This window comes from Anopheles arabiensis, chromosome X, assembly GCF_016920715.1.
Source record: "Anopheles arabiensis isolate DONGOLA chromosome X, AaraD3, whole genome shotgun sequence".
NCBI lineage: Eukaryota > Metazoa > Arthropoda > Insecta > Diptera > Culicidae > Anopheles > Anopheles arabiensis.
Window position 1 is genome coordinate 2905034 of NC_053519.1, and position 141039 is coordinate 3046072.

At 42.2% G+C, this 141039-nt stretch overlaps 13 protein-coding genes and 3 long non-coding RNA genes across 34 annotated transcripts in view; 6 read left to right on the forward strand and 10 right to left on the reverse strand.

The window, feature by feature from the left end:
* Window positions 1-1478: 1478 nt before the first annotated feature.
* Window positions 1479-10015, reverse strand: LOC120906686 (dopamine receptor 2-like). 3 transcript variants are annotated; one of them, XM_040318543.1, is made up of 6 exons: window positions 9751-10015; window positions 9141-9368; window positions 6857-7095; window positions 4219-5566; window positions 3942-4026; window positions 1479-1904 (listed from the first exon to the last, which is right to left on the reverse strand). In XM_040318543.1, the coding sequence occupies exons 4-6, from the start codon at window positions 5529-5531 to the stop codon at window positions 1815-1817; spliced, it is 1488 nt and encodes a 495-aa protein (XP_040174477.1). In that variant the 5' UTR covers window positions 5532-5566; window positions 6857-7095; window positions 9141-9368; window positions 9751-10015; the 3' UTR covers window positions 1479-1814. The 3 variants fall into 3 exon arrangements, with proteins under 3 accessions (XP_040174477.1, XP_040174479.1, XP_040174478.1); XM_040318545.1 differs by lacking the exon at window positions 9751-10015 and adding an exon at window positions 9535-9715; XM_040318544.1 differs by having other exon boundaries at window positions 4219-7095.
* Window positions 10016-13953: 3938 nt separating this feature from the next.
* On the reverse strand, window positions 13954-18221 carry LOC120906244 (ubiquitin carboxyl-terminal hydrolase 45). Of its 2 annotated transcripts, none has more exons than XM_040317763.1 (3): window positions 18046-18221; window positions 17187-17584; window positions 13954-17070 (listed from the first exon to the last, which is right to left on the reverse strand). In XM_040317763.1, exons 2-3 carry the CDS (start codon window positions 17541-17543, stop codon window positions 14455-14457), a joined length of 2973 nt encoding a protein of 990 aa, XP_040173697.1. In that variant the 5' UTR covers window positions 17544-17584; window positions 18046-18221; the 3' UTR covers window positions 13954-14454. The 2 variants fall into 2 exon arrangements, with proteins under 2 accessions (XP_040173697.1, XP_040173699.1); XM_040317765.1 differs by having other exon boundaries at window positions 18163-18207.
* Window positions 18222-20073: 1852 nt separating this feature from the next.
* Window positions 20074-42477, forward strand: LOC120905912 (solute carrier family 41 member 1). 6 transcript variants are annotated; one of them, XM_040317252.1, is made up of 9 exons: window positions 20074-20195; window positions 31134-32272; window positions 36353-36726; window positions 38102-38426; window positions 38528-38674; window positions 38761-38908; window positions 39000-39205; window positions 39308-39456; window positions 39533-42477. In XM_040317252.1, exons 2-9 carry the CDS (start codon window positions 31933-31935, stop codon window positions 39806-39808), a joined length of 1965 nt encoding a protein of 654 aa, XP_040173186.1. In that variant the 5' UTR covers window positions 20074-20195; window positions 31134-31932; the 3' UTR covers window positions 39809-42477. The 6 variants fall into 6 exon arrangements, with proteins under 6 accessions (XP_040173186.1, XP_040173184.1, XP_040173183.1 ...); XM_040317250.1 differs by lacking the exon at window positions 20074-20195 and adding an exon at window positions 21880-22959; XM_040317249.1 differs by lacking the exon at window positions 20074-20195 and adding an exon at window positions 30211-30341.
* LOC120905915 lies at window positions 24839-32842 on the reverse strand. 2 transcript variants are annotated; one of them, XR_005739958.1, is made up of 6 exons: window positions 32732-32842; window positions 32582-32665; window positions 27443-27623; window positions 27041-27383; window positions 25572-26951; window positions 24839-25008 (listed from the first exon to the last, which is right to left on the reverse strand). It is a non-coding gene; the product is annotated as an uncharacterized LOC120905915 (long non-coding RNA). The 2 variants fall into 2 exon arrangements; XR_005739957.1 differs by having other exon boundaries at window positions 32582-32778.
* A 9900-nt stretch (window positions 42478-52377) lies between the features above and the next one.
* On the reverse strand, window positions 52378-53235 carry LOC120905914. The gene is made up of 2 exons (XR_005739956.1): window positions 52860-53235; window positions 52378-52777 (listed from the first exon to the last, which is right to left on the reverse strand). It is a non-coding gene; the product is annotated as an uncharacterized LOC120905914 (long non-coding RNA).
* A 4990-nt stretch (window positions 53236-58225) lies between these two features.
* On the reverse strand, window positions 58226-81120 carry LOC120905911 (forkhead box protein K2-like). Of its 9 annotated transcripts, XM_040317241.1 has the most exons (7): window positions 73800-73818; window positions 73559-73733; window positions 65321-66595; window positions 63750-64401; window positions 63446-63657; window positions 61796-62082; window positions 58226-61685 (listed from the first exon to the last, which is right to left on the reverse strand). In XM_040317241.1, exons 3-7 carry the CDS (start codon window positions 66082-66084, stop codon window positions 61540-61542), a joined length of 2061 nt encoding a protein of 686 aa, XP_040173175.1. In that variant the 5' UTR covers window positions 66085-66595; window positions 73559-73733; window positions 73800-73818; the 3' UTR covers window positions 58226-61539. The 9 variants fall into 9 exon arrangements, 8 of the variants coding, with proteins under 8 accessions (XP_040173175.1, XP_040173174.1, XP_040173182.1 ...); XM_040317240.1 differs by having other exon boundaries at window positions 73559-73900; XM_040317248.1 differs by having other exon boundaries at window positions 58226-61682; window positions 73559-73899.
* A 2998-nt stretch (window positions 81121-84118) lies between these two features.
* Window positions 84119-85663, reverse strand: LOC120905517. The gene has a single exon (XM_040316365.1). It carries the CDS (start codon window positions 85337-85339, stop codon window positions 84119-84121), a length of 1221 nt encoding a protein of 406 aa, XP_040172299.1. The 5' UTR covers window positions 85340-85663.
* Window positions 85664-86574: 911 nt separating this feature from the next.
* On the reverse strand, window positions 86575-86977 carry LOC120906030. Its single transcript, XR_005739995.1, has 2 exons — window positions 86874-86977; window positions 86575-86813 (listed from the first exon to the last, which is right to left on the reverse strand). It is a non-coding gene; the product is annotated as an uncharacterized LOC120906030 (long non-coding RNA).
* Window positions 86978-88391: 1414 nt separating this feature from the next.
* LOC120905936 (protein sidekick) lies at window positions 88392-102359 on the forward strand. The gene is made up of 13 exons (XM_040317283.1): window positions 88392-89785; window positions 91775-91873; window positions 92689-92865; window positions 92941-93816; window positions 93881-94000; window positions 94369-94524; window positions 94607-94733; window positions 94817-95304; window positions 96189-99572; window positions 99654-99932; window positions 99999-100319; window positions 100428-100813; window positions 100906-102359. The coding sequence occupies exons 1-13, from the start codon at window positions 89419-89421 to the stop codon at window positions 101143-101145; spliced, it is 7020 nt and encodes a 2339-aa protein (XP_040173217.1). The 5' UTR covers window positions 88392-89418; the 3' UTR covers window positions 101146-102359.
* A 3890-nt stretch (window positions 102360-106249) lies between these two features.
* LOC120905992 (pyrokinin-1 receptor-like) lies at window positions 106250-112105 on the forward strand. 2 transcript variants are annotated; one of them, XM_040317376.1, is made up of 5 exons: window positions 106250-106717; window positions 106787-107076; window positions 108351-109530; window positions 109701-109921; window positions 110363-112105. In XM_040317376.1, exons 3-5 carry the CDS (start codon window positions 108720-108722, stop codon window positions 110450-110452), a joined length of 1122 nt encoding a protein of 373 aa, XP_040173310.1. In that variant the 5' UTR covers window positions 106250-106717; window positions 106787-107076; window positions 108351-108719; the 3' UTR covers window positions 110453-112105. The 2 variants fall into 2 exon arrangements, with proteins under 2 accessions (XP_040173310.1, XP_040173311.1); XM_040317377.1 differs by having other exon boundaries at window positions 106250-106455; window positions 106945-107076.
* A 482-nt stretch (window positions 112106-112587) lies between these two features.
* On the reverse strand, window positions 112588-117332 carry LOC120905994 (sodium channel protein Nach-like). The gene is made up of 7 exons (XM_040317379.1): window positions 116906-117332; window positions 114534-114974; window positions 113875-114446; window positions 113619-113738; window positions 113395-113545; window positions 112909-113018; window positions 112588-112774 (listed from the first exon to the last, which is right to left on the reverse strand). Exons 2-7 carry the CDS (start codon window positions 114542-114544, stop codon window positions 112659-112661), a joined length of 1080 nt encoding a protein of 359 aa, XP_040173313.1. The 5' UTR covers window positions 114545-114974; window positions 116906-117332; the 3' UTR covers window positions 112588-112658.
* A 114-nt stretch (window positions 117333-117446) lies between these two features.
* On the reverse strand, window positions 117447-120305 carry LOC120905993 (N-acetylgalactosaminyltransferase 7). Its single transcript, XM_040317378.1, has one exon. The coding sequence runs from the start codon at window positions 119827-119829 to the stop codon at window positions 118033-118035; it is 1797 nt and encodes a 598-aa protein (XP_040173312.1). The 5' UTR covers window positions 119830-120305; the 3' UTR covers window positions 117447-118032.
* Window positions 120306-121546: 1241 nt separating this feature from the next.
* Window positions 121547-122727, forward strand: LOC120906646 (40S ribosomal protein S14a). Its single transcript, XM_040318477.1, has 3 exons — window positions 121547-121654; window positions 121899-122153; window positions 122250-122727. The coding sequence occupies exons 2-3, from the start codon at window positions 121914-121916 to the stop codon at window positions 122466-122468; spliced, it is 459 nt and encodes a 152-aa protein (XP_040174411.1). The 5' UTR covers window positions 121547-121654; window positions 121899-121913; the 3' UTR covers window positions 122469-122727.
* Window positions 122728-125911: 3184 nt separating this feature from the next.
* Window positions 125912-129418, reverse strand: LOC120906530. Its single transcript, XM_040318275.1, has 3 exons — window positions 129293-129418; window positions 128863-128984; window positions 125912-126421 (listed from the first exon to the last, which is right to left on the reverse strand). Exons 2-3 carry the CDS (start codon window positions 128935-128937, stop codon window positions 126101-126103), a joined length of 396 nt encoding a protein of 131 aa, XP_040174209.1. The 5' UTR covers window positions 128938-128984; window positions 129293-129418; the 3' UTR covers window positions 125912-126100.
* A 1731-nt stretch (window positions 129419-131149) lies between these two features.
* On the forward strand, window positions 131150-137915 carry LOC120905967 (xenotropic and polytropic retrovirus receptor 1-like). Its single transcript, XM_040317330.1, has 7 exons — window positions 131150-131457; window positions 133352-133476; window positions 133618-134797; window positions 135292-135486; window positions 135587-135756; window positions 135839-136128; window positions 136212-137915. The coding sequence occupies exons 2-7, from the start codon at window positions 133408-133410 to the stop codon at window positions 136333-136335; spliced, it is 2028 nt and encodes a 675-aa protein (XP_040173264.1). The 5' UTR covers window positions 131150-131457; window positions 133352-133407; the 3' UTR covers window positions 136336-137915.
* A 921-nt stretch (window positions 137916-138836) lies between these two features.
* LOC120905968 (39S ribosomal protein L38, mitochondrial) overlaps window positions 138837-141039 on the forward strand; it is a 4172-nt gene continuing 1969 nt past the window's right edge. The window contains exons 1-3 of the mRNA XM_040317331.1: window positions 138837-139022; window positions 139124-139279; window positions 139347-139704. Of these exons, the coding sequence (XP_040173265.1) occupies window positions 138884-139022; window positions 139124-139279; window positions 139347-139704 (653 nt within the window). The 5' untranslated portion in view covers window positions 138837-138883. The remainder of the gene's footprint in view (window positions 139023-139123; window positions 139280-139346; window positions 139705-141039) is intronic.

A 141039-nucleotide genomic window follows, 5' to 3' on the forward strand; every position in this document is an offset into this window, starting at 1 on the left:
ACAATGCCGTGTGCTGAGTTTAGGAGCAGCATTGGACAAACTCAGCAGAAAACCCAAGCATCACATATGGGGGTTAAATGACTGGAACACCGATCTCCAATCTAAAAAAGCCGTTACCGTTCAAATAGACGAAGAGCGCCAACATCTCGCGATGTGTTGCGTTGATAATTTTCACACTGCGTGGATCAAAGTAGCTCATTTCACCCAGTCAACCTACTTATTTTTTGTTTGAAAACATACAAAAATAAGTTAATAAGCATGTGTTCATTTTGTTTCTGAGTTTTGGATTAATCCAGCTGGTTAACAAACTGGATAGTTAAATTGTTTCGGATGAAGCAGAAAAATGGCGCGAGGCAAGTAGCTCTGTTTGCGAAACTGAGCTACTTTTTTGTCACGCGTGACGTTGTCGGTTACAGATCGAGAATTATTAGAACGGTTACACATCGAGCGCGATTGCAAACGTGATTGCAACTGCCATGCTGGCCGTTTAGAACCCGTTTAGTGGTCATTTAGTGGATTTGTTACACTTGAGAAACTGTCAAAATCGTTTTCGGGCTTGAATCGGCGTAATTGAAGCGCCGCATGCTGCCCTTCAGAGCGTATAATGCGGCATGTGATGAGCTTGTATAGGTTATTGTTGTTTTAATTTGACCAGTTTAATCAAAGGTTTAGTTTTTACTTTTGAAGATGAAAATTAAGCTTCAATAACAGCTCAAGCGTCACAATAGCACTAAACAACTACGGGGTCTAAACGACTCAAGCTCTCGCTGAAATGACTAAAACGAATCCCAACCGTGTGTTTGCATAAGCCCTCTCGAACCTTTCGAAACTGAGATACTGGATACCTGCAAGTGATGGAAAAACCCATCCATCAATCCCATCGTACCCTTAACTCCATATAATTTTGACAGGAGTTCGATGGGTTCACCACTGGCGATTGGCATGTATAAACAGAGGGATAAACAAATAACGCCACCATTTTTTTTTTCTATGTTTGAAATGCTCCAGTCGTATATCTTCTGCTAAACGGAGTTATTTAGGATTATTTTTATAGCGACATTTTGAGTCGGTTGGACCCCCTTTTAGGAGTCATTGCAGTGATTTGATGTGCTTGGGATCCCATTCTATAAATGAGAGATTGCTTCGGGTTTGTCCCAGTTTCGGATTTATTCAAACCTACAGCAATTTCACCTGCATGTACAGTTGTTTGCTATGATTGTTGTGTCCTCAGCAAAAGTCAAACCTCAAGGGACCGGCACCAGCATACGGGAAATATCACTGGCGGTCCAGGGAACTTAAGACACAGTATGAAAATTATTCTTAAAAAAATAATACTGAACCAATTCTTAATTAAAAACGTAGCAACATTAATTAAATTGCAAAATCGACTTAACTTTGGTAAACAAAACACATTATTGAATAACGTACATCGAAAATGATTATTTCATGAGAAAAACTACTTTAAAAGTATTGTTTGGTTACAGGTTTTATTATATATTCGTGCTCTATTTTGACATAAAACGAAACTTACAACTACACAACCTACTGATAGCACTGACACAATGGCACAATAAAAGTACTTTGTTGCGATGGACTTGGAATCTCTTTCTTGGGCATTATTTTTCTTTACATTAGATTTGTACGTATTGTTGAAAAAATCGAAGGGCTTCCAGTCTGAGTCTTCAGTTCTTTCCAGCAATCAACGGCAAATAGAGATTTTAAGTCACTCATAAGAACACAGCATAGAAACTGAACTGAGAAACATAAGAAACTGCTAAAAGGCTCGTACGGTCATCCTGTCGTATTGGTGAAAACTAAATATGTGTCTGTTCACATGAGTTTTGCCGCACTTGCTGTATCCCATGAAGTGAGCAGGTGGAGTAGCATCGTCTCGAAGCCAATCTCTGGAAAAAAAACATGGATTGATAATTTTACATTCAATATTCCACGATTACTTTAAGCGACTGGAAAATATAATTCTATATCTAAAGATAGCATTATAGAATAATGCGATATTCTCATGATAGTGAGACACTTTTACGATTATTTAAGTGGCTATAATCACACCCTACTTGCAAAATTACGCGAAAATTGGTGATATTTCTGGAAATCACGAGAATTGCACTGATTTGACATGACCATCAAAATGAAAAATTCGCGTAACTCGAGTGTCGCATAACTCTTTCCACGATCGAAAACCACCCAGGAAACAAAATCAACATTCTTTTCGTTCTTGCAGTTTAGTGGTCTTTTGGGATTTTTGTTACTGGGAACTATTAACTACTCGTGACAGCTTGCTAAACACGCTGTCTTGCTTATACACGCGCATCGATCAGCGCACAGAGTCGCTTCCCGTTCCAGACGAAACCGCCTGTCCAGTTCGATGGTTCGCGGTGAGTAATTGCGCGTATGTCGATCTAAGTCCCGCGCGCCGGTGCTGTGTTTCAAGTCAAGTTTTAAAGTGTTTTGAGATTATCGTTTCAATTCAAAAAGAAGTTCACGTGCAAAGTACACATCAGGAGGAAGAATAGATCTATTCGTTGTCACGATTTTGCAAATCTGATGCCTCGCGAATTGGAGTCATTCTATAGTAAGTTTGTCAAATATTCAAACAAAAATATGCACCAGGATCATTTGTTGTTCATACAAAGTGAAAGCATTTAAATGTGTTGTGAATATATACAATTATTGTTAATAGCAGCCAAACATGCCCCTATTTCTAGCGTATATTCGCGATACATATATCCTCATATATTTCAATGATATTGCAACTGGAAAGAAACATTCCAAGAAGAACTGAAGGGTGTGATAGTTAAATAAGAATTTGACACTCTTCCGTTACATAGCCGACAAGAGGCTCAGAACGGAAACTCGCCATACGAACAAAGACTGTGCTGGTTATTGAGCGCCAGGCTCTCACAATATCGCTTATAGTTAGTGGGGGCTCGAGAGAGCCTTGTGCTCAAAGCGGAATGATGCACTTGTGGCTCTTTCCTGACACAAAACGTACAATCTACCTACATCAGCGGATGGGTAGCTGCTGATTGATACGAATTTGCATTTTTTTAACTCTCACTATGAATCATATGTTACACAGCTACATGAATAACCATCAATTGAGTTTTCTTTTTCCTTATCTGCTCAGCCCACCAGTATGGGGAACGAATGTACACCAAATTTTACCCATTATGTATGGGAAATAGCATTCTGTGTAGAATATGATTCACAAGTGCATCAGCTTTCATACACCGTATTTGATTGGCAGGTGTTTTGTCTAGTTCTTGGTTGGGAAGAGCTCTAGTTTATGCAATTTACCGTCACCGTCATTTAGTATTTCCTATACTATATCCTATCACGCCACGTTTGATCGGTCAGAAAATCGGAATAAGATATCTTCGAAAAACTCCCTAGAGGACTTGTTCTTTCAAAACTCGATAGAGGAATTTGAATTTGCACTGAACACATTCCAATATTGCCCTATTTATAGCGTGTATTTGTGACATATATCTATATTTCTAAAAAAAGTACAACTGGAAAGAAACATTCCAAGAAGAACTGTAGCGAGTGATAGGTATATAAGAATTTGACTCTTTGGTCTGGCTCAGACCGGAAATACGCTATACGGACAAAGAATGTGCTGTTTGTTGAGCCCCGGGATCTCACAATATCGCCTACATTTTGGGGGCTCGAGAGAGATTTCCGTTTGCGCTCAAAACCGTATCCAAAAAATACGTGTTGTCCCCAAAAAGACAATCTAGAGTACAAATTTTCTTATGGTACATAAGCTAGTTACGACTATAAAATGACTGCAACTAGAACCAATGTTCTTCCAAATATTTTGTTTAAATAAATCGCCGGTTATTGATAGTTGCAGTTCAACCCATCTTGATAATGCCTTTTTCAAACTTGATTGATCTGTGAAACATGTATTTTTTATTTACCTGCGATGCTATCGAACGCCTTGTCGGCTGGTACTTGAGTCTTAATTTTCGTGGGCAGCAAACACACAAAATACGCAGAAATGCCCTGAAAAAAGGAACAACCGATAAAAAAAATTGAAGTCCAACAATATAAATACCGAGTGTTAAAACAATTCAGTCATTATTGGTATTTGTTGATCGTTGGCATTATTTTGTTGGATAACTGGCCTCAATTAAGGTCTTGGACAGCAATTTTAAATAAGTGAAAATTAATTTTAAACTATTATAGCATACTTACCTTCGAAAATCCCGACTCCAGCAGGCATAGATAACTGGATTCATGCCTGAGTTGATCCAGCCTAACCAGGTTACTACTGCTGATACTATTTCTTCGTGTGCAATGCAGTCCATACAAAAGCCAGATAACAAATTTACGACAAAAAATGGCATCCAACAGACGATGAAAACTCCCATTACGATTCCTAGAGTTTTGGCAGCTTTCTTCTCTTTGGCAAATTTTGTAAGCTTCCGGGACAGTGAAAAATGTTTTCCCATATGAACGCGATGTCGCCCTCCGATACCGTTGTTCTCTAGCGCTGATAACGGTTCTTCATCGGGATCGTCTGGGGTAGAGTTGGTTGTCTGCAGCTGATGAAGTTTTTTGAGCGGAAATTGATGCTGAGTTGACAACGACGGCTGAGTATTAGGTTGCAATTGATCCAGATGTTGGAACTGCTGGTAGTGTTCGGAAGCAGCCAACCGCGGATGATTTAGTCGCTCACGAGTGGTTCCACCACGATGTATTCGTAACGTGAGCTGAAGTTCACCAGATGCCATTAAGACTTGTTTAGTGCCAAGTTTTAGTGAGCGTGTTTGAACGGCGGCCGCTCGATATATTCGGCAGTATGTAAATACCATAACTATTAATGGTAGGTAAAACGAAATGATGGATGAAAATACAAGGTAACCAAGGTGCTCGGTGAATGTGCATTTAAACGGTAGCATATCTGTCTCGCGAACTGCTCTCCACCATAAAATCGCCGGGAAACTGATCGCGCTAGAACAGATCCAAACTGCTGCTATCAGTACTACCGCTTTTTGGCGCGTCATTTTCATTGGATAGGAAAATGAATCCGTGATTGCCCAGTATCGGTCGAGCGAAATGACGCACAGGTTCAGAATTGATGCAGTGCTAAACAGAACGTCAAGCGATCGCCATATGTCACACCAGTCCGTGCCAAAGAACCAAGTATTTTGTAGTACCTCGTACAATGCAGAAAAGGGCATCACTACTAATCCTACTAAACAGTCCGCCACTGCCAGGCTGGTAACAAAGTAATTGGTAGCCGTATGAAGATACCGCTCACGAATAACAGCTAATATAACTAGTGAGTTACCAAACACAGTAGTAAACGAGAATAGTAACAAGAAGGTCAGCAGGCCAGCTTTGTCATTTGGAAGCGAAACTATGTAATTGGAAAAATTCGGTACAACTGAACCACAGTTTATGCTGAATTCCACCGAACCATGAGACACATTATAGAAGGATATATTCGTCAATGCTGTCAGTTGCAGAAACTCCCAAGGAACTTCGCTTGCATTACTCATCATTCACCGCCACTTTAGTTAATCTTGTTGGTAACCTGCTGCGAATTGTATAGAAAAATCGTAAAATAAATTTCAAACAAACATCATTATGATACAGTTAAATGTTAAGCAGAAACAAAACAAACCATATTTCTAAATACATTTTTCTGGAATTACTAAAGGATCCATCAATTACCTACGCAAAGGAAAGTAATATTTGGCAGCCATGGGTAAAACAGATGACACACTTTTATATACCAGTAGTACGAGAATGACAAAAAAAAGAAAGTTTCAGACAAAAGCAATTGAAAAGTTTTTATAAAATAGTTTTTTACCCAAAACTTTCCAATTCCAAAAAATTGCAAAATCATTGTGCCCAAATTGAGCGCAACTGCAATTGTCACAATCGTTGTCAAAATGGTGTTTGCAATCGCGGTTGCGCTGTGCATTAGAAGGCGTATACAAAATAAGATAACTATAAAAACCAAAGCTTTGTAAAATGTAAATATTTTTTTTAATAATTGGCAATTCGCAATATGAAACATGTAGTCTAGCTCGCGGACAAGTAACTAATAGAGCTCACTATAAAGCTAACATAGCAAACGGTACTTTGATAATATAAAACTTCTCTACCACATTCAACTAAAACAATTTTCGCACAGTTTTTGGATTGGTGTTTGTTTGGAGGAACATTTATTTTAATATTGCTGGGATTGGATAATACTGATTCCATGTTTGAAAAAAAAAACCCTTTACAATTAATTCGTAAATAACGCAAACAAGAATAAAAAACGAAACCACAAGAGCGAAGCCGATGAAGGCGCGAGGATACGCTTTTGTAAATTCCTCGTACTCCCCGAGCAGTTACGAGCAGATCACCTTCTCTTACCACATTGTCAGCTGAGCACGACTCTTTTGATCAGCCCCCCCTAAAGCTGACACCATAGCTTGTGCCCACGAGATTGACTCGATGGAAGATAATAATGTCACATGAAAACGACCACAGCACATTCAATTAATAAACAATAAACAAATAAACACGGCCATCGAACAGAACAACGGGTAGTGGCAAATTTGGTATGAGATAGAGTCCAACGCAGCAACACGCTTTCTGGATGTAATGAGTAAAACATTGGAAGTACATACAGTAAAAATATATAAACAGAATATTTGATACACACATATATATACACACATATACAAGATTTACAAACATATACATCATTTTAATTGCTAGACTTGCTACATATTAGAGTACAATTGTTCATGATAATTTTATAATATCTAACAACTAATAATAACAAAAAAGTAAATTTTACTTGCAAAGCAGGGGCTTTGATGTTACTTACATAAAAGTTAGCTCTTATTTCTGGTGTGGTATTTTGTCGATACGTCTATATTTATTAATAGTCTATCGATCGAAAAATTCAATGAATCCTGACTACTCTTGGCAAAGGCAAAGGCCAAGCATGTGAGGAGAGTTAATTCAGTCATGTGGAAAAAAGGTTCTATAGATGTACAGTCGATCAATGAACCGTTGAGCATCGATTTTGATTAGGACATCCTATATATTTTGTAATGGTATTAGCTGTGCGGGAAAGAAACGTAAAATATAAATTACGGAATTGAATTTTTGTAGATAACAAGAAATTAAAATATGAGCTAACGATAATATTGATTATAATTATGGCTTATCGATATCTCCTGTATCCATTTTGAAACAGAATACGTTACATCGGAAATAGTTATGGGTTCTCGCTTCTTCGCATCGTTACTCCAACTGAGTCAAACACACGGTTCCGCTCATCATATACTCGATTCCATGAGAGCCGTCAGGAGTTGTTGAGGCTGTCGGAACCGTCAGAGACGTTTGTAGCCGATTGAAGCCGCTAGTTGGCAGCCAGAGTCGTCGGAGTTTGTTTGGAGCCTTGCGGAGTCGTAGGTACCGCCAGGAGCTGTATATGTTAACGGTTTGGATGGCTCCGACCAGTTCTATTACATCTGGGAAAAAATCGTAACGAATTCCTGTATGTTTTGAATGAGCCTTACAGCCCATGAACATTACCACGTTCCTATTTTGTTACAGGAACTAATCCAATTCCTCGTTAATGACCCATCCTTTTTTCTCTCATTGAGTATATAGATAATTTATCTGTTTTCCAACACATTTCCAATTATGGTCCATGGTTTGTCTTTGATTGATTATCTAAATATTATGGACTGTTTGCAACCTCAGCGAAATTGTAACAGTGAAATTGTCTGTATTTCCTGTCTGTGAAATTGTAAATTGTCCTGAACTCAAAGACGCCTCCTGACCAAAGATTCAGCCGAGACAGTGTATATATCAGTATCTACAGTATCTATATAAAAAATACAGGGAAATCTCTCTAAGATATACTCTCTGCAAGCTGAATTGTCTCTCTAAGATTAATGTTTTTCCAAGGCGAATATCCTTCAAGCTGCATTTGCGATTTGGTAGCCAAAATTCTCGAAGATTAATTTTTAGGTGGGCTAACAAAAATATTGGTCACAGGATTCCATGGTTTTCTCGTGGTTTCTTGGATACTTCATAGTTAGTTTTTCTCTACATGAATATCGCTCAATGCTGTGGACAGCAAACACATAACTATTGTACGTTCTGTACATATAACGTCTTTAGTGTACATTATATTGCCACATTAGGAGACAGAACAAGGAAACTCAACTGACAATCACACACTTTAGCTGATCAGTTTTAGTGAGAAAAAAGAGAGCGGCATAATCGTGTAAAACAGCTACTGCAGTTCCGCTAATATAGATAGATTGAACATTTAGTGTAAGGAACGTGTCAGAAGTGTATCAGCTCACATACACCACATTTCTAGTCTGGTGAGTATCCGTTTTGGTAATCTGGAATTGTCGATCCGGTTGTCTCTGCTTCCACCTGCACATACTCAAAGGGTAACGCAAAGCACTGCAGAAGTTTAGACGCGCTACCTGCGTACTTACAGTAACGGTAACCAAAAGTTTGAAATAACTGTGCGCACTGTTAACGTCGATATTGTCCTAACTAGAGATGTACACACTGAGTAAGATTTTTTTTATTAGTAGAATCCTGCAGGTAAATGTTAAGATTCAACCCAGAACTGAGATTGGATACAAATCTTTTCATTATTTACTCTGTTGTTATAACATAACCTCTTTGGGAATATATTCACGCTGATACATGAGATAGGATCTCTAAAGAATAATGATCTAATCATGCCTTTCATAACGGAAAGAGAAAAGTTCCACGTTATTACTGAAGAAATAGTAGAAGCTTCCACATCCACAGTAGCTTTGATTGTTTGGTTTCGATTCACCTGCCTGATTTCTTTAGTAAGAGATTGTACAATTGTTAATATTGGTTATACTTCTTACGAAAATTTCAATCACAATCACCCTATTAAACTCTCATCTTATTGTTTTCTTGATAGCTATCATGCAAATATATATGATGCTATGATCAATGCAAACTTTCAGAATTGTCTGGCTTGAAACGAATATTTTGTCGTTCGATTCATCGCCTTCCGTTTGAGATGCTTGCTTAAGACTGATTGTCTAGAATAGTATATGTAGTTCGAAATGTACGTGGTAATTAAAATAAAAACTTACGTTTCAACACCATTACTTCCTCGATGATGTGTCTCGAAGTGTATTACCCATTTTTTAATTTCAGAAGATTTAGACAATTCACATATAGTTCTACCTGCGCTATCGAAAAAAAAAGTTTCACTTATTCACACACTCCAGGATACTGGATGGAGCTTCTGTCCACACTTTTCATAGATTCACTTCGGGCGTTTTGTATGTCTTTGTATGTACTAGGTCTCACTGGAGGATCTGAAAATCACGTGAAAAAATTTACCCTTCATCAACATTTATTTATTTTAGCACAAAAATTGCGTTATGGTTATTGGCTCGTTAGTATTGCATTTTTGTGATCTAGTATAGCCAGCATATCTTGGCTTAATAGAAACAGTACAGCGTTCAATTTTAATGCACTCACTTCATATTTTAAACACACAATCTGTGCGATGCTGCAGTAATTAATGATGTGAATATGAAGTAGAGATTTGAGTGTAGTTCGATTGATTGAGATTGATAGCCGTGTAAATAACGTTATCATCTTACACGGTTGAGGTACTCTAACAGCCGAACGAAAGTGGCCCAAAACACTGGAACTGGAACTACGCATTCACTTGATTGAATATACATAACTTACAATGATAACGAAAAACGAACTTTCTGTGGTATGTTGTATCGCGTAAGGATGGCTTCAAACACAGCGAACAACATTCATGGTTTGAGTAACGATGTCGACTGACGTTGTGGCTGACGTTTAGTTGAAATTAAAGCTTAACCCGTTTACATTACGTTGGCGTTATCCTTATCCTCAAACCCAAGCAGCAGTTTCCATGCTCCCATGTTCTCATGTTGCGGGCTACGTTATGGTGTTGTTTCTTGAGGGAGAGGAGGGCTTACAGGATCTCTCCGCAAACCTCCTTGCTCGTTGACAATTTAGAGTCCTGCAGCGAATCAAAACGAAAATACCCAACCAAACTCTTCAGGAAGGCGCATATCCTGGGGCAAGGGGGTGGATGTACATAACGACGAGTATGTAGTGACCAGCTGTAGGGAGAAAGCTTGTAGTTACTGAGTTCTTCAGGGATTCTTTTTTAACTTTGGAACACTTTCTTATACGAAGTTAACTTTATGTGATGGGAAGTGTACTCCAGGGTACCCAAGGTTTTGGATAAGCCCATTTGGATAGGGACTACAGGGTACCCAAGGTTGCCTGAAACACTATTTTTATATAGAATGGTATATAATAAATACATAAATAAATAAAGAATAAATACTCATACATATAAATATACATATAACTATAAATTATTAAAGTTCTTGTTATTAGTTTATATTTTTGGTTATATTATTATTACTTTAGTATTAGTATTAGTAAAAATTAGTATAATAGTATAGTAAGTACTACTTAATTACTATATTATTATTATTTATACTTCTTTTTCGTCCTACTCTCAACTCGTACATATATATTTTGTACAAGAACTACATATTTTGACTGCTGTTTGCCATGAACACCAAATTGGTCTAAGGCCAAAAAGACTACCGAAACACTTGTTAAGCTTGGGGCGTTTGCTGGTGTGTTGTACAGCGTACGAAAGCATACTGTTTTTGTTCGTAGCTAACTGCTCAATAGTTCTGCATGTGAAACGTTTAGTGACCAGTTGAGTGAACAGTTGCTGCCAAAGGAAACGATCGGCGGGGTTTGCTCGCATCCGTCGTCGTCGTACCGTTGACGAGCGAAAACCGCACGAATGGGTAAAATAAGGGAAAACTGTTGGCCTGGGACGCTCGGAACCCTCGCATTGTTCAGCGGCTTATTCTATTTTCTCTGCCATATCGCTTTTGTTTCTCAATTGGCCTGTCTCGAGACTTTATAAAGCAGTCGTGAAAATGGCAGTGAAGTCAACTACTGTCTTTTGATGTCTGTTTCTAGCACAGTTGGCACAGCCCCTCTTCAATCCTCCTTCGGGCTAACAGAACGCTTTCATAGGACATGGCACGAGTGAGACTGAGAATTGTTTTGTGTTACCCGTTTTGCATCCCGTGTCGCGTGGGGAAGGGCGATAGAACATTGGTGACATTTTTTTACACTACATTTTCCCTACAAAGCTTCCTTGCACTGGCTTGCAATACAGGCCTAAAACATTTTTTTACTTACATTTTGTCACAATTTCCTTAGAAATTTCCCTGCTTGTAAAACAAAAGTAGGTGATATTTTACGTTTACTTTCACTACATGGGCCCTTCAAGTTGTGCTTGACCTCCTTTTATTCGCTTTATTTTTTTGTTGTTCGGATTTTTTCAAGAACCCCGAGTCGCTTTTCAAAGATTTAAAGCAGGATTAAAAAAAGGCAAACATAACCATAGCTAGTTTCTATATCCGCATCCCTATTTTTGTGATTTTTGCATCAGGCAGTTATAAAGACGAGTTGCCTTGTGGTACAGTCGTCAACTCGTACAACTCAACAAAATGCCCGTCATGAGTTCAAGCCCCGAATGAGGATCGTGCCTCCATACGTAGGACTGACTATCCTAGTATGGGTAATCAATAACAGAGTGGTTGTCGAACCAAAGAAGAAGAAGAAGAAGACGTGTGCTATCATCAGGTTGTTAGAGTCATTTAATTTTAAAAACTTTAAACTTTTTTTACTTTGACGTGTTTGAAATTCTGATCTGAATTTGGTAGAAAATATTTTGAAATAATTGTGATAAGGCTTTATGCAAACAATATGCAATTTTACGATGCAAATGAGTATAAAAAGCTATTTCGAAAGCTGGGATGTAGTTAGACAAACAATATTGAAACACTTGGGCATTTGTATGCCAAACAGGACATTGGATGTAATTGCAGGTGCACAAAATGCAACAAATTTTAGAAAATATAAATTAATAGAAAAAGATTATGAAATCTAAGCAAAGGAAACATTTCATAATAATTTATTCAAGTGCGGCTAAATAGACTAGACGTTAACAACGTTAATAACGTAAATAATTAGTGTAAGAACTACATGCATGGTAAAAATAATTAAAAAAGGGCAAATTTCCTATTTTACAACCACATACCCAAATATACATATTCCAAACTGATCGAAAATACAGCAAAAACACGAAAAATAGGGATGTGGCTATAATAACTAGCCGCAGTGTAGTAAGGGGCTACGGATGGCAGTAAATTGCTGCTAGTAGTAGGTACTTTCATTTTTTATATTTGGTTCAGTGATAATCATTTTGAACCCATCGGCCTGCCCAACCTATCCCATCTGCACTTAAGAGAGGCGAAGGAGGCCCTACCAAAGGCTCTAAGGCGTCATCCATCAAATATGTAACGCTAATAGGGGGTGTGGGTGGGGGGATGGGGTGTCGTCATACGTAACGATTTGTTACATAGGGGAGAGGACGAGTTTAACTTTTGTAACTCAAACGTAACGCAAAATAAAAAGTTTGAGTTTTTATATTTTCGAATAACTAATACAGGGTTTCAGGAGTTCTCATAGCTGTGGGACACTTCATTAACTCTTTCATACGTTGTTTTGACTGCAGTTTGTTATCTAATACCTCTTTCATACGTGAAATGAATCTAATGCTATGGAAATTGGAGCAGCAGCACCCTTGTATAGCATCCTTGTTGAACAAAACCAATAGGAATTTCCAAGGAACCTGTCCAAAAAGGATGCCAATCTGTATGATGGAGTCCAATTTGCAACAAATGATGTTCACTTCCAATAAGAAAGATTCAAGGAAGTGTCCCACAACTATGAGAACCCCTGGAAAACCATGTAAGTAATAAACGAGTATTCTTCTTCGTGACTTAACAACCTTCGCGGTTATGCCGGCCTAAAAAAGATCTCGCTACTTTTTAGGCAGCCGAATAGTCCGTCATTTGGTCCGTCTATTTTGGTACAGGCAGGCATTTCGTGATAGTAGCATACGATTCACAAGTGACGATACGCGCTTGGAAGCAAATGGCACAAGAATCAACTGTAACGCTTTAAGCAGGTGTTGGATTTTGAGATAGGCAGAACACACCCGCAAGTTAGGCAATGAATTAACAACGCCTATACTTATATTAACTATATATTGCCAACTTAACAGGAATTAAACAGGAAAATGTATGTATCGCTAACGGAGCACGTCGGCTCCTGATAAGAACCCCTCAGAAATCAGCAATAAATCGAGTTAGAATTGTAATGTTAATACTTAATTCTTACTCCAGGTTTTTGTAAAATATGCTCTTTTTAAAAATTCGTTCCTCAATAAGAGCGACAAGACCTCTGTGGCAATATCTGTTGTTAAATAGGCAGAAGTTGACATCGGGGTGCCAGCCTTTTACAAAGCTTTAACTTGAGAAACCTGTTCCCCTTTCTCAATACAGTCCAAGAGACGGAGTAGGCCGTAGAAACCTATAGCAGGTGTCATACCAATCTAGCTCTATACAAACGCAATTCGGTTCAAACAGATGGGAGATAAAGTCGATGCAATCAGCCGTTTTTTTCGCCAGAGTTGACGATTGGTCGTAATTGTATAAATATATCCAAAATGCAGCCAAAACTCTTGCAAACATTACCAATGTTGTTCGTAATTTGTAAGACATGCGTAACATATTGAACATCACATGTTATGTGAAATAGAAAAATCAATTTGTTGATGATACAACATCTAAAGCCAAAGAAGCATTTCTGGAAAGGTGAACATATTTATGGAGGACCAGGAAGATGGATTGAAAACGCTTCTGATGATAGTGATGTAAGAACATTGCAAACCGTGCTGAGGATCCGATTGCATTTTGCGTTACGTAATTGATGGATGACGCCTTAAGTGTACGTAATGCAATCAATAACATGTTACAGTTTTTGTTGTTGTTGTTTATTGTTCTTTAGCACAAAAGTAGTAGCTGAGAAGCAAAGAGTAACCAACCCACACATTTTATGTCATATACACGCTGTTCGAGAAGAGGATTTGAAGTTTACCTTTACAACAGTCATTGAACTTTTTTGTTTAGTTTTAACAACTTCATTCTAGCCGCATGAAGCCGCACGGCCAAGCAAAACGTACAAATTTAAAAATATTATAGGAGGAATTGTGACACTATAGTAACATGAAAATGGATGGCAAAAACAGAATATAAATTATTGACCACTCATCAAAATTGAGTAAACGGCTCACGATTGCTGTCGGTGTACTACGGACCAAAAAAGATAGAATAAAAATAAAATAAATTTCTTCTACACTGAGTAGAAGATCCTAGGGAGTAATAACATAGTAACGAGACTGGCGGTAAACATGCATCTGTGCGGGTAACGAAATGCAAGAAAGATCACGGATCGGATGGATGACGAGAGCAGTTAGAATATGCGCTCATAGAACAGCAGGTAGGCCTGGACCTTCAGTACGCTCTCCTCCGTGACCTCGCGCACGTAGCTGTCCGATACGCAGTACCATTTGCCGGGCGGCGTTTCCACCTCCTCCGGCGCGGGCCGGGCCTGTGGCTTGTGGGCGTACCCGACCGCACCTTCCAGCTCGTCCTGCGGCTGCCGGTCCCGCGGTTGGGCCCGCTTGCGGCCGCACTCGTCGTTGTCGCTGGGCGTGTGCGAGGAGCTGAACGAATCATCACTGTCCCGCACGTGCAGCCCCATGCGCATCGCCTGCTCTTTGGCCATCTCCTGCTCGGACTTGCGGTCCAGCTCGTCCTTCGTGCCCTGCGGAATGAACTTCCACCGCGGATCGCCCGGGCCGAAGGTCGGCCGCACCTTCACGTACGCGACGTAGTGGCCGCCGTGCATCGAGCCGGAGTGCTCCACCAGCCCGTACAGCGCGTACAGGATCTTTTTCTGCCCGGGGCGGATGTGCGACGCCCGCTTCACCTTCGATCCGCAGAACGGCGCAATGTCTAGCACGAACGGGAAGGACACCAGCTTGTTCAGCTTTTTGAACACACTGCGCAGCCCGACCTGGAAGCGCTTCAGGTGCAGTATCAGCACGGCGGGCGGTTGCGAGATGAGAAACTGCTTGGTCGCGTTCGTGTTGACCGACGGCCCGCCCTTGCCGTTGATGCGCTCCGTGCACGCCTCGCAGCACACCTTGTTGTTGCCGGTCATCAGCTCCACCGCGGTGAAGTTGTTGAAGCAGGACTGCACCGAGTACTCGCCGTCCTCGCACTGGTACCGTGGCGCGATCGTGTTGCTCCAGTCCGCGTGGCTAAACGTGCGCTGCCGGCCGCGCTTCGGCTCGCCGGTGCAGCCATCGACGTCGCCCGCACCGCCGGCCCGCGCGCCCTGCCGCTGCCTGCTCGCTTCCTCGTCCGTTTCGCTGCTGCCGCCGTTGCCCCCGGACAGCTGCCGCACCATGTGGGCCGCCCGCTGAGCGCTGATCCCGACCTCGCACACGATGTTGCTGCCGTCCGACTCCTTGTTGCTGTTCTCGGGCGCATCGTCCGACTTCTCCGGCATCGAGCGCAGCTGATTGCCGTTCTGGTCGACCGCCGGCGCGGAACCGCACTTCGATAGCGCGTCATCCGTCACATCGTTGTCCTCTACGTCCGCGTCGGACGGTTCGCTCGACTCGTCCGACGAACCGTCGTCGTTGCCCTTGGCGCAGTCCGATTGGAATGAGTGATCCTCCGTCAGCGGTACCATGTTTGCCATCGCTTCGCTCTCGTCGCCGGCGCTGGCCGGCTGCTCCGCCGCGGCAGTCGTGCCGATGCCCCCCACAACGCCTCCCACCGAGGACAGGTTGATTCGATTCTTCTGATGCTTGGCAATTCGCTTGGCCTTTTTCTCCCGCTCGCGCTCCTTCTTGCTCGGCGCCTTGGAGGGCGCTGTGTGGCCGCCGGTGCCTGTCCCTGCCGTGCCCCTAGCCCCGGCCGACGCCCCGGTCACGCCCGGTCCGTCCGGCTCGGGGCTGCTGCGCCGCCGGACGGGCGGCTGCGGCTTCTCCACGCACACGGGCAGCGAAATGTCGAGAAAGTACTCATGCTGCGACGAGGTATGGTGGCAATCCTGGCAGGTGAGGGTCGACACGAGCGAGCCGCGGAACACCTGCTCCGGCCGGAACACCCACTGCGAGATCTGCTCGTTGTAGTACTTGGCCAGCGCGCGCTGCGTGCCGTCCGTGTTCTGCCGGCTCTTGCGCGACTCCAGCCCGAGCTTTTGCAGTATGAGCGACTGGTAGCGCCGCAGATCGTCCGTGCGCACGCTCTCGAGCAGGTGCCGCAGCAGCTCGTGCGAGTCGTGCTGGTCGCCCCCGTCGAACTGGGGCCACTTGCTGGTCAGCTCCTGCAGCAGCCGGTTCGGGGAGAGCGTTTCGGGCGCGCTCGCCTGCAGGTCGGTCAGCAGCTCGGTCAGCGCCTCGGTGAGGCTGCGCCAGTTGTCCAGCACGCCGTCGATCGGGGGCGCCAGTATCTCCGTCCCGTCCGGCAGCTTGATCGTCCCGCCCGGTATGTGCACCTTTTCGCCCTCGGTCGCCGACTGCTTCAGTATGTCGGACAGGTAGGGTGTGCGGGCGAGACACTGCAGGACCGCGTTGAAGAAGCACGTGTTGCCGAGATTGGACAGGCCGCGCACACGCGGCAGCGCGTCGATGAGGCTTTTGGTCGCGTGCGGCACGAGGCTGGAGGACGATGCGGCCGGTCCGGCCGCCTCGGGCCCTTTGCCGCGCGCGCTCTGCTCGTACGTTTGATCGCTGGAGTTAAACTTGGCCGCGTCCGGCACGTCGAACGAGCTGTTTGTGGTTGATTGTAGCGCGTCCAGCACCAGGTTGCGCACGGACTCGGTCGCGTTCTGTATTTGCGCGTCGGTATGGGCGGCGGCCGCTCGTACCTTCGCTATTTCGCGCTTGACAAACTCGACTATATCGAGCAGCTTCGGCTTGGCGTACGGATCGACCGCCACGCTGCAGGTGTAGCACCACACATCCAGCGTGGTGGTGTTGATTGCAAGGGCGTGCATATCGGAACGAGGCGTCTAGAGGGTGTGAACATAGAAGCGAAAGAAAGAAAGAAAAACAACCACACATACACACACACTGTACTAAACGCGTTCCAACAGTGTCACTGTACGCAAGAAGGAAAAAAACTTACTGCATAATGCTGCAAAGCGTGCTGGTTTTTGTTCCGGCCACAGAGCTGTGTGCCACATTTGAGGCAGAACCACAGCGAGGTATCGCCGTTGACATCGTTCGGCGTTTTCAGCGGCTCGTTGACATAGCTGCCGCCGCGGGCCGCCTGCTGCTCGTCCGCACACTTGCTGCACGTCCTTCTGCACCACACCTCGTTGCTTTTGATCTGTTTGCGTATCGTGTTCAGGTCGATGGACTTCTGTATGTGCGTGCACATCTCGCCGCCGTTCATTTTGGTGGCGAGTAGCGTTTCGTCGTTCGATTCGGTCGAGGAGGCACCACCGTCCACACGGTAGTCGCTGCGCTGTCGTTTGCCCATTGCCAATGTCCAAGAACACCCTTTGCCGTGACCTGCTTGCTCTGGGGAGTAAAGGGAAGGCGCTTTTAGAGACACAAAATCGGGCGAAAGTGAGCAGCGCAAAATGTGAGATAAACTGCTACTCGCACAGATATTGGCACAGGGCACAGGGAGGAGGGGTCGTAAAAATGTCAGAACATGCACATGAAACAGTCAAAATGTATTTCTCACGTCATACTCAATATTGCTTCGATATGCCCATTCGGATCGATTTTTTTTTATTTTTTTTGTTGAGGAAAACATGATTCACAGAGTACTGCATCCAATTATTTGGGTATTCACACGAGCATTCTTGCATTCTTGAACGATTCATGCTTTGTGTAATAATAAAATATCCAACTCGCTGTACAAGTCAAAATGCAATGGCATAAAAAACAGCTACCCCACAAAAAAAAAGATAGCCAAACCCCGTGTAAAGGTTTCGGCAAGCGAAAAGGAACGAAATGTAAAAGGGGTCGCTTACCGCTTTTGCTATTCCTTTTTTTTTTTTTGCTTATATTTTCGTGGATCCCGACGAATTGGTTCAATGCGTCCCACCGCCAGAAACCGCACACATATAATACTGAGTTGTTCAGCGCACCTAGTTTGTAAAATTTGTACAGGATGTGGCCAGCCGATTACACCGCAAATATAATAGAATCTGTCATTCGGTAACGTGCACGCAGTGGCTCGATTGCTCTAGATCATTTTGACAAGGTATAGAGAACGAAAACACAGCGTAACGGCAAGGTGTATGGACGAAATAAATAAAAATTAAGAGAAAAATATGGCAATTGGCGGTTTCATAGTAATGTACTCGGGTAATTTATCGTATTTCCTTATTTTCCAACCAGTTTCATAATTGTTCGAAGTCAACTAATCAAACAATCACTATAATTATTATCACTCTCCAAAAAGCAACCACTGCTTATCGATGAGCGAAAAACCGTCATTTCAATTTATACGTAAATTAGAGCTCAAAACCTATGCCAAATGATGTGGAAAATTTGATTATGGTTTATTAATACTGAAACAGCACAGTTTTAAATTATTTTACAATGTCAAATAATTATATTATCGAGTTGAAAATAGCACAACAATTTGTGCAAGAAATGTCATGTATCAATCGATGTGCTATCCCCATGCATAAAAGCTTTCAATATTGAACGTCCAACATAATGTTTTTCAATTTTTTTTATATGAGTCATAAAAAAGAAAAAAAAAGTTTCGATTTGAACAAAAACTGATATATCATGATACTTCTTGGTAGAAAGACACCAAAATCAAATAAAATTTGCACAAAATGTTTAAATTCAGTCTCTTTTCAATGTATATTCACTATAACTAATAAATAGAGTACCATTTTATTAAGTTTTTGCGTTTGTCGCGATTGCACATTTTATAAAATTATGATGACAAGTGTGTTGTAACGTTTTTTATTCAAATCGAAACTCCCCAAGCGCCACAGATTAAGCTTAAACGACTGGAAAATTGAATATCCATAGAAAAAAATGAAAGCTCCACAGCTTCATTGGTTTGATCAATAGATGGCGTATTACAACTCATCATTATATAGCTATCATTTTCTTGCAATGTGTTTCGACAAGTTTCATCTTATCATGACCTATATAGCCTTCTAACTTTCCGAGCAAAAATCTATATAAATGGTCGTGTGGTCAGATACGTGGGTATCAACACCAACGACCATTACTCAAATCTCACTTGCTTCAGTGTGCTGGTGGTTTCCATTGGAGTTTAGTATTTAAACAATCGTATCGCCGTTCTAGTTCTAGCGATGCATAACTTCAATGCGAAACCATACAACAGTACAGAGGAAATGAGAAAGCTCTCCTCCAAGCGAGGAAGCTCCGCTGGTTGGGAATCCCACAAACAGATGGCGCCACAAGCTTTTTTGCTATTTTTAGAATGCATGAGTCGTTTGCCGTCTGCTAAACGAAGTCTTTTTATATTCCGTTTAGGTAGAGTGCTTGAGTCGTTTAGAAGCCGTTTAGTGGTCGTTTAGTGGATTTGTGGCACTTGGGTCCTTTATCTTTTGTATGACTCATAGAAAAAAATCTGGAAATGTATAATAGGTGTCTAATATACAGTTCTCAAAAGTATTAGAGCCATCTTAATGAGAAAATTACATAAAGTACTAAAAAAAGTTTGTTACGCTTTGAATTTTTTTTCCTAAAAAATTCCTGTCAACTTTGAAAAGCTATTACATAAAAACGGTGGCAAATTGAATCTATGCACAGTTATAGAAACTGCATAATTTTATTCAAATTTGCATCCGAATATTGTATAAATATTGGATAACGCATTCAAAAGTTGTAAGCCTCCAAAGTCGGCTGGAATATGATGGTTGTTTTTTTGGTTGCCAGCGACAGGGTTAGCTTCATACAAGTCCGCTTGCTTGTTTCTATACACCTCGGAGATGTCTGTCACTGTCATACCTTACATATGCGTCTCTTGGTCGTAGAGAAAAAAACACTTGCAAACAAAACACCAAACAAAACATTAAGTTTGATCGCCAAACCCCACTGGCGCACGCTAGTAACATGTGTTCGTGATTGTTATAAAAGTTTTATGTATTTTGCTACCATTTATTTTGATGCTGCTGTGTCTTGCCAGGTACGTATACAATGTAAACCAAAAAAAAAACAAAAAGTTTGGAGGACAAATACCGGAGCACTGCTGAAATTGGTCGTTGTCGTTTGTCGATTGCACGACTGATTGTTGGGCAGCTCTTCAAGGATACCGTTCGAGGCTCTTTTTCGCTGCAGCACCACTTTCTAAATGGTCAAGTAAAAATCGAAGCGAAACATCGTAGAATAAGCAACAATTCCGTGTCACTGTTACACCCTGCTAAACCAACAGAGGAAGTTTATGAGCGCTAAACAAACTGAAAGCAGTTGGCGAGCTCGCCCTGAGCCCTTGCAATTCTAGCTTTTGTCTACACGTGCAATAACCGAAGAATATTTAATCTGTTAGTTTATTTGAAATTTTGCATAAATTACTGATTATTTAGCTCTATCGTATGCGAGTAAATAATCATGGTCATGCAGGTTTTTTTTCTATTATTAAACACCACCAACAAATTCAAATCAAACTATAGACTTTGACAGAGGGGAAAAAATCCTCCCGGGAACAAATCGGAAATGAGCATGTCGAATTCCGATTCCCAGTTTTGAATTGTCAAGCGTAATTTGACAGAAAAATACCACATAAAGCTGACAGGACTTTCCTGGGTTCAACAAGCCTTTGGCATACAGAATATGACGTACGGTCTTACAGTGCTATAATATTCTTTATGTCCATTCTAAGATTCTTTTCCTTAAATGTTAAGCCAATGATCGCTTCGATTAATCTTTGTCCAATTCATTAGTTTCGGATAAAATAATATGCCTCACTCACGAATCTCAACCTTTCGCATTCAACGTATTCGTTACGCACAGGCGGTAATGCTTGGACACGGTGAATAGTGAACATGAGTCCAATTATAACGCTACAAATGTAGAAGACGTTATTATAACCCAAAAAGCAATATCGCGCTACGCCAAAGAAACCTTCAATTTAATTTTTATTGCTCTGATTTCTATACCTTTCCTGCTTACACGCGCACGCGAGCGTTGCAGTGTATTTCCCTCGCCCAGGAAACAAAATGAACATGCTTTCTCGCTCTGCTAGGTACCGTGGACCGTTGGCTAGAACGAGAAAGCATGTTAATTTGGTTCCCTGGACATATACGTTTCTCGTGCCAGCGTAACAAGAATGTATCTGTGCCTATACAGCGCACTGTGCTTCTAATTCCCGCGCTCGCATACACACACACACACCCTGATCAGCCGTGCAGTACAGCTGTGCTATGGTGCAGCACGTGTAATAGCACGCTACACTGCCCGCTCAAAAACCACACTTCTATTATTCTTAGAAACCACAACAGCCGGTAAAACCATCAACGATGCATGTCTCGTGCTGAACAGCACGTTAAACCGCATAATGACAGTGCCGCGCGATGACCAATGCCACCGTATGTCTAAGCGGATCCGGTCCGTTCGGACAATCAATATTCACCATTGCCTTTTTCCAGTGCACATGCACTACCCGGTCACGGTGGAAACAGATTTGACGCCGAAAAGAGGGTGATAATGACAAAAAAAGCTCCACTCGCACAACAAGACAGACACGTGTATTCAGTTACATATACAGCGCGTAGAAGCAAAATAGCAAACCGAACCGTACCAAGAGCGCGCACATTAATGGCTTCAATGGTGTGCGTTGCAAAGACTCCCGTTTTGCGTGTGGCTTGGTAACAGCCTTCGGCAGCACACTAAAAAAGGCGCCCTCCACGAGCTAAGATCGATTTCACCGCTTTGAACTCTGCGGTGCAACAGTGCTACAAAAACAAAACAAAAAAACATACACGAGCATATTGAGAGACTGTTCGTCACAAGGAACCGATTTCTAAGTTTTACACAGAAACGCGGATGCAGTTAAATAAATGTCTAGTACTGTACAATACCGCGCATGAGCAAACTGTTCCACTGTCTAGCTCATTCAACCAACAGCCTAAGTTTGTGATAGAGCTTATAAATTCGCTCCGGGGGATCTAGGAAGAATAACACGATGTGAAGATTGTGTCATTTGTCGCTGCTCGTCGTCGTTTTTTCGTAATTTCACTCCCTAACTATTTTTGGGGACTCTTAGAGCGTACGAAAATGTGAACTAATTGCCCACGGGAGAGCACACAACATCCTCACATCCGCGGGTTCCCTTTGCAAAATTCCGGTCGCAAGTAAAAGAAAAAACCGAAAAGGTTGAGGAAAGTTTGTTTTTATCACTTCAATGTATATGGGCTATGTAGAACCAATTAATATTACAAGTGTTGGCAAATCTCTTAGTTCATATTGATTGCCCTGCAGCAAGAGTGTGTTCGGTGATGTATTCGAGGCAAGCAAAAGGAATGTCTGTCTGAATCAAACGTTGCAATAAAACAGGCGTGAAACCCACCACGAGCTAAAGGTGGCTGCTCTCAACTGGAGACAGTAAAATAAAACAGGGGGAATACCAATTCCCCCTGGGTTTACAGGATACAAAAAAAATCTCTTTGCTGCATTTTCGAGCCACGAGCAAATACCGGGCAGTGAAATATTGTTACCAGTAGTGCTGTGTCTGCAGAAATTTGTAAAAACATTCACACTTTAGTGCACGGGAAGCATCATCGTAATTTTGCTCAATCGCCTTTTAGTGCAATCATTTTCCATCGTGTTTGTGACTTATGTAATTGACTCCTTTGATATTAAGAGTCAGTACGCACAATTCCGAGTGAATCTGCAGCAATCAACAATGTACGCTACACAAGCGACAAATAAGGATTATTAATACAAATTTTCAGGTAAGTCACGCTATGGTCACATGTGTCTGCTGCTCGCAGTAGCAAATTGCAATGAAGTCAAAAAAAAATGACGGGGCAATTGCAATTGTTTGATATTGCTCTGAGTGGACGATTTCACGAAGGTTTGGAAAAATGAACGTAGCCTGAAACCTGCCGCATTTCTTGTTTGCTAAATATTTTATTAAACACAACGCAAAGAAAAATGTTGATAATAGTACAAGGACGCTTTTGTTTCCGTTCGTTTTAATTATCTCCTTTTTTAAATATTTTTGTATTTGGCTTTTTTATAGAGCATTTAAGTCTTTAAAATGTTATTCGTCTCTTTATATTATAACTTAAGACTAACCGAAATACCTTGTTGACGAGCGATTACATCACCGGCCGTTTCTTTCAATATATAGTTTCTGAAACTCTAAACTCACTGGCATGAATAAATCAGGAAGTTATGTTAAAGCCATGCATTCGAGCTAGCGGAACATTCCACAGCGCGCTTGTCATGACGAACGCATGTCGAACGCTGTGACTAATGCACAGAGAAGGCTATGACGAATTCGTCATCCGTGAACAAGGTATTAAAGTCTATCTTTTTTCTTCTTCTACTCAGACATTTCCTACTTCCATTTACCCTTATTACTGTTCATAGTTGGTTCATTTAACATTAGACTTATAATTGTTATTAACTGTTTTGTTCTAACGCAAAGTGTAGTATTTGTGTGCGGGACAAGAATTCGATATTTCCGTGTAATGGAATGTATTCGGAGCCATTTGGGCATAATATAATATCTGTGGCATGGAATGAGAATGTGGCGACCAATGATATCTCTGTCAAAGAAGCTAAATAGCTGCAGACTGCGAGACTTAAATAATAGATAACTATGGGTGGCTCGAGTGTTTCAAATACGTAAGCGTAATCGATGTGCTATTTTATTTCCCCGAACACCTTTGTGGCCAGGAATTCACTAGGTTTACGAGGTACACGGGGTGGAGGTCCTAAGGGTTGTGAGTGTTGTAAGTGCAAACGCTGAAGTGTTAGCGAGAAAACGATGATACCCGAGGACTATTAATTCCATGTGGGGTTCCGTGAACGATTGTGACCCTGTGACCGATAGGATATTGATGCCAGTCCCACAGATAGCCTTGTGCGCGCCAAGTGCCAAGTGAAGCATTTCGAACCACCTGCCCCTGCGTTTAAGTGAACCGTTATTCTTATTCCATCGTAGAATTATGTGAAGCATAGCTTTTGCCTGACCGGTAAAGATTGAGACATAGTTTGGTAGTCTAAGGCAGTGGTCTCCAACGTCCTTGGCGTTAACAGATGTGGTCCGAGAATTTTTTTTTTTTTAAGCTTTTTACGACATGCATGTGCAATTTTTTCCCACAATTAAGATTAAATTTTCTACGGGAATCTGTAGAATAAGTTTTATACATATTTTTGATCAAAAACTTTTTACTAAGACTAGAAAATGTATGCCCCCAATGAATGTGGGCGAATGTATTTTAAAAGTCAAAGTCAAGGACCGCAATCCTAAAAAGGTTGGAGAGCACTGGTCCAAGGAAACTATCGTATGATGCTGCTTTAAATTTCTCAGCCAGCGGAACCGTTGTACATCCGAACCGTTAGATCGGTGTAGATGGGGTTATGGTTTTATTGTTTCCCATATGCTCAATATGTTTAGTGCGATGGACATTGGCGAAAAGTCAATCGCATTCAGTCAAAATGTGGATTTTGATTTTTTAATCCAGCGGCCGACTCGTAAGCCTAATACAGCTCCGTGCGCCAAAAGAGCAAAGCGTAAACACACCATGCCTATTTCAGACGTACAGCCAGCACATATTCTGTAAGAAATTATCTGTCATACACACAAACACACACGGTGTCTATAGATCAGACCAGTTAAGCCTGGTGGCTTTCGACTTTTTATTGTATCGATTATCATTTAAGCGTCATCTGTGTTGGGACTTGTTAAGGTAGGTCCTCGAAGTTGGGATAGGGGGGAGAGGGAATACATGAGCACCCGCAAATGCATGGCAACAGGAACAGTATAGCACCTGGAGAGAATAAATTTAGGTATTACTCTAATTTAGCAACGGCGGATCTAACGGTAGGCGGACTAGGCGGTCGCCTGGGGCCCCACCGATTTAGGGGCCCCGTAGATCGCCATTCTATAGTATGCCGTATGGACAGAGTACTAGCGGCAAGGGCCCCCGGAAGGATGGCCGATGGGGCCCCGAGGTTGGCGAATCATTTGCACCCCCCCCGTCAGGAAAAATTTTAGAGTTTGCGACTGATGATCGAAGGGGGCCCCGATGAATCATTTGGACCCCCCCCCCCCCCCCCGTCAGCAAAAATTGAAGAGTTTGCGACTGATGATCGAAGGGGGCCCCGACGGCATTTCAAGTTTACTGTTCAATCTTCCAACAGCAACTTCAGTGCCGCTACCCCACCCACCCCACCCCCCCCCCCCCCCCCCTAAAGAACATTTACCATTTACAGAGGGCCTCAACTCGTCGTTCCGCCTAGGGCCCCCGATACCCTTGATCCGCCACTGTAATTTAGCCAGATTTTTCTCCATGAGGGTGCAAGATTGTGAATGAATATCTTGTTTCGGTACCTTTCCAATGAATATCTTGTTGCGGTACCACGTATCCTCACCACTTTTGCCAGAATTCAGGTACTTTTATCGTCCTACCCCCGGATGTGATTCCCTGGATGTTCCGAAATTTTGATCCCGCATAACCTTACTGAAAAAAATGGTTCTCAGAACGGAAATTAAATGAGTTCCGTCGAAAATACTTCCATTGTTTGTTTAACGCACAAAAATCAAATCAAATGCACAAAAGTTAGTGATTTATGAGTCACCCAACGAAAGGTAAGGTAATATATCATACCATCAACTTTTACTAGTACTAAATTAGCTCCATGTGCAGGAAGCTGCGGTGATTGATGTGATAATCAGTAGCAATCGATTTTTTATACATGCGCTCATGAAAAAAACGGGTTGTAAATTTGCTATTACTATCGGTTAACGTTGGTTGAATGCATGCAATCAAGGCGAAGTTCAAACAAGAAGATATCATTATCGAAAGTGCTTCACCTACCTATCAGTTATTGAGTGAACTATCTTATCAACATTTGTGCTCATTTTCCAATACGCTGTCTATTTGTGAAATCTTCACCTTTAAAGAATCCCCGCACTCAACAGATGTAGCCTTTGCCTTACGGTACACCTGGCACGATTGATGCGAATGGAATGTACCATTATTGATAACATAATAACGAAAGTTAAATAGGACCAGACTTTATCTAGCATTGAACGACGTGATCAAATACTTTACAGTTTGCAGCACTGATTTATTTTCAATATTTGTTTGCCGTTTCAGGCTGCGTTAAATTGTATTGCAGTAATCTTGGCTACATTTAACTCGTAGATTTTTAACCAACTGCTTGTAAAATACCAAATCTACATTCAAAAACAACATTTAAAAACCTTTAAAAAAGAAGCAATACAAAATGTAAATAGAAATACTATGGCAACCTGGCTGATAGGAAGATAACCATTTTTTAACCGGGAAGAACCCATTTTTTTGTTTATCCATTGATTTTAAGTTCTACCGTAAAATATACCTACATATGACTAAGCTTGGGCCTGCTGCCAAAAGGACCGAAACTGTCATGCGTCTTCGTATGCCAGTTTGTTATCACTGCCATAATACCGCACGCCTCCACGCCATCTTGTCACTACGCCACAGTAATTTGGGACTACTACTTTACCTGCTGGGTCATTCGGGCCCATGGTATAATATGACCAGACCAGTGGGGCCTGGCGCAGTTAGATACGCTGCAGTTGATACGCTGCATGACCGTTACATTGTCATACAGCTCGTACAGCCTATCGTTGTAGTGGTTTCTCCATTGTTCTGCTACAGATACGAGGCCAAAACAGCATTTGAGCATCTTCCTCTCGTACGCGTCTAAGAGAATTTCGTCAGATCTGGATCAGATGTTCCAAAGGCATAAGTCGTCAGTTTTGGTATGATAGAGATATGATACATAGCCAGCCAAGATCTTTGAGCAACTTACCTTCCATGCTGATTTTTTATCCGAGACAGATGCAATCTTCGATGACTTGGAAAGTGTGATCACCTGTCCGTTCATTATCATTGTTTATCAAACGCCTAAGCAAACAAATGTACATCGGATTTTTTTCATAGGTGTCGCTGGTGATTCCACCATTAATTAGGTATTGTCTCTTTGATCTGCAATCCGAGGTTCTCTTTCCTCTGCTCGATCCCATGGTAGTCTTTAGCTACATCGGAGAGCCAAAAACCAATGATGTCTACATATTTAGCGTAAACCAGCATCACGATTGGCATATAGAACATGGATCTTGAAGTCTCTACTTTCGTGTCTTGTATGTCCATCTCTAGAGCGAGATAAAATTAGATGAGTTTCGTGTTCTGCCAATACTACTATTACTACTACCTCTATTTTCATCCAGTCCTGTCGCAATTCCGTCGGTTATAGGTACCTTGTTATTTGTCAACTGACGAATAAATGTTGGGAACTCCTACAAAACAATTAGCACTAACACAATGTTGTCTGTTCGTGGAGTCTCTAACTATTCGTTAAACTTGTTGTTGAGTAATTTGTCAAATTACTCAGCCTATAGTAAAAGGACCTTTTCATTAGTATATAGGTTTGTTTTGAATAGATGTTCATCCTTGTTGCCGTTATTACATTGCTCGGTATGCATTGCTGTTATGTACTGTTACTTGTCTTCATTCCATTCAACCACCCAACACCGTGGTGGGAGTGGATTTATTGTACATATGAGTATTTTCGTTTATAGAGCGCTCTACCTTTCGCTCTAGTTTCATGAGTGTTTTCTTGATACTAGGAGCTCATCTAAAGCGGCTATGAATTTCTTTTAGATACTGGAAGCCCTTAGAGAATACGTGTTGAGTTGAGGAACCCGCAGCCTCATCATATCCGCCTAGCACGGGGATCCAGTTAGTTGTCATGTCCACCACTCACCTATTTGACTATATGATACCATCGGGTGTGCTAAGGGTAGAAACAGGTTAATGCTCGACCTCTGGGATCTACTCAAACCGAAAAGCAGTTGGATAAGAGTATCTATATTTTCCCACAGAATAAATTCAGATAAAATCATTTTGTAGAGGATTGCTCCTGTTCTTCCATATCCTACTCCAATTTATCTAGTCCATGCAGTAATGTCTTAAGCATTCGAAATACCATCTCCACATTGAAATCATCATAATCGCATGGATCACTCCAGCCTTCATTTTTAAATACGGCAGCCTGGTTATTTCTCTTTTTCTTAGTACACTGTTATGATGTGCTCTGGAAAATCGCACTACTATTCTGATACTTTTCTATTTTCCCCTGTTACTGTTAAGGTTTATACTGTGTTTTTTTAACGAAGTTCTTTCTGCACTGCTCTTTTCATTCTTTCTTTACACTATTTGCTCGATCTAATATCTAAAAATTGTTATAATAATATTTTTTCAACTTTTTTCCTTCCATTCTTTAAAATTATATGTTGAATTTCTATGCTTAGGCCTTCTACTATGACGTAGTATGGGCAACATGCTTTTTTGTCCTGATAAATCTTAAGCAATTTACTTCTCTCCCTCATTATTGATTGTGTATTTTGGAGTATTTGAAAGTCGAAAGAAAACTTCGAAATAATACATCAGTCGACATTAGCATATAACGACCACATTCATAATATACACTACGACCACTACGACTACGACCAAACACTACGACCTTTCACAACAGAAGAACTTAACAGTTCACGAGTTCGATGATGGAGGAGTTGTTCCATTTGCTTGTAACCGACAAAATTCGTACCATGTTCACAGCTGCGGATTGCGTGAACGCTACGAACTGTCAGATTTTCAATCGTAACATTCAAAACGAGCAATTCTCGTCAAACTTGCCAACTGTTAAGTTTATACGTTGTGAAAGAGCTATACACCCGTGTGTCAACATTACCTTAATTTCTTCATTCTGAGATACTGGATTGCCCGCAAGTGACGGAGAACTGATCCATCTAACTCATCAGTCTCGAACGCCGTACAAAGCGCAGTTCGACATGCTCTCGCTACTGAAGTTTGAACAGTGTAGTTAGCCGGCAAGAGCCCTTAACCAGTTCAGAATGTGGCCGTACCAGTTGTGACATACCTATTCGAATTCCATCTACCAAATCTAATAGCACCATAAGCGGATGGATTGTCGGTAAGCGGTCTCTTAGGCTTATATTTGGTATTCGTGGTGCAATGATTTGCTCGTTAAATTTTGGTATTTGGCTTTGACCGATATTTGTACCATTACTTTAGCGACGGCCTATTTCAACTGGTTTATAATTTAATTAAGCGAACAATTCACAAAATAATCCCATTAAATATTTTCATGACAAAAAATAATCTAATCAAATCGGAGCTTTTACGCCCACCCATAAAAAACGTGTAGAAGTAAATATAAAATTTCAAAAACTTATTTATAATTCTCCATGTCCATCTATTAAGACATAACAAAATATTACGAGTAGAAACAAATTATTGTATTGCATTTTTTTATCTTTTTGAAAACCGTTAATTTTTCCACAAAAAATTCAAAAACTCTATCGCTCTGGCCTGCTTCTGTTATTCTTACACTTAATGGCTGAACAGTTACGTTAAACTTTAGAACTGACACAAAAGATCAATGAAACCCCGTCTTATCTAATTTTGTTACGTTTGGGCAGTCGGCGCTCTCAAAACTCAGCGTACAAAGCTCAAAAGCGTTTGGCGCCGTGTGCTTCCCACTCGTGTGGAAACATTCCATGACAGCTGCATTCGGACGTAAACATAATTACATACACAATTTCTTATATGTGAGCGATGATGATTGCGTAGGAATAATTTAACATGTGTGTGCGAAAGGGTTAGCTTGATCGGAGAGCATTGGTGTCAAGGGGAAGGGACCTGGGAGAAATATATCTCTCCATTGCCGCTTGCGTTGTATAATCACGGGAGAAAAAGAGCGAACATCTCTCTTGAAAGCTGCTTGGGATGCAAGCTCGAAAGCTTGTCAGAATTCTCTTTTACCCGCGTGTAGCAGCAAGTGAAACAGATAGTGGCATTTTCTCTCTTTTTCACCTGTTTATCGCTGTCAAAGGGGACTTGTTCCTGCTCTGGAAGCGTGAGACCTTCCATAACATCAGCGATTATCACAAGGTTGGCATTCATTTTCCCCTACAATGCCAGTTTGCTCGCGTCGAGTTTGCGAATCTGTCTCACCCCAGACATATAAGCATTTACAATAGGGTGCTTTGTTCGCAAGTGTTTTCATGTCTCATTACACATGATCTTCGGTAAAAAAAGCGAACAGTTGTGTTTTAGTTATTTTCGATTTGGTTGTGATTTTATCTCTCTCGCGATAGACCAACGAGCCAGTGATATAAACAAAAAGTTACGAACGGTAGTAAATAAGTACACAGCAGACCAGAACAGGTGTTCGTTCTACGAGTCAACGTACATAATTAGTTTTTCCGCTAGTTGATTGTGTGGTGCATTTCGTTTTTTATAAACAATTTTTACGTTAATAAGGATATTCGCCAGAGACCACAGATTAAACGAATCTGAATTGATAGCAATCTAAAATTCCGCTTCCATCAACGTAATCAACACACGAAGGCTCTCCTAAAAATACCTTGTGACGGTTTTTTTTTGAATATTCACAATCAATTCAATCAATCACCGATTACTGTATCTAACAGCAAAGTCGTATGTTATACCCCAAGTTCCGCCTAAGACATTTTAATACCTGTGTGCTCACACTGGCATTTATTGTTATCTATCGTGAGTTCACAACCGCGGTGATTTACTTCAGTTACCAAATGCAAGCGAATTTTCGGCTTAGAGTGAGATCCGTTGATTTATCAATCATCTTTGAAAGCATGCCTTCAATCAGTACTCCTGTTTGTTATCAATGCTACATAAACATACTACATACCGCTACATACTAATGCACTCTAAATTTAGCTATAATCTGTCTTGTGCCATTGAGTCTCTGATTTTCACGGAGTTTCAGTCACGGATTACGTTTCGTAATATATCAGCAGCAATCTGCTCACTGACTATGTCTCTGTCTCATCTCACACTAGCATATCATATCGTCCGGCATCGACAAGTGGCAAAACCTTCGAAGAAACAATTTGCGGATATGACCGCGCTGTGGACCATTTTTGTCACATAGTGTATCCTGGTTAAACGATCAGGGTGATACACCACAAAACATATCTGTGGCAAAAAGAAAACAGTGTCCAAAGGCGGTCGTAGCAGTTCCGCAAAAGCACGCATCTAATTCATTCTGGAGTTCGATCCTGCGCACCCCTGTATTGCACAGAATATGAGCGAGTTTGTCACGTGGGTTTGGAACAAGCTCCCGCGCCGGTAAAGAGGCACACAGTGCACTAACTGTGAAATGAATGTTCCATAAGCAGCATACACACGCTAAGCTAAACGCCTAGCACACAAACCTAACCGGAAAAGAGGAAGATACAAACTCAAACGAAGGGAACATTTGTCAATAGAAAGGAAACCAACCGACAGTCCAATTATATAGCCACAACTTTGGTCCTAGTGTCATTTAAATAGTCTGCTCGCAGAATCCTTTCCCCGAAGTGAGAGGAACACAAGTGGCAGTGATCTGCGTTTGCTTCTTAGTATATCGTACAAGCACTATCAACTTTCACTCTTTGTTCTTACTACTGATCAGCCTCCCGAATTAACCCACTAAAAATCACTATAAAACCAACCCACAACGGCAACGTCTAAATACAGTGTTGAGCGGTGTTCACTTCCGGCGAAATCTGCATCCATCTAATATCTCGAATGTAAAGCATTCCCACACGGAACACACTTTTTACATCGGAAACAACACGAGCACAAGAAACTAAAACCATGAAGCCAAGGGATACAGTGAAACAAGATACTAGTGACGTAGTGGTGGGACCAACTCTCCATCGGGATAATGTAGCTGCGTGTGATACGATGAACATAATGCTGCTAGACAGTCAAGGCACAGTCCCGCTCAGTTCCAGAAATGAGAGTCAGCGATCGAGTATTTCAAACGCGGAGACGGTGGCCATCCCTCAGTCGCTCGCAGCCATTGCGCTAGACACGGGTCACACTTTTCGGGATGATTTCGACCACGGGATACAAATCGACACTCGCGGTGCCACCGAATTCTATCGTATCGATGATGATAGCTATAGACCGTTTACAATTTACGGGTCAACTGGTGAGTTTTATAAATTTTACCATCTTTTCCTCTTCCTATGTCTCTGTAGCTTTCGGTTACCTTTCTTTGACCTTTTCTTCATCTACTACTTCATCTACGACTCCATCCTCTGTAAATTGCGGTATTACGTTAAAATGCTGCATCTTTCTATTGCAGCTGAATAGAAAGTTATATTTTCAAATCTAATCAAATGTACACTACAATATAAAAAATGCATATAAATACATATATACATACATACGTTTATATAATACAAAATATTTATATAGAAAATATATATTGAATTGTAAACATTTTGCACTGATTTACCTTTTTATGACCTTTGAATTATGAATCATTCAAAGCTTATTTTCCCAACACATCGCCAGTGTACAATCCAGTGTGCTACAATCCCTACAAAAGAAACCGCAAGATAAAACTTTATAATAGCCGGTGTTAACACTTTGTCCGAGATACTACGCTTTGCCCAGTTGCTGATACTGCCGATATTACACGCGTTCCGTTTACGAACAATGTGGGTATGGCTTGGCGAACTAAAAATTATCACCGCTTTAATCACCAGACATTAACAGTTAGACTCTTAATCAGGTCTGCTACTTGAAGAGATAATAGAACCAAGCGTTACAAAGTTATGACCCGGGAAGAAAAATGGAGCGGGCACCTGTAGTGTCTTTGAAATAACATTCCCCTTACTTGTGCCTTTGGTCTAACTCATTTCCTGCTTTTGTATCAACTCGCTGTGATGACTGTGCAGAGCAAGCTTTCCAACGAACCCGAAATTTGAAACAATTAACGCAGTATTAAACTAAAGACCTGCAAATTTTGAATGCAAAACTGGTACTGAGTGGTTTCTTTTTGAATGTAGGCGAAGCGTCGTGAACTAATAACTAATATTTCACGTATCTCATGTTAATTAATTTTAGAGATGGATATTTCGACATTGCTTTCCAATTTAATATATCTAATTTTAGATATCAAGAGTAGCATCACGGTGCTTGTAGGGTTACTCCGATGCTCATACAAATATAATCATACTTGTCAAATACTCCATGTATACCCTACTAAACGAAGATTTGCTCTTATTGGAATTTCCTGTATGTAGCTTATCAATCGAAAATAAATATTATTCGTTGATACCACGGGAACTAAGAAGTGAAGAAACGTAAACATATAAAAGTTTATATATTTTAATTTATTACGAATGATAAACCAAATTATTTGTCTTAATTCCTATGCCTATTCAATGTGATTCATAACAGCTGGAAACAGTTGCATTTTAAGTGCATATTCTACCACAACTAGTGCGGATTTGCTTTACGCGTGTAATTAGAGACCAGACCAGATGACAGTGTAGATCAGTTGTGATCCAAAAGTTGATTCTACACAAAATATATAGTAATCACGCTTTGTCTGCGTGTATATCTCGCTATAGAAAAATAAATAAAGCAACTACGAAAATTGTCTCAACTGCTGCACAAAATCAAAACAGTATCCAGTATCTAGTGAATAACATTTCATGTTATTGTACTAATAACTCACTTTGTACGTTTGCAAATAGCAATTGAGGCACTCGAATTTTGCACTGCAGGCTTTAATCGAGATTGACCAAAGCCGGGGTTTTATTTCATTAGATATATCTCTAAGGCCATCTCGGTAGCTATGCATGTATTGGTAGAAACCGTTGATGAGCTGTTGTGTGTCAGCAATGTCAAACTCATTTGATCACGAGGGTTTAAATGCTGCCTGAAACATTAGCGTGGCGCAAAAAGTGGTGCGCATCGGATTTACGAAAATGGTTTCGTAAGCAGTTAATTAAATGGGAAAAAATCTCATTTGGCTGACAAAATGTAGCGCTAGGCGCGTTTATACGCGGAAGTATGCTCTTACTGACGCACTAGCTTGATACGCTCATCGCTCAATTGGACTGTCATCTGCTGCGTTTGGCATTAGGGTCGCTCGTGATGTTTTATCTTGTATTAAAAAACTCTGTATAAACAAGTTAGATATTTTTTATCCTGTACATATATGTATACCCCTTCTATATATAAACTTCGAATCTATAGTTCCTTTTTGGATAAACAGGGTTTTCCTAATATGGTTTTACTGAAGATAAAGATTATTTTGCTCGATCTTAAAATTGATTGAATGTTTTATTATTCAAATAAAAATTAGAAAAACATATGAAAAATCCATTAAAAGCCCGCCAGCTGCCTCGAACCTCCAGGGTCGCACACAGCTCGTGGGCCGCATGTCTGACATCTCTGTTGTCTGTTATCAGCATAATGGGTGTACAGGTGAGCTTATAGCTCTCCTCACAAGGCCATATTGAGTCAAAGTTTTGACAAGTCGTAGCATTATTTTACACTGTACCATTTCATCAACACGAGCACAAACCATCTGCGAACGGCGATTGAATTCAATTTTTTTCTGCTTCGTTCATTGCATACAAATCAGCTCAGAACGGTTATAAAGCACGATATTCGTCAACTTACGTCGAACGCTACGCAACAACACTCAATGACATACACACTCACACCATCAAACGATCGTGCATCCAAGCGTCAACGGACTTATAATTTGTCTCTACAAGCGCGATTGTCACATTGTTAGGGATAAACCCATCTGTATGTAGCACCCACTTTGCTCGCACTCGAATGCAAAACCCCTGCTTGTGTATTAAAAAACCCCCGCAAGCACGCAAACTGCTCAAATTTGCTTGTCGGGAATTCACCAGCCGTGGGAAATGCGTAAACCCCCATCGTCTGTATCCAGGGAGTTTATGAGTTCCTGCAAGTCAGCTAAAAAAATCTTTGACGCATATTGCCTCATTGCATTGTTTTCATCGCTAAATAGATCCGTATTTGAGTGCTCTTCAGATGTTGAGATCGATTGACCGCTCCTGTTAGCTACAGTGTGTTTTAACGCCTGTTCCTACTATTTCCTTACGCGATTACCATCTTGTGGTTTTGGATGATCCAGGAATAATCAAATTCTCACTAACTTAGCAAATTAATATTATTCTATTCTAATTATTCTATACCATATTCTAGGAAACTAGAGAGTACTATACTATACTGGAATTCACTCCAGTATGTGTTTATGTCTAGCTTTGGACTGTTTTTCCTGGGTTCCCGTGGGTCCCCAAGTCAGACTAAAAGCTCTTATTTTACGCTCTTGGGCCCTCACTTTTGCTTGTCTCACGTTGTTCTCTCGTTGAACGCCCCGCGTGACACCATTATCACACAACTGGAAAAGCGTTACAGTACCAAGCTTTCGCTGTACTCATGCTGAACATATGGAACAGTTGCTCGTTATACAAGTAAGACAACATAAGAGGAAACGTTTGCTCTTCTTGTTCTTTCGACAATTCAAAGCTTACATGGGCATAGAGATCAAATGTTTAAGTTTTTGTTTTACTTTTGTTTAGTGCTTATTAATTGATGACTACTCAGATACGATCTTGCCAAGATATATGAATAGCGGTTACAAGATTATAAGTCAACAGAAACACATGTGCGGGTACAGTATTTGGCAGCAGAGATAAATGTGAATATGCAGGCCCGTAGTGTGGGGTTAATCGAACCAAGGGCGCCAGCTCTTCACCTCAAACTGGCGAAACCTTGACAGATCAAGATCAAGAGACAATTACTGGGTCCATGAGACCTACCGTGTAGGAATAGAAACAGAAGCTACAAACGGGTCTGAGAATGTGTAAATGGCAGATCTCGAGACAACATTCAAATTCTGAGACACAGGTACAAGCATGACATGGGATGGATCAAGTAATACAAACATGATCTTTCTATTGGTGTTAATCAGCTTGCGTTGATAATTATATTACTATTCCACGAAGGTAGCACATTCTACCTTAGCTGTGTACACCCCTATGGTTTCGTACGTCCCCGAAGAACTGTTGTGCAGCCTTGTAACCAGGCCACACATACTCCATGTATATCTATTCATATATATCAACAGTCATTAAGCGATATAATCTTCAAGTGGCGGTGCATAACGATTCCTGAAGTGTTCTTTTTCTTTTATTTTCACGTATTTTCCTTGTTTATATTCCCACTTCGCCAGGTGATGGCAAGGGCAAAATTGCTACACTACCCGCATCCACGACAGGATCGCTAAGCTCGATAATAACTACATCAATTGCTTCTTCCGAGCCGGACCGGGTCGATCACCGCAGCGGCGGTGATGGCGGTACCGGCTGCTCCGGAAGTCTGGTGGATGAAGTCAGTGATGGAAGGCCTCTTGATCAAAAGTGCGCGATTTCCTGCGGCGGTATTGCGGGAGCGCCTGGAGCGAGCACAGATAACGGCGGAGACGATGGCCATGGGGCGGACATTCGCCAAGAGAAGTGGTGGTACATGACACTTCAGATCGCAATACCGTTCTTTGTCGCCGGCGTAGGTACCATCGGAGCTGGAATCATACTAGGTCATGTGGAGGTAAATTATATTCTAACGACTAAATACCTTTTCTTTTCAGTAGGCCAGTCATTACCAAGAGGCGTTAGTTTTGCAGCTTTAGTTTTTTTTATTTTATTTGGGAAACCGTCGTTTTGAGTAATTCTTAGCGTAACACATCTGCAACATTTGCAGATTGTGCAGAGCAGCTACTAGTGTTGGCAAAGATTTGGTAGGTGTTCGAATGATCGCACGATCAGAAGAAATTGCTCATCATGAATTTGGTGAATAAGAATTAACTTCTGTTAGTAGTATACCATGTACATTAATGTCATATTGGCGGTTACAAATATTAATTGTGTAATACTTATCAATTTCTTAAGAAGTATCATTTTATTCAAAACAAAATGGTAAGATTCAATGAAAATGATTACATAAAAACGATTGTTGCACATTTGAACTCCAAATCTAATTAGAAATTGTTTGATTTTTTTGTGGACAAAATTCGTCAGTTATGACCTAACAATTCAAGTGCAGCTCAACAAGTCATTCATTTTAAACGCTCTGCCACTACCATAGAGTGGTTTAGTTTAACATTATTTATTTATCTTTTTAACACTTGCACGGTAGGGTATTAATTTTTGTGGTGGGATTTTTTGTGTGTGTTAAATTGCCCTATTTTTGTTAAATCTGTACTTGAGCTACAATTGATGTGCAGGAAAGGGATAGCTATCAATAGATTTAGCTCTGCAAATTCGATTTTATCGTAGGTGTTAAATATTAACCATGTTTAGGCCTTTGGAAAACAAGCGCATGGAAATTTCCGCTATGTGGGTTTATCCGTCGTTATCTCAAATTTTGTTGTTGTCTATTGCGGTGAGGTTCCGTCCATTTGTTTACCGTTATCTTTTTCTTCTTTGCACATCCTTTCCGGTTTTCTTACACGTCCGACACTCCTTATCGTCATATTTATAGGTCCTATCCGGACCCGTTTTTCCCTGGACAAGAACGAAGAAGAAATCTGTATAAGGAGGGCTTGGCCACGTAGGTCGTTTCGACAAGCAAGCGAAGATTTTTGTTGTTGTAAATAACGGTTTAATTTTAATCTTTAAATGTAAATTAGTTTTGATGTATTTGAGCCTCTAATATCCGACATGTTTACTCATTGCTGCATTACTTCTGCCAAAGAACGAGTGAATACTAACCCAATTGTACAATCATTCTCACTCGGAAACCGTACGGCTAACTGTGTTTACACTTGTTGCATTATTCCTAACTCAGTCATTAAGAGTTAATAATGAGGGTATAACTGCAAACTAACCTTCTTTTTTGGTTGGTACTAATTATTGACAAACCTATTTGATTTCACCGTATAACCTCTTTCATTTTGGCCTTTCCATGCGATCACCACACAAAGAACTGGAAGGTATTCGTTCATATATCGGAGCTATTCATCCTGGTGCCATCGTTACTGGGACTAAAGGGTAACCTGGACATGTGTCTTGCGTCGCGCCTCTCGACACAGGCGAACCTGGGCAACATGTCCGGGCGGCGCGAGATCTTCCAAATGGTGCTCGGCAACATCGCGCTGGTGCAGGTGCAGGCAACGGTTGCATCCTTCATCGTGTCCATGTTTGCCGTCGTGGTGGGAGCTATCATCAATGGTACCATCATCTTCGATCACGTTATGTTGCTGACCGCCTCGGCCATGTTCACTGCCACTAGCTCCTGCTTTGTACTCGGTATGACATATCTAAAACTCCAATTCTTTGGTCCCCTCCCCATTTCCTGGTTTACTAATAGTAGCTGTTCGCGCACATGCGCTCTCCTCCCATTGCAATAGACTTCGTGCTGGTGGCTGTGATTTTAATTTCAAGTAGAACAACAATGAATCCTGATAACCTGGCCACACCGTTGGCGGCATCGATTGGCGATGTGGTTTCGATATCGTTGCTAGCCGCGATGGCCACTCTACTTTTCGAACATATCGGTAATGGTCCACCGCGGGTGACAGTGTCCATAAATCAATCTACTTAATCCTGCCGCACTTCGCGCTTATCAATCATTTCCTTCCAGATACACACTTGTGGGTAACGTTCGTCATGGTTGCGGTGTATGTGTTCCTGCTGCCGTTTTGGATGCTCCTCGTTTATCGCAACAAATATACACGATCTGTGCTTTCTACTGGATGGGTGCCAGTGCTGTCTGCTTTATTCATTAGTGGGTAAGTTTGGCGGCGTGCAGCGTTTAGTGTGCAATGTTCCGGTCGCAAAATGTTTGGCTAGCAATGCTAATAACCACTCCCATTACCCCAGCATGGGCGGCCTGGTGCTAGACAAGGCGGTTGGCATATTCAATGGATTCGTTGTGTTCCAGCCAATTATAAACGGCATTGGCGGCAATCTTGTTTCGGTGCAGGCCAGCAAAATATCCACGATGCTTCACCAGAGCAGTATTATCGGTATCATACCGCCGCACGCGAAGATTTTTGAGCTACCCTGGCGAGCGCTGTTTCACGGAGGTACAAAACATGCAGTAGATACGCAGTTTGCGCTGTAAAATTGTGCGAAAACGAGCAGAACAATATTTAACTCCAACCTATACCTTATTTATTTGTTTTCAGTCCCTTACGCTAGAACTGCGCGCATTCTAATCGCAATGTCCATACCCGGTCAAGTGTTGTTCATATTTGTGGCGGACTACATTCACATGTCGCGCTCAACCATCGGTGCGCCCTTCGTGTTGTCTTACTTGTTTGTCAGCACACTCCAGGTAAGATAGTGTGACCCTATATATCAAACTCATACCCCCCCATTGACGATAAAATGTACTTCATTCCCTTTCTTAGATTATGTTACTGCTGTACATTGCGCACATCATCATTCATTTGATGTGGAAATGGAAAATTGATCCCGATAACTCGGCTATTCCATACCTGACTGCGCTGGGTGACCTGTTCGGCTCGAGCTTCCTGATGCTGGCGTTCCTGTTCCTGCGATCGATCGGCCACCCGTACGGCGAAAAGTCGAGCGAAACAGTGGACGGATTCAAGCTGCTGCCGGAGCTGACCACCATTAGCGGCGGTACACTGTTGGATCAAATACAAGATGACAAAGGTATATGAGAACTGATCATAGCATCGCCGCCCTGTTTCGCTCTTGGCTATGAGCACCTTAACACGGTCTAGAAAATGGTATATGCTAGTTATAAGTTGAAACGTATGCTTAAAAATATGAGATCTTTATTATCATAACATGTAACGTATGCATTAAAAAAAATTGGACAAATTTCAAATAACGCTGAACAGAAACAAAAAAAAAGCAACGTATGTACGATAATTGATTTCTTGACCTCCTTACCGGGCCAGCCTGACGAGCAGGTGAGCCGGGAGTGTTTGTCAACAGTCCGTTTGTAAAACAGCGCGTTAGGATGTATAACTACCAAATGCTTTACAAAACCCCCCAGAGAGGGATGAAATGCTTCAGTTTTTGGCCTTTGTGCGCGTGTCTTTGAGCATAATGGAAAGTGTAAGGCACCTCAGAATGCACCGCTAGACTTGGCTCAAAGACGCTGCGACGTTGCTTCTCGCTGTTAGCAGACCACAAAAGGACATTTTTTTCGAACATTTTCACATTCAATATATATTTTTTGATATATTTTTTTTACGCCGTACACGGCACGGTGGTGTGCGATGCACTTGCATTTCAATTCCCATGTTCTTGAGGAATTACCTGACAGTTTGGATGATAGCTTTTTTCCACACGCGATAGTAGGCTATAAATGCCACACCGCCTGACACAAGATGACTGCTTCAGAATCCCAATAATAAAACACACCCTCATATGCCATTCTGTTGGTCAAACTTGATTGAAATAGACTAAAAAAATATCAAATTGTGTCTTCCCGACTCAGGGTTGCTATGCTTGGTGACAATTGTGCACAAGGCTGTCATAGTGACCGCCTAAGCAACCTGTAAATTTGTCCGTTTTTTTTTTAATGCATAAGTTACTGTAAAGCAAAACTGCAGATTTTAACAGCCGCTTAGGTTTCGTAACCAAATACCATGCTCTGGACAGTAATGAAAACGTGTATATTTGTATGCGAGTGTGTTGGTTTCTATTCCGTTATGCCAGTCTATATTCCAATGGGGCATTATTTGGCATTATTCCCAGTGCAGGCTTTCGGTACTTAAACTTAAACTTAGCTACGTAATGCGATATTTTGATCCGTACCTACCCATGTATGTATATATTTTGAACCTTAAAAATGATTGAAAAGCGAATATTAAAAAAAAAGAAGACTTTTTTTTTATTTCGGTCCCTTTGGCTGCTTACGCGATGCGATTCAAAACACATTGGAATGATATTGTCCAGACGTAATGCAAGTAAACAGCGTCAAACCAAGCAGGCTAGGTCGGCCGTACATGCATCGGTCTAATTAGAAAATACCGCTACGAAACAGAATAAACGTACGGAGAGCATGTTTCTTTCTTTCTGGTAGACGTTGGTTACTGTTCGAAATATTCCTATGTGTATATATCCATATTTTTTGTACTAGTTAGCTTGATTTTTTTAAATTATCATAGCGGTTTGAGTTACTGAATGTTGGGCTAAATCTAACGGCACTTTGTCCCGAGACGGTATGGCGGCACAATTTCCCCAAACTTTGAAACATAACCACGCGGCCGTTCCTGCTTCGTTTGGGGGTTTAGTTTAATTTAGTTCCCTAGTAAATTAAATCGAACGCGGACGCTTCGTATTACGGTCTGTTTCCACGCTACATAGTCTTATAGTCTTTACCACATCGCTTTCCAGCCAGCACAACATATTACATTTATTGCTGGAATGTTTTGCAACAACAATGTAATAGTTTAGTCCACAATTTCAGGCCCATAAAATCATTTGAGCGCTTGGAAATATTCTTGAACATTATCAATCATTTGTCTTTGTTCATATCTATTTTGCTCATTAGCCTGAGGGCTTTTACAACAGAGCGCATCCATTACACCCTTTTTAAAAAAAACTACCGGCTATGTTGAAGCCGTCTCGGTTTGACAGAAAGTTGCACCCTTTACAGATACGGTTGTATCATTATACACACAGGATCGAAGTGTCCGGTTTTTTTTTCTTTCAATTTGTTAATTAATCCCTTTGAACAAAAAAAAAAACATAAAATATTGCCTTCCATTTAGAAATACGAAAAAAAAAATAAAAAGAAAGAGAACTAAAGTATAGAAAAGAAACATAGTCGAAAAAATCGTTTTCAATTACTAGCTATTCTAAATTCTAAAAATGCTCTAAAACACTCAAATAAAATCAAATAGCCAGTTTTGGAGATTGATCATTTTGACATCAACATTTGTTCGTTTTTCCTCATTATCTTTTGGGCAGAAAAATCGCGTGCTGCGAAGTTTGTCATTGGTAATCTATTTAAAAGAATTTTGACACGCTCTTCTTGCTCGCTTGAAGAAATTAGTAAAAGGTGGTGTGTTTTGCTTAGATTTGTTAATCTCACAGGACTCTTGATAATTCTTGTCTAATTGGAAATTGTCTATAAATCTTTGTCCCTCTGTTTAGAGCAGCAAGTGACTGAAAACTTTGTTTTCTTTGTGTTGAGGTGTTGAAGCAAGAAGCAGAACGATGCTCGTGAGGTGGTATGATGCTAGATGGTTACCATAACATTACACTGTAGATGTAAATAGAAAAGAATTATATTGTGTCCCACACAGAAGCGGCCAGGAGGAGAAGCGGTGAAGCGAATAACAAAAAAATAAAAGACAACAATAACAAAGTATTAGTACAGTCTGTTCCCGAGTTATGCGCTCCAATGCGTTCCAAGTACTACGTTAGCGTGACTCGAATCCGCGTTTATCCGCGTTATCTATAAAGTTTGGGTACATTTTGATTGAGGTAAACAGATTCAACAACTTACTCAATTGCTGATCAGAGCCAATGCATTTTTTGTTTTGTTCGTTGATATATTATTCGTATTACATTTTGACTGTGCGCGTGTAAAATAAGGTCAATTTTTCAATGAATTCAAATACTTGTAAAACCTTTCTGTGAAACTACGTAAAAGTTTTAGATTAATGTCTAAAACATGTACATTCGATACCAAATGCTCCGAGCAGCTAAAGAACGCGTTAATTGCAATGTGAAAATGATGAATTGCCGTGTAAATAGATGACGAATACAATCCTTTTTCGTTCTAAATTCTTTTAAAAGTTTTTGAATTTGTAATTTAATTTAAAAAAAACCCTAAACTTTCACGTTCCTTATGCCTCGGTCACGAGAACCGCGTAACTCGGAGACAGACTGCATGTTTTGCAAAACAAAAAAATATGCTTAGTTTCCTACAATACTGCTTAGTTCCAATCAATACTACTGCGCAACATACAGTGTTCGGTTGCCAAACATGCATGAACACGCGTACAAAACGGTTCGTTTGGAGAGTCAGTACAATTAAATGAAATAAAAAAGTGCCTAAGGAAGTGCGTGTGCGTGTGCGTGTGTGTGTGTTGTAAAACCAGCGTGAAAGAGAGGACTAATTTCAAATTCAAGCATTGAAGTATTCGATTGTTGCAGGTTTTGAATCGGATGGATCAAAACGAAGCAATCGGAATTGGTGAATGTTGGCGTGTTTCGTACGACTTTTGCGCCGGCTCTTCTTGGAAGCTGTGTGTTCGCTGTGTTATGCGAACAAATTACAGGGTTTCCCACGATAGATTGGTTGGTTCCCACGATTTATTGGTGCGTTCCCACGATTTTTTGGTCATTTCCCATAATTTTTTGGTAGCAACCCACGATTTATTGGTCGGTTCCCAAATATTATTGGTCGGTTCCCAAATATTATTGGTCGTTTCCCAAATATTATTGGTCGGTTCCCAAATATTATTGGTCAGTTCCCATAATTTTTTGATTTGTCGCGATATGATGTGTATACTCTAGCTAGAGCTTAATTTAGGGTGGCGTGGGGTGGCGTAGGGTGGTGTGAGGGGGTGTGGGGTGGATGAGGTGATGTGGAGCGGTACGAGGTGGTTTGGTGTGTGGGGTGGGGTGGAAATATGTGGTGTGATATGAGATGAGGTGTGGTGAAGCTCGATGGGATAAGGAGAGATGATGGGAGTCAGAACGGGGCGAGGTGGGGTTGGGTTGGGTTTGGTGGGATAGTGGATGGATGCACCATAGGGGTGTAGTAAGTTGGCATGAGTAGATGTGTTAAGTGGGGTTGTATGTAATGGGTTGATGCGAGATGGGGTGATAGGTGGTAATGGGATGGGGTAAAGTGTGGTGGAATGGGATAGGATGGGGTAGTGCGGGGTGGGACGGTGGAGGGAAGTAGGGGGTCGATGAGCAGAGCTGGGTTGATATGGAATTTGATTGTGTGATTTTTGGTTTGCATGTAAAAATAAAATTATGACATTCAAACTTAACTGTTGGCTTTTTTGGAGCATTTATTGCATTAAATGTTAATGTTTTGTTTAGCATTATTAACATTAACAGTTTGAGCGCTGGCTTTCTGCATTAAAACAGTGCAAGATAAAAGAGCGGTGAGAGCGTTTCGTTGGGTTACGATCGTTTACTCCCTTTCTGATCTTCAGAGACGATGCTTTTTCTGCATTATGTTCTCTCTCTCTCTCTCTCTCTCTCTCTCTCTCTCTCTCTCTCTCTCTCTCTTTGATCCCGCTCATATTGTCTGAGACCATTCACAGAGAGTCAAGCAGACCATTCAAGCCGGCGATAGAAATCGATCGCCGTAGCGCCACAGCCATACTAAATGTCACACTAATAAACGCAGCCATACTAAAACATTAAAAACACTAAAAAAACACTACCAAAATAGAATAAAAAATCTATAAAATTAAAATTAATGATATCTTCGTTAAGTGATAATTATTTGTAACATCTATTATATTCTCAACATAATTCGTTTATAAGTAGTTTTTTTATATATTAATATTATTTATTTAGAGAGGAGGTGTCTACTTAATCCTCAATTATCTCCGAGTTGGATGATCGCGTTAGATACGGAATGATATTCCGAAAATAACTTTCGCAATCCCGTTGTGAAATTAAGTTTCTTCCGGTTTCTATGAGATCTGTCATCATCGCCTCATCGGTCGGATTCCCTCGTTTCACAATATTTTTCCATTTGCTAAACATATTTTCGATCGGGTTTAGAAATGGAGAATATGGTGGTAGAAATAATACTGTGAACGAGGGATACCTATCCACAATGGCTTTAATTGCCCTAGCATGATGAAAGCTTACGTTGTCCATTATTAATACGCCTTCACAAATGTTTCTCTCCTGCAAATCAATAAACAATTGCTCTAAGAAGCTACCAAAGCTAGACGTATTAAAGGCAAACCTTTGGGACGTATAGGAAATTACTTCGTTTTTGTTGATTGCGCAACAAATAGAAATATTTTTGGACTTTATGTGTGGCACACGCATGACTGCCGGGGTGCCCACTAACGATCGTCCATATCCTGTACGCATTGAAACGTTAAAACCTACCTCATCTATGAAAATAAATTTCTCTTCCGATACTTGACCCTGAAGTAGGTTTAAAAATTGATCTGCATATTGTTTCCGTTTTGTAATAGTCGACTCGCAATTCCTCCTCTCTGGAACTACTGAAGTTCTCTTAAAACTATAATTGAAGCCTTTAATGGCCCTATCAACGGTCGATTTCGAAACATCTATTCCGTAACTAGCACTAAGCCTGTTCTTTAACTGAACTAGTGTAAGTCCGCAATCATCAGCCAGCCAGTTCTGGATTGCCCCACACATTTCTTCGGTAATTTTGGAACCAGTACGGGGCCCTTTCTTCTTTTATAAATTCGTCCATTTGCTTCGTAGTGTTTAATAATATGTTGAATGGTAGACGGTTTTATCCCCATTACAACCGATATATCTTTCTGCGATTTACCGCTCTCGAAAAGAGTGCAAATACGCACACGGTCCTTGTTGCTCGTTAGTGTATTTTTTCGCTGAGCCATTTTTCACGTACAGTAGATTTTTTCTAGAAATTGAGATGTTTTGCCTAATGAGTACACACGATAATAAACAATTACTTTTTACAGTTTTACACGTTTTTGTTGTCTATTATTTGTATTTCAACATACTGCAAATATGATTTATTGCTTCCAGTTGTGAATTTGTCAAACACTCTCACCAAATTGATCGAATCTCATGGATTTGCAAGAGATAACCCTAAATACAAATCAGGTGCCTACTAGTATATGTAAGCCTTCACTACAGTGAGTATTTGTATCTGTATTTGCATTGATACTGTTATCATCTAGATCATACGGTTATTCTCGATGCGTATACTATCCGAACGTAATCTATCATATCTGATTAGAGAGGCTGTGAACGCGAACACACACGTGCAACGGTGCTTTGCATGTGATAACGTTTCGCTTGAAACGTAATCTAACGGCATTGCTTAGAATGTCTGTCACACAGAATCCATGTACAGGTTGTCCCCGAGATACGCTTGTAAATACCGACCAAAAAAAAACCAACTTTCTCTATTTTTTGCATAATTCGAATCACTCAATCATCGAATCAATCAAAATATACCTAAGTTTTGTTTAATTTTGGATTTAGAGTGTGGTTTAGCCACTTGTTTTATTATTTCATATGAATTTGACCGAATATTACAACTATCTTAGATTGATTTTTTAAATAATAAGAGGTAACGCGTATCACGGGGACAACATGTATTGGAAAAAAAGGTAAAACTATCATTCTATTCGTTGACTGCTTACAAGCAAAGTGTTTCTTATCTTCAATTATAGGATGGTCATGATGTTTCAATGTGTTGTGTATATTTGTGCGGTGTTGGGGTAAAGGCGCACTGCGGATAAAAGCGCCGTAAAGGCAGAAGTGCCGCCAAATATGTTTCGATTTAAATTACATTAGATGACCAAATGAGTTTAGAGATAAGTTTAGAAATAAGTTTGAAATAACGGTAACTTATTAAATGTTTTTTCAACCCATATATGAAGTGATCGTCTTTTTTAACCATGTTCAAAAAATTGTTTATACACATTTGTTGAAGCATTTAAGCTTTTTGGATCTCATTAATGTAAAAACTACATAAGTTTACAATCGAAAAGCACTCGTTATCAGCTTTTTTGCCAAACCGGTTTAAGTAACAAATTTCTGCCTGCAACAGGTGTCACTGTTGCCCCAATATCCGCTACTGATTGCACGTGTGTGTTCGCGTTCACAGCCTCTCTAATCAGATATGATAGATTACGTTCGGATAGTATACGCATCGAGAATAACCGTATGATCTAGATGATAACAGTATCAATGCAAATACAGATACAAATACTCACTGTAGTGAAGGCTTACATATACTAGTAGGCACCTGATTTGTATTTAGGGTTATCTCTTGCAAATCCATGAGATTCGATCAATTTGGTGAGAGTGTTTGACAAATTCACAACTGGAAGCAATAAATCATATTTGCAGTATGTTGAAATACAAATAATAGACAACAAAAACGTGTAAAACTGTAAAAAGTAATTGTTTATTATCGTGTGTACTCATTAGGCAAAACATCTCAATTTCTAGAAAAAATCTACTGTACGTGAAAAATGGCTCAGCGAAAAAATACACTAACGAGCAACAAGGACCGTGTGCGTATTTGCACTCTTTTCGAGAGCGGTAAATCGCAGAAAGATATATCGGTTGTAATGGGGATAAAACCGTCTACCATTCAACATATTATTAAACACTACGAAGCAAATGGACGAATTTATAAAAAGAAGAAAGGGCCCCGTACTGGTTCCAAAATTACCGAAGAAATGTGTGGGGCAATCCAGAACTGGCTGGCTGATGATTGCGGACTTACACTAGTTCAGTTAAAGAACAGGCTTAGTGCTAGTTACGGAATAGATGTTTCGAAATCGACCGTTGATAGGGCCATTAAAGGCTTCAATTATAGTTTTAAGAGAACTTCAGTAGTTCCAGAGAGGAGGAATTGCGAGTCGACTATTACAAAACGGAAACAATATGCAGATCAATTTTTAAACCTACTTCAGGGTCAAGTATCGGAAGAGAAATTTATTTTCATAGATGAGGTAGGTTTTAACGTTTCAATGCGTACAGGATATGGACGATCGTTAGTGGGCACCCCGGCAGTCATGCGTGTGCCACACATAAAGTCCAAAAATATTTCTATTTGTTGCGCAATCAACAAAAACGAAGTAATTTCCTATACGTCCCAAAGGTTTGCCTTTAATACGTCTAGCTTTGGTAGCTTCTTAGAGCAATTGTTTATTGATTTGCAGGAGAGAAACATTTGTGAAGGCGTATTAATAATGGACAACGTAAGCTTTCATCATGCTAGGGCAATTAAAGCCATTGTGGATAGGTATCCCTCGTTCACAGTATTATTTCTACCACCATATTCTCCATTTCTAAACCCGATCGAAAATATGTTTAGCAAATGGAAAAATATTGTGAAACGAGGGAATCCGACCGATGAGGCGATGATGACAGATCTCATAGAAACCGGAAGAAACTTAATTTCACAACGGGATTGCGAAAGTTATTTTCGGAATATCATTCCGTATCTAACGCGATCATCCAACTCGGAGATAATTGAGGATTAAGTAGACACCTCCTCTCTAAATAAATAATATTAATATATAAAAAAACTACTTATAAACGAATTATGTTGAGAATATAATAGATGTTACAAATAATTATCACTTAACGAAGATATCATTAATTTTAATTTTATAGATTTTTTATTCTATTTTGGTAGTGTTTTTTTAGTGTTTTTAATGTTTTAGTATGGCTGCGTTTATTAGTGTGACATTTAGTATGGCTGTGGCGCTACGGCGATCGATTTCTATCGCCGGCTTGAATGGTCTGCTTGACTCTCTGTGAATGGTCTCAGACAATATGAGCGGGATCAAAGAGAGAGAGAGAGAGAGAGAGAGAGAGAGAGAGAGAGAGAGAGAACATAATGCAGAAAAAGCATCGTCTCTGAAGATCAGAAAGGGAGTAAACGATCGTAACCCAACGAAACGCTCTCACCGCTCTTTTATCTTGCACTGTTTTAATGCAGAAAGCCAGCGCTCAAACTGTTAATGTTAATAATGCTAAACAAAACATTAACATTTAATGCAATAAATGCTCCAAAAAGCCAACAGTTAAGTTTGAATGTCATAATTTTATTTTTACATGCAAACCAAAAATCACACAATCAAATTCCATATCAACCCAGCTCTGCTCATCGACCCCCTACTTCCCTCCCCCACCGTCCCACCCCGCACTACCCCATCCTATCCCATTCCACCACACTTTACCCCATCCCATTACCACCTATCACCCCATCTCGCATCAACCCATTACATACAACCCCACTTAACACATCTACTCATGCCAACTTACTACACCCCTATGGTGCATCCATCCACTATCCCACCAAACCCAACCCAACCCCACCTCGCCCCGTTCTGACTCCCATCATCTCTCCTTATCCCATCGAGCTTCACCACACCTCATCTCATATCACACCACATATTTCCACCCCACCCCACACACCAAACCACCTCGTACCGCTCCACATCACCTCATCCACCCCACACCCCCTCACACCACCCTACGCCACCCCACGCCACCCTAAATTAAGCTCTAGCTAGAGTATACACATCATATCGCGACAAATCAAAAAATTATGGGAACTGACCAATAATATTTGGGAACCGACCAATAATATTTGGGAAACGACCAATAATATTTGGGAACCGACCAATAATATTTGGGAACCGACCAATAAATCGTGGGTTGCTACCAAAAAATTATGGGAAATGACCAAAAAATCGTGGGAACGCACCAATAAATCGTGGGAACCAACCAATCTATCGTGGGAAACCCTGTATCTTGTGATTTATTCTGCCAAACAATTTTACCGTATGCGAAAGTGTAGTTGATACAACTAACCGATTGGCTAAGAGATAATTATATGCTGTAAAGAGCGGAGTGGCGGGACACTGGAAACACATGTATTTTGGTAATGGTTGGGCAACATGAATTCAATGCATGAATTCAATTATCTGTGACAATAAAGATAATCAGCTTGTTCTAAAAAGAAAGCACTGCGTTAAGCGAATGAAAATTTGCATTACCTTTTTTTTTAGAAAAAAAACCTAATTTGAACCTCCTCCAGCAAAAGCCAGACAAACAAGGACAGTTGTCAAATAGTCGGAACATTCGAGGTTAATTAAAAGATCCAATCCAGCTAACCTTGTATGCAAGCGAAGCACAAACTTTGGGAAAATATGCATACTTTTTTTGTGAAATGTATCAACACAAATTCAAACGATTACAACAACTAATTTTGAAACTAATTTCTTTTTTTAATATAATATTTCTGCGCGAAAGATATTCTAGAAAAAAAACTGAGCTTATGTATTATATATTAAAATTGTTTTGATCGATCAAATGATTGTTCCCATATTCTGGCACAAATATAGCTTATGAATTTGGTTGTTTGTACCCAAAAAGGAGATATTCATTCATTGAACAATTATCAATACCGACAGCATAAATAGTTTTGCAATAGTTTAACGAGGAACATGATCTTGCAAAAAAAATAGTTGAAAATTCGACCCAGGAATAATGAAAACGAGTTTAGAGCCTTGATTGATTTACCAGTATCACAAATAACCCTTAGAACTGGACAGGTATAGGTACGACGAAAGTATCAAGTGGCAAAAGAATTGCACGTGGTACGTCTGCACACAGCATAACACTCAAGGCTCATGCTCATAGTTTCGATAAAGGCAAATAAAATAAAATTAAAATAAGCAGCGCAGCAACAGTAACATTAGGACAACTGCCAAACTGATTGCCGATTTGTTCTGTATTGTTGACTGTGTTTCGCTATATTGTTGGCAGGATTGAGCTGTTCTGCACAAAACGATGAATCAAACGTGTCCGACCAGTTAACAGAACTATTCTCCAGCGAGGAGCGTCTATATTTCTGTTTTTGTTAGCATCAACCGCTACTGTGAAGCATATCCTATCGAGCATTTCACAGCTGTTCAATTATAACGTTACACGGCGCGTGCTATGCTGTGCGCAGACGTGCCGTATGCCTTCAAGGACTGGTACTGAAATAGTAGCATAACTACAAAATACTCCCGTAGGAAATGACCGGCCAGAGCTCCCTTAGGTGTTTACTGCAAAATAAGTTCATCGAAATTATTTGAATGATGATGAAATCCAGTGATTGCTTAGATGGCGCAAATAAAGAACTACTGCAAGGATGCTCCAAATCGAAGAAGACGATACAATTCTGAGTTCAACTTGAACCTATACATCAGCAAACATAAGTGATTGTTTCATTCTGTTAGACAAGGCTCATAAAAATGATTAAAATAGTATCCGCTCCACCAAATCTCGTGAAATTAATTTCATTCAAATCGAAACGAATGTTCCCGTACAAGAAACTCCATTTTGCACTGCGCGTCAACGTCAACATTTTGATCTAAGGTGGCTAGGACCTGAGCGGCAAATGAGAGGAGATAAAGTGATGCGCCAAACACTGAATTTGGTGGCCTAAGGCATAGGAATTCAAAAAGGGAGCGTCTCTAGACAATCGATGAGATTTGGTGCTCAAGTGCAAAGGGTTTGATCTGGCCCAGGCTCTGCGTTGTAGGCGTAAGGGAACTACTGACAACATTTATCCCAGCACTGGAACTGCATCTGGAACCGGTCTTTTCCCTGATCCCGAACCTTAACCGTTCCTGGTAGCTAATCCCTAATAATGGAAGTGGATCTGATACCGAAATCACATTTATCTTGGATCGCAACCCCTAGCGGATACCAATCCGGAATCAGACTGGAATGAAAATATGTGCATTTTGGAATATTTTAGTCACAATCAAATCTTTCTTGAACACCACTAATAACAATATTTGTTCTCTCTAATAACTGCAATGTTCTCCCTATTAGGAAGTCCGCGTTAACCCTCTGATCTCCTTTTCCAGCGTTCCTCCTTTTCATTCTTTTTCCCACGAATTTATTTAACCACAACCATGTCGGTCGAGGAACGGATTCTGAAACTATCTCAATCAAGATATCTTTTGTCAACCCTGGCCCGGAATAGATCTCGGACCTATCCCGGTCCAGTAAGCCTAACAGATCCCAAATCCATGTGAAATGTGTTTGGTAATTCGCTATTTTAAAATTATTGATTTATATTGACCCTAGATGAATGCTCAAGGACCTAAGATACGCAGAACACAGATCGAACGATGTAAACCAAACGCGAAACGAATTGCAAATTAACAATGAAAAGATACACAAATAAATAAATAAATAAACAAACAAAATTATGAATAAAACTGACAGGCTGATGGTGATGATGATCATGACGGTGCAGAGATGGCGTTGATGCAGCTGAAGATGAAAGGGACATGTAAAACCAAGCAATAGCGCACTTATTATGAACAAAAAACATGTAAACATTAAACGTAACTAGGAGCAAAGATCGAAAAGTAAAACCGAAAGCTAATGTATTGTGATAAAAAAAGTAATGTTGTTTGGCCATACATTTACTCCATGCAAAAGGAAAATGTACAAACAGATTTATTTGAGAATTGTTTTTGCACGAAGCCGTAATTTCTTTCGACGAAAGAACCCGTACACGAAGCACTTACACACGGATAAAGATAAACACGTTTTATTTGCAATTAAAGTATACTTGCGGTGATCTCCGTTCACGTTGAGATCAATATGATAAGAGAGCGATCGATCCGCTGATCGATCGCTTTATAGATGCTTCTCGCAGGAAGCAGGATAGCGCATTCTCTCGTTGCCACGTGCCGAACGATAACGTGTCGGCCCGTGATTGGTCGAGCTGGTGCGTGGGAGAAACGCATTCTCCTAGACGTATGCGGGAGACACGCATGCGAGAATTCGCATGCCGACGTGTCGGAGTCGACATCAGGATTACAATTCGATTTGACCGTTTATTGCGACAACCATCCTCCCCCCTTTGGGAAGAAGACTTCCTTCCCAAATATTTCACGCTATTAGGTGGTCGTGTTTGTGTCCTGACTTCAAAGAGCATTTCGTGTAAGACATGTTGAACGTTGAGGTTTTCTCGTTGCTTATGAAAGTTTTCCCAAAACGTACCTGTGTTGCGTTAGCTCCCCCCGTGGGGAGGGCGCACGCACGATAGACGAGAGGCCACCACGCTGGATGCCACAGTGCGATCACGGAGCGACACGAAGCAGGAACGTAGCACCGCTCAGGAACGATGAGGACCGGAGCAGGTGCGAGGTCACACGGTGCAGTCACTGGACGGCACAGTGCGATCACGGAGCGACACGAAGCAGGAACGTAGCACCGCTCAGGAACGATGAGGACTGGAGCAGGTGCAATCACGGAGCGGCACGAAGCAGGAACATAGCACCGCTCAGGAACGATGAGGACCGGAGCAGGTGCGAGGTCGCACGGTGCAGTCACTGGACGGCACAGTGCGATCACGGAGCGACGTGAAGCAGGAACGTAGCACCGCTCAGGAACGATGAGGACTGGAGCAGGTGCAATGGTCGCACGGTGCAGTCACTGGACGGCACAGTGCGATCACGGAGCGACACGAAGCAGGAACGTAGCACCGCTCAGGAACGATGAGGACTGGAGCAGGTGCAATCACGGAGCGGCACGAAGCAGGAACATAGCACCGCTCAGGAACGATGAGGACTGGAGCAGGTGCAATGGTCGCACGGTGCAGTCACTGGACGGCACAGTGCGATCACGGAGCGACACGAAGCAGGAACGTAGCACCGCTCAGGAACGATGAGGACCGGAGCAGGTGCGAGGTCGCACGGTGCAGTCACTGGACGGCACAGTGCGATCACGGAGCGACACGAAGCAGGAACGTAGCACCGCTCAGGAACGATGAGGACTGGAGCAGGTGCAATCACGGAAGCGGCACGAAGCAGGAACATAGCACCGCTCAGGAACGATGAGGACCGGAGCAGGTGCGAGGTCGCACGGTGCAGTCACTGGACGGCACAGTGCGATCACGGAGCGACACGAAGCAGGAACGTAGCACCGCTCAGGAACGATGAGGACTGGAGCAGGTGCAATCACGGAGCGGCACGAAGCAGGAACGTAGCACCGCTCAGGAACGATGAGGACCGGAGCAGGTGCGAGGTCGCACGGTGCAGTCACTGGACGGCACAGTGCGATCACGGAGCGACACGAAGCAGGAACGTAGCACCGCTCAGGAACGATGAGGACTGGAGCAGGTGCAATCACGGAGCGACACGAAGCAGGAACGTAGCACCGCTCAGGAACGATGAGGACTGGAGCAGGTGCAATGGTCGCACGGTGCAGTCACTGGACGGCACAGTGCGATCACGGAGCGACACGAAGCAGGAACGTAGCACCGCTCAGGAACGATGAGGACTGGAGCAGGTGCAATCACGGAGCGGCACGAAGCAGGAACATAGCACCGCTCAGGAACGATGAGGACCGGAGCAGGTGCGAGGTCGCACGGTGCAGTCACTGGACGGCACAGTGCGATCACGGAGCGACACGAAGCAGGAACGTAGCACCGCTCAGGAACGATGAGGACTGGAGCAGGTGCAATCACGGAGCGGCACGAAGCAGGAACATAGCACCGCTCAGGAACGATGAGGACCGGAGCAGGTGCGAGGTCGCACGGTGCAGTCACTGGACGGCACAGTGCGATCACGGAGCGACACGAAGCAGGAACGTAGCACCGCTCAGGAACGATGAGGACTGGAGCAGGTGCAATTACGGAGCGGCACGAAGCAGGAACGAATGGGCATGGTGAATGGGGTGCGATGATAACCTGATAGTTACTTCTCACTCCCATTGCTTTCGACGTGCAGCATCGTATGGTGTTTCTTGGAGCATACTTGGCATCGTTTCTCGCAAGGGCATTTTGCTGCAGCATGTTGTTGGGAGAAGCAATTGATGCACTTACCTAAGGCCATTATGTAATTGGTACGCTCCAAAAACGACCGCACGCGCAGTTCCGGACACAACGTGGACCCGTGCCCTGTTTTATCGCACGCATAACACCGTCGCACCGCCATCCATGATTGGTTTCTATTGCCTACTGTTCCGATATTCGCATGTCGGCCTTCTGCGAGCACAGTAGCGGACAGCATCGCGCGCTCCGTCCGCGCCGGTGGGTGGTTCGTAGCGGGACGTTCCGTCCGGAAGTTGTTTCCTGGCTTGGCCTTTGGTTCGTAGTAGAGGGTGTTGGCCAGCTGATCTAGCTCGTTGCGGAGTACTTTCCATGTAGGGATCTGCTGAGAATCCAGGCGGCGAGTGATCTGAGCAGCGGTTTCTTCGTCCAACTTGCTCAAAACGAAGCTCACTATCATTCCGTCTTCCACTGCTGACGCGGCTTGATCCATTTTGCCAGCAATCTGGCGCGCTGACGATGTCGATGTTTCAACGGCGTCGATAAGCCGCATCAATGCCGTTGAAGACGCTGCTGTCAATTTGGGTAACGCGTACAGCTGCTGAAAGTGGCCGAGAAATGCCACGCGCTTCTTGTAGAAGCGTTCCTCAAGACGTTTCCACGCGTCTTGGAAGGTCATCCCAGCATGTTCAAATGCTTCGCAGCTGTCACGGGCTATTTCACACCGTTCAAAGCATTGGATAAGGAAAGCATAGCGGTCTGCATCTTCTTCCAACCCAGCCACGCGTTTGTTGAATCGCCCTGCGAACGCGGGCCACTCCGATGGCGATCCAGAAAATTTGGGTAGGTCTAGCCGTGGGAGATGGTTCTTCTTTGCAGTGGCCGGCAGCATCGTAGCGTCGAGTGCTGGCGTCGCAAATGAGTTTCCCGGGCGCAGCTCGGCCAAAGCGCATTTTGCCGTCGCGTACGCCTCGGTGAAGGGGACCCGTCTTGGATGCGGTCCCGCGAGACCCTCGAGCTGCAGGAGAGCATTTCTACCGTCGGTCCATAGTGACTCTAGGATTTCGGCTTTTATGGAAGCCATGGTTTTAGAGAGCTTTCCTTCGCGAGCCTCATCGAGTATTGCCTTAACTGCACCTTCCAACGCAGTTAGCTGACGCGCTGCCTCGATGCTGTGCTCGCTATCACCCGGTGTCGTCATGGCTGAAGCACTTACGATAACTTATACACTTACACGAAGCACTACACTCGCGTTAAATCACGTCGGGGTCACCAAATGTTTTTGCACGAAGCCGTAATTTCTTTCGACGAAAGAACCCGTACACGAAGCACTTACACACGGATAAAGATAAACACGTTTTATTTGCAATTAAAGTATACTTGCGGTGATCTCCGTTCACGTTGAGATCAATATGATAAGAGAGCGATCGATCCGCTGATCGATCGCTTTATAGATGCTTCTCGCAGGAAGCAGGATAGCGCATTCTCTCGTTGCCACGTGCCGAACGATAACGTGTCGGCCCGTGATTGGTCGAGCTGGTGCGTGGGAGAAACGCATTCTCCTAGACGTATGCGGGAGACACGCATGCGAGAATTCGCATGCCGACGTGTCGGAGTCGACATCAGGATTACAATTCGATTTGACCGTTTATTGCGACAACCAAGAATGATGGCTAACAAACAAGTCCAAGGCAAGGCGAACGAAACTGCAAGAAGGTAAACGTAATGATGAGAGAAATCAGATGGAAAGAGTGGAAAATGGAAAAAACATAAGAATATAGAATATATATGATTGTACCTAGCTTAAATTTTGTTTTTGATTGATTCATTTTGAAACAGTTGATATGATGGAGTTGAGTTGAAGTCTTAATCATCCTCTCTCTCTCTCAACAATCGTTCTCCAGGATGCTCAGACCCTGACTGCAGCCTCCCATCCATGTAGACACCTCATCTCCGACAGGTTTCGCTTCCCCTGATCCAGCCATCGAGTTCGCTATGCTCCCCTGCGCCTCGTACCGAACTGGATTTCGCTGTCGAACACCTTCTTGTTGGGGCATGAGTCCGGCATCTTCAAGACATGCCCCAGCCATAGTATCCTGCTTGCCTTCTCCACCGTCAGGATGCTCGGTTCGCCGTACAGCATGTACAGCGCACAGCTCATGGTTCATCCTTCTCCTCCAAACTGCATGCTCGAACACACCGCCAAAGATGGTCCGCAGGATGCGTCGCTCAAACACGCCCAGAGTGTTTTCATCCTTCGCTCGAAGGGCCCAAGACTCGTGTCCATAGAGGACCACCGGGCGAAACAATGTGCAATATATCTCACATTTCGTGCGGTCTTGAAGTCTTCTAGATCTCAGCAGTCGGTGAACCCCAAAGTATGGGCCCTATCGCAGACTGAGCCTACGGCAAGCAGTTACTTCGTCTTCGTCGCATTGCTTCTTAATACAATTCTTGCTGCTTGGCGTTTGAGCCGGGTGTACACCTACGCTGCCGTGGAAGTCATCCGCGAAGCCAATAAATTGAAGAGGTCGCTAGAGTATCGTGTCACGGATGTCGTCGTCTAGCCCCGCGCTTCGAACGACATCTTCCAGGGCGATGTTGTGCCTCAGACCCCTGTGAGATTCGAATGATTCCGACATCAAGTTCGACACTCTCACCTTGCACTGCACACCGTTCATGGTGCCTTACGCCTCTAACAGCCGGATCAACTTCCCAGGAAAGTGCTTGGATGATGTTTCATTCCGGTCTATGGTGTCGTAGGCCGACTTGAAGTCGATGAACAGATGTTGCGTAAGAATCTGGCGCTCACGGCACGTCTGGAGGATCTGCCGTAGAGTGAAAATTTGGCCGATGGTGGATTTGCCTCCAACAAACCATGCTTGGTAGCTGCAGACGAAATTCTGTAACAAGGAGTGCAAGCCTGCAGAACAGGATCTGGGACAGGATCTTGTAGACGGCATTCAGGACTGTGATGGTTCGAAAAATCGAGCAATCCAGCCTGTCGCCTTTTTTGTAGACTGGATGGATGACACTCAGCTTCCACTCCTCCGGTATTTCCGGTATTACACAGCTGCGACACCGCACCAAGGCCAGAGGTTGACGTGTTGAAGTTCGTTTTCGCGGGTAGAATCGTCGGTTCTTCACGCAAACGTTAGCAAGAAGAAACCCAAAAAGGCAAACAAAACCGCCTGCAAACAGCATCAGCTCCGATGCACAGACCTTGGATCCGACCCTTTGCAAGTTTTCTTGCACAGAAGCCTTTCATGTTCATCGCAAAAAATAGACCAAACACAAGCCGAAGATCAAAGACAACACCGGCAGCACCGCAGTGCTGAGAAACCGTACAAAGTAAACCGCCCACATGCAGCACAGTTGTTTCTTACCCGCCAAAACAAACTTTTCCCGGCCGTGGATATTTTGGTTTCGGCCGTTGCCTGCTGCTGAAGTGTAGATCAAAACTACACTACCGAGTACGTTCCATAAAGTGTGAAGAGAAAGATGCACAACAGAGCTCGGACCCATTCGAGAAAAATTACACGGCAACAGACGGAAATTGTGTGACGGAAAGAAAACCGCTTACAGAAGTCGCGCGTCTGGGATCAATTTGATTGATTTTATTTTAGTTTGTATTTTCCTCATTTTTCTATTCTGACACAAATTCTTACAGAACACACCTAATCATGAATTAACATCTCAATCAAATGGTCTTAGTTTTATTTTACTATACATTTCGTTTCGTGCGTATAATTTTTTGTTGTTGTTGTGTAAAATATCGTGCAACATACAATCAGATGTGGGGGAGGATGGGAGGGGGGGGGGGGAGAGGAGATGTAATTTTCTGCTGCTTTCTTATTGTTGTCAATTTGCACATTCTGAATGACAAACCGTTGCATGACTGGGGGTATTTTTTTTACTATGCTGCGGTCGAATAAAAACATTCTTTTAAAAAATAATACAAATCTCCACTTATCACGATGAATGTAAAAACGCCGAAAAGGTGTGTGTGTGTATGGTCTGGTCTCCATTTCATCGTTGATTTTAATGTATGTTCACAAGAATCCTGATGTTCCCGATGCTTCTGTTATAACAACGACACGAATATATCTATATGTATATATGTACAATCTGTTCCCGAGTTACGTGGTGTATGCGTCCCGAAGGACGCGGGCATAACTCGACCATCCACCAAAGCCGAATATCGCAGTGTTTAGCCAAATGTTTACTTAAGTAGATGTAATGTTGATAACAGTGAGAGATTGAGTTAATTTATTTGAATTTTTTAAAACATAAAGAAAGTAGCTTTTTTTTGCTTCAAATCTTTTAAAATATCAATAGAAAGGCGCATTTGGTTATGCATTCGACAATTGGTTTGTCACATTAGAACAATTTGTTCTAAGATGCTTCATGTTAAAAAAATGAAGATCAAACAAAACGCGTACAACAATGCACACATACCGCCCAACTCGTGCATGTCCAGAATCGCTCGTAAATCGGGTACAGACTGCCTTATCTAAAAATAAGATTTTTTTCAATGGGAGTACACCCTATACATACTAACGCTAATTGTTTTGTAAGAGACTTACGCTATCCTGCTTAATTTCATCTAATCATCCCCCATCGTCCATTCCTGACACTTTCATGGAACCACAAGATGGATGTGTTTGTTTGTTTGTTTGTTTTTTTCTCCTAAAACTTATTGTAAGCTATGCATTATGTTTGAAGACAAGATTGGATGGATTTACAGGAAAAACGAAATAAAAACGACACATTTACGATCCGCGCCAGGTTGATTTGGGTTTCATCAAACATTGAGGGCGTAGACAAAGAACTCAAGAGACGGGGGGTGTGTGGTATTGTGATGCCTGGACGAATGAGACAGCCCAAGACAACGGTATAAAGGGAAAGGAGTAGAAGGATTTGAAATAAACAAAAATAAGACTGCTACACTACTGCCTGTTTCTTTTCTTTTCTTACACCGAGTTTGTTCTCCATGTAGTTTGTTATGTTTTTTTTTTCACTTTTAATTACAACTTGTTAGTGTGTGTGTGTGTGTGTGTTTTTTTTTTATAAATGATACCTTCTCCTTTTTCTCTGGCAGAAAGGTGTGGAGGATTTGTGATACAGGGTATCTTAATTCAAAGCATAAAGCTATATACTTTCTCTTATTCCTACCCTAGTGTTTGAAAAAAAAAAGCCATGTCACAACGAACACATTTTCCTCTCGCGTTCACACGATTTACCATTATTTTTTCCTCAATCAACATAAAAACACATTCGCTTAGTTTACTCCAGCAGGAGAAGACAAACACTGGTGTGCGCGTCCGGGCTCCTCACCACAGGTTAGGAGACTCTCGTAGGATTTATATTTAATAAATACACCAAAATGTGTATATATCTCAACCATATACATTCTCGATCGCCAAAAACACGTGTGTCTTCCATTCAACAATGCACTAAGTTCTAAAAAGGTGTTGCTGTACAAGTAAAAACGATACGCTGAATTCAATCGAAAATAATATTTCTTCTTTTTTTTTGTTTATGCTAATACCGAGTTTTGAAATTGAAACAGTGTGCCGATATTGACAATGCAATAAAGCGCTGTACGTGAATGGTGAACCGATGAAACCCCGCGCTTTTCATCTTGAAGTTCGTGTGTGTTTCATCTTATCCTTCCTCTTCCGCTTTGTTGCTTTCCTGCACTCCAGTACACACACACGATTGAGTTGCTGATTGGCCCCAAACAAAAAAAAAAGGTAATGTGCGTCACGATGTAATAATAACTAACAGTGACGTATCTCCGGGGGTTGCACATTCAAGATGTGTGTTTGTTTGTTGGGGATGAATTTCTCTAAGTTGTATCTAGGATTTGGCTAGCCGGATTCTCTCGTTAAGTTCAATGTTTGCATGCAAAGCAAGCCATACTTGATTTATTTTTCCAATTCTATGCAGAAGATCCCTTCCGACATTCACCCCAGAGACGCGTCATTGTGTAGGTAAAAGGGACTGTTTTTTTTTAATGAAATTCTTTTGAGAAACAAAAATTGAAGAGAAAAAAAAGTACAGGACATGTTTGCAAATATTGTTCGTGATTGTGAATTCAACGCTTATAGCGGAAGTACGCGTGTCGTGAAGGAGAAATACAATGCTTGATCATCTCAACAGTTGTGGCGGATTTGTTCATGATTTTCTTTTTTTTTTAATATTTTCATGCATTAAAAGAGGCGTTCGAAACAAACGAACTTAGTGTTCTTGAGCGTAAAATATATCATACGAAAAACCGTGAACGTAAAAAAGGGGGGTTTTATCAACGTGATTGTTGTTTCTTTTGCTGGTTTCAAGAAGCATTTAGTTCTTTCTATAGTTCTCGTGTGGGGTGGGGGTGGTGGGGTGAGTGGCAATTTGCTGCACCAGTAAAATCATCAAAACGCAAGCAGAGCTACTACAGCAGCTGTTTGCCGGAACTAAAGTTTAAAAAAAAAAATGTTTAAAAAAATACCATCTGCAGAATGGGGGAGGGTAAAGCATTCCATCCTGCTTGCCATTACAAGCAACTGCGTACACTGTTGTGGTGGTACCGGTATAACCATACCATACCACCTCTGCTGGCCTATTAGGGCTTCACACACGCTTAGCACAATACTTCATTAGTTTGCCTGCTGCTAAAATCTAAATACCAAATTACATAAAATTTACGGTGGAACGCAATTACAATCCCACATCATGCGCTTTTGAAGTTAAACGTAGCGATAAAATTGAATAAACTACAACAAGCGCTCACTAAACTGAAAGGAAAATTCTGACCATTCACGGAATCTAAGGTTAGCGTCGATCGCCATCGAGCCAACGACATCCGACGTATCCCGCACAGAGAGCCCTTTGCGGGCGGGCGGAGGATACCAGAGCAAGTTACATCTTTTGGCGCTTGTTGCCCGGCTCGTAGTCGTCGCTTTCGTATTCGAGCTGCTCGTCCTCCTCGTACACTTCGGCCTGCTGGTGTTCGGCACTCGCGTACGCGGTGTACTGGTTCTGGTACGAAGACTGCTGAGAACCTGCTGTCACAGTTCACAGAACAAAACAAAAAAAAAACGGAAAACGATATTAAACGGTTTTGAGGAGGGAAAGGGAAAACGCCCGTAAAGCGCATCAATGGAATGCAACGTACCGTCGTGGTTGTTGGCGGAGTAGCCGCTGTTATTTGGTCCGGGCGAGCCGGGAGCCGACATCAGCAGCTCCTCATTCATAGGCGAACACTCACGCGAATTGTCAGTGTAGCTGGGCGAGACCGGCGCCGAGCGCGGCATGCCGAACGGTGAGCGAAAGCATTGCGAACCACGCTGGCGTCGCTTCCGGTAGCTTTGATCGATCAGCTTCAGCTCGCTGGACGGATCTATCCGCCAGAAGCTACCCTTGCCAGGTTCGTCTTGCGATCGCGGTACCTTGATGAAGTATCTGTGAGAGAATGGGTGTAGAGAATGAAAAAAAAAATGATGAAAAACAAGTTTTAAAATTAATTAAAATTGCGCAAAACTCTAGAGGTCAGCGATGTCAAACTTATTTGGCGCCGCAGGCAAAAATGCCTCTGACAATAGTAGCACGGGCCGCAGAGCCTGGTTTTTAAATGATATTATTTGATATAAAAATCAGATCGTTTGCATTTCTTTTAATTTCATTTTGCGATAACGTTACAATAGTTAAAACTTTGATGTAAAATAAAGTAACAAAATGTGTCAGATCATTTTCAATTCGCCATAGACTTCTGACATTTCCAAAATTTCCATAGTTTTGTCATGACTAACTACGTTGGTTTATCCAATACAGAATAGCAAAATTGTAGCTTTATATTGATTTCATTTTGATTATCAATATTTTTGAGCTGGTATTGATTGTGAAAAGCATTTAGTGCAAGGTGCCTCGTAACCGTTACTCCCTTCCTGCCATTATATCCATAGAAATCCTCATTCGTTACGGCGATCAAAAACAGAATCATGTATCTAATAACATTGGTCTTGGTAGGATGCCTCATGGAATGGTTTGTAACAGCCTCTATCAAAAGTAACACGTTTTTGTGCTGACATCTGATTTCATCTGTTTTCGAAACGTTTTGCAGAGGTAAAATATTCTAAGCTGCCTTTCCCAAAAACAATATGCCCTGCGTTTATGTTTGGGTTTAATATTCCTGTTGGTTTTGGATGTTTTGTTAACTTTTCCAAGTCTTTTTCTTATAGAAATTACATTTCTTGTCACCAAGTACCTTGAGTATTACCTTGCATAAAACAAAAGTAATGTTCCAAAACCACATACAGATAGGTAAGATACGTCCGGACATTCCGGAGTTCACACATTTGTATGAGATTGAAGCTAAACTGCGAATTGTTATATTAAAAAAAATATTCATCAAATATATGTTACTAACAATTGTACTCATCGGAAAGGGTATAGCGGAATTTTCATCATTTTTCCAGGTGTTCTCATAGTTGTGGGACACTTCCTTGATTCTTTCTTCTGGGAAGGGACTTCTATTGGAATAGGAACAGACTTCTATTCTATAGAAAATTGGATTTGTCCAACAAGGGTGCTATAGAGTCTAATTCCCATTACATTAAGTTCATTTCACGTAAGAAGTTGATCTCTTCATATTTCAGGCGTTCGGAATTGACTGCTATGTGTACTGAAGAAGAAGAAATGCTTCTACAAATAAATTTAGGCTCAAGCGGTCGCGGGCTACACCGAAACACCTCGCGGCCCACCAGTTTGACATCTCTGCTATAGGGGTTGTTTCGGCCACGGAGGCGGAAACTGTAACGCCACTTACCGGTTCAAGCTCAAATTGTGTCGAATAGAGTTCTGCCACCCTTTGTTTGCTCCGGTCCGGTAGTAGGGATAGTTCTTCGAGATGAAGGAATAGATCCCCGAGAGAGTCAGCTGCTTCTCCGGCGAGGCCGAGATAGCTTGTACGATCAGCTGCGCGTAGCTGTACGGTGGCTTATCGCTCTCCAGTGATTGTGTGGCCGGGGCTTGAAATTCCTGCGACAGAAAAGAAAATAACAAAAAAAAAAAAAGAAAAACACGGTTAAAACACCATCGCGCAACTAGCACAAACGGTCACAAACACTCACGGAATAGTTGTTGTTGTTGTTGTTGGTGGTGCCGGTTACGCTGGCCGGGGTGTGCTGATGATGGTGATTGCTGCTGCTGTACTGGGCAAACTCGTGCACGTTCTGCCGTGGGCTGGTGGGGCAACTGTTCGCAGCACTGATCGTCCCGGTAGGGGACGGGTATCCGCTGCCGCCCATGCCGTGCAGCTCCCCGCCCCGACAACTGCCGCCGCCTCCCCCACTGCCGGCTCCACCGCCACCGCCACCGCCGCCCCGTACGGAGCCGCGAGATACATCGCCGAGCAGACCGACCGTGCCGACCGCACCACCGTGCTCGGAGGGAATTGAAATTTTGAGCGGTGCGTAAATCACACTGGAGGAGGGCGACTTTCCACCACGGTTGTGGTGGTAGTGGTGCTGCTGGCCGCTGCCAGCTAGCCCAACGCCGCCGCTACTGTTGCCACTGGCGCCGCTGCCGCCGCCCTGCGACATGCCGCCGCTCATCGATGCACCGCTGATGGAGCCAGCGTGCAGCGGGATGCCACCGACCGGTCCGGTACCGATCTTGACCGGCGTGTGCTCGTTCAGGTCCACCAGTATACCGTTGTTGGCCTGGTCGATCAAATTTTCAAACTGGATCTTGATGTTTGTACTAGGGAAACGGATGCTGCATCTGGAATCGGACCAAATAGGACACACGCGGCAAACAGGCAAAGCAAAGAGAGAAAAACAGGCAGTTAGAATAGAGCAATTTTTTTGAATACAATCTGATTTAGATTCATGAATCTTAATGAGATTCTTTTACATGATTCAATGAATCTGAATCTTGATTGGAAAAATTCTTGAATCTCAACGATTAATGAATCTTCAAAGATTCATGCATCTCAAAAGATACGATTAATCAATTTTCACAGATTCATGAATCTCAAAAGATATATGAATCTCAAAAGGTCCATGAATCTCAACAGATTTATGAATCTCTAAAGATTCTTATATCTCGGAAGATTAATGAATCTCGGAAGATTAACGGATTCATAAATCTCCAAAAATTAATAAAACTTGAGCTTCTTCTTATTCTTCTTTTTGGCGTAACAACCTACGTGGTCATGCCAACCTATACAGGCTTTTGAGACATCTTGGCAAGTACCACTCAGCCGAATAGTTTGTTATGCCATGCGAGGCTTGAACCCTTGATGGACATGATTTAGGGAGGACTGGGCAAGTTCAATACTCTAAAGATTCATGAATCCCTGGAGTCATAAGAATTTTAATGGATTTATGAACCTTATAGATTCATGAATCTTTGAATATTCATGAACCTTTTGAGATTCATGAATCTTCAGAGATACATGATTCCTTGGATATTCATTAATCTTCAGAGATTCATGATTCCTTGGAGATTCATGAATATTTGAAGATTGATGAATCTTTGAATCTTTCGAGATTCATGTATCTTTGAAGATTCGACTCAAAATTCGAATCACTCATCACTCAAGATTCATATGAATGAATTTCAACGGAAGATTCATGAAACCCAACACTAATACAAAGACGAAGAAGAAGAAGAAGCGGAGAGCCTCGTGCGCACTTACAGTTTTGGTAGCTTGTACGGTTCGCCGCTTTTCCGGTGAAACACGTTATCGATGAACACGCCGTTTTTGCTGAGACAGAACAGCGTGAACTCGTCGTTCATGTCGTGCTGGATGATGAAGTGCTTGCGGGAGATGAAGCTGTTCTTGCCGACGTGGAAGTCCACCTGCGATTTGGACGAGTTGCGGCCGACCTCGATCACGTCCTCGCTGATGAGCAGCATGTTGTCTTTGCTGATCAGCCGCCCGATGAAGTTGTGATAGTTGGCCGTGTTCGGGCCGGACAGGCCCATCACGCTCGGCTCGCCCCCGCCGGCCGCCGGCAACGGTGTTGCCGGTGCTGGCGCGGCCGCCGGAAGGGCAGCCACCCGGGAGGAGGGGCCGCTGCTGCCGGTCGCACCGGTCGCAGCAGCGGAAGCCGCCACCTTGCCGGCGCCATTGCTCAGCTTCGCCGACGCGGTCGACAGCGTGGGCGATGGCGAGGACACGGGCGAGGACGCCGACGTGCGCCTTGAGCGGAGCGGTGTAGTAGCCGGGTGGCTGTTGCTTGAGGTGGCTGCTGACGATTTTTGATAGGTGGAGGAGGGGGAGCTGCCCACCAAATGCTGGGCGGCGGCACCGGCACCACCGGCGGCATCGCCGCCGCTGCCCGCATCGCTCTGATTGATTGATTGTTGCGGTTCCTGTTTGATCAGCTTCATCTCGCCATTGTTGCCGCGCGGCGGTAAACAGTCCTGGGCTGCGCTTGACATGTTTAAATAGCTCATACGTAACACGCGCGGATTTCACACACTCACAGACACACACACACCCGCAGTGCAGGATTGTAAAGGTAACCCACCACGGAGGAATCCTAACACCGCTGCTGCTCGCTAGTAGTTTGGTTTAGTGAGGCAAACGAGCGGCTAATTTTTCGCATCGTACTTTAAACGCCGCTCAACCGGGGCCAGGCAAATCGAATAGAGGCTTCCGTGTCACCCACTGCCGCAGAGTGTTTATGTATGCAACTTGACTCCTTTTTTTTTGTTTTGTTTTTTTGGTGTTTTGTGTGTGTTAATCAGTCACGCACGCTGCTGCAGTACACATTAACCAAAAAGTTTGACATAAACTGTCCGTAAACACATCGGTTGCGCCCTCGGCGGTGACGAGCAATCAAACACTCACACACAACACACCCGTCGTGTTTGGCTGCTTTTTGCGATGTTTCCGATTCCGAACGGGGCGCTACAACTTCGATGTGTGATAGGAGACCGAAGATTTAGCCGAACACTTTAGTGGCTGAAATGAAAAATAGGAATACAATTAGATTACAGCTGGCAGGCAAAAGGTGTATTTGAAAATTGGAACAATCATGTGAACAGTTTTTTTTTCTTTTTTTCCAGTAAGAGCAGCGCTGCGCGCTGGTATTGGTTTATGGCAGGTAAATAAATACGAGCATTGCCTCGCAGCAGCAGCACCACACCGTTTGATGTTTTCTATTTACATCCCAGCAAGTTCCAGCGTGTGTTACACTACACCAAGCGGAGACGACGACTTCGACCGGCAGACTATTGCGCAGTTTTCTCGCGGAGAAAAGAACGTGTGTGTACACAACACCGCGACAGAAAGAAAGAAAAAAAAATCCCAACGCCGATACACTCGGGAGGAGCAGCAACATCGCCACAATACCAATTGTTGGCAATGAATGTATCCACACCAATTGATTTTGCGTCCCTTGGAGGAAATAATGAAAAAAAAACGACGACGATGACGACGGGTTGTCGACGCGCGCGCATGCGTACAGCAGGAAGCACCTAATCTAAAATGAGGGATAATGTTCCTTTGCTGTTTGCCGTGAAGCAAAAACACACTGGCAACCCACCACACCCCCCCCCCCACATATGGCCATTAAAATAACAAAAAAAACGGCTTGAAACGAAATTGCCTTTGATGTGGTGAGTGAATAAGAACCTTTGAAGGTTGAGGTTGATTTTTGGAAGCAAAGGATAACAACAACAACAAAAGACAAGAAAGAACTACATTTGATCACTATGATACACACAACCTCCTCTCCAGCGCACGTCCCTGCGCCTCCTCAACGCACAACACACACACACATTTGCCACAACATTTAACGATCAAACAAAATGCCATCCATGTTTTAGCCGAGCGCTGCTCTGCAACAGGGCGTAAACGGTTTGGCCTCGTTGCCCGTAAGACACTGTCCGTTGTCAACTAGAACAACAAACAACATGGCGGGAGGGGTGGTGGGGAGGGGGCAGTAAGAAGAGTTAAAATAAACCCCGAAAATCGCACAATCTTGCACAAACACACACGCGCGCGTGCACGCACTCGCACACAACACACGGGCGAGCATGCGGGAAGGGCGGGGGCTGGGGGGGAGAGGTGTTCAGTTTCAGCAAAAATCAGCAAAATCAAGGGTCTATTACACACACCACGGGTCGGAATCGAACCACCAACACACACACACACCTTTCAGCGGAGCAAAAATTTGGCAACAACAACAATCTCACACACCAGTTCGGAAACAATAGCACGCTGTACTGCACTGAACAAAACATGGAGGACAATGGCACTGCACTGAACAAACAGCAGCGCGCACACGGCAAACATGTCCGCATGTAAGCATGTGTTATTCTCCCTCAGCCCGTCGATACGTCACGGCCAAAAAAAAAAAAAACGGGGACAAGAAAGTACCACCTATACAGGCTTACCGGGCCCGAACGCACACAGCTGTATGCTTGTGGTAGCAAACATGCGCGCGCACACGTGGTTTGGCGTGGATAATTATTACGAAATTAAGATGGTAAATCATGTGCGTGTGCACGGCGGCTATCTGCGAGCTGGGCGCACCCCGATAGGACAATAAAACCGAATCACTCCGCCCAGGCAGATTCGAGCGGATGCTCTTAAACTCAACTGCGCTTCGGCGATGCGCTTCGAAAAGCTGTGTTCCGGAGATGCAGGACCGACACGGCACGTTCACTCACATTATGTCAGAATGAAAATACATTGCTCGCATTGGCAGTTGACAGCTATCGGCTACACACCCGACCCGTTTGTACACGTATGCGCGATTATCGCAAGCGAGACGCAATATTCCGAACTCCAAAAGCACCACTTGCACACACGCGTGTTCAGTCTTTGTTTTGCTGTTTCGCAAATATTTAGGCATGGCTTAGGATTTTTGTTTTACAAAAACACTACAATCACAAATCCCTTTGAACTGCGTCACACCGTTTGCTACACGATCGTGCGATTATCGCATTTACAAACAACACAACGAATTAACAATAAAAATGAATTGATATTTGTAAATGCGATTGAAGTCTAAATTTAATTTTAGTATACCATTTTCAACAGCTCGCACAAAAAATTCCCTCGTTCTGTAAAAACTTCATTTTTTTACCGCATACGGCCGCTACCAGACACGCTAATACGGGATTTTCCAAGTCACTTTCGAATGGTGTTATTCACCGCATCCAAGATGTTTTTCAACAGTTGTCAATGGGTTTATTTGTTTCAAAATGAAACTTCAGTTTCAACACATGATTCTCAACATCTGTCAGAGAACTGTCAAACTCCATCCAGCTTGAGTCGTGTTGAAAATCATGCTGTAGAAATGAAAAATTATTATGATGGAAATGAAATGTCAGATCGATGTGCAAACAACATTTTGCATGCGGTGGATAACAATGTTTACATTCGTAACTGACTTTGAAAAGCCTGTAAATCATCGTAACGTTAAAAAATGACAATAAAAACAACGCTTGTTTTTGTAGACAAAAAAAACATCCCAGTTTTTTTCCCTCGATTTGGATGAGAATAATTGGAACATTTTAGTGATATTTGTGTTAACTTGTTGGTTTGCACTGAAGAAACAAACTAGCAGCAACTTCTTTTGGAATTCGCTGCGCCGACGGGTGGACCGAAATCGGCCAACGGACGTTCAACGACAAACTCAAAAAATTTACGCTTGATTTGTATGAGAGAGCATAGACTCCTTGTCAAAAGACGATTAGTTTAGACAAATTACTGGTTATCCCCGATATACATTATGGCGGGAAAAAACACGTATCTTGAATTTTCCTATATTGTTATATACATATTTTAGCCATTACATTAATTATTTGAGTAAGATTCTGCCTGAACCATTTGGGAACTTATTGATTTTTTTTAATTCGGCCAAAAAAAATTGATTTTGCATTCGACAATGTATTTGAATTTGCTCAAAAAACTGTAAAGTTTAGAAAAAACGCATCTACGAATTAGCGTATCTTGGGACTACAGTATCTTGGAACTTGGAACATGTACTTTTAAATTCATTTTATTACTGGTTTTGCCATATAAAAAAAATTGTTTGCTTATATTTTAATATCACATCTAAATCAATTTTTTTTTTTTGACTAGCCAACAATAGTACATCCACTGCTGTTTTAATAAATAATTTCATAACAATATTTCTGACAACAGGCTCTCGTTAAAGTCGTATAAAACATTGCTAAAAAAATCACCTTTTTATAAAAACTTTGTGCAAGCATTTCTCAGAAGCCTATCATGCAGAAACTGTGCTTAGAAAAAAAAATAATGATTTTGTCCATCGTTTCCGAGGAGCTGGTGGCATGCGACTATCGCAAACGAGCTGTCGTGTAGCAACAGTGTAACAACCTTGAAAAATAAGCATTTCGTTTCCATTGCACTGGCATTGTGAGCCACTTTTCCGATCGGCTTCGGTTATTTGTTTCATTTTACGAGGAAGTAAAAATAAAATAAAACAACACTTTTGATCGACAACCAATGGGGGGGAGTATTGGTTTTACCGGAAAAATCATTGTTATTTTTTATATACGCAGTTAAATATTTTGAAGCTGAAGTCAGCACTCCATGGACAAACCACACACAAAATAAAGAACCTATTTTCAGCCTGAAAACATGTAAACAACCGATTTATTGCTTACCCTGCTGCTCCTACTGTATGTCTTCTATTGATACTGAGATTATTTGTTAATACATTAACTGAAACACACTCAAGTATTTTGATAGAAACAGTTTTAGACGATGGTGAACATTTAAAAAAAGGAAGAATGAAAAATCACACATTCTCGCTGCATGATTGTTTGTACACAATTGGTAAAATCCAAAATGGCTGAACGCAACTGTCAAACGGGGATGTAAATACAACCCGGTTGATGAAAGATACAGACTGAAAATTTAATTCTTCTAATTTAATACACAAAGCACACCAATGACAATTGAAAATAATAAAAAAAAACATCGAACTAGTTTTTCATCCCTTTTTGGAGATGAATAAAAATCGTAAAACATGTGCATGCATGAGGTGGGCAAAGCAATGGTTTAGCGACAGTAGAACATTCTACCTGTGTCATTTGCCAGCTAACCTTGTGGTGCCGATGCCACACTTCGAACAGGAATAGAAGAGTAAAACGGAAAGTTATAGGCAAGAAGAAAGAAAGAAAAAACAAGACACTGAGACCAATACTGATCGACCAGGAAAAACACACTTTTGGTCACTTTTGAAAACTATGTTCCGATACTATCGTTCAATAACCATCGCCCAACGTTGGAGACTATATATTATCACGCCGCAAATAAACGGGGCCCATCAAACATATTTACACTGCAGACACACATGCACACGCACACACTCACTTATGGGATTATGAATCAACCACACTGTTGAATAATCTATAATTTAGACCACTTTTAGCGGCAAACACGGGCGAAAAACAACATATTCAAGCGATTTAGGTTTGCGCATCGAAATAGGAGGACAAAAATAATGTTTTGACTAAACTTTGAACACCACACCTTTACCGACACACACACACACACACACACGCACACACACACTGCCCTCGGCAATTTCCTGCAATACGAGCAGCAACACCGACTGGAGCGCGCTTGTTTGAGTGACAACAAAATAAAACCGGGCAATGACACAACGACATGCTCAGACGCAGCAGAGTTGCGGCAAATTGTTTTTCTTCAGAAATTCTTGATATGTCACCCTACGCGGTTTACAGCTCCACATGCCGTGTAATATACGTTGTTCTTGGCTCTCTTATTTTATGGTCTATTACATGCACAATGTTGAATTGTTAATGCATAAACCAACAAGTCCCTGGACTAGGACCATTACAGGGTTTGTCAAGTCGAATTTTATAAAAAAGGGTTTTTGATTAAATTAAATTCAGGTCACACACTTAATTTTTTCACTAAAATGAAAAGCTGTCAAATTGAAAGAAACCGTACAAATCGAGTATCACGGGTCGAGTGCTGTACATTGCGGACTAGATGTGGACATTGACGAGTTATTCTATAACCTTATTACATCGTTACTAGTTGCAGTCGTCACCGGCGAATTGATTTAATCAAAATAATCTTTTTTCATTTTTTTTTTAATTTAAGCGAACTAAACGAGAAACGAAAATAATTCAATGCAATGGAACATCTATGGCGTGTATAAGATATTCTATTATTTTTTTTACTTTTACTGAAAAAGAAACCTTTTTTTCTTAGAATGTCAAACTCACTCGCACAAATATTAACATAAACAAATCAAATGATTCTATCGATCGTTAATGAGTTCGTTGCTCGTTCGTCGTGACGACAAGTGTGAGCCTCCGGAAGCTTTGACAACGTTATTCGATAGCTCTGGACGCATTCCTGCTACTTCTGATTCAATTCCCGGCACCCTTTTTTTTACTGGCACAAATTTGCACACACAGAGCAAGCGAAATGACACACCAAAGTCCTATTTTATGCAGAATTTGATGCTGACGACCTCTCGCTCTCGCTCAGCCAAAGTTGCTTTGGGTCGCCCCCCCCTAAGCCAACATAGTGCTTTTTCGCACTAATACCAAAATCCGTTGTTTGACATTTGCCTCGCGCAGTTTTACACGCACACATTCACACACACACACGCTCAAAGTAAATGGCGCGTCAAGTTGGCTTATTATTTCAACTTATTTGGTGTAGGCTATTGATTTGATTCAAACAAACAAAAAGATTCTTAAAACATCCCCCAGCGTCAAATTGCTCTAATAAGCTTGATAACCACATATGCATAGAAATATTCGTATAAGAATACCATTTGCAACAGGATCGAGGAATACGATTAAAAAAAATCAACTAGAAATGTAAACAAAAGTCTGTGCGGGACAAATTTCAAGCTGCGTGCCACCTCCTTTCCTTCACTTTCTTTCATATTGTTAGCTGGTTTGAACTGTAGACGTTATGAGACATAACGTACCATTATCTACGCTAAGTTCTTAATTTTGCGCAACTTTTAGTGTAATCCCGTATATATTTATGCAGAGATAATCCAGCAAAAACTACAACAGAAAAAAAAACACACACACACGCGCGCGAGGGACAACAATCGGGGTTAGGCGAAAATCTTGTGCAAAGCTCGGGAAGGAACAGGAAAAAAAGCGTTTCGCAGTTGTGTGGGTTATTCTTTGTTGCTTCATTTTTTTTTTCCTACATGGAATTTTGCATGCGATGTTCGCAAATAGCGATCGTCGCGCAGTTGTGTACAAAACGGTGTTGCACACACACGATCCGGCGGCGGGTGCGAACCGAGCACATCCGCCGCATGAAATGGCACCCACAAATAGCAAAATAAACACACCAACACACATCCTGCGTCTCGCTACCAACACACATCCATCTGGTTGTCAGATGTTTATATGCCGCCTCACTTTCTACGGTGCGGTGTGCAGAACTATTCCCTAGCTACGGGTTCGCCGTATTTTCTATCAGCCGTTGTTTGTTGTAAGTTTATAGAGGTTATACTTTTTTATTCCTTTCCTTTTCACTCTGCTTGCAACCATGCCTACGAGTGCCGCGCGCCTCGCCAGTGGAACATGAAATCCTCCAGCTATGGCGGTGTGTGGTTTATGAAAAGCGTCAAAAAGTTGGCCGCTTACGTGAAAATGCGTTTGTGCCCATAGCCACCTTTTCCGCGACCTGTTCAACAATAGAACCGGTAGTTTGTCGGCGTTTGTATGCCTCTCTCTCTCTCTCTCTCTCTCTCTCTCTCTCTCTCTCTCTCTCTCTCTCTCTTTGTCTCTTTTTCTCTTTCTCTCACTTGCGTTGCTTTGCTGTGTTGTTGTTTAAACGCTATCTCACAAATGTTTAATTTTAACTTTCAATCGCGGCGCGCCGATCGAATGTCAAACAAGAATACAGTTAAATTAAATGCGTATGCCGCTGTACCTTGTTGATAGCAGATCAATAACATTTGTGCTAGGTGTCGCCACTCCCACAGGTATCTTTAGAATGCTCCCGGCTGGCAGACGGATGCGTTATTCCTCTAATTTCGTCGCAGTAGTTGGATGAACTTTTAACACTTTCGCCGCTCTCCAATGGACTAACAATCGTCTCTAGCTCGCTAAAAATGAGACACCCATATCTCATTGTTTGGATTTAGCTTGAATTTGCCTAATCAATCACTCACACACTACACGTTGAACCCAGCCGCATTCGAACTATACAAAAAAAACGAATCGAGCTCTATAGTTAGATGCGTACGCTCAAACACGCAAGTGTTACTGAATGCTACGTGCAGCTAGAGCTCGCAAACGCCGCGCGCGCGTGTGTGTGTGTGTATTGGTCGCTTCGGTTGGTAACACATCGTCGCTTTGATTCGGATTCCGAGTACGCTTGCCTGCGCGCGTGTATGTGTGCGCTTTGTGATCTCATCAGTCGGTGCGAGGGCGCGCGCAAACGGCAGGCTTTGCAAGTAAAAACTATGAGAACAGAGATAGCAGCAGCAGCAGCAGTTGTGTTGTTTGTGTGTTTGTGTATGGATGTGTGTATGTCCAGCCAGCAAAACAGTCATGCATTCTCGCTCTGGCAGATGGCAAACGCTGTGCACAGAACAGAACAGCATGCCTGTTTTGCCTGCTGGGTTATTTCCTATGTTATGTACAATAGCTCGCGCGTATACAGCAACGAACAGCACCCAGTAACGTAATACGCCATCTTTGTTTTTTTTTTCATTCTAGTGGCTGCTATAGATATTCCGCAACACACAGCGTTTTTCTAAAACAAAACACACACACACGCACGCACGTACACGCACACACACTAACACACTCGCTGTAATATATTATTTTTGTTTTTATTAATCTTATACCAATGCGATGGTAGTGGATGCCGCATCGCCTGAGCAATGTATATTTGTTTATTTTACTGTATATTACATGCGAAATCAACCTTTTCTTACAGCATGGAAATGATATTTGCCTTGGATGTTCTTGTGCGAGTAAATAAAAAAAACACCGGGTTCATTTTTTTCTTGTTTTGGCCCCTAACCCAATCGTCTTAAAAACTCAAATTGCCTAACGATAATAAAATAGTAAAACCACTTACCGCATCAAGCATGCACAGCAGACGTAGCTTTGTAGAAACGATGAACACCGGAATAGTTTTAACTTTATGCAGCCGCTCTAATTATACTTTCGCACTACGGCGATGCCGAAGCGATGCTAAAAATTCAGCGCAACCGAGCTGACTGTAGCCGATAATCAATGCAGCGATAGGCGCATGCCGGAACTTATTCGATCCCGGCGTTTCCGGCTCGCATGGGAGAAACTTTAACAATGTAATTGGTGTGTTTTCATAAACGATTTTCAGGCATACGCTTGTGCGAGGCGAGAAGGAACTTGCTAAACGTCAAAGCCTTACAGCAAAGTGGCCCGGTTTGTACACTGCGTTACAAAAAGGCATTGCAGTTCGCCGATTATTCGGGAAACTAGGCAAGGTATATGCAGACGGAAGGTAGAGTTGGACAGAACAAATTGACATTCGTCGGAAATACCTTTCTGAAAATCGCGGATGTATTGAAAATTATACAGCGGGTTTGACATAGCAATTGCCAAAGATGGCGCCGAGAGCTAAACGCGATCAATAAAACCGTAAATTCGTACGGTTCGAAATCAGCGAACAAACCGTGGCCGGTCAATCGAATTCAACGGATTATTGAAATGAAAAACGAGGTCTTCTAAATAAAAACCCAAGCCAGAAAATCAACATGGTGTCCTGCTCTGCCGGGCTTTATGTTACGTTGAGCAAAAAGAGAAAGCATGTTAATTTAGAATAGAAAGATGCGATGCGTACCCAACAAACAAAAATTATCCGTACGATCTAGTTGCCTTCCCAACCAGTCACGGGAAGCGACACGGCGGCCTTTTGGATCGCCCAAGGACTGTGCAGCAACGAGGTCCCGTAATGTAGAACGATTTGACAAGTAGGCAAAAGTTCGTTACAGGCAGTTTGACATCTAAGAGCCCTTTTCGATTGAAATTGTAATCGTGATTAAAATGATAAATCGGCCTGGTCATGGCATGAAAATTGTTAATTGGATTCTACAGGAAGAGTATGTATGCCTGTAATAATAGTAAATGTTTGAGGGTATGCTAACTTTTCCAGGACTTTCTGCTGTCAAATGGCATCCAAGACAGCCAATCCAATTTTGGCTACTATTTTACCTCGTGCCTACACAGTCCTTGGGATCGCCCTTTTGCTCATATACTGTTAGAATTTGTCAAAATGGCATTAGCTGGTACACTTTTTTTTTCTTTTTTCGCTCAAATCTGCTCAACCTGCAGCTGGGGAAAAAGATGATAAGTGGAGACACTCTCTTCTTTTCATTTGTGAGTTAGTAATGGTTTGGCAGGTTGATACAAATAAATACAAGCGTCCCCCAAGCTACGACCCCCTCGAGTTAGGAAATGGTCAGAGAAGCGCCGCATGCGATTTTCCCTAGTGCCACAATTCCACTAAACGTCTACTAAACGGTTCCTAAACGGCTCAAGCTCTCAACCTTAACGGAGTTCGTTTAGCCTTCGTTTAGCAGACAGTAAACAGACTAATTCATTCTAAAAATAGCAAAAAGCTGGTGACGCCATCTGCTGATGGGATAGCCACACGGAGCTTTCTTCGCTTTGTGAGCTTTCTCATTCTCTCTTTACTGTTGTATTGCATTGAAGTTATGCATCGCTAGAACTAGAAAGGCAATATGGTTGTTTAAATATTAAGCTCCAAAGTGTATCATCTGTACTGAAGCAAGTGATCTGACCGCACGACCATTTGTATAAATTTTTGCTCGGAAAGTTAGCCATATATATCCATAAAGGTCTTAAGCTTATTAAGCTTATTGAAACACATTGCAAGAAAAGGACTATGAATATTTGATTTTCCAGTCGTTTAAGATTAATCTGTGGCGCTTGGGTTGTTGTGCCAAAGAGGAAGAAAGAAGGTCAGATATGTTACTAAGAAGCTCACATCACCTTAGCTTTTTAGTGGGAAATTTAAATTATACGGAAGAAAGAGTAAATCTATATCTTTGTTTCACTCATTAAAACAATCTTTTATTTGGATGCATTATCCAAACAAGAACATCAGGAAAGTAACGATTGCTGAAATTGGGATTTCAACAGATGATTGGAGATGATGAAAAAGGGTGAAATGGTATTCAGTTACGGAAATAACTGCCACAAAGAGAAGATATGCTGAGGCTTGCTTGATATGGTGAGCCAATTGAAATATTTAGTCTGATACTGAATTTATCACACATGTTCAGGGATTCAGTGAAACATTCTTTGTACGTCTGGAAAAAGAGACATATCACAGTGACAGGTTGATAGATAAAAACAGGAACAGTGAAAAGTATGATTAATTGTAGCCTACGAACATCGTACTGCATCGTCTTGCAATTTGTAGAAATCCCGCGAATTGTGGTTACAGCCCGCCATCCGGTCCATACTAACTAATCATTGGGAAATTGGTTCGCTACTAACAGGCAAACTAACTCGATAGAAGGCAAACCCTGACTAAGCTATACAATTTACAAACTTTTAGTCTCAATTCAGATGCCACTGCTGTTAATTATCTCACAGTTATGATTGTTGTTATCAATCGACCGCGATTAAAATAGCTCATATATTATTAACAATTCAAAAATAGTTCAACAATTATTCCTAGAGGATGAAAGTAGTGATGACTGATGGCTCATGGATGCAATAAGCTCACGCTGGCGTTGAAGCAGATCATCAATTTGTATTTTGTACATATCCTTCACGTCCGCTAAATCCAGCTGCAATTCTTCGGTTTTTTCCACCGCCTCACCATACATTTGCAAAAGAGCATCATAGCGGTTCTGCAATTCTGTGTGTTCCTCCTCTAATCGAATACTGCATTCAAAACGTTCCCGAACCTATAAAGGGAGAAGCAAAAAAATTGGGTTAAAAATATTTCCGGTTGAATTCTCGCCAAATCATACATACATTATCTAGTTCGATGGTAAGATTTGATATTTCCGCACTTAGCACATTACGTTCCTGCTGAAACCGAGAGACTTCCCATTGAAGCTGACAGATCTCGCCATCACGTTGCTTAAGTGTAGCTTGCAAGGTCTCAAGATGTGATGTCGTGTTGAACAAATTAGGTAAATTATATCCCACATCCACTATTCCATCGTTGAAAGGCTCAACCTTTCCTAGGGAAACTGCATCGTCCTCGGGAGTAGTCCATGGAATGCTATTTAATGAATCCGGAAGAGATAGATTTCCAATACTAGTAACAGAAGAGGCTTCTACAGGATGCATATCCATTCCAAACTGTTGGATTGAGCTATCAATATTCGGATCACTCTCGTTGGCTTCTATTGTGGCTGTTTGCTTTGTAGGGGGTATTTTATCAGCACCATCTAACTGTGCTTCGTTTTCGTGAGCATGTTCGATAGTAGGTGCGGCTTTCTTTTCCAAGCTCTCTTCTTTACCCTCATGCTTGTTGCAATCTTCAAGACGTCGTTCGGCCTCAAGAGTCTGCTGTTTTAATCTGGCTACAGCTTCTTTGGTTTGAAGCAGCGCAGCTTGCAGACGTTCCTCCAAATTAGTGATGCGATTTTGCATGGTGATAATAATATCTCGCTGTGTTTTCTCTTTGTCGGAAATTAATTTGATACGCTCTAAAGCTTCGGACAGCTGCTGGGCAAATGAAGCATCCCGTTGTTCGCCCAAACGTTCTTTGTGCCGCAGCAAGTTTTGCAATGAATCAAGCTGTTTCATCAGCGGCATTGTGAGCAGGGCGGAAGCATTTTTTTCTTCCTCCGTGCGCAGTTCGGCAGCTTCTAGTTTGCGTAACACTTCCGCATGCTCATTTTTCGCCCGATTCAGTCGTTGTCCGTAGTCCTGTTCGGTTCGGCGCAGTTGCTCACGCAGATCTTCTAGCTGTAGCATGAGCACTTCATTAGTTTTCTGAAACGTTTGGGAGTCAGTTTTGCAGTTTTGTAGCTTGTCCAACCGTTTCTGTAAATCGTGGCACAGCTCTGATTTTTCGTTCAGTTCGTTGCGCACAAACTCCAACGACTTGCGCATCGCTTCACTCTTCTGTATCTGATCATTCAATTTATCATCTAGCATCGCGCGCTCGCGTTCCAGCTTGCCCTTTTCAGACGTCAGCTTGTGCACAGCATCAATTTGCGAACGCTCTACTTCCTCCTTTGCCGATAACGATCGTTTGAGCCGTTCGGTCTCTTGCGTCAGTTCGCTTATTTCATCACATTGCTTGCTAATCAGTGCGCTAGATTCTTTTTCCTTTGCACGTAATTTTTTAATAATATTAGAATGCTGCAAGACTTGCTTGGATAGGCTTTCCCCCTCCTTTTGCAGCTCGTTGATCATAAAATCTCTTTCGCTCACTGCTTTATCCATATCGCACTTGGCGACCTTTTTGTCCGCTTCCATTCGCAGTGCATCAAATTTACTCTTCAGATTTTCCTTTTCCCGAATAGACTGCTGAAACTTGCGCTCCAGGGCAGATAAACGTTGCATGTACCCGTCCAGATCAGATCCACCCTCCCGTTTCGCTTTGCTCTCAAGCTGCGCAGTCAGCTGTGCGTTTTGTTCGTTTAGCTCCGCATTCTGGCGCCCAAGTTCTACCAGCCGGTATTCCCGCTGCTCCAGCGTCTCTGACACCTCTTCCAGCCGTCGCATCAGCTGTTCGGTTTCGGGCAGATGGCTAGAATCGTCACTGTTGCCGCTGTTGATCGAAATTTCCGACGGTTCTCGCGTGTGGCCGCGGCGCCTTTTGATTAGCATCATATCAAAATTTTCACCCTTTGCAGTGGACATTTTGAGTGGACTTGTGCGGTAGATGCCACTGTTGGTGCTGCTAGAATCGCCTCCGTTTGGGCTGGAAATAATTTCTATATCGGACGACGTCGTCGTCTCAATTTCATCCTCGCCTAAACTCTGAAACAAATTCTGCCCCGCCCCAAGACCACCGAGTGTCTCAAAGGCGGCATCCGAAAGTTTGTCCGTTGTTTCAAACTGTTCACTCGAAGCGGTGCTCGGGAAATGGCTACCAGCAGCACTGCCGCAAGACTTTAGGTCCTCAAAGCTGTGGGTAAGGTCAGTTAGTTGTGCTTGAAATTCGAGATTCTCATAGCTGTTTTCCAGTTCTTGCTTTGAAGTTAAAAATCGCTGTGATGGCAACGCATCGGACAATTCTTTTGAGACTTGCTGCACTGGATCGCCGGCTCGATTGTTCGGATCCTTGTCGAAACTTTCTTTGGATTGCGGCTCTTCGCACTTTTCGCTTAATGTTTCTATGGTTGGACTAGCAACACCAACGACGTTCATCGACGGATCGGTGGGAATAGAAAACCGATAGGAGCTACGGCCAGGTGCAACAGTAATGGGAGGCGAGTTTACACACGTTTCCGGGACAGTATTTGGTTGCTCGGACAATATGTACGAAACAGTATCACTCTCCACACTGACGTATTCCTCGTTCCTGTCAGGATGCTCTTTTACGCCGGTGTACTGTTGCCCTTGGTGCGCATCGAAACGTGTACTATGATCAACAATAACTGGCGATTCCGTGCTAGAACTTGTTGATGTTCGTGTCGTATCGATTAGTTCGACCGATTCTGCTCCTTTGCCATCCTGCACATTACTCGCCAAAGGAGATGGTTGACTAGGTGACGTGATGATTGGGACAGCAGCTGATGAGCTGTCTGCTTCTGTTGTCGAAGAAGTGGAATCATTTCTTTTCTCAGCAGCTTTAACACTCGCGTGTCGCAGATTTGATGGGGTTTTAATGGCGTTGCTAGACTTTGCAGTTGATTGTTCTAGCGATGTGCCTGTGAAAGAAATGCATACCATCACAACAACGTTACATTGCTCATCGAAGGTCACGAACGTAACACTAATTGCATACCTTCGCCTCCATCCGCATCTAAATCAACGGAGCTGGGCTGCAACACATTCGTGCGTTCGGCCGTAGGGTGTATAGAAACGACAGAGTGCATTGAGCTATTTACTAACTTTTCGCCACCACTGGTTTCAACACCAACGCTAGAAACACTGACGATGGTCGTTTCTTCCTCATCTTTGATATCCAGCGCTTTATCGATTTGCTTCTGTGCCTCTTTGAGGGCATTTTTCGCCAAATTAGCTATGCCCGTGGTATCGAACCAACTCATCTTTATCAGCTCTATGTTTTACGTTCCTTCAATCAATCAATTTGGTGTCGCAGCTCACATCACCGTGTCGAATAAAAACACCATTTTTCTTGCCAACTTTGATCGTTGCTTTTAAAAGCATCAGCTGGGAAATGTTGACCAATGGCAGCTAGCACATAAGTGGGTGTGAACTTAGAACCATTGTAACTTTCAGTTTACGAATCACAATTCTTTATTATTATATTTCTAACACGACACGTCATATGATGTTTGTCAATACATGTCTTCATAATCTACACCAAAGTGGATATAAGGTTGTGTCCACACAATAGCGCATGTGCGTGTATGTGTCAAATTTGTATGAGATCAAGGTGTTTACAGGAGGCTAGGTGGTGGAAGAGCACCTCCATCACCTAATTCCAGTGACATTTTGTCATTTTAAATCGTAGACCGTTAGCCCACTGCCAGACACACCGAAATTGTTAATTGGTCCATGAATTTTTCAGGAAAAGTGTGTATGTCTCTAGTGATAATAAATTTTTGAGGGTTTAGAGAATTTTCAAGGGCTTTCTGCTGTCAAATGGCACCCAAGATGGCCAAAGAAGCCGCTGCCAGACATACCGTAAAACCACCGTAACGGAAAAGTTTGACAACCGAAAAGTAACGCTTGTTATTGTAAACAAACTAAACCGAAAAGAGGAGCGTTACAATTTTTCTTCTTCAATTAACTTTTATATCTTGGGCACCAGCAACGAGCTGATTGGCGGCACCAGTATTTGCCACATTGACAAGAGCCACCTCGTACCAATGTCATGTATTAAAAAGCTATAAAGTTCCACCAAGTTCGGTACGCTTTTTTAAAAAGCCTTCAAGTTTCATCGTGAACCATACACATCAGGCTAACTAGCCGCAAGGTTCAAGGTTCAAGGTTCAAGGGAGTACCAACCCAAGTGCCATAAATCCACTAAACGGCTTCTAAACGACTCAAGCTCTCAACCTAAACGGAATATAGAAAGACTTCGTTTAGCAGACGGCAAACGACTCATGCTAAAAATACCAAAAGGCTAGTTGCGCCATCTATTGGTGGGATATCCAATCAGTGGAGCTGCCTCGCTTGGAGGAGAGTTTTCTCATTTCCTCTGCACTGTTGTATGGTTTCGCATTGAAGTTATGCATCGCTAGAACTAGAACGGCGATACGATTGTGTAAATGCTAAACTCCAATGCTTACCACCAGCACTGAAGCAAGTGAGATTTGAGTAATGGATGTTGGTGTTTTGATACCCACGTATCTGATCACACGACCATTCATATAGATTTTTGTTCAGAAAGTTAGCAGGCTAAGATGAAACTTGTCGAAACACATTGCAAGAAAAGGACAGCAATATGATGATGAGTTGTAATACGCCATCTATTGAGCAAACCAATAAAACTATAGAGTTTTCGTTTTTATTTCTATGGATATTCGATCGATCTTTGGCGCATTGGGGATTTTTTGTGTCAAAGCCCGAGATGGACAGAAAAATACTAAATGAGGTTGACAGTACTTTCCATTGTCTAATAGGCTTCTATTACGGTGGTTTTTCGGTGTGTTGGGCAGCGGCCTAAGGCTTTAAATAGACGAACCGAGATCGTCACGGTACCGCGAAATTCGCGTATGACTTGAGCTGTAAATTCTGTTATAAAATCTGACAGATAGGCAAGATAATCACGGTTCGTGTATGGAACCATCTGAGATCTGGTGACGATTGAATGTGCCAAGAAGCATTTTTTTATCAATTTGCGAATCAAATTATTTAATTCACAAAGTTTATGCAAGAGTAAAAAATAGGAAATCTTTTCTATTACTTCTTTTCACATTCATTTATCTCTATCTATAAGACGGATATAAGATTTAAGTTGAATTGCTACCCCCATCTACTTGATTTTTCTTTGCTAACGAAAGAATTGTTCGTTGATAGGGTAACTGTACCAGTTTTCGGCAGCTTAGTGCAGCTGCTTGGTGTAAAATAGCAAAAATAATGTTATTTGGTATATTTTGCTTTCAAAGTTATGTTAGTTTGGTTGATAAAATACCCTAGTATGTTGTGATTTTCACTTTTATGAGTTTTAGATAGCTTTTCGATGAAATATTCATGAAAATGCAAACATTGGTTTTGCTCCTATTTTCGGCAGAATGTTCCTATTTTCGGCAGATTTTGTTCCTATTTTCGGCATCGCGAATATACACTGAAAAACGTTTGTTTCGATGTAAATAATTAGGATAAATTATTTAGATCATTTTAAAACTGCTTTATCCCTTAAAATATTCATTAAAACTGGTTAAATAGTTAATTTAATGTTAACAATTTTATTTATCGTACTGTCAGTTTTTGACGTCTTTAGGCTGCAAAATGCTGATGATGCTGTCAGTGACGGTCATAACAAAAACTAACAGCAAAACAATAACCAAAAGAGTTCCCGCTTTCGGCAGACTATCGTAACTGAACCATGCTTGTATTCTACCTTTTTTAATGTGCTTCAAATTTTAACATTTTCAATAAAATTTTAGTTATATTAGGCTGTCTTAATATTGCGTTAAAATTTCTTCAGCATTTACATCTGATCTCACATAATTTTGAATTTCAATCGGGTCGCTATGGATTGCCAACCACAATCGTATCAGAAGCCCATACAAATGCAGTTGCAAAGGATCCAAACATACGTAGAAATGATCCATTGCAATCGTTTAAATGCACATGCATTGCAATCCATATCAATCGGATTATGATTCAAATTTGGATGACTATAGGTGTACACAGCTTGTAGCGCAGTGGAACCTGGCATAACGAGATTAATCGGTTTCAGGGATTCTCTCGTTATGTAATGTTATGTGAAAAACTCGTTATGCAGGGGACTCTTTTCCATATGATTTGAAAGAAAAGTGAGGTAACTAATTACGGTTATAAATAGTAAATTATCAAAATTATAGAAATAATTAATGTTAACCAAATGCGCTCTATATTTTACATAAGCTCGCTAAAATACATATCCTGAACGTAAAAAATATTGATCGCTACTCGAGAATTTACTCGCTGTGAGAGGCATTTGTTGAGTTTTTGAATTTGCCCGTAATGCGAAAGATTAGTAATAAGGGGTACGCTTTATTAAGGTTTCAACTATCATTTTTAACACCCATATCAGAGAGGAGATTATAATCTTTATAACTTACTTTTCATAATCAAATAATGTTTTAGGCAGATAAAAAACCATGATAAACACAATTAAAATTCTGTTAAGGAACAAGATTTCATTTATTGCACTTAACTATAATAATTTAATTCGACTATAGCACTTTTTTAAGTTATCACATTCGTTTTCCTTTAGCAATCGAGCTTCTTTCTTAGCTTTTTGCTCCGCTTCTCGTTTTTCCTTGGCTTTCTGGCGTAGCATAGCTTTTTTCTTCCGTTCCTCTTGCAGTCGAAGTTTTTCTTCCTCTTTGCGGTTCATTTCATGCAGCCGCTCGCCTGCAGTAAGAACTGGGTAGTAGCGCAATTTAAAATTGCGATGTTTTTGACTTCGGCAAGGTGTGGGGGGCAAGTTGAAAACGTCTGAAAATGGCACATTTTCCTTATTTTGAGCTTTGTCTGCTGTATTAGGGTCTTCAAACAATTCTTTCACCAGACGTTCCATGTTGCTAGATCCTTCTGAATTTGGGGGCTCAGCCTGTTCCATGAACGAGTCATTTTGATCAATCTGCTGCTCTATTGGTGGTTCAGATGGTTCGAAAAAAACGTTTTGATCTATGGAACTTTGTCTGTTCAGTTCGATTGGAGAAAATGGTTCAACGGGCTCGATAATCAGGTCTTCACATGCAAAACCATGTGAATAATGTTGAATCCATGATGTTTCCCTTGTGCAAACTGTTTCACTGTAATGGTATTGTGAGTAGTTGTGCGATTCAGATGATATTTCGATTTCCTGGTTGTCTAGATTTTCATTTAATAATGCTGAATAATGTTCGGGCGATGTTGGTTCACTTGTATAGACTGTATCAATATTATGTTCGTGTGGGTGGTTCTGGGATTCAGATGGTATTTCCATTTCATAGTTACTTGAATGTGCGATGCTTTGTAAATCATAATCTTCCATATTTGATTCTATTGTAACATATGGCTTGATGCATTCTGTGTAAAAATATTTGATGCATCTTTCAAGGCGAGATAGTTTTGTAATGTCCTTTTTTGTAATTCGTTGCAGCGCTTCGTCACCAATCATGTCCAACGCATGGCACAGTTTGTCAATTGGAATTGATACATATTTTTTATCAGTGTTTGTATGTGTAGGTGTTGCTCTGGTATCGTCTGCATGTATTACATTTTCCGGAGAGGCTGTTTCTGATTGACTAGGGTCGGGATATAACTGTAATTTGCTTAGGCATTTAGTGAAGTCAACGTGGTCTGGGGTGAAGGGATGCAAACCACACACTCGGAATCCATTTTTTATGCTAGCTGTTTTTATACCGATTTTCATTGCTTTCTGTAGCATTTCGCCGAAATAGTTCAAGGTGAAATTTTCATTTGCATTTTGAAAACGCCATTGCTCCAGGGAATCTCTCCATGCGTCTTTCAGCGGTTTAAAAACGGCAACGTCAGCAGGTTGGGTGATGTGGGTTGTGTTGGGGTATAATGAAATTAAAATTATACCAAGTGATTGGCATTATAGGCAACTTCTATAGATTTATGGGATACATGGCCGTCCACAAAAAAATAACAGGAAATTTTGTGCCTTGTTTCACTAAACACGGATGAAACACTTTTTCGACGTAATTTTTAAAATTGTTGGTATCCATCCATCCACGTTCACTATGGCCTATACCCCATGCAGCCGGAAAACCTTGTAAAATTTCTCTTTTTAGTCGTTGCCCGGGAAATATGATGTGTGGATGCACAACAAATCCACTGGCGCTGAACGACAGCATCACCGTTATATTCTGCTTTGCTGGTGCTTTTTCAATTTCATATACATTACGTGACCCTTTTTGTGCAAGCACTTCCTTTGTTTTAGGATGCATATAAAACGATGTTTCATCTCCATTAAAAACTCTTGAAGGGTCTTGTAGAATATTGGCATAGCCGTTATCACTTAACCATTTGAACACAGATGCAAACCATCCTCTGATATCACTTTCACTCACTTTGCTATGTGCTGATGATACAGCTTCTGGTTTGCGAAACGATAGCTCGGGATTTCGCCTTAAAAATGCTTCAAGCCATTTTCTTCCTATATTATAAACATTACAAAAAGAGAAATTAGTTTTGATTTGTTTTTCTTACACGACATAAAAGCATACCAGGTTGATTATCCTTGAACGGCGTTATTTTTGAATTTAGTGTTATGTAGTCAGCTATTTTCCGTAACAAGTGGTTTCTAGTAACTGGAAATCCTCTTTGTTGCATTTCTATTATCCAGAGAGTAATTTGTTTTTCTTCGTCGTTAGTTAAAATGGATTTTGGTCCATTGGACGTTCCTAACTGCCACCGAGAACTAAGACGATACCCAAGTAGCACAATCCTGTTAAGAAACCGTTAAAAGTATGCCTAAAAGTATTACTTTTAGCTTTCCATACAGCAGTAATTTCAGGGCTTAAAACACTGCGTAACGCTTTCCTGGCTTCGTCAATGATTCGTTAAAAATTAAAATTTTGCCGGTATTTTTAACGAAAAATGTCAAACTCAACGAACAAATCGACAGAGATGGCTGTATTGCTCTGTCTCATTCTACATGTATTTTATAGATCTTCGTTAAGTTACAACAGAAGGTGTTAATATTTCATGGAATAAATGCATAAATTCACCACAAATACTTTTATTCGACATTTCATCGTTTTGTCACTGCATATTGTCACTGTATCACATAAGTTTCTTTCATTCCATGGGTTTCTTCCATTATATCAGCATGGAGGTCAGCTGCAGCAGTCGACGAAAAACATGATGTCCAAACGCTATCCAAATCAAATATGCTGCGGAATATAAAACATATGTAGCTCATGTAAAGATATTGGTAATATCAATACACTGACCTGTTATAAAATCATGATGACACACAAATTAAACAATAGCTGATAGAAATAGTCGCAGACGCTTGGTTTTGTTGTCATCTACACACAAGCTACACGCACGAAACTTGACGAACTTTTTGACATAAGAAATGGAGGCGCCATGTACGTGACCATATACAGTATGTCTCAAAAATTGTCGTTATCAAGAGCATATTATTTTGCCCAAGAAAATATACATTTTTTTGAAAATTTTTCTCATTTGCAAATATTGCAAACCCTATATCAAACTCTTCACTTGTATTATTTGAAAATATTATTTTTTTTTTAAATTTTTTTTATTATCACCGCAGATTTAAATAGAGGAATAAAAGAAAACACATAGTTTTCAAACAGTTAATAAAAAAAAATAGTTTGGTGTAAAAATAAATACGCATTATTACATAAATAAGAATGAAAAATGATTTTCCGAATATTGAATAAATTGGAAATGGTGTAGATAAAATTTGAAAAACACTGTGTGTTATATTAACCCGAATCGAAAAAAACGAGTGTAACGGAATACGTCGTTATGATGTAACGCTGGGAAATGTCATATTCTCTTAAGAAACTCTATTTGATTATTAAAGGCTTTAAAAAACTGTTAATAATCAAATAGAGTTTCTTAAGGCTACTTGGGTATTGAATTGTTGTTCGTGGCACTTTGAAACGCTTGCAAGCTTCAGCCAACCTCACATTTGAATGTTCGATGAGTTTAATACATTCACTTATTGCATTTTCATCGTATCTTTTCGTTTTATTCGCCATTTCAATAAAACTTAGGAAAACTGTTTTAGCCGTTGTTTCTTTTCTTCTCTCAAATTGCTATTGTGGTTATTTTGATGCCGCCTTCATCATCTTCTTTTTCTGGTAGGCGCCGCCTTCATGTTTTGACGTTTGATGTTGTCAAATCACACAGCTTTGAAACGTCAAAAATGCACATTTAACATTTACCTATTTTCGGCAGCTTTTTAAGAGAAAATTTAATAGTTTATCGAGTCTCTTAAATTCCCGAGCCCTTCTTATAAATTTTAAAACTAATTTATGAAAATTAACAATCAATCTTTGCAATTTTTCATGCTATAGTTTTCTTAATCACAAAACCTGCCGAACTATCGACTGACAGCACATCGGACGAAAAAAACAGGAAAATTTTTATATTTCGAAAAATATCGCTGCAAAAGCGCTAAAACTTGGCATGTGGAGAGTAAATATGAATATCTTGATTTTAAAATACTTTAAATCCCATTTTATAACGCATTCTCGTAGAATTGTGGTATTATTCGCCACCTGCCGAAAATAGGTACACTGCCGAAAACTGGTACAGTTACCCTATTACTCTTTTTTCCAACGAAATCAATAAATACACAAAATGGCAATATTTTGGAGCTCCTACTGTGAAACGTCAAAGCAATCTGGCCACCCCGCCAAATGGGAGTCGAGTGTTGGACGCAGAACAGGCAAAAAAAAAATGAGCACAAAAAAGAGCAGGAGGCACTGCTCGAAACCGTCGCAACCGTGCTCAGCGGGTTGGCATTGGTGTTGACGCGAGACCGAACAAACGAGTTTTCTTCTTCTTGCTGTTAGTTTGAGGAATTGGTAAGATACATTGGTGGAATAGTTTTCTGTGTGTGCGCTGGTGGATTTTTTATGGATTCTATACTGTACGCGTTGGATAAAGTGTAATCTTGTGCAATGTGATTAACTGTGTACAGCCTAAATCGAAGGTGGGCACCGCGAAACGCTAGTTGTATGACCCGTTTAAATGTACTCGGTACCGTTCAACAGCAAAAGCAACGGAACGGAAACAAAAGAATGAAGGAAATGCTTCGAGATTGAGATACACGCTCCAGTCAACCATCAGCTCGTCTTTGCCTGCCCATCAATCAATACAGCAACGTACTTAGAATGTTTCAGACGGGATAGTGATTAAAAGTGATACGAAGAAAAAAAAATCCTTTTTCCATTGGTTAAAATTCCACATACCACAGGCTAAGAACAATTCTATGGTGCATTTGTGTGCATCGCGTTAAGAAGGTTGGTGCAGGTTTCAGTGTGTACGTGCGCACGCTGCTCAAGACGCGTTGAATGCTTCTGGGAGCGTATGTACCCTGTACGTAGGTGTGTGTGTGAGTGTGATGCTGCTGCTATGCTTGCGTTGATCTATGCTGTCAATAGTTTTGCCTGTGTGATGTTCGTAGAGCGAGATTTGGAAAGGAAAATGCAGTGCTGATTTAAATTACCTTCGGCAGCAGTGCTTCATCACCCAGTCGTCGCTCGTTATTGTAAATCTTGCGACGCGCGAATAATTGTAAGCTTTAAGCGGGGCCATTTCCCATGCCCCTTTCTGACACTCGGTGTGGTGTTCTAGGGCACAGTGCAGTTGGGCGTTTCTTCCCGTACTTAAGTATGCCAGTGCGAGATCGTACGGTAGATAGAACAAACTATGGTACAGTAGCCATCTAAACCCACCCCCATTGCACCAACTACGTCTGGGCCGTGTTCCGAAACAGCGCGCAAAGCACGGCAAATGGAACGGGACAGTCAGCCTTCTTCAGGGTCGCAATGCAGCGATCAACCCCAGCCGCCAGCAAAAATGTTCCAGGAAAAAATCCAGCGGTACGTGCGTCACACAGCACCCGTACTGCGCTGGTGGATAGCTGCCAGACAGGACGGGCTGCCCGCCGTCACTACCTGCACAAAAGCCCACCAGTCGCGGAGACGGCCGCGCGGTCGGCGGCGAACGCCTGCATGGGGCGGCGGTGCGGCGAGATTGTTCTCGGCGATGACGACGGTTTCGATGCACTTGCTGCTGATGCTGCTGCTGTGCGTGAGTCGAGATTCCACCGCCGGGTCGGTGAGCGCGTACAGCTTGTCACCGGGTAAGGATATCAAATGTAAGACATGTTTTCAGCCAGCAAACGACGGTATACCACAATCCATTCTGCTTCTTCGATCCATTTGCTGCTTATAAGAAAACTAGATCCTTTTTGCTGTGCGTTCATTAATTATTAATACTAAAAATGCAATTGCTTGAATTGTTCGTGCTTTTTTATAATTAATCTCTGTTAAATCTCTTACCGAAACTAACTGAACATGGATTCAAATATGTGGTCGCGGTTTAATCTAACTTACCCATTTATGAAAAGTATTGTGGTTACAAAAATGCGCTATTCGACTTACTAAATGCTTTTATATGTGCTAAATATAGTGGATAGTGCAGCGATGTCAAGCTCATTTGATCCCGCGGGCCAAAATGTCTCTGAAAATACAGTGAAATATCTCTAAGATGTAGTCTCTTCAAGATGAATGGTTTTAAGATGAATTATCTCCCTAAGGCGAATATTCTCCAACCTGCATATGCGTTTTCCAACCAAAAGATGAATGATGATCTAAGATGAATTTTTAGGTGATAGATCACAACAATATTGGTCAAAGGATGCCATGTTTTTCCCGTGGTTTCTTGGATATTTCATAGCAACGCCTTCATTAGTTTTTCTCTACACCAATATCTCTCTAAGCTGACGGTTCGTTCACTGAGATTCACCTTAGAGAGATTTCACTGCAGTAGTTTTTACATGATGATATGATACTTACGAAGCTAAAACTTTGATTCAGTACGCAAAAATAATGTGCGAAAACTGGCCATGACTAACGCGCTTGTTCCGATACAGAGCAGTAAATTTTGTAACGTAAAGTTGATATTGCTGTCATTTTGATTTTCGATATTTTTAAGCTGGAATTGAAGCAGCGAATTCTTTCTGTTTTGTGCTTTCTTAAGTCCATAAATTATAACAGCTCGGTTCAGTCCATTTCAGATCTTCATTCTACAGAGAAGTGCAAGGTATCATACAAGTCCTTAGTATCTTAGTATGGCGACCAAAATCAGAGTCATAATCCTGTTGTTTATCTAATCACATTGGTCTTGGTAGGATGCCTGATGGAAAGCTTGAGATCGTTTGTAACATCCTATCAAAAGTAACTCGTGTTTGTGCTGACATCTGATGTCATTAGATTTCTAAACATTTTTCAGAAATATAATGTTCTATCGTTAGTATACCTAAACATGGGTTTGACCTTTTCCAAAATATTATGCCAAAACAGTGTAAGAGCTGGCGTTTTTCATTCCTGTTGGTTGAGTGATTTTGTCTTTTTCTTATAGAAATTGGGAAGGGTATAACATAATTTTAATTGTGTTTTTTTTTACCATTTTACTAGAATTGTGCGGAATTGAATGCTCTGTTTCAACAAAATAGCCATGTTTGATTTTCCTTCTATGACTACAACAGTTTTTGGAAATCTTATCTTTTTTATGCATATATGCATATAAAGAAGGTACAATAAAACACCGACAAGGGTTTTACGACTTCATGTTTCAAGAGTCCGGAGTTGACTGACATGTACTGTAGAAGCAGAAATGTTTCTTCAAATAAATGTTGGCTCAAGCGGTCGCGGGCCAAACCAAAAGACCTTGCGGGCCACATTTGGCCCGCAGGCCAACAGTTTGAAATCTCTTATACAATGGATCTTATTGTGAGAAGTTCAATATTTTTCAATGGCATGGTTGTTAGTCAAAGGAAAATGCTGCAACCTTCCTTTGGTTTGTTTTTTGCTGAAGAACGAAGAAAACTCGAAAAATGTTTTCCAACATTAGTCTTTACTCGCCTGTATAATGCTTATTCTAATATGTTTAAAACGTAAACGTTCAATTTTAGTAAATGCCCATGCTTTCATTAACCATCGCCATTACTTTAATCTATTGCTCTTATTTGAGTTAGTTCGTTAGTATTTCTTGGTTAACCCTAAAAATGGCCAAGAAATATGCGACACAAGGAATGCAATCTAGTCACACTGTGTACAGTAAATGTATTAATAATTCGTTTCAGATACTCAACTTCAAGCGCCACGGTTTACCACCCAGCCATCGTCATCCGGTTCGATTGTGAATGAGGGCCGAACGAAGATCCTGCAATGCCACGCTTTGGGTAAGTTTGTAAATTATACCTTTACCTAGGTGACTAAAATCAGGAAGGTACGAAACAAACGCTGCACTTCGCCAACCTCCCATAGAAGTGATGGATGAATATCACTTCAGAACGAATTTTCGACGATTTCGACGATTTTCAATTACTACCCGACAACTACAAAACAAACAATTCATTGTTCCAAGCGCAACGTTTAAGCCTTTAGTGTTAGGTTTCATGAATCTTTTGTTGAGATTCATTCATATGAATCTTCAGTGATGAATGATTCTAATCTCGAGTTGAATCTTCAAAGATTCATTAATCTCCAAAGATTTACAAATCTTCAAAGATTCACGAATCTTCATAGATTCATGAATCTCCAAGGATTCATAAATCTTGAATCTTGATAAATCCATTAAAATTCATATATCTCAAGGGATTTATGAATCTTTAGAGATGTATGAATTTCCAAATATTGAACTTGCCTAATCCCACCCAAAACATACCCGCCGTGAGTTCAAGCCTCGCATATACCGTCTCCTCGTAGCAAAACAAATTATACGGCTGCTTGGTATTGGCCAGAAGTCTCGAAAACCTGTATAGGCTGGCATGACCACGTAGTTAGTTACGCCAAGAAGAAGAATATTAAAAATCTCATGCTCTATGGAAGTTTGGAGATTTATGAATCACTTTAGATGAATTTGAATCAGAAGTAACCAACACTATAAGCGTTTAGGAAAATATTTAAGAATAAAAAAAACAAGCACACAAAGCTTGTCACACGTGAGAGTGTTTTATGAACTGTATTTAAAAAAATTGTATTTCATTCATTATAGGTTTCCCGCAGCCTACCTATCGTTGGCTAAAAAATGGCGTCCCAGTAGGAAACTTCAGCAGCAGCCAATATTTGAAGATATTAAATATTACGCGAGATGATGCCGGTTCTTACCAGTGCGAGGCGTCCAACAAGGCTGGCACCATCTTCAGCGAAAAAATTGACGTTGTTGTTGCCTGTAAGCATATGCTGTAGATAATCCGTTTATAGGAATCAATCTATTTTACCATATGTTTCCTTTGCACGTTTACAGATATGGGCGTGTTTGTTGATCAGTCGGAAAGCATAATATCGGTAGCGTCGGGCTATCCGGCTATACTAAACCTTTCCTTCATTGAGTCCGTCCCGTCTCCCTCGGTTACCTGGCAAACCGACGAAGGGCCGCTAGAGTATAACATCAAATATGCGCAAACGTCTAGCAACCAGCTCATCATCCTGAGCGCCGACGAGGGAGACATTCGCGCATACCGTGCACGTGCCTTCAATACTCAAATCGGTCGCGAAGAAAGCACCGGTTTCGTGCGGCTGAATGTGACCGGCAACCCGTACACCGAGATTGCGCCGGAGATTATTGTGCACCCGCAGAACACGAAGGTGGTCCGGGGCGCGCAGACGGTCGAGCTGGAGTGCATTGCCAACGCACGACCGCTGCACGAGCTCGAAACCATATGGCTGAAGGATGGTATACCGATCGAAAACACTGGCATCCATTACACGCAAACCGATCCGTGGAACCGTACAGTCACACTGCTGCATGTCAACCTGACGCACACCGGTGAGTACACCTGCCAGGTGCAGATGCGCACCGGCGGCCATCCGATCGTGTTCTCCATGGCGCAGGTAACGGTGCAGGAGCCACCGACGTTCGTGACGCCGTTGCGCACTGAAACGTTGGGCGAGTACGGATCGCGCACTGTGCTGGCGTGCGATGTGATCGGTGAACCGCTGCCTAAAATAACGTGGTTCAAAAACGCCTGGCCCATCGAACAAGTGGCTGGCCGGTACACGGTACAGGACGATAACTCGCTAGAAATCTACAAGCTGGGCATGGACGATACGGCTATGTTTCAATGTCTAGCAACGAACGAAGCGGGTGAAAAGTCTGCTTACACTTGGCTTAAAGTAAAAAGTAAGTAATGGTTACCATGGTGCATCAAAGAATATGCTAGTAAAATGTTTCTCTTTTCTTCCAGCTTCAATCCCCTTTATGGAGATTCCGCCGGTGAATCAAACGATTCTTGATGGGAAAGATGCAACGATGAACTGCCGAGCAATTGCAGCTCCCACACCCAGCATCCAATGGATATTCAATGGTATGTATCCAAGTACATTTATACTATTAGTTAAACATGGGCTAGACTGAATGATCTACGTTGCGACACCAGTTACGTCCGCGTGAGCCTTGTCATGTTTAAATCAATTCAACCTGACCTACAATCCAATTGATGGTAAAGTTTCCGTCTTCATTAGTCTCCAGACGCAGACTTATTGTCAGCTCAGTTTGGCCCTTGTACATTACAGGTTATAGAATTTACAGCCAAAATGCTTTCAGCAAAATTTACTAAACTGTACTTAAAAAAAGAAGATGACAAATGCTCCAAATACACCTTAATAAGAGAGAAATAGTCCTATCATTTCATCCAGCAACAACCCGTTAAAGAGACCCATTTCTTCCTTTCAGATACATATCCCATAGAGACTTCCTCGCGGATGCAGATACTGGATTCGGGGGATTTGCTAATTTCGAACGTGCGTGAAACAGATGGTGGCCTTTACACATGTATAAGAGAAAATGAAGCCGGTCGTGTGATAGGATCCGGTTATTTGACTGTTCTAGGTATGTCATGTGGCAAAATCGGCGTGTCTGTTACATTAGAAACATTGAAGTAAACTTGTTCCTACTATATCCGTACTTGCAGTTCGTACGCAAATCAATCGCCCACCCGCTGATACGACCGTGCTACTTGGACATTCGGCTGCACTGGAGTGTGGCGTTTCCAGTGATCCCACTGTGCCTTACAACATCGATTGGTATCGGGAGCCCAAGTGAGTGTTTTGCTTGTTACGAACACACAAGTGTGGCCTGCCATGCAGGAGATTGATTCATAACATATTCATAACCATTTCAGTCGGCTGCCGATCAAAAACAGTCAACGGATTGGAGTAAAAAAGGATGGCACTCTCGAGATTACTGAGGTGCGTCCCTCGGACGTTGGCCAGTATTCCTGCATTGTAACGTCCCCCGGTGGCAATGAAACGCGCTCAGCAAGGCTGAGTGTCATCGAGCTGCCATTCGCTCCGTCCAACGTGCAAGCAGTGCGACTGACCACACCGCAGAACCGCGCCATCAACGTGTCCTGGACTCCCGGGTTTGATGGTAACAGCAAGATAATTAAATTTATTATTCAGCGCCGCGAGGTACCGGAGCTTGGCCCACTGCCAGACCCTCTGCTGAATTGGGTGACCGAGGTAGCTAACGTATCTGCGCAAGCAAAATGGATGCTGTTGACGAACTTGAAAGCGGCAACTGCGTATCAGTTCAGGATCAGCTCTGTAAACCGAGTCGGTGAAGGTTCACCATCCGATCCGAGTAACGTGGTGAAGCTACCCCAGGAAGGTAAGTTGTGATTTATTTATTTATGCATTTAATTTCTCGTTGTATATGATAATTTGCTGCAATGCTTTATTTTGTGAATTTTGGTCTTTAAACTAAATAATAACCTACCTGTATATGATATAGCCTAGGGAACTAGAATCTCTTTTGTCTATTGATTTTTTTCTTCATCCTAGCTGCCTTTGAAAAAAATATAAATTTATAAATGGGAGAAGATTTATACAGGGTTTATCAGAGGTTCTTATTCCTATGGGATACTTTCATGACTCTTTATTACATGAAATGAACTATATGTGTTGGGAATTGGACTCTATAGCTTTTTTGGACAAATCCAACTGGAATTCATAATAAGCCTGTTCAAAAAGGGTGCAGTAGAATCCAATTCCCATTATATATAGTTCACTTTCCATAACAAAGAGGCAATAAAGTATCCCACAGCTATGAGAACTCTTGAAATACCTTGTAAAAGAAAGCCAAAACGATTAGGAATGTCAAGCAGGCGATGAAAAAAAACATTAAAAAATGCAATAGATGATTTTTTTTGTGTTAGTCAGTTGCAATAATTTCTGACGGATTTTTTTAAATAAATTTGTTTGGTTTGATGTCGGAAACGATTATTTTGCATCGTTTCTCGAATCTATAGAACACGTAGATGAGTTCACGCCCAAAGCTCTACTACTCGACATGTTTCTATGGTAACAACAAATTTGCTGTTAGAAGTGAGGTCCTGTAATCGATAAGTACACCTGTTTTGGTTGCTAAGTAATGTTCAACTCGACGTCGATTGCAAGAATGGAATAAGCCTGACAGATCGAACTTCAGAGTAATTCAAATGCCACCTGCATGCTAATGCTAATTTTTTTTTATTGTACATTTATTTACAACAGCTCCGTCCGGTCCGCCAGTAGGATTTGTTGGTTCAGCGCGTTCCTCGACGGAAATCATTATACAATGGCAGCCACCGCTTGAAGAGCACCGCAACGGACAGATCCATGGCTATATTATACGGTATCGACTTTTTGGATACAATGAGAGCCCATGGAACTATCGTAACATCACGAACGAGGCTCAACGCAACTATCTCATTCAAGAGTTGATCACCTGGAAAGACTACGTGATCGAAATTGCCGCATATAACAACATGGGCGTTGGCGTGTACACTGACGGGGCCAAAATCAAAACGAAGGAAGGTGTACCGGAGGCACCACCCACAGGCGTGCGGGTACAAGCAATCAACTCCACCGCAATCCGTATCTGGTGGACGCCTCCCAACCCGCAGCAAATCAATGGTATTAACCAGGGCTATAAACTGCAAGCCTGGCGCTATGAAAAGCCTCCGACTCTCGGCGCTGGTGGAGGTGGTACAGTAGCGTCGGGTACGGGTGATGACGGCAACGAGCTGATCGAGACGGAGATGAAGGTGCTTACCGTGCCGCCCAACTTGCTGGACCCGCTGGCCGAACAAAGCGAAGTGCTGAGCGGGCTGGAAAAGTATACCGCGTACAATATCACTGTGCTGTGTTTTACCGACCCGGGCGATGGCGAACGAAGCGTCCCGGTGGCGGTACAAACGCTCGAAGACGTGCCCGACGAGGTGAGCTCGTTGCAGTTCAGTGGCGTCTCCGATCGGGAGGTGACCGTAACGTGGGACCCACCACGACGCACCAATGGTGTACTGCTGGGCTATCAGATCCGTTACTATGTCAAGGATCTGCCAGAAACAGCCCGGTTCGTTAATTTAACAGCAACTCAGACGCGCTTCAAGGTGACGCATCTGACGGCGACTACGCATTACACGTTTGAGGTCAGCGGGTGGACGGTGGTAGGTGCTGGGCCACCAAAAGTTGCCACCATACAGTCCGGCATCGAGCCCGTGCTGCCCCATCCACCCTACCAGCTCGCACTGTCGAATATTGAGGCGTTCTCGGTGGTTATCCAGTTCACTCCCGGCTTCGACGGCAACTCGTCCATCACGAGCTGGATTGTGGAGGCACAGACGGCAAGGAATCTCACGTGGTTTGTTGTGCACGAGCTGCAGGACCCGGACGCATCTACCGTGACCGTGCTAGGCTTGACGCCCTTCACAACCTACCGGCTGCGCATCATCGCCTGCAACGTCGTGGGCCGATCGGAGCCATCGGAAGCGACGAAGGATTTTCAAACGATTCAGGCGCGCCCGAAACACCCGCCGTTCAACGTGACGGTGCGAGCGATGAGTGCCACCGAGCTGCGGGTGCGCTGGATACCGCTGCAGCAAACGGAGTGGTACGGCAATCCGAGAGGGTACAACATAACGTATCGCAACATTCACGAAAGCGAGACATTTGGAGCGTCCGAGTCGCTCGCCACAAGCCTGGAAGATTCCGAGAAAAGCATCTGGTCGTCTGGGCGCAGCGTGGTGATCGAAGACCCTACCGCCAACTCGCACGTGCTGGATGGATTGGAGGAGTGGTCGGTGTACGAGATCGCTATGACAGCGGTGAACGAGGTGGGCGAATCCATTGACAGCCCACACGCCTTTGAACGTACCCGCGAGGCCGTACCTTCGATGGGACCGGCCGGGGTAGAAGCTAATGCCACCTCGTCCACGACCATCGTAGTGCGCTGGACGGAAGTACCGAAAGTGCATCGTAACGGCCAGATCGAAGGCTACCGTGTGTACTACGGGTCCGTGGCCGGCCGGACGCCGGTGCTCCACAAAACCATTGCCAACAACTACACCTTCACGACGACGCTAACCGAGCTGAAAAAGTTTACCCAGTACGACATTCAGGTCCTTGCGTACACTCGCCTAGGCGATGGTGCACTCTCCACGCCGCCTGTGCGCATTCAAACGTTCGAAGACTCGCCCGGCGCACCGTCGAACGTGTCGTTTCCGGATGTGTCGTTCAGCATGGCGCGCATCATATGGGACGTGCCGGAGGAACCGAACGGCGAAATTTTGGCCTACCGTGTGACGTACCTATTGAACGGTTCCCAGAATCTTAACTTCACGCAAGAATTTCCACCCTCGGATCGCACGTTTCGGGCCACCCAGCTGCTCGCCGAGCGCTATTATCTGTTCAGCGTGACTGCGCAGACCCGGCTAGGGTGGGGGAAGACGGCGGCCGCCCTTGTCTACACCACGAACAACCGGCAGATTCCGCAAGCGCCCTCGGCTCCGCAAATTTCACGGTCGCAGGTTCAGTCGGAGCAGATCACCTTCAGCTGGACGCCCGGGCGAGATGGGTTTGCTCCACTGCGCTACTACTCGGTACAGCTGCGCGAAAACGAAGGCTCCTGGATGCTGATACCGGAGCGCGTTGATCCGGACGTAACGTCGTACACGGCGACCCGGCTCAAACCGCACACTTACTACCAGTTCCGCATACAGGCGACGAACGATCTTGGCCCTTCTAGCTACAGTCGGGAGAGCGTTCAGATTCGGACGCTGCCTGCCGCTCCATCGGAAGGCATAACGGGGTTGAAGGTGGTCCCAATCACTACCACAAGCGTCCGCGTGCAGTGGGTAGCGTTGCGCCCTAGCGCATGGAATGGTGACGCCGAGACGGGTGGTTATCGCATACTCTATCAACCGTTGTCCGACTTTCCCTCCACACTGCAGAGCACACCCAAGATGGATGTGCTAGGCGTGAATCAGGTTTCGGCTGTATTGGTCGACCTGACGCAGGATCGCAATTACGAAATCATCCTGCAACCGTTCAACTCGCAAGGCTCGGGACCACCATCGTCCCCAGTGGCGGTTTACGTCGGGGAAGCCGTCCCAATCGGTGAACCGCTCGACATCGAAGGGAAAGCAATTTCATCGACCGAAGTGTCGTTGCGCTGGAATCCCCCGCAGCAGAACACTCAGAATGGAGAGCTACTGGGCTACAAGATATTTTACCTAGTGACCGACTCATCCACGCAAGATCTCGATCCGGTACCGGCTGCTGGTGGAATTAACAATGGAAGCGTCGCGCGGCGGAACAAACCGCCCGAGGAAGAGATTGAGGTGGTGCCTGCTTCATACAACACGCACAATCTTGTGTTTCTCGACAAGTATACCGAGTACCGTATTCAGATACTAGCCTTCAACCCGGCCGGCGATGGGCCGCGGTCTGCTCCGATAACCGTAAAGACAATGGCTGGCTTGCCTGGACCTCCAACGCAGCTACACTTCTCGGATATCACGATGAACAGTCTTACGGTGAGCTGGGATTTGCCGCGCAAGCGCAACGGACTTATAGTCGGTTATATCGTAGCGTACGAAACAACCGAGGACAATGAAAGTAAGCACGCGATAAATGCTAAGGCTAGCGCATACACTAGTTCGAACATTTGTAACACTATTTTCTTTTCCGTTTCGATAGAATTCAGCAAACAGGTGAAACAGAAGGTGACCGGTACGAGCCTGATCGTGCAGAACTTGGAGGAAGAGGTGACCTACACGTTTACAGTACGCGCGCAAACCATCGACTACGGACCGGCAATCAGTGGCAATGTGACGACCGGGCCGCAGGAAGGTTCGCCGGGCTCACCCCGGGATCTTATGATCTCAAAGTCGCAGGCCAGTGTGCAGATGCACTGGATCAATGGGCAATCGGGCAAGGGCCCCATTCTTGGGTATTACATCGAGTCGAAGAAAAGAGGTAGGTGCAAATGACTTCACCAGTGAAAAATTTATCCTTTTACTCATGAATGTATTATTTTTATAGATGATCTGCGCTGGGAAACTGTGGCACGTTCAACAAACGGACCGATTCAAGAGTTCACTGTCAGTTTCCAGAATCTCTTACCATCAACCGCGTATAAGTTCCGAGTAATCTCATACAACCGTTACGGTATAAGCTGCCCCGTATATTCAGACGATGCTGTTCTTACACCTTCGAAGCTATATCTGGAATACGGCTACCTACAGTTGAAACCCTTCTACAGGCAAACTTGGTTTATGGTAGCACTAGCGGCTACTTCTATCGTGATAGTCATCATGGTCATCGCTGTCTTATGCGTTAAGAGCAAAAGTTACAAGTATAAGCGTAAGTATTTGTGTTGCTGTGTCTCTGTTGGGATTATAGAACTATATAGTGTTGCACAAAACTTAACAAATTGCTCAACTCCTGTCCTATCCTATTTTAACAATGCAGAAGAAGTTCAGAAAACACTAGAAGAATCGATTGCAATGTCCATCGACGAACGGCAGGAGTTGGCCCTCGAGCTTTATCGCTCGCGCCATGGTGTGTCAGCGAACGGTGCATCAAATGGACTTACCGGTGTATCCGGTACAATGATCCACAGTACGCTAGGCCGGCGTACTGGCACAATACTCAGCAGAAAGGGCGGCGGGGGAGGATGTTCGAGCACGGCAGCTGCAGCAGCAGCCGCCGCATCGTTGGGCAAGTCCCCGCCCCGGCCCTCACCTGCCTCCGTTGCCTACCACAGTGATGAGGAGAGTTTGAAGTGTTACGACGAAAATCCCGATGATAGCAGCGTCACAGAGAAACCGTCCGAAATGAGCTCCAGTGATTCGCAGGTGAGGCAAAACGTTACAGTGCAGGAGTTGGTTTTGCTAAAAAAATGAATTTTTTTTTAACAACTCTTTTCTTTTGTCCCTACGACCTCTAGGCATCGGAAAGCGAAAACGAAAGTGTCCGCTCGGATCCGCACTCATTCGTAAACCATTACGTAAACAACGATCTGTTGCGGCAGTCCTGGAAGCGGCAGAAACCGGTGCGCAATTATTCTAGCTACACCGACTCAGACCCCGAAGGCTCGGCGGTGATGAGTCTGAACGGGGGCCAAATTATAATGAATAATATGGCACGGTCGCGGGCTCCCTTGCCTGGCTTCAGCTCCTTTGTGTGAGAATTTTGTGATTGCCAACTTGGTCCACGCCATGGTTTTCTGCTCCCCATGAAAATATGCTAGCAAATTGGCAAATTACTTCCCGTCAGCGTGTAAACAAGGGCAGCACCAGTAGAACCAGTTCAATGGTCATACAGTTGCTGCATTCTGATACCAATCAAGTATCACGGTTTTTGGACCAGGGTTATGAACAAATATCAGCCTAGGCGCTTTTCTCAAATTATTTGTTTTGAATATCCTTTTTTTACAATAGAATACATATAGCATAGGCTACATAGCATATTGAAACCAGGGCGACTTTTTCCGGATAGACTGTTATTTGGTAGCATCAATAGTGTGCAGTACAGTTTCCCTTATAGATGAGAAAACCGAAATTTTACGCTTACGTTTGTAAAAAACGTATTGAACATACATGTCAAATCTATATTTTATCTCCTTACAAGCACAAAACTAGTTTGGATTTTTCGGTTTTTAGCTTTGCGAGTTCAATCAATATTTGTTTTAGTTAATCTTTTCGAATGCACAACCAATAAGTAATTGTTTGCATTTTTTTAAGGCTGAACAAAACCTGCCAGAAAGAGAAAGTCTTATTTCGTGTGTAGTTTTATATCGAGCGTTGACATTAGCTTAGTCGCCAATATAGCATTTAAAATGAGTATCTCTGACATGAACTTCCGTAGAAGTTGCCTATCAATCAAACAAACTGTTTGCATTTGGCAAAGTTGCTACTGTTGCTACTATTACTGCTACCGCGAAATAGGAAACCCTAGGAAATTATAGACGATGATTAGCATTATACAAATTATTGTACTGTCCCTTTGTCAGGCTGGCTGCAGCTACTTACATACTTAGAAATGAACTATGTGATAATCGTACTACTTAAGGATTTTAAAACAACGACAATCGAGCTCTAGCATCTTTACGGTGGTATCTCCTGCCTTTTCTGATCCCGTATTTTGTCATCATGGTTCAAGTTTTCAGATGCCAATTTTGCGTTGCACTAATCAAAAAACAAACAAAAAAAAAGTATTTGCGATTGCGGACCTATACACAACATATTACTTTATTGAAAAGATCTATGTTTTACACTAGACTTATAAATTTTATCTAGTATATGTCTATATTAAATGTGAATATTTGCAACCTAAGAAAGCCATTTTCATACATGAAATATACAAATAAACTTGGGACGGAAGAACCGTCTGAGGCTTTTACATTTGCTCTTTTAACACTCTCAAATATCACAATCTTTCAGTAAAGTAAAGTAATAAGTTCCAAGCGGCTTGGAAAAACAAAATCAACGCACTTTGGATTACAAATGAGCATGTCCAATAAGGGTGCCATGTAATCCACTTTCTATCACATAATATCCAATTAAATGACAGTTTTAATCAAAAGCATCAGAACTCCTGAAAAACTCTCCGGAGTCGTACGGAGTCGGAATGGTCCTGAGTCCTCCGGAGTCGTTTGGAGTCGGAGTCGTCCGGAGTCATTCGGAGTCGTTCGGAGTCCTCCGACTTCGTTCAGAGTCATTCGAAGTCCTCCGGAGTCATACGAAGTCGGAATCGTCCGGTGTCGTCCAGAGTCCTCCGTAGACGTATGGAGTTGTTTGGAGTCGGAGTCATCCGGAGTCATCCGCAGTCGTTGGAATCGGAGTCGTCTTGGGTCGGTCGGAGTCTTTCGGATTCCTCCGGAATCGTACGGAGTCGAGTTATTAAGGCGAGTTTGGAATCGTCCCGGAGTCGTTCGGAGTCGTTTGGATTTGGCTGGTAATAATTCTGAGTCGTCCAGAGTCGATCGGTGTCGGTTGGAGTCATTTTGAGTCGTTCGGAGTCATTCGAAGTCGTCCAGAGTCGATCTGAGTCGACCGGAATTGGAGTCGGTCGGAGTCAACAGGAGCCGTCCGGTGCAATGTGCCTGTGACCAGACATTTAATTCCGTTGTGTTTTTGTGTCTTTTACTTTGTGCGTGAACTTCGTATACATTTTTTCGAAGGTCGACTCGGGCCAACTCCGGAAGTCTCCGACTCAAACTGATTCCGGATGACTCCGAATGACTCCGAATGATTCCGGACGACTCCGACTCCGAACGACTCCGAACGACTTCGAACGACTCAAAATGACTCCAACCGACACCGATCGACTCTGGACAACTCAGAATTATTCCAACTCCAGCCGAGTCCGGACGACTCCGAACGACTCCGAACAACTCCGGTCGATTCCGGACGATTCTGAACTCGTCTTTATTATTATGAATCTATAGGTTCATCACCGCGTGACGTTAAAGTTACAACATGTGACCGATCTTTGCTCACTGCACCAAGGTGCAAACATTTTGAGACAAATGAAATCGAAGATCTCTACGTGGATATCGTCGGTTGCTGGATCTTATTGTTAAATTAGAATACTTAAGCGATAACTGAATTCACATAATATGGCTAAGTAGAAACACGTATTCTTTTATTTTATTTTATTAAATATCTATAACGGTGTAAGGTTTGATCGAAATGATATTGTTTTTAAGGTTACAAAAGTGTACATGAAATTTTGTATCATTTTTCTTCCTGGTGGTGGTAACATTACACACAGGACCTAATAGAGTCAGTCACAGACAACCAAGCTCGTAGGTGGCTAAAAAGGGGCACACATAAAAAAATGATAAACACACCCAGAACAATAAGCTAACTGTCTACTAAAATTTGGTTCAAATCGACCTTTTCGTTGTTGCGTAATGAGAGAATATACATACGGACAAACATGTACATATGTACATATACATACAAACATTAATTTCTATTTCTAATATAAGACGATTTCATATATGTTTTAACCATGCAGCTATTCAATACTCAATGATTTATTGAACAGTTAATATTGAGGAATTGATAGGATGTCAAGGGAACGGAAATGGTGCTGTAGAAGGGGGGGTAGGTCTAATAAGTGAGACGAGGAATTAAATGTGCGGATAACGCGCAGCAGCGGATCATTAAGTCGTACTTCTGTGGGGCAAGGGGCATACGCGTAATGGTAGGCCAGTCTATTATTATAATTATTGTCATAAATATTCTTACCATAGCTGTGTTTGTGATATCGTGGGCTCAATGATGTAATAGAATAGGTGTAGTAGTGTAAGCCTTGAATAAGTTAGTAGCAGAATACAATTAATGTATTAGTGTATGGTTTAGATTGCAAGGAAAACGAGATGGATTTACTCTAGTATCATCCAACCCCGCAACGGATCGATAGGCGATTTCATCGTCTCCATGATCAAGAGTGTGGCTAGTGTGAGAGGCAATTTTGTTCGATACACTTTCATTAGGAGTGAGTCCGAGCACTGAGCCGGTGCTGCTCAGCGCTCTGTTTGTGCAACAGCCGTAGTTGGTCTAGGCCACTCATGGACTTGGCTATTTGTGCCTTATTATGACTCTAAATTATTTTTTTACACAAACACTTCCTAAAACCTTACACACATTGGATTTCATAACGCGCATATTACGCTGGGCCTACAACTTTACGTTAGCGCTTTAAATTAAAAAAAAAGAAACAACGTAAAATGGATGAAAAAATAATCGATCATTATAGAAAAACGATAATGGATCATTAAAAGCGATAAAAACAGAGAGATCTGTGAACGTTTTCTCTTCGTCGCACACGCATTTCGCTGCAGCACAAAGTTGTGCGCTATAACACCATGCAGAAACAACAGTCTCTAGCACTGTGCGAGCATGTACACAGGAAGGAATCTTCACTGCACGGAATACGGAAAAAACAAGAAAGTCGAAGCACTGGCGACGAGACTGGAGGTATACGGGGATATTCCAGACATGTTGCATGGATATTAGCTTTTTAGCTGATTATCCATAAATACATAACTTATAAGTTAGGTAATACTGGCCGCCCATGCGTTCTGAATAAATAGGAAGAATATATCTCCATTTTCACTTTCACAAAGTTAGATCACTGCTTAGAGTTAAGTCATGGTACTATTTAAAAGAAATATACTGCCAAAAATGTTACAATTAGAAATTTCATAGCTCTACTTGTACCCCTCATAGTTCTCATACATTTAAACTCGTTTTAAACGAGTTCATACATTGGGTTTTTTTTTTTAATTTACTTATTCACAATTGTGCAAAAATATTTGTGTATAAAAGCGTTTTTCATGTTTTATATTATTTGAAATATCTGCTTTATTTCCAAAGAGTAGTTTTTGTTGCAAAATGGAGACCGAATCGTTAAGAGTACATTCATGACTAACAATTACTTATCTCCCATTCTCAATTTTTCCATACCTTGCATCCTCTGCAGAGGTTGGGTTCCTCCGTATGCCCAATGTTAGGAAAATTAAGGAAAATCTACTGTTCTGTATGACTACAGTGTAAGAGAGGAGAGGGGTTGAATGATAGAGTTATATATGAACTATAAATAAAATTTAAGACAGAGATAAAAATAGAAACATCAATCTACAGCTCTGGTGCTTAGAGGTTTTCAATCATTCAAATATAACCTATTTACTTGACAGTTTTACGTGAATATTATTTTTGTTATATTGTACTGGCAATAGAGGAACTGCTTTAACGACGAGCTGGACGAACTGTACGGCAATTTAACTGTTGTGTAGCGTATCAAACTCGTCAGGCTCCGGTGGGCTGGTGGAGTAATACGTATGGTATGGAACGACTTAACCCGTAATGTCCTTTAAGGTCCTCCATAAGCGAAAAAGGACGTAGTGGGTCCAAGTTGAGGTAACAATACGGCGTGGAGCCGCACTCCATTAAGCCCGATCATTTTCATTTCTGCAGCAGTTCACGATCTCGAAACGGTTGTTGTGGCTGATAAATAAGTGGGTAAGTTAGTAAGAATTATTTTCAGACAAAATAAAGCGAAACATTTTACATATCTTTCGGTTCAAGAAGCAAAACAAAAGGTATACTGAATCAATACGTTTTATTTGACGGTGCTCAAGTGTTCTGAAATCTACCTGTAAACCCTGCAAACTACACTTGTAAGTGTATGAGCGTGAGATTACACAAAAGTGAGAGTAAAAACGAGAGTTATCTTCGTACAGCGCTAGTCCATCCAGCTTGCCCTTGTGTTCAGTACGCCACGTGTTACCGCGTTTGCAACAAGTATAGTGCCCGATGGGTCGTACTAATTGAGCTTGCACCTGCGAGGAGCGGAATGTTGAAAATAGTTGTTTACGTTGAACGTGCAGCAATCGTGAATTTTATCGAGAGTTTTGCAGTGTTTCATTGATAGTTGTAATGCGGGCTGCCGCGTGAAATTAATGAATATAAGTTTTGAACCTGGTGTAAGAATGGTGTCCTAATCGTGATCCTTTAGTTGAACCGAACGTTTAAGTTAACACTTAAAGGACATGGTATTTATAGCGAGTACATATAAGTTTCGCTATGGTTGAAATCTGTGTAGAAAGTGATTTTGTAATTTATAGCCTACGTAGCCTTGCCTTCTTAATACAGGCTTGATTGGAATTGTCAGAAGGATGTACCCAGATAGTGATCTCTTAATACAGGAAGACGTATCCCCAGATCAATTTCCAGCAGGGAATTGTAGTACGTCAAACCATTCTAGGGGCCGGTGCGTCTGCTGTTAGATACCTAATGATACTCATGTGTTTTTAGTTTCATTGCCATGTGTGTCATTGCTCTTAAACTGGTTATTTAAAATCCACGAGTCAGAAAGGAATGCTCTAAAGCGGTTGCCAGCAATCTAACCACACAATCAAATATTGCAATTGTAAATAACCAACATAATCAGCAGTCAACATTTATCAAAACAGGTATTTGCAGAGCAATTATACAAACGTCGATCGAAGTGATGAATGCTTGATTGATCTTTGACGATTTCAAGTGCCTGGAAATTCTGAAAGAATGGTAGCTGCACATCAAGAAGCTGTTATGAGAAGATACAGGTAAGTTATTAAAATAAGAAATTTTAAGTAAACTAAATTTAAACTCAAAGAAATACAACCGTATTGAATCGTCCTTCTGTTAATAAATAGTGATAACGTTTCTAAACTGAACGGGTTATTTTGATTCCCAGTAGGGTATAGTTGTTCCTTAACTCCTTCAATGATAACAAGCTAAAGGCTTTTGTATTTTGAATTCGGCCATTGGCATAACGGCCCTTTGTACTGATATTGTTAAATCTTAGCGTGGTATTCCTTGCATTTATCATAGTTTCTTCTCCCATGAAATTAATAACATATAATTTCTTCTCTTAAATACTTAGCTAACACATACGAGACGAGGCAAAGGGGGCTTTATCGCTACAATATTTTCAATTTACATTCAGGGTCAGTTCTATCACTACGCATACTAAGTAGCCGCATGCGCCCCAAGGACTACGTTCGTTAGAAACAGGTGCTGCACGGGCGATTGAAGGCTTCGAGGTTGGATGATCTTAGCAAACCGCATTTTAGTTTTTTTCTATTTCTACGGATATTTTAAAGTTTCACACTCCACTAAAGTCATAGTGAATTATTGAGTTGAGCACTCCTGACTCTCATGTGATCTTATGAGATCTCCCTACCCCGTCTGGGTCCGCTCATTTCACCTGCGATGTGTGCTCACCATTTGCGACGGTATATTGTACACACACGGTGCTTCCCGCAGTATTTTACTTCCAAAGTGGACTTGTTGTTCTTGATCGTTGGAATCTCGTTCTTGATCGTCCTTGCCAGTGATCGGCAAACTTAGCGTCATGAAGTGAACAAATGCGAAACGAAGATACGCAAATTTTCATGTGTAAGAGCCAAAATGCATAAACCCAATAAATTGTATTCAAAGGCATGATTATTGTAGGAAAGGAAAGAGCCTCCACCTCCAGACATCAAAAAGCCGCAAAAGCTTGTTGTTGCTAAATACGTAAAAATATAGCTTTTTGAAAACGACCTTTTTGAAAAAGATGCTAGCCTGCTAGCTTCTACTATCAAACTTAAGGTATCAAACATCGTTTTGAACCTGTCAAAGTACATATGTCTGGCGATGCGAAAACTTCAACGTTTGATAGTAAAAATGAAACTTTACAGCATGCGAAGATGGCTAGTTGACATTTTATTGTGATACTTTAACTTATAATATTTTTAACCTTTTTAAATCTTAAATTTTGATAACTTTGATACAAAACAATTATGTTGGGAATGTAATGATGATAATAAAAAATGATTTTTAATATTTTCTACAGGTTTTTTAGCATCCAAGAGAGCGTTAAAGTACAAACAGAGATCTACATCCATCTAAAGTATAACAATTAATGACGAGCCGGAAATTACAGCGAACAGGCATCAAGCACATTGCTAGACAACTACTGGAAACGGATGAGACGTGTTCCGCTGACCTCTGAACCAGCTGGACATTGAGCTATTGTAAACATATTATAGAACACAGCTACGTTCCACCATGTGGCCAAACTGACCAAAAGTAGTTGCTAGCGAACGTGCACGTTTTAGCAGAACAGTTTTCAGCATAAACTGGCTTCATCGTACGTTCGAGAGATCATTTGAATGCTTTCTATGCACTGCTCCAATCACAAGAATTGGGTTTCCCAGGAAGTATGAGCACTTCGTTAAAGAACATGCCATACGAGTTGCTTGAAATTTTGACAACGGACAACGAGAGCACACTTTCCGATGGAGTTGAAAGTTTGACTGAAATGTATGGGCCGAAGCGTGATCCACTATACGTGGTAATACCGATCACCATCATCTACCTACTGATTTTCATCACCGGTGTAGTCGGCAACATTAGCACATGCATCGTGATTGCGCGCAATCGCTCGATGCACACCGCCACTAACTATTATTTGTTCAGTTTGGCCGTATCGGACTTTCTGCTGCTGGTGTCAGGAGTGCCGCAGGAAATATACTTCATCTGGAGCAAGTACCCGTACGTGTTTGGCGAAACGTTCTGTGTGTTGCGTGGCATTGCCGCAGAAATGTCTGCTAATGCCACCGTGCTAACAATCACCGCGTTTACAATCGAGCGCTATTTTGCTATCTGTCACCCATTTCTTTCACACACCATGTCGAAGCTCAGCCGGGCGGTGCGTTTCATCTGTGTGATTTGGTTGATTGCGATCGTTTCGGCTATACCGCAAGCGTTACAGTTTGGCGTCACCAACCAAGGTGGAATCGACCAATGTGTGGTGAAACGCATCATAATTCAGCACTCTTTTGAACTCTCTACATTCTTGTTCTTCTTTGCTCCGATGACGATGATCACCATACTGTATGCGTTGATTGGGTTGAAGCTGCGCACCTCCACGCTGATGCAGCGCGATGGCACTTTGCAGCGACGAACCCAGCCCAGCCCACGCCAATCGTTTGCCAATAGTCAAGGCAGTCGTCGTGTCCTGAAAATGCTCGGTAAGGTTCAATGGTATGGTATATTCTAAGATGAAAAATCTAAGATGAAATTATTGAATAATTACAAAAATCTCAACATGTTACCAGAGAACAAATGTTACATCTTATATTACTGGATTTTTTTTTTAATTATTTTATGTCACGTTCTATATTTTCTTTTTCGTTTCTAGTCGCTGTGGTTGTGGCTTTTTTTATTTGCTGGGCACCGTTCCACGCACAGCGGCTCGTTTATATTTACGGAGTTAATACGAATCATCAGCCCTCCGACCCCTTAATACTGAAACTGTTCATCATAACAACCTACATATCCGGCATTCTATACTATCTATCAACGTGTATAAACCCTCTACTGTATAACATTATGAGCAACAAATTCCGACAAGCATTCAAGGTAAATATTTGTTCCATTTATCTGTGTGTAACATTGACACAATTGACAATTGATAAAGACACTGACATGCCATAGATATCTGCAGTGGAATACTAATTGAATGAATAAACTAAGATTAATGTCCAAAACTATGATATGTGCACCGTCCTGAAATTGAGAGTGAATTTAAATACTAGTTCATCCAGATACAATCTAACCTTTCAACTAGAGTGACTAAAAGCTGCTCTTAGGTAACGCCTGTTGAACGGTAGGTGTTAGCTGGAGATAACACAAGTTCGCCAGTCATTGATTTTATAGTTTGATTTGATTGTTTATAATTCATTGGGATCACTCAACTGTGCTATAATATTTATCGGTAAATTGATAATTTGTATTTTAATCAGACATTTTTGAGCTCCTAACTAAAAAGCATACGAACTAACTTTAAACTTGATTTTGTAGAATATGCTGACTGTAAGATCTGCCAGAAAACCTCCGTGGCAGACATCCTACGGAGCCAGCCCACCCCACGGCTCAACCTGGACTGGTTGAGTATATTTGAATGTGGCATTAGGACCGACAATAACATCGCCTCGATACCCCTCACAGGCCGCTGGTATTTGATGGAATGTGCCTTTGACACCAGAACTGACCAAAGGAAGATACGCGAAAGAACTCTTGAGTTAGGCCAAGCCCTCTCTCAACTATGCCAACAACAACAACCGATCGAGAAGAATGATTGCGGCGTCTGCATGAGACCCGTTAGAACCTGAAAAACTACTGGCGACTGAAGATTTGTTTTCCAACCACGTTACAGGAGATTGGAAAATTCAAAAAGGAAGTTCGCTACTCGAGCCGATTGTACCGTTATACACAATGTTCTAGCTGGGTGGTGATCTAAAGCCTGAAGTATTCTTCGACGCATAGCTGAAACGATCAAAGACTACATATGTTATCGCTGGTACAAACAGCAGAGCGACATCAGCAGCATAGATGCTGATGACTAAATTTACCGTCATCTCTGGATAAGGTTGCTAGTGCTAACAGACATTTGAAGAGCAATGATAGAGTGATGTCTCTTCAAGATAGGCTTACTGTTTTGATGCAACATCAGAACAGCAGAAAGATCTTGAGAAAAAGTGTATACGATAAAAATATATAAACAACGATAGTTGTGTAGAATAGTGAAATAGTTGCAAGGGTTGTTGGCAGGTTTCCCAAAATTATTGTAATCGGTTATAGAAATAGTCGACAAAGTACGGCTTGCAAGCCGCATGCAGCTCTTTGACTCTTGGATTATGTCACTTATTAACAAGTAAGATAGTTAGATGTCTATAAAATGATTCTTTTTTGAGTCACTGAAACACATGAATTTCCAAGCTGTTAAGCAGTTTACAAAATCCAAAAATATCTGTAATCGGATTTGCCTGAAAGTAATTATTCTAGATTTTATAAAACATTTCTTAAGATTCTCAGGCCAATTAGCCTACGACATTTCATGCAAAATCTCTCGGATATTCATTTAGTTCATTTTTCGTCGGCAGAATCGAGTCAATGAACTTCAAAATAGTGTCGTATATCTCGAACGGCTAGTCACATTGGACGCATTTTCTGACAAACAGCTCAAGCTGATGGACACACGTAAATTAAACCATTCCAAGAAATTAAGCCGCTGTCTATGTTCTTAAATTGCCTTTAGCACAAGTTCGATAACACTCTAATCTGCTAAATTTTCCTCACTTTCAACAAAAATATGAAAGCCATCAATTTAAAAAATCAATTTGCTCACATTTACATCACCCGTCAGTGAAACAAGAACAAAAGGTCGACATAGCCCTGTTTGACTTGATCGGCAAACACGAAACCAAATATACTGTTGTTTTTTGTAAGCAGCTAACTTTTGATAGGCTAATTGTGAACCAGTAGAATAGACAGAAAAGGCTTAAAAAGTTACCTGATTCATTCAATGTTAACGAAAATCGTAAATTGATGGATTCCTTGAATTTTAACAACTGTTTATGTATAAAAAAACCCTTAGTACTAGTTTATTGGTACTCTCTGTTTAGAATAATAATGTTGAGCCTTTACAAAACTGCTTGCAGGCTATTTGGAGAGTTTTGTGTAAGTAGTGTAAGTAGAATAAGTAAAAGATGAATTGTAAAAGTACTTGATTTCAGTAGCAATAAAGACATTGAAGCAAAACGATCTATCGAATCATTGGTCCTTCGAAACGGATATTTATCCTAAAAAGTTTACATTTCTTGTACAGCGTATCTAAAGATTTTCTAATCAGTAGAGATATGAGATTATCTATTTGTGGATCCAAAGACAAAGTAATATTCACTCTCGCAATCATGTACAATCAGTGATTATCTTCGGATCGACCATCGTAATCCTTATGAAACATCATTGTAGCATTTCACTCATCCTCCTCTCTAAACTGAACTCTCTTGGAGACTTATTTGGAGATGGACCACTAATTCGACATAGACATGGAATTCAACATATAACATTAAACTCAAGCCTCTATTAAAACTAGCTTCTGTATTCAAATGTGCCAAGTGCTCTGAATTGGAGTGCTGCAAACTAAATAAAATTATATTGAAAATTGCTATTTACAAGAGTTTTTATATGAGCTTTATGAAAGTTTATAGCTTTATACAAGAGGATATGAGCTTTATGAGAACCCCATCAACACCTTGTAACACAATTTCCTTACAATTTTAAGTTGCCTATCATATATCTCTATCACAAAATATTAGTTAGAGATGGAGCTGATGAACCGGATGACGAGGTGACAAACAGTTATAAGAAAATCTATAGTTGACAGAAGCGACCATCCGTAGAATAGTCCAATCAAACCGCCGAACGCAACTGTAGCCCGAAAGAGAGGTTATGGAAAACACAAGATATGTAATTTGTATCATTTGCCTGAGATTAAAATATCATGAGTTGCAAACCCAGAACCATTTGTGCGAGAACTATTATTTGCTGAACTAGGTACTTACTGAACAGATCCATTTCCGTCTTGACAATGTTGCGCACGAATCTTTCGTAAGGTAACGATAAAAGTCGAACTATAACCAAGCCTTCATCCTCTTCACTTTCCGCAAAGAAACTATAAATTAAATACGAAAAAGGGCAATGACATCAAAAGTATAGAGTACATCAATAGATCTTAAAGCTCTTATCAATCATGAAACTTTCACGTTGTAAAATGCTGTTTTTGAACTGGCTAGGAACCAGTAGTCGATCTTGACCCACTATAAGTTACTAATAGGCTTGGATATTTGTAATTTTAATTTGGTGGTTGAAGGTGGTGTTTGTGATTATATATAGCATGATTGGTTTATCTATTACAGAGGAGGTCGTGTAAAGAAAAGGCTTAAACCCATGAGTTGAAAAGAGACATTGCAAAATGACATCGACATCAAAGTTGTTGAGATCAATAGCACAGGGATTACATCTATTTCAAAGTATGATAAATCTCTTACTCTTCAGATTTGTGGACTACGAAGTACTCTGATTCAACGCAGGATGATAGGCAGTCACATTGTTTACGAGCCTGAGCAATTTCCGCCGAATGCTCGGTGAGGCAGGTGAGCCCTTCGAAGGAACACATTTGAGATTCAAGTGTTTCGATTCCTTTCGAATATATAAAATAAAATCAGTGTATGCTGACAGGCATATTCTAAAAGAGCATTCTTGAACGGCTCACCTGGAGGATTCAGAAGTTGTGGCATTAAGTGATGCGTACAGTTACAAAGCTGGTGTTGAGTTTTCCAGAAACACTCCATAGAACACGTGGAGAAACTGTAGTGGCGGTACAGTTGATAATCTAACAAATCATTGGAGATTTGTTGTGGAGAACAATTTATTTCAGATTGTTTGTAATATGGGCATTGTGATGAAAAATAATTTCTACGAAAATACGTCTACTGCAAGTGCTGGATAAATTGGCTACGCCTACCTACCTTTATCGACAGTTTCCCAAGGGAAACGACAATTGCGACGCCAAATCGGTAGATCGTGCACCGTTTCTTTGTTTTCCATCTCTATAACACGTACCACGATCTCCTTACGCATGCCCCACAGCACCGTTTCCCGCAGTGAGCGATCGACATATGCATGTGGTACGCTGTATTCATCGTGCAGATAGAGCTGAACGTCCTCCAGTACCCGAAATCCTATCCAACCTGGACCCGTTTCACGATTGCTCGTGAGTCGCCGGGAAGGTGGCCCAGACAGATCATGGTGGTTTGCGGTATTCACACTAAAACAACGTCCAAATTCTGTATCGAGCGGACGAAACAATCGGCAGCAATCAAACGACACCCTTTGCCAGTGGCAGTCGATGACTAGCTCTTCGCAGGGTGCCCGATGACGGCGTACTATTTCGGTGAAATTTTGTAGAGCAGCACAGTTCACCGACGTGTTCTGCGATGTACTTGAGTGACATTCTTCACAGGAATAGCATGTACCCCCGTAAAATGCTATATCAATGATGAGACTGTCAATAATTGGGTCACGATTTACGCCAAAGTATCTGCAACAATTCGAGAAACGTTCGCTCAATGTAGGTTTGCCCGTTGGTTAGATTGGTCAATATTAGCAGGAAATCATAAAAACTTACTCGTCTGCCATTTTAACCACTGTTTCACCATTAACCACCTGGCAGAGTGTAACAGTTGGAAATGTTGTGTTCCAATGCAGGCTATTAGGGGGAGAAAATAACGTATCCTCTGTTTTTTGTCCTTTTCACAAACGCAGACGAATTTGGCAGATCTGATGATTTCATTTTATTTGATTTCTTTTAATTCATGGAGGACTCGGATAGGGAAATCAAACAACAGTACAGTGTACTCTCGTCTAACGAGATACATCTCTCCCAGTGGCTCACTCGTCATATAAAAACTCGTTTGCGAGAGGCATTACTTATGCTTTATATTGTCATACTTACTGTGCCGTATCCACGTAAAAAGTGAGTGGATTATGCAAGTAGTTACTAAGCAAGTTCCACACTGAACCGTATATCATAAAGCTCAGGCTGGATAAAACCACCATCCGATGTAGTCTGGAAATATGTGCAATAAAGAAAATTGGCTTCACTGAGTAAAGTCTGATAATGCACGAGAAAATCGAGTCTGATGTCTCGCCTGACCCATAGGTCGGGGATGATGTACGACCGTACGAGAGCTACACCTAATAGGCAATAGTTAAATGCTATAGAGTTTTTCAAACAGGCATTGAATGATGATACCACGGTACATTTAAAGGTACGGTACAACATTAAATAGATGGATCAGCAATAAGCCTTTTAATTTACCTTTACCAAATTTCACAAAATCAATCTGATAGTCTATCTGTTAAATCTATCCCCGTTATTGTTTTACACACCATTGCAACTATAGGATAAAATATTATGAATTGGTACTAAAAAACTAACTATCTTTTTTGCATAGTATACCTTACAAACCACTTTTCGACATTAACTGCTTGAAAGTTATGGTTGACTGCCGGGTGTAATTGGTTGTGCTGTAAAGATGGCTTTTCCTTTTGCCGTCGGAAACTTTTAGAAAGATTTCTTTGATTGTACATATTTATTGGAGGCGCGTGTGCATCTGCTATCAAATCTGGAATACTTATGAAAGTAGCTACAGCTTGTGGCTTGTAAAATTGAAGTAAAATCGCTCATGTCAGAGGTTGGCATCTTAACTAACAGTTCATAAAAGCATCAGCAAAAAATATATTGAATAATTTGGCTTTCTGGGAATAGAAAGTTATTGATTCTTTTATATCACAGTTAAATAATTGATTTATGATAGCCGTTACATAAAAGGCTTTTATGGAACAAAATCTGATAATTTCTAGAAAACATTATACGATAAACTGTTATAAATCCACCCTGGTTTGTTCTTGACAACCACTGATTAAATGGCCATTAAGCTGGTCGAATATAGGGGACATTGATTTAATCTTTTGCGCTTCAATGATAAAAAGCATTGATAACCAAACTGCTAGAGCTTAAGCATTGCGAGAGACATTCTTTTTTGGCAGGGGTCATAAAAACCTCCTCTGTATCTTTTCAATTTTAGTATACGTCCCGCCGCGGCTAGGACCGAAAGAGGATTTGTATCTGTAATAAATTGATTCCATCATCGTCAAGAATTATACATTTGCTTTCCCATAAAAGACAGTAACTTTGATACAGCTTCGTTCGAATCAAAAAGTGTATAGTAAGTAATTTTAACTAAAAAAAATAATGCATCAAGTTTACAAGTTGAACGGCAAAGCTTTTTTTTAGCTCATAAGGCTTCAAGAACGTATTTTTGGTAATATACATGAAGGCTAACAATCATGGCAACTAGAAGAGTTAATTTCAATTTCATCAGAATATTACATCAATATTAGATAAGGTAGCGTCGGTCCTCGAGCTACGTGGGTAATGCGTTCCGAAGCCATTAGCGTAATTCGAATGACGCGTTGTTGGGCCACAAGTGAAATTACGCGCCCGCGAAATTCCGGTTCGTGTATTTTCGGCTTAAGGGTCAAAATTGCTGATTTTCTATTCAGATCCGAAAAAATAAAGAAATCACTAAAAAGTTTGTATAATACCAATTTTGTGTCCGTTAGTCTAGGGTGGTTTTGTGTGACACTTTTCCGTTGGAAAAAAGCCGGGATGAGCCGTGGGCACGTTTACTTTACGTCCAGATAACTCTTTTCAGAACAGATAGCGGAGCTAGGAGTTTTGCAGCGCTTATCGATAGGTGGAGTAAGTTAGGTAATGTCTTCAGTTTAATTGGTCCATTTCCGTCCATCGACATGTCCATTGGACAATATTGGGGGCTCTCTTCGGGCCTTGACAATATTGGAGACATGCATGCATTCTTGATCTACTTGCTCGTGAAGGCAAGAATTTCAATACTAAGAATTGATCAATGCATTACTATTGCCACATGGAGGTAGGTCGTATGGTTGTGATACATATAATTTCTATATACCTACACTTTTCATCACCTGGAACCAATTGTTTCACTTTTCATAAAAATGGTATGAAAAAGAGCCTCCCGGATGACGAGTGAGTCATTGGAACTTGTGTTGGGAAAATCAGATTCAGATTCATGAATTCTATATTTTGGAAATCATACACCTCTAAAGATTCATGAATCCTTAGAGATATATGGATTTTAATGGATTTACAAATCTTATAGATTAATGATTCTTAAGAGATCCATGAATCCTTGGACATACGCGAATCTTTAGAGATCCATGAATCGTTGAAGTATTGACTAGAGATTCGAATCATTCATCACTGAAGCTTCACATGATTGAATCTCAACGAAAGATTCATGGAACCCAACTCTAATTGGAACGGATTAAATTCGTTATGATGAGTTCCACTGTGCTCTTCCAAATACTGTACCAAGCACACGTAACAAACCGAGACTTTCGAGTTCCTATATTCGGAGACAAAACAAAAAAATAATCAAATTTGGTTTAGCTACATAGGTTACCTGGAATAGTATTCAACTAAAATCCCGAGATATAGTTTCGTCTAGTCAAGTATCACTAATTGTTTATTCAATCCTTAATTTTTGTTTGTCTTTTTTTCTTTTTGCATAACATCGGTGAATCTTCCAGAAATTCTACAACTCCGCTAAACTGCTTTTCACAACGCATATACGATTAACTTAGAAACGCATTCGCGCAAATGCCGCTGGACTGAAATTGTTGATTGTTGTTGTTGTTGTTGTTGTTGATATTGATAACCTATGTTGTTCCACAAAATGCTTTCAGCAGTCTTCTCTCAGCCCCAACCGTTTTATTGTTGTGTGCTATGGTTGGCTCGTTAACCATACTATCTTCTCTTATTTTTTACAACAAGCATGTCCGTTCTATTAAACCCTTCCCTCAGCGAAATAATGTGTGTACGCGTCTTCACGAAAACGGTCGGTTTCATCGATGCCTTTGATTGATAAGTTTCAGCCTCCCGATGATACTACCGTACTAGAATACTCAACTAATCACCAGCGTCTCCCCCTTCGTCCTTGCTGCCGCAAAGGAGCACCACTCGCGTGCCGGTTCGATTGCAAAAGGGAGGTGCCGCGCCCCGGCCCGTCCAGGGTACGCCCTTACCAGTGCGGTTGAATTTCTTTAAACTTCCACGACTGGTACGCGTTGTTAATGTCGCACGGCATCAGCGCTAGCTGGCGGGTTTGCGGCTGGTAGCCCATACACTTTTTGTGCGTTCGGTGCAGCAGCGTGCCGGACTGCTCGTCGTACTGCCACGGCCCGTCGACCGTGCCGAGCCGGCAGAAGGCGAGCTTGATCTCGGAGTTGTACGCCTCGATGCAGCGCTCCCCGACGCCCAGCTGGCCCGCACCGTTTAGCCGAATGAGCTGATTGTGGCCCTGGCCATGGCACTGCTGCAGCCCGATGACGGCGGGCGGCTGCCGGCCGAGCGCGTCCACGCACTTCTCCTTGCCGACGTTCTGCAGCTCGCCCCACTTCACGTTCGCCGGCAGCATCGGGTACTTGTCCAGCACGTCGTACGCCACGTTGTCCATGTACCACTGGAAGCTCTTGCACTGGAGCCGCTCCTTCAGCGCCAGCTGCTCGCTGATGTCGCCCATGTCGAGGAAGCGGGCGAGCGGCTCGCGCGTGTAGAAGTACTCCTTGTACGGCCCGTCGAACCACGTCTCGATGACGCGCTTGTAGTTGATCGTGATCAGCGGGCCCTTCTTCTTGTTCGCGAGCTTGCCGAAGTTGTACGGCATGAAGCCGCGGTAGACGTGGCCGACGCGCGAGCACGGCACCCACTCGATGCTGCCGCCGCACTGCCAAATCTTGAAGCTCAGCTCGAAGTTCTCGCCGCCCCAGACGAGCAGGCCGGAATCGTACGCGCCCAGCTCGAGGAAAAACTTCCGGTTGATGGCGAACAGGCCGCCGGCGTGGGTCGGGCTGCGGTACGGCTCGCTGTCGTGCTTGCGGCGCTTCTGCTCCCGCCGCGGCACCTCGTTCTCCTTGTACAGCATGCCCCATTCGAAGATGCCGCGGTAGTGGTGCCCGTCCGCGTACACCGGCCGGTACTCGAACGTCTTGTGGTCGATGCCGTCGATGATCGGGACGGTCATGACGGTGCGGTCCCGGTGGATCGGGGCCAGCAGCGGCGGCAGCCAGTTCGTGTTGACCTCGCAGTGGGCGTCCAGGTAGACGATCACCTCGCCGGTCGCTTCCTTGGCGCCGCGCGACCGCGTCCGGATCAGGCCCTCGCGCTCGCTGTTCCGTATCAGGCGCACCATGCCGTCGAACCGCTCGATGTACCGCTCCAGCTTGCCCTTCAGGTCCTCCTTGTCCGAGTAGTCGTCCACGAGGATGATCTCGTGCAGCAGGTGCTTCGGCGAGCGGTTCAGCACCGAGTGGACCGTGCGCATCAGCACGCTGAAGCCCTCGTTGTGGAACACGATCACGACGCTGGTGCGCGGCAGGTGGTACGGGTAGTCCCAGTGCTTGCACTCCTCCAGCCGCGTGTCCTTGATCGTGCGATCGAGCGAGATCGCGTCCGACACCACGATGTTCATGCCGTACTCCATCTCCGCATCGGTCGCCCGGTTTTGCTGGTCCTCGGGCAGCACGTACGCCTTGCCGCCCTCGCCCGGCCCGTCCACCATCGGTTTGTCCGCCGGCTCGAAGTTGCCCAGGCCCTCCACCAGCTGCGGCACCTCCTTCGGGTGGTTCCGGTCCTGCTCGCCGTTGCCGACGTCACCGCCGTGTCCGCGCATCGCCGCCAGCCGGGCATTGTACGCGTCCTTCACCGTGTGGTGGTCCACGCCGGACCAGGTCGCAATCATGTACAGGATCATGATCACGATTGCCAGGCTAACTGCGATCCGGAAAATCCGGCCGCCCCGTATGTTCGTCACGCGCATCGTACCGGTTGGCGAGCAATTTGACTACGTGTCCAAATTTCTGCTGCTGCTGCTGCTGCTGTCGCATGCACACCGGGAGCCGCCACGGTTTTTCGGGTCCGCCTCAGATAACAATGGGCTATATTATGTGAGAGAGCATTTACGATCAGCCGCTTTCACCGTCCTCCCCCTGTACCAGTTTCGCTTCTCCCACACCCTCACGCACCGTGGCAAACACTAGCACACGATTACATTCACCAATAAAGCTTCAGCGAGATATTTCTCCATGAAGCGACTTTGCTGCCCGTAATATCGCTACGAATAAGTATTGCTTTACCCGTCGGTGGAAGCGAATCGGTAAATCGCTACGTCAAAGTTGTGACGGTAATGGAAAAAAATACTTTCTAACTGAAAAATAGGAATGTTCCCGTTCTGTGGAAGCGGTATAAGTTTCGACTCCAGGTGAAGTTGTGTGTGCGAGCGTAACCAGTTTTGTATATACGTAAACAAATGTCAAACGTCATCGGGTAGGAAACGTCAGCAAATGACCCAATTAGGGAATGGTCACAGCTTTATGACATGCGGCATCTGCCTGACAGATCGGTATTACACTTTTATTATCTTTTTTATAGAGACGTTCCCTGAACTATCCTAATCGCATGGCCTATTTTCTAATGGTTTTTTAAAAGAATAATTAAATGCTATTTCTTAAAATCCTATTGCATCTAATAACAGTCGTTAATTTACCCATTCGAGCAGTTTTGACACATCTTGTATTATTTTTTCTCAAGTGCCACAATTCCAATAAACGACTACTAAACGAGTTTTAAATGACTCAAACTCTCTACCTAAACGGAAAATAGAATGACTTCGTTTAGCATACGGTGAACTACTGATGCATTCTAAAAATAGCAACAACAGAAAAAGCTGGTGGCGCCATCTCTTGGTGGGATACCCAACTATCGCTAGGAGAGCTTTCTCATTCCCTCTGTACTGTTGTATGGTTTCGCATTGAAGTTATGCATCGCTAGAACTAGAACGGCGATACGATTGTTTAAATACTAAACTCCAACCGAAACCACCAGCACTGAAGCAAGTGAGATTTGATTAATGGTCGTTGGTGTTGATACCCACGCATCTGACCACACGACCAATTTTATAGATTTTTGCTCGCAAAGTTAGAAGGCTATATGGGTCATGATTAGATGATGCTTGTCGAAACACATTGCAAGAAAAGGATAGCAATATAATGATGAGTTGTAATACGCCATCTATTGATCAAACCAGTGAAGCTGTGGAGCTTTCATTTTTTTTCTATGGATATTCAATTTTCCAGTCGTTTAAGCTTAATCTGTGGCGCTTGGGAATACATTTACTACGATATTTCTTATCTGAAATACATTTGCAGCATTTGCATTTTCACAAATATTTCTAAAAAATGGCTCTGACATGGCAAAATAAAAATAGCATAATATACTACAATAGCTTATCAACCAAAAGAATATCGCTCTCATGAAAAATAATAAAAATTGCGGATGTATGAACAGTTTTTGTGAAACTGCTGCACTAGCCTCACGAAAACTGGAAAGTTACCCTAGAATCGAGTAAAAACCTTCACTTTTGCAATGCCCGCGGATTTCCAAACTGCTCGAAGTTGCTTCTATAAACCTTGGCCGAGGCGGTCGTGCTGCGGGTTTGCGAACTGTTTCCGCCTTTTCAGTTCACCGCAAAAAAGCCTGTAGAAACGCCTTTGGCATCGCTGATTATTTCACTCAAATCTGTCAGCTTTTATTATGCCTTTTTCCTACTTCCGCTGAAACGAAAAGCACGGAGGACTCGCTACGAGGTATGAAATTTTTAATATGGGCATAATTCCGTTTAAATGTTATTGATCATTTTATATTAAATATTCACTGTAAATCGATGGTGCGTGATCTGGCTGTTTCTGATCATGCTAATTTAAACGATAAACCAACCATACGGCCAGTTTGGTGCTTTTTGTTTACCAATCGGCACACCGCAGGCGCTCTCCGTGAATATCATGTTCAACCGCTTCGTATTAATATTGTTTGATCTTATTATCGTTTTAGTAACAAAGTTGCATCATGGCCCCGTCACGAAAGAACAAAGTTGTGAAGGAGGAAGTGCAAGTGTCGCTCGGACCGCAGGTTCGCGACGGTGAGGTCGTGTTTGGAGTGGCGCACATCTACGCCAGCTTCAACGATACCTTTGTCCACGTTACGGACCTGTCCGGCAAGGAAACCATCTCGCGCGTGACCGGCGGTATGAAGGTCAAAGCTGATCGCGATGAGGCCTCGCCCTACGCCGCTATGTTGGCCGCTCAGGTAAGAAAAGCCTCGATCCGTGATCGTGATGTGTGGTACCTGTGCTAGTTGGAATTAACCTTTTTTTTAATTATCCTAATACTCGCAATACAACAGGACGTTGCGGAAAAGTGCAAATCGCTCGGCATCACCGCGCTTCACATTAAGCTGCGTGCTACGGGCGGAAACCGCACCAAAACGCCGGGACCGGGCGCCCAGTCGGCGCTGCGTGCGCTGGCGCGTTCCTCGATGAAGATTGGTCGCATCGAAGACGTTACGCCCATCCCGTCGGACTCCACTCGCCGAAAGGGTGGTCGTCGCGGTCGTCGTCTATAGAGAGTGCTACCAATATTTCCATCTCGAGTGCGCGTTGCGGCCGTGGATGCATTCATTTGTTTTGCTATGATTTTGTGTGCATCTCGTCTGGTATCTCCCCCGCCTACGTCCCCGTGCGCTGGGACTTGTGTGCGCGAGTGTTACTCAAGTGCTAACAGTTTATTTCTTACGCAGACGTTTACAATTTTTGTCACTCCCATGCCGTCGTGTACGAAAATACCAATAAAACACGAACTGCTGCAGTCCTGATGAAACAAAATGTGCACTGGTCGTATTTATTTATTTCCTCTCGGTACGTGGACATACATTCGAAATTACAATTTTTTGCCAAGGGATTGTAGAAGTCACTTTTTAACTTCACTTTCCGTTGGAAAGGCTGAGAAATATGCATTTCAAAATACAGGCGGTCCCCGAGATACACGGTTAATGGGGACCGAAAACGGCCGCAAAATACCGCGTATCTCGAATTTCCGCGTAAGCCGGATCTCGTGATTTCCAGCTAAAATATCACTAATTTTCGTGTAATTTTGCAAGTAGGGGGGCGGATTTAGTCACTTTATGAATTATTTGATATGATTTTGACCGAATATAACAGTTTTAAACCTTTTGAAATAGTTTTTAACATTCGATCAAAACGGAAATTATTTGGCAATTCACAATTGATGTGACAAATCAGTACAACTTGCTCAAAAAATTGTCAAATTTAGAAAACCGCGTATCTCCGAATCCGCGTATAAGAGGTATCGTGTATCTCGAGGACCGCCTGTATATATGAAGAATGGAATAAATAAAAATTACACAGCCGGCAAGTGCCTTAAGTACATGAAAAGGATGGTAGGTCAGTACAAGACCACCTACAGTAAGAGGCAATTAATTAAACCTTTCACCACGATCGATTAATGTCATTATAGCATTGTCCAAGAGTTTTCACAGCTGTGGGACACTTTATTGACTCCCTACGTGAAATGAACTTAATGTAATGGGAATTGGACTCTATAGCACCCTTGTTGGACAAGTGTTCCAATTGGAATTTCCAAGCAGCATGTCCAAGAAGGGTACCATAGAGTCCAATTTCCATTTTATGAAATTCACTTCCCATAAGCAAGAATCAAGGAAGTGTGCCACAACTTCCGGTTATAGAATAATAACATTATTGCCGGCAACCGGCTTTATCCCTATTTCGATTGACTATATTTATTGGAATGATTCGCTGTTTGTGGTGGTCTTTTGTTGATTTTTGTGAGTTAATTATGTAGTGGAACACCGCTCATTTGGGTATATGTATGGTACGGGTAAATGTATGGAACTGAAGAGACTACATCTTACAGAGATTTCACTGGTATATAAATTTGTTTGGAAAAGGCGAATGTAGGCAGTAGCATCAAAGCATCTATTGTTATGTAGAGAAATTGTTCATAAACAACACAATCTTTCTTTCATCAATCCTTTTTCTATAATCGCCGACAAGAATTCAAATGTGATATTCATATGTGGAAGTGTGTAGGTGTCTATGTGCGTGGGTGAATAAAGGTACAACGCTAATATGGAATAATACTAAACCAAAACCATACATATTCAGCATAATTTTAGAAGACCTGGAAAGGAAGGACGATATATTTTGGCCCGAGCCGTAGCGTGGTCATCTGTCGCGCTTGGCAGAAACATAGTTATGCGCCCTGGAAAATGCTTTTACCATTCAATCATGTTATGAAGACTATCCATTTGGCGCACCCAAAAAATGCCCGGCGCCAAACAACCGCAACAACCCCGAGAGTAAGCAACATCAATAGGAAGAAATCCTCGCTTTGAGAATTGAGCAACATCGGCAATAGAACAATTCGGCAGCTACAATCGAGTAAGCCCGGGATAAGGCTGATCTTTTAGGGGGAAATCCTTCGGAAAGCACGTCCACTTCTTCATTTTAGATTGCACAGCCGTGTCCGTATCACTCATAAATAATAATGACATAAATAAAACCTAAGGAATTCGGAGATTTTGGTGCCTTAAACACTACAACTGAATGAAAATAAAGCGACATGGATGGATCGGATGGATTGATTTTGTTCTCGGTCCTTCTCCATGCTTCCGTCCCAGCGACTTCTCAGTAGAACAAGAACATAATATCAAATCAGCATTGTGCCATAACGTAATCCTCAAAGCTTGAATTTTAAGATCCATAGTAAAAAAAAATGACCACTGAGTAAAAGGTTCAATGCTGGAGAGAGAACGATATCGGTAAAAATATTGATCCGCATAACACAGTGGTTAAAGTATGAATGTCCTCTTGGCATGCCGATATCGAGCATCGCGGTTGATTATCCAAGATGACCAATCCGAGATGAATGCGTAAAACTATGGACCTGAGATGGGTCCGCCCTACCTCAGTACCCATACTGGTACCCAAAGGCAGATTGATTTGGACTTATTTTGTGATTAAAAACTAGCTGAAATGCTCCTCCCCCACCCCTTCTCCCACGCACTTCATTATAATATAGTTGTAGGAGAGGGGAGAGGGTGGGAGGAGACGTAACAAGTGTATAAGAATATAATTATTTAATGTAAAGGGCGAACCCATTTCACCGTCACACGCCAAGCCAATATCGAGAACATGATACTGGTCGTGTTTGATCAATCGGCGTTCCGTGTGGACCACGGATGCTGAATGAATTTAGCGTGTATATTATCGTACAGAATCTCATAGTTACTGCGAAGTCAAATTGATGAAAGAGAATAGGAACGAGAGGGGAGAAGAGGAAACACAGAGAAAAACGCTCCACATTCGCACATACATTCCTACATCAGCAGGCAATTCGCGAGAACATCGGGAGAGTATTGTTCAACGCTCGCGAATGAGTGTGCAAGCAGGTGCGGTATGGAAGATAAAGCAAGACAGCCGAGGTTTAGTTCAAGCTAGGTCCAGGTCCAAACTGTCTCATTGAGATAGTGTAAACAGTATTCCAGCATTCCTTCTTCACGTGTAGCTAAAATTGATTGCAGTTTACATTGCAGCGTTTTTCTCAAGACTATCGCACCGTTCCGAACCCGCATCGTGTTTGATTGCATGATTGATAGTTAGGCCCAATGGTTAGTTTAGGGGGCAACACCAGCTGATAAACAGCCATTCGGATGTTTGTCTGCGTTTCTAGAATAGAAACGCAAAAAAAAGCGTTTAGAAACTATTGTTGATCGTGGCGTGGTAGCAGCATTTTTGATTGCTGTCGGGTCGTTATCTGTAAAGGAAAAAATGGCGAAATGTTAAGAACCACGGTCAGACTAACGATCATGCATGCTTCCTGGCATATGAGCTCCCCGCTTCTTCATGTGGGCTCAGACAATGTAACACACACACACAGACACTACTACACAGTGATGAAAATTAAGCAGCATATCCTAATGAGAGAACGAACTCTGTACGACGAAGTTATAGGAAAATCGGGTCACGATCACATTACACTTTAAGCCATCTTTTTTATTGACGAAAACAACAAATCCTCGTTACATCACGGCACGCAACTCAGATTGTGCTGCTGGCTTTAATCGCATCGCTTGAACTTTATCGCCGACCAGACACACAAATGAATACAGCGCCCCTGTCCGTTTTGACTTGCGCCCCCATCAGAGACCAACACTCCTTAGGCAGAGTTGGCATTCGGACCGCGGCGACGGCCGTACGCCTGCACCACGCTCGAGAAACGGCGGTTGTACTGGATGCGACGCTTAGCACGGCCCGTCTTCTTCTTCTTCTTTTCCTTCTTTTCGACCTTGGGCGTTTGTCCCTTCACTTTGCCGGCACGGGCGAGCGAACCGTGCACCTTACCACCGAGCAGGCTGACGGTGAGGTCGAGCTCGACCGAGGTCAGCTGAGACACGGTCACATCCTCGCCGAGTGGTACGCCTTCGCAGTAGAGGTTCAGTTCCTGAGCGTCGACCGACTCTAGTCCTGCCAGAACAGCCTAGTAAAGGGAGGGACACGAAAATGGGAAGAAAACAAAAGAAAAAGCAAAGATGCTCTATTGATTATTGTGGATCATTTACGGAGGAGCATTTCGGAGTGCAGTGTGCGTGCTATTCTTGTGTGCTGTTTACACAAATTGAAGCAAATCGTGACGTTATAATGTGGAAGCATTTAATACCACGGATTGTTCTATACAAGCAAGTAACATCCGCTTCTCAATGTTCCTTGTGTATTCTTTGGGCAGAATTGTTTTTGTAGGAGGATCAGTGCGTGTGGGTATCGGCAAAGATCCGCTGGTGCCTGCCGGTGTAAAAAGCAATGCGTGACATTCATTTTTATTTTATTTTTTTTTTATGGAAGCAAATTAAAACCACGGACTGTTCTACTCCATCAAGACACAACCGTTTCTCAATGCTCCCTGTGTGTATATTTTGGGCAGTGTTTTTGATAGGAGGATCTTGAGTATGAAAGTATCTGCAAAGATCCGCTGGTGTCTGCCGGTAAATAAAGTAATCATTTTCTTTGTGGACGCAATTTATACCACGGATTGTTCTATTCAATCAAGACCAATCCGTTTCTCAATGTTTCCTGCGTATAGTTTGGGCAGTGTTTTTAATAGGAGGATCTTGAGTATGAAAGTATCTGCAAAGATCCGCTGGTGTCTGCCAGTAAATTGATTTTGAACAGCAATGTACTTGTACTTCAGACAATACAACTTTAATAAGATTCTTTACATTGACAAATATTTCAAATTCAGAGCGATTATAATCAGCTCCATCAATTGTTGTACCATCAATTTATTTATTTGTTGCGAAAGTTATGGCCTCGATTGTAACGTAATAAGGCGTTAATACCGAGTAGATATTTTCGCATTACTCTTGCATACACTTTAGAGATAAACCACGATGTAAGCCGTGTATATCCGGCCAAGATGTGGATGCATACACAGAGTGAAGTATTGTTATCAATCGATCAAAGAAATTTATCTGACACCTGCTTATTTGCAAACAATGGCTTGTTTTGTAGCGAGATTTATGGCCTCAATTATAACGAAACGGAACGTTAATACAGAGTAGATATACTCGCGTTTTTTCTAGCATACACTCTAGAGATACATCACGATGGAAGACATGTATACCTGGCCAAGATGTGGATGCTTACATGAAGTGAAATGTGTTGTTGAATCCTTTCATCGCGAGCGGAAACAAAACTCGCTGAAATTAGACAGTATATCCAAAAGGCTTGTTTGTAGCAAGAGTTATGGCCTCGATTATAACGAAATAGAATGATTATACCGAGTAGATATTCTCGCATTACTTTTGCATACACTTTAGAGATATATCACGTGTATTGCGTGTATACCTGGCCAAGATGTGGATGCTTATATAGCGTAAATTCTTATCATCAATACCTGATACCTGCTCATTTGTAAGGAAAGGCTGTGGCGAGATTTATGGCCTCAATTATAACGAAATGGAACGTTAATACAGAGTAGATATTCTCGCACTTTTTTCTAGCATACACTCTAGAGATACATCATGATGGAAGACATGCATACCTGGCCAAGATGTGGATGCTTACACAGAGCAGAATCGGTTTGCAAAGTATTATGTTAATGTGGCATCAAATAATAACAGTTTGTGTCGTACACATCTTCGCACAGCAGGCTAAAGATGTGTTTTTGTTTGGATTCACTTATAATTTGGCAAACGTTCTTAAACCGCAGCTCTCTCTCTCTCATTTTAGGAAGCATGTACGGTTTGGTAAAGTTTGCAGAAGCTAACATGAATCTCTTCGCTAGTTAACGATTGTATTGATATAAACCTATACCGCAGAACCATACGGAAGAAAGGCGCTGCGGTTCAAACGCTCAAAGTTACTCTAGCAGCGATTCTAGGGAGTCTAGCCGATGTGTCACAGATGACTCTGCTGTTCGCTGCAAATGCCGTCACGAATCAAGCATCAACTTGATGCTGGCAGGTTCTAAACGCTTGTTTTGATCTTGATGTTAAGAAAGTACCGCACAATCGGGGACCGATACCGAAGCGTGTACAAACTTTGCAGAAATTAACATGAATCTCTTCACCATTTGATTTTGTATTGATATAAACCTATGCCGCAGGCCCATGATAAAGAAGGACTCTGCGGTTCAAACGTTCAAAGTTACTCTAGCAGCGATTCTAGGGAGTCTAGCCGATGTGACACAGATGACTCTGCTGTTCACTGCAAATGCCGTCACGAATCAAGCTTCAACTTGAGGTACAATATAAAGCAACACATTATTGACAAGAAATAGCACTGCGAACGCATCCGACCGGATTCAATGAAAACCGTGTTTGATTGTGGTTCTAGAATAGCAACGACCACCATTCAACAAGCATGGCTGCTGATGGCCATTGCACTTATTTGATTCAATCAATTCAATTTAATTACACTTACCTTAACATGGCTAATGCTGTCACCCGGCTGGACGTCCAAGACGTGCGTATTTAGACCTCGAACGTGCAGCTGCATCTTCAGTGATTGGCTTAAAATTAATCAAGCGCGATGGTTTGTAGCAACTAAAACAGAGAACAAAATGTGACCGTCAGTTAGGCGAAGCGTTCAGATAAACACGCATTTCAGACACGAGGTGGGTAGATGGACAATTTTTAAGAAGCCGACAAAAGATAAACCAAGACACCATCACGCATAGTGCGCGACATATGATGGACAGCGGTGGAAAGATTAAACCGAAACACAAATCATGCTCAAAATCATACACAGCACCGCGCAAACTACGTTAAGCGAACACATTTTACTGACTAGTCCAACCCAGGTTTACCAAAAATCGAGCCAAAATTAACTTAGCATTTCGTGAGACACGTACCCTGTGCGGAATGCAAACTCGAAAAGAAAGAGGCATGTGGGATGTCAGCGTCTAGTCGGAAATTGTGGCGACAGCTCGCCGCGAACCAGTGGGAAAAGGCCTTTCCATTAGCCTGAGCACGCTCGCAGAGGCAAGTCTAGGCCGAGGTGAACGTAGGGCAACCCGAATTCGAGCAGTTTTGGAAATGTCGTGGTATTTTTTGTATTGTACAGTAGAGCGTCGTTTTTATCCGGCTGTCCGTTTATTCGTGCTGTTGAGAAATGACAGTTCAATACAAAGATGACATTGCATGCTGAGGAGGATATTTTAAATAACTGTTATCAGTGCATATTGTCATAAAAAAACGCTATAATTAATGGCAATTTTCAAACCTTCATAACAGCAATATAATGATGAGTCATAAAACGCCATTTGTTGAGTAAATCAAAGAATCTATGGAATTTTCTTTTTTCTATGGATATTTGATTTTCCACTTTTAGCTTAATATGTGACTCTCGTGATAACTTATATGCGAAACCATACAAAAGTACAGAGGGAAGGAGAAAGCTCTCAAAGCGAAGAAAGCTTCGCTGTGTGGCTATCCCACTAACAGATGGCGCCATTAGCTTTTTTTTTGCTATTTTTGGAATGCGTGAGTCGTTTGCCGCCTGCTAAAAGAATTCTTTTTCATTCCGTTTAGGTTGAGAGCTAGACCCGTTTACCCGTTTGTACCCGTTTTGTGCTCGTTTAGTGAAGTTGTGGCACTTGGGATGCATCGCTAGAACTATACGATTGTTTAAAAACTAGAGTTTATAAACTCCTGTTACCCACCAGCACTGAGATGCAAGTGATATTTGAGTAAAGGTAGTTGGTGTTTATACCCACGTATCTGACCACACGCCCATTTGTACAAATTTTTGCTCGGAATGTTTGAAGGGTATATAGGCCATGATAAGATTAAGTTAGGCGAAACGTATTGCACGAAAAGGATAGCTATATAATGATGAGTTATAAAACGCCATCTATTGAGCAAACCGGTGAAGCTATAGAGTTTTCTTTTTTGTTTTCTATGGATAGTTGATTTTACAGTCGTTTAAGCTTAATCTGCGGTGCTTGGGGAAACACTTTCATCACTCATACTTAACCCATTTGTAACCAAAATATGGAAAATTATTTATTTAAAAGAAATGCTCTATCAGGTTGTTTGCAGTTACGCCTTCCGCCGGTTGCTTCGATCAACTGTCAAACAAAATAACTGAAACAAGAACAAAAAAGTCGTCGAAACCTTCATCGAATCGAACGGCGAATATGATACCAAATATTTTCCCGTTCGATTCTGGGGCTTCCGACAGATTCGATAGTCGTTCGGCGTGTGTGATAGGCCTGATTATCCGTGTTATTCAAGTATCTGGATGAGGTCCAGTTTCGAAGAGCCCGGATAAACGGCGCTCCACTGTATTTTGCCACGATTTTTGGGTTCTCAATTTCCAGCCTACCTGCTGGCTGTAGTTCGTTAGACTTTTTTGTATTGCCACCGAGAAGCAAGCGAAGTTCGTAGCGCGAACTCGAACACGAACAAAAAAAAAACACAAAGCTACGAGGTCGCAAACTGCTCGAAATCACTTGCCGTGCTTTCTATAAAAAAAAACACACACACACAGGTTTCAAAACCTCCCACCAAATTCAAATTCGCCGTCCCTTTCCAAATTCAAATTCAAGCCGGAATTTCAGTTCACTCTACCGCTGCACGACTGTCCCTTCTAAATATTGATATAACTTGGACAGAACGAACCAGCACGCGCGTGCTTTTGTTCTCTGGGTAGCACACACACATACACACACATATACACACACGCAATCAGCACATCAGATGGGATCTGACAGCTGCGTACCCTTTCCTGCAGTGTATTTTTCGTTCCCGTGCTCGTTCGACTGCGGGGAGCTGCGGTCTGTTTCGGTTTTTGTTTTGATTTTGTCATTTTGTTTGTCTTTATTATTTCGTGTGTGTTTTTAATTTGTTTTCCTTTCGTACCCGCGCAATCAACCCTGCTCGCCAGCCGGATGCATCGAGCGCGGTAGCTTTGTGCTGGTCAACCTGCTAATGCAAATGTACGTAGGCTGACAGCGTTGCTGTGTAGATCGTTGCTACGATTGAGGCGAGCGAGAACGGCAGTGCACAACAACAAGTGAGTTTAATACACTTCGAGTGTTACTATTCATCTGCGTGTACTATTCCGCTACTTTTCTGCTGTGACTTCAAATCTCTCAAATGTCGTAAATCACAGGTTTTTATACGTTCTACCGTTGTATGCTGTTGCTATTGCTTTGCTGTATTGCTGTGACAATAATTCTGTTCGGCTCTCATATGGTCGATTTATTTTAAGCTTTTAACAGAGGTTTCTGTCTCAATGCATACAGCCCACTTGGTGCGTGTGTACGTATTGCTTAACAAAACAATCGCTCGCCGCCCCCCACCCTGAAGCAGTCCGAGCACACTAGACTCAGATTTAGCGCACGATCTGGTCATTCCTGGTCCGCCTGGATGCGTTCCCTTCAGCTGTGGGCGGTTGCATGACCACCTTCTTCTACCAGCTGTGGTCGTTGGAAAGATTAGGCACTACTCGTACTTAAGCTGCAACTTGTTCACTTTTTTCCGGGTAAGGGATGGTGTATTGCCCCACGGCAGGTCGAAATAGACTGCAAAGTTGAAGCTGCTCAACTGCTGTCAGCTGTGTTATGATAAGCAACAGTGTGTAATAACAGCGCTTTTTTTTTGTCTTGGGACGGCTTGCTGATCTATAGATAGACGGGCCGCCGGTTTCGGTGAGAAATAACAGAGAGCTCTTGCCCCTTTCCAGCATGGAGAATCGGGCAAAGAATAGAAAGGGGCTAGCTAAACAAGATTGAAGTGGGCATGATAAACTTCCACGTATTTATTCGAGTCTTGGAGATGGAGATTTCGCAAACTGACCATTCCAACAGCTTATTTTGAAAAGATACACCATTTTCCTTTTACCTCTACATTAGCTCATTTCCAATTAGATTTTCCAATGCTTTTTGCTGTATAATCATCCTCATCAGTACCGTGTAAATTTGACCTGTTCTTGTTCGCATTTCGAAGCGCACGAATTACGAAACTCACTCTGTTTGGAGAATGACATCAACGGCATAAATCGTTTTACAGCTAGCAACAGAGAGCGTTGCAATCAAGAAAAAGGGGTATGCTGTTGCCGCTGCTTTACAAACAGGCCGCTGCTGCACCGAAAACCTGTTGTCTATGGTCCTTTCGGCTGACGGGCACGCGGGCAAGAAGGCAACATTTAGACCTGTTTTATTCTGCTTCTTCTTCTCTAACTTCTGACTCCCCGTACCATTTGCTGAGCCAAACCGAAACACATGTAAAACAGCTCGTTCAGTTGCGATGCATGTGCATGAGATTTACTTCTGCATGTGCAATTGCACTGCGACTGACTCATTGCTATTTTCAAGCCAAAATTATTTACCACCACTTGCTATGGCTCGGGTGACCGTTACGCGTTTTCCTTTCAAAAAAATCAGTTTACGTTTAAAATTTTAGGATTTTCAGCCAGCTTGATAGGTGTTATCAGAATCGTGCCGAAGGGCTGCTGGAAAGGATACAAATTGAATGGGCACTCTGCCAGATACTATGCTTATCTCACCCACGAGAACACAGTTCTTCCCACCGTCGCCCCGACCATCTGTACAGTCGCTTATCTTATCAATGGAATAATTTGGCTGATCCTTTATGGTTATGATTATATTGTTTGGTGTGTCTTCAGTCTGTGCCGTGCTTTTCCATTTCTTGTAAAATAATACATCATTCGATTCATTGCATTATTTGAGGTAATATTGTTGTACAAAATTGCCCATCGTATAAACTAGTTGTTTAAACACGGCCATACAGGTGGAAACGCATTGAGACAAACCTTCGTTTCAAGTTGTAGTTACTTATCAAATTAATTGATAATTTCTGCTTATTATGTGCGATAGCCATGTGCTCGCAGGAAACATAAACTGACTGGCGTATTAATAGTACAATTTTGTTCCTTAAAATTTTAGATCGATACGACGATAGGTGCTAAGTGTTTTGCAAACGGATTTTTAACTCCGTTAAGATGAAGTTCGCCGAGCATCTTTCCGCACACATTACTCCAGAATGGCGCAAACAATACATCAACTACGAGGTAAGTGAGCGCCGTGTTATTGAGTTGCTCCTCTTTAAAGGATATGCTCTTAATACAATTGCTAAGTCGTCTGTCTTTGATTAGAACACCGCAGATCAGCTGGCTAATGTTTTTTGTTGTTTTTTTTTTTAATTCTTGTAGGAAATGAAAGCGATGCTTTATACGGCAAACGAAGAAGCGCCCGCCCTGGACAGTGTGGAGGAGGACGTTAGGAAACGGCACTTTGCAAACTTTGACGAAAACTTTTACCACTACTGCGACCAGGAGCTGAAAAAGATAAACACCTTTTACTCGGAAAAGCTGGCGGAAGCGACGCGCAAATATGCCGCGCTTAATACACAGCTACGAACCACGCTGGAGGGCCAGCAGAAGAGCAAAAGCAAGGGCCACAGTCATAAGCCGATCAACTTGCCGTACCGGAAGGCACAGGAGCTGAAACTCGCCTTCAGCGAGTTCTATCTCAGCCTGATTCTGTTGCAGAACTATCAGAACCTGAACCACACCGGTTTCCGCAAGATACTGAAAAAGCACGACAAAATATTGGCCTCCGACAATGGTGCCAGGTATCAGAAGGAGCACGTGGAAATGAGCCACTTCTTCATCAACAAGGATATCGACAAGTTGATCAACGATACCGAGACGACGGTAACAACCCAGCTGGAGGGTGGTGATCGGCAGCGGGCTATGAAGCGGCTGCGTGTGCCACCGCTGGGAGAGCAGCAAAGTCCCTGGACCACGTTTAAGGTGGGCTTGTTCAGTGGCAGCTTTGTGGTGCTGTTCGTTGCGGTGATCTTGTCGGCAGTTTTCCATGACAGTGCCACCGGGGAGAATCTCAAGATCGCCTTTCGGCTGTACCGTGGTCCGCTGCTGCTGATTGAGTTCATCTTCCTGATCGGCGTTAACATTTACGGCTGGCGTTCGTCCGGTGTGAACCACGTGCTCATCTTCGAGCTGGACCCGCGCAACCATCTGTCCGAGCAGCACCTGATGGAGATGGCCGCCATCTTTGGCGTCGTGTGGACGCTGAGCCTTTTGAGCTTCCTGTACAGCACCAGCCTGAGCATACCGCCGTACATTAACCCGCTGCTAATGACTGTGATCATGATCGCGTTCCTAATCAATCCGTTGCGCGTGTTTCGGTACGAGGCACGCTTCTGGCTGCTGAAAACGATTGGCCGCATGATAGCGGCACCGTTCTTTCACGTCGGTTTCGCCGATTTCTGGCTGGCTGATCAGCTCAATAGTCTCGTAACGGCGCTGCTGGATTTTCAATTTCTTACCTGCTTCTACGTTACGAATGGAAATTGGCTCGAGGCCGGCAGTAAGTAAAATTTGCGATAAATTACCGACGACTTGAACGACTCCGAACGACTCCGGATGTTTCCGACTCTCAATAACTCCGGACGTCTCCGGACGACTGCGACTCCGAATGACTCTGGGCGCCTTCGAACGACTCTGGGCGACTCCGAACGACTCTGGACGACTCTGGACGACTCCTAACGACTCTGGGCGACTCCAAACGACTCTGAATGTCTCTGGGCGACTCCTAACAACTCCGAACGACACCGGACGACTCCAGACGACTCCGACATCGAATGACTCCGGGCGACTCCGGACGACTCTGGGCGACTCCGAACGACTCCAGACGAATCCAAACGACTTCGGATAATGCAGGGCGGACCTACCTTCGGGAGTCGATTCCGAATTTATCGGAGTCGGACCGGAATCGTCTCCGTCTTTTTTTCTAAATCAACTTATCACTAGTACAGAGCGTATAAAATGCAAAAAAAACACATTGTTTTTTCTGTTTTGTAGATACTCGTCAATGTATGGAGGAAAGTTACATACTTCGTCCAATAGTAAATTGCCTTCCTGCATGGTTTCGGTTTGCACAGTGCTTGCGCCGATATCGTGATTCACGCGAAGCCTTCCCGCATTTGGTAAACGCTGGTAAATACGCGACCACCTTCTGTGTTGTCATATTTGCAACGTTACGATCCGCGAATGCTTGTAAGTAAAGTAATTGTAAAAAAAAAACTTATTTCTACACAATCATGTAACTACTGGCAACATAGAATTGATTTTTAATTGCTGAATTTATTTGTTATAGCCAAATATGAAGACTCCTCAGAAAACGTGTTCCTCTGGCTATGGTTGATTAGCTCCGTCGTCTCATCGTGCTACGCCTATACATGGGATATCAAGATGGATTGGGGATTGTTCGACAAGAACGCCGGAGAGAACAGATTCCTCCGGGAGGAGATTGTTTATTCCATGCCAGTGAGTTATTTTGACTGCTGATTGCATAACAAAAGTGGATAAGCAGCACATTCAACATCTTCCTTTTTTATGTTTTTTTCAGTTTTTCTACTATTTTGCAATCATAGAAGATCTGCTGTTGCGATTTGTGTGGATACTGTCATACGCACTTACGGAAAACAAGCTAATCAGTGGTGATCTGATGACGTCTATCTTGGCACCACTGGAAGTGTTTCGCCGTTTCGTGTGGAACTTCTTCCGACTTGAAAACGAGCATCTTAATAATTGTGGTAAATTCCGTGCCGTGCGAGACATTTCCATCGCTCCAATAGATTCCAATGATCAAGTCATCATACTCAAAATGATGGATGAAGAAGATGGTGTCATTAATCGGTAAGTCGTGAGTGTTTGGTATTGGTATACAACAATTTGAGATGGTTTAATCGTTTGCGATGATTTTGTCTCTTTTTTTGCAGATATACCAAGCATAACCGACCAAAGCCTAAAAAGATGAAAGATGACCGTAGAGCTTTGTTGCCGGCTTTTAAGACTACACATGAAGTCATCCCACCCGATGCGACGAACGTTAAACAAGCTTAGTAGCAATGTTGGTTACAAACCCTCCATCTGTTTTACACTTATTTTTACAGTTTTACACACAATATAAGAGGTGAATATTAGGAGGTTGTTTACAGTTTCGCTCCTAAGGACGCCAATGTGCTTATAACTGTCTTAAATGTTATAATTTCTTTATGAATGTCTAATCACAACGCTCGCAAATTAGTTCTCATGATATAATTTCAATTACATCGATTTTACCCGGCATGAATGGTGTCAGGGATTAACAAAACTAATGCGGCAGTTTTTTTTAGATAATTTTAGCTTGTACTTAGAACGTACTTACTTTTCATCGATTTGAAGTTTTTTTTTTTAAATCATGTTAAATAATCAATAGCTTTGGCACGAGGCCCAAGGTCAACGTACTATAAACCCTACAATTCCAATAATGGATAATGGATTTGCACGGAAGCTGCTCCGTTATATTATCTTTTTTGTTTGAATTTGGCTGTTTTAATTTTTAGATTCAACTGTTTCTTTTGCCGTATATGGTTTCGAAGTATTGTTAACTCATGTATGCAATTGTGCTGTAGTACCAGAAGACCATCGATAATTTTCAACAAACGACCGTATTTATCGAAACATTCCGCTCTGCACGGTACAGTAAGGCTAATGCCATGAAGACATTTGCAATTTTCGTTGAATGTTGTGTAGCGAGTGCATTTTAAATTATTCAAGTCTTACAATAAAACAGAGGCAAATGTATATTAAACACGCAAACGCGATAGCTCCTGTTAAGCAGAGGGTAATATGCCTTACAAGAAGTCTAGTACGTATGAAACATCCAATAACTACCATTGTTTCAGAAAGGTTGCCTTAATTAGACCTGTAAGAATTTAGGTGTTTTCGTAGTTAGAATAGTGAAATGGCTGTAAAAGCATACCTTATATGAGCTGCATCGGCAATTTTCTTGCAGGAAAATATTAGGATTTACAAAAGCTGATGAAATCTTATCATGCTTCCAGCATATCCAGTAACACCATTAAATTCATATCAAAACCAATACTAATACTACAATGCGGTTATATTTTATCGCGAACTGTAATAATTTGTCTTACCGCAGTATTAAACACGTGTATGGGTCGATAAGTCGATTCAATTCCTTTTTTACAGTTCCGTGTTTTGGTTGATATATTACATTATAGTAATCGTTACCCTTATAATTCTGTTTTATACTTTTAAACTTTGATTTCTTCATGATTTCCCATTTGCTTTTGAGGATGAATTTTACTCTAAACCCTTTGCCCGTTATGGTCCCTAGCGAGTCATGGCGAGTCATCCAGGGCATACTAAAGCTCAAATTAGTTTAAAAAAATGCGTTTGTTTACAATATTTTGCTGCAAGAACGAAATGTTAGCTGTGAAGAACACGTTGGCGGTGGTTTAACACCGTGTAAAACGAAATTCTATCGGAAAATAGCGTTTGTTAGTGCCAATTGGAACACATTTTCCCCAGAGTGAACAAAAGATTCCGTAATGTTTTTCACAGAAAAACAGCGATAAATGTTGTCACCGATGAGTGAAATGGTAGAATAAAACCTTTTGAATTATATGAAAATACAATCCGTGTGTTTTAGATTATCAGACCGAAAATGGAATAAAAATAGAAAAAGAAATATCAGATAACAAAATTCGAGCAGTTGGTGCGCTTGGTAGCGATCCGAAAGCGAAGGATTTCCTTCAAAACGCCAGCGCATGCGAACGACCCCACTCATATTTATGTGAACGTTGCTGTAATGCTTGAAGTATTATTTGAAATTGGCCGAGCATCAAAACCGTTTAGGCTTTTGAAGCAATACAATTCCGAGGTGAAAAATAAATGTGTGGAAAAATAATCAAACACACGATGGTCAAAATCATAATTAATAAAAATAATGTACTTTAAAAACGAAAATCTATTTTAACCCCTCACTTCTACAACCACCTACCCGTGTAAGTAATACGTACAATAAAAGATTTTGGTTTCAGTTTATTGTAGGTATGAATGATATGTATAGCAATGCGTGTACATATATTTATATAATCTTTTCCAAAAGTTTTCTAAATATTCTTCTAAAGTCATAGACGAGACGACGTTCTATTAGATCAGTTGAACTTTTTATAGTGCATTAAATTAACGTAACTAAAAGACATACATCATAAATTTGTTACGTACAAAGAAGCATTGTTACTATAGCTGCATAAAATAAGTTGAATAAAACTTTTTTTCACCAATAAAATAACAAATTTCCTTATAAAGTGTGTTGACTACCCGTGTAGGTGGTCATGAGAATGTGGGTGCATTATTGGCCATAGAAACGAAGGTAAATGTGATATTAAGATTGCAGTAAGAGGCGAATGAGCTAGACCTCAAAGTCTCTATAAAAATAAGCAATGAATGAATGAAGATTGCCGTGATCCCGCAAACTGCTCGAATTTGTTTGTCAGCAATGATGGGGCGCTCTTGCTCCGTGTAAACATTGCGTCATGTACGGGCCCGCGATGTCATTTTAGCATAGCCGGGCATCCGCGTGAAGTTCTGTGAGATAAACATGGCCTTCTTTATGCATCGTTCCTGTGAATATTTACTAGTTAGGCCGAACGTGCTACAAACATTTTGCGTTCGAGGTGGCCATCAGCTGCGCGGTAAGCCGCCGGGCGTTGCCAAAACGCTTGTGCAGCGATTGCAAGGTATATTCTTGGCTTTTTGTTTTGATCTTCGCCATCTTACGCCCCGTTGTTTCGTAACTTGCGTGTTGCTTGATTTACCATTGCTGTTGCTTGCATTTTAGGTGAGAAAGTATTAGATCCGGAAATTACCCGGCCCGTTAACATCGGATTTCCCCACATTAAACCGGCCCGATCGGTTCAATTGTCCGAGCGTCTGCAACACCTCAAAGCCCAAAGAAACAATGCTGAGCTAGAGCGGCTGTCGCGAGAAAGGAAGTGTAAGCGATTTAAAGTAAGCGAGGAAAACTCCGAATGTTTCACAATCGAATGTCCTTTTTTTTGCAGTGGAAATCGACCTCGAGCAAGTGCGTGCAGATTGGGTGAAAACGAGCGGTCCCTTCCACATCAAGCGAATTGCCGAACATTACGGTGTGTTCGAGCATCTGTTCGGAGCGGCTTATTTTGTGCCGCGCGTTGCTTTGGACATCCAATACCAGGCGGGCGAATTGCTTCATCCCGTGAAGTATGGAAATATTCTGAAGCCGAGCGAAACACAGTCTGCCCCGCAGGTGCAGTTCGATGGAAACTTTAACTTTACTGAGCAGCCGGCCAGTGAGGAACAGCAAAGCTGGTGGTCTTTGCTGCTGACCAACCCGGATGGACATTTTGAGGATAGTGAAAAGGAATATTGCCACTGGTTTGTGTAAGTATAACGTTTACCTTTCTCCTGGGTCAAATTCCTATAATACTTCATTTGTTAAGCCTACTTAAGCCTACATATCCAGTACCATTATTAATCTTAGGAAACAAATGGTGTAAATAATGTTTCAACTATTATATAAGATATATATTCTATCGATACGCTTCCATAGGAGAAAGGATGTACGATACGTTATTATTGGGGATATACTTTTAGCTCAAAGCATTAACGAATTTTTAACAGTATAACAGTATGCATCAATGTTTGCCCCTGACGATCCATAAAGTCCCTATTTTTGTCTGTTTTGTAGTCTACACGTTAGTCAAGTTTAGTGATATTATGATAGAGGTGTTTGGGCAGATTAGGACAATCGATTCGAATTGTACGGTTCTTTGCAAAATCATGAAAATGGTGTTTTGGTGGTGAAAATGGCGTGAATGGTGGTGTCGTCTTTAAAAGAATATAGAGGCAGTTTCCAGCTTTTTACATTGTTTTTACCTGAAGCCACATGCCAAAGTAAAATAATCCATTGAATCTTTCAAAAGCGGCATAACAGTCGTAATATTTAAATTAATTATTTATAAAATCAAAGATTATGTCACTAAAATTGATGAATTTAGCTTTTGACAGAAATCTTTTAGAAACTAAACAGAAACAATTAACTTACACCCATACATTGATCGCTTCGACTCGCTGTTTCGCCAACACATGAACTGATATCTTTTCAATGCCCATTTTACTCGATGCCGGTTTGAGCTTCGAAGAACACGAGGAAAAAATTGGCCGGCAATTCTGTTTGAGACTACTTAATTACATCACCCATCAATTTGACGGGTTTCGTGGATATGTATACCATAGGTTTATTTGAAAATTTATGAATCTTAAGAAAATAATAGTTAATGCTACAATATCAGAATGTGTAGTTATAAATTTACGAAAAGTAATCATGGAGATGAAAATCAAATGTATTTTTCATATTTCACGTATAAGATTCCGTCAAATTGGCAGCTGTGTTTTAGGCAGCTCTAAGGAGAAATGTGTGCCTTGGCTTTGGAATTAATATTAAACTTTAATTGAGTGGGTATTGAACAAATCTTGCCACAACATTTCCCTAGTTCCACCGACCACAGATCTGTGCCATTTACACATGCACACAATTTAGAATACAGCGAAGAGTTTGGGAATAGTTTAAAGATTCTCACATGATACAGCTTTAACTGTAACGCTCTCCTTAATCCTTTTTCGGAAAGATACAACAATATATGAATATTGTTTTACAATTTCCTTTACACCACACTCTTAAATTTGATTCTTTTTTTTGTTTTAGAAATATTCCAT

Coding starts and splice junctions, on each gene's coding strand:
- LOC120905517 (XM_040316365.1), bottom strand. CDS start 85,339: ATGCTACAGAAAGCAATGAAAATCGGTATAAAAACAGCTAGCATAAAA.
- LOC120906244 (XM_040317763.1), bottom strand. CDS start 17,543: ATGGGCAAACGACAGCGCAGCGACTACCGTGTGGACGGTGGTGCCTCC. Junction 17,071..17,186: donor ACGCTTTGCAGCATTATGCA/GTAAGTTTTTTT, acceptor CACACCCTCTAG/ACGCCTCGTTCCGATATGCA.
- LOC120906646 (XM_040318477.1), top strand. CDS start 121,914: ATGGCCCCGTCACGAAAGAACAAAGTTGTGAAGGAGGAAGTGCAAGTG. Junction 122,154..122,249: donor CCGCTATGTTGGCCGCTCAG/GTAAGAAAAGCC, acceptor GCAATACAACAG/GACGTTGCGGAAAAGTGCAA.
- LOC120905936 (XM_040317283.1), top strand. CDS start 89,419: ATGGAACGGGACAGTCAGCCTTCTTCAGGGTCGCAATGCAGCGATCAA. Junction 94,001..94,368: donor CATCCAATGGATATTCAATG/GTATGTATCCAA, acceptor TCTTCCTTTCAG/ATACATATCCCATAGAGACT. Junction 100,320..100,427: donor CAAAAGTTACAAGTATAAGC/GTAAGTATTTGT, acceptor TTAACAATGCAG/AAGAAGTTCAGAAAACACTA.
- LOC120905967 (XM_040317330.1), top strand. CDS start 133,408: ATGAAGTTCGCCGAGCATCTTTCCGCACACATTACTCCAGAATGGCGC. Junction 135,487..135,586: donor GTTACGATCCGCGAATGCTT/GTAAGTAAAGTA, acceptor TATTTGTTATAG/CCAAATATGAAGACTCCTCA. Junction 136,129..136,211: donor GAAGATGGTGTCATTAATCG/GTAAGTCGTGAG, acceptor CTTTTTTTGCAG/ATATACCAAGCATAACCGAC.
- LOC120905993 (XM_040317378.1), bottom strand. CDS start 119,829: ATGCGCGTGACGAACATACGGGGCGGCCGGATTTTCCGGATCGCAGTT.
- LOC120906530 (XM_040318275.1), bottom strand. CDS start 128,937: ATGCAGCTGCACGTTCGAGGTCTAAATACGCACGTCTTGGACGTCCAG. Junction 126,422..128,862: donor ACAGCATTAGCCATGTTAAG/GTAAGTGTAATT, acceptor TCCCTTTACTAG/GCTGTTCTGGCAGGACTAGA.
- LOC120905992 (XM_040317376.1), top strand. CDS start 108,720: ATGAGCACTTCGTTAAAGAACATGCCATACGAGTTGCTTGAAATTTTG. Junction 109,531..109,700: donor TCGTGTCCTGAAAATGCTCG/GTAAGGTTCAAT, acceptor TTTCGTTTCTAG/TCGCTGTGGTTGTGGCTTTT. Junction 109,922..110,362: donor AATTCCGACAAGCATTCAAG/GTAAATATTTGT, acceptor TTGATTTTGTAG/AATATGCTGACTGTAAGATC.
- LOC120905911 (XM_040317240.1), bottom strand. CDS start 66,084: ATGAGCTATTTAAACATGTCAAGCGCAGCCCAGGACTGTTTACCGCCG. Junction 63,658..63,749: donor ACAACAACAACAACTATTCC/GTGAGTGTTTGT, acceptor TTTCTGTCGCAG/GAATTTCAAGCCCCGGCCAC. Junction 62,083..63,445: donor CACAATTTGAGCTTGAACCG/GTAAGTGGCGTT, acceptor ATTCTCTCACAG/ATACTTCATCAAGGTACCGC.
- LOC120906686 (XM_040318543.1), bottom strand. CDS start 5,531: ATGATGAGTAATGCAAGCGAAGTTCCTTGGGAGTTTCTGCAACTGACA. Junction 4,027..4,218: donor TGGAGTCGGGATTTTCGAAG/GTAAGTATGCTA, acceptor TCCTTTTTTCAG/GGCATTTCTGCGTATTTTGT. Junction 1,905..3,941: donor GGCGTTCGATAGCATCGCAG/GTAAATAAAAAA, acceptor TTTTTTTTCCAG/AGATTGGCTTCGAGACGATG.
- LOC120905994 (XM_040317379.1), bottom strand. Junction 113,739..113,874: donor TTGGGAAACTGTCGATAAAG/GTAGGTAGGCGT, acceptor ATGATTTGTTAG/ATTATCAACTGTACCGCCAC. Junction 112,775..112,908: donor GACGGAAATGGATCTGTTCA/GTAAGTACCTAG, acceptor TTCGGGCTACAG/TTGCGTTCGGCGGTTTGATT.
- LOC120905912 (XM_040317252.1), top strand. CDS start 31,933: ATGAAGCCAAGGGATACAGTGAAACAAGATACTAGTGACGTAGTGGTG. Junction 32,273..36,352: donor TACAATTTACGGGTCAACTG/GTGAGTTTTATA, acceptor CCACTTCGCCAG/GTGATGGCAAGGGCAAAATT. Junction 38,675..38,760: donor TCTACTTTTCGAACATATCG/GTAATGGTCCAC, acceptor ATTTCCTTCCAG/ATACACACTTGTGGGTAACG.